Raw genomic sequence first — 130,788 nt, 5'->3', positions numbered from 1 at the left:
ACCAACAGCAGCAGCAGTAGTATCCTGGGTCTAATATTCTGCTGGTTGAACCAACAGCAGCAGCAGTAGTATCCTGGGTCTAATATTCTGCTGGCTGAACCAACAGCAGCAGCAGTAGTATCCTGGGTCTAATGTTCCGCTGGTTGAACCAACAGCAGCAGCAGTAGTATCCTGGGTCTAATGTTCCGTTCCGCTGGTTGAACCAACAGCAGTAGTATCCTGGGTCTAATGTTCCGCTGGTTGAACCAACAGCAACAGCAGTAGTATCCTGGGTCTAATGTTCCGCTGGTTGAACCAACAGCAGTAGTATCTTGGGTCTAATGTTCCGCTGGTTGAACCAACAGCAACAGCAGTAGTATCCTGGGTCTAATGTTCTGCTGTTTGGGAACTAAACGGTGTAGTACGACTGATTGTCTAGATTAGGTTGCGGAGAGAAATAGGGGACAGATATTTGGACCAGTTTTCTACAGCAGGAAAATAATCCTGCAGCAACATGAACTGTGAATTATTATGTGAATTCTAATTAATGGACTTTTATTTATAGTGGTTGATATATTTTCTGTTAGGGTAAATCAAGTCTGACATTTCAAAGCGGAAATTACAAACTTTAGAAGCCTTTTTAAACTTAAAATACAGGTTTGCATTTCCTGCCGTGCAGGAAGATATGCAGGAAAATGATCAGCAACAAAAGACTGATCAAATTAAGATCCTACATCTTGGGTAGGGTAACAAAGCATTACCCAGCCATTACACGAGCAGAAGTAAACATGCAATTATGACTCTGTTTCTGTGTCACACAGCATTAACTCTCGATGGGCTATGTCTGAATATACTGGAAGTGGAAGTTGTGTGGGAAATCAGTGCTGTTCCTCATATCTAGTATATTACTCAGTTCTGGGTCAATTATTTCATGTTTTACATTAGATGACAAAGCAGTTTTATGGGTAAGTGTTATTGAGAGGTTTGCTCATACTAAAGCCTCTCTCAGTGGTTTTGAGAAGTAAATGATTGTGAATAGGTCTCATCTCTGTATTTCCCTTAATTAGTTTGTCATTTGGGTTAAATTAAGTGTAGATCTTTGCTGTAGCCAAAATTAACCTGACAATCAAAGAAAGTGGATGTGTGATTGTTGTTATAAGGGTATGTTTCATGTAGGACCCCTTTGTTCCCTTTCTCAGAGTAAGTGGACCAGGCCCTTTTAAGAGATGTTTGACATCATGCATGTCACCTGTAATATATAACACAACATACTCTGTTTTTGATTGATGTCTGATTGATGTGAATTCAGACTAAAAATATACAATGACTTACAGATAATCATTTGTCAACAGCAAAAATCTCCCATTGACATCAGTGTAGTTGAGTAACTACAGACGAAAAACAAACATCCAAAACTGTGGATGTTATCAAAGTTCTACTTTGTGCCCAATTATTTCCTTTCATTCTCCCACATCACGCATAAAATACAAACTCTCTCTCCTCTCGTTAGTGTTGGGTTTGCACTATATGATTCCTAGTGAACGTCTCAAAGTGAAATTATTTGGGGTTCCATTGCATGACCTTTGACATGTGCCCCAGAAGGGAGGTGAATGCCCAGCAAAACATATAATGGCTCCTTTCCTGTGTTGTAAAGTTTGGCAGTAAAGTGTGGTAATTAGGGTAGTCATGGCAACCAAGCCCAGCAGGCCACCAGTGCAGCGGAACACTCACAGGACTTCAAACAGTATCAGAGCTCAACTGGACTACCAGGCCTGATGGTGTAGTCAGCCCAGCCACCCCTGGGCCTGATGGTGTAGTCAGCCCAGCCACCCCTGGGCCTGATGGTGTAGTCAGCCCAGCCACCCCTGGGCCTGATGGTGTAGTCAGCCCAGCCACCCCTGGGCCTGGTGGTGTAGTCAGCCCAGCCACCCCTGGGCCTGGTAGTGTAGTCAGCCCAGCCACCCCTGGGCCTGGTGGTGTAGTCAGCCCAGCCACCCCTGGGTCTGATGGTGTAGTCAGCCCAGCCACCCCTGGGCCTGATGGTGTAGTCAGCCCAGCCACCCCTGGGCCTGGTGGTGTAGTCAGCCCAGCCACCCCTGGGCCTGGTGGTGTAGTCAGCCCAGCCACCCCTGGTCTTGGTTTTAATGAAGGGTCTCAGTAAAGGAGTAACTTCCACACCAACTCCTCTCTCTCTTCAAATTCAAGCTCAACATGGATGGAAACTTACACCCCTAAACAAAAAGACAGGAGAGAGGAGACGGCTAACTTGGCCAGTCCTCTAGCTAGCCGGACTTGGGACCCGGCCCTCTGGTTTTCATTAGAGTCAATGATCTTATCTGTTTCATCTCAACACTGACCCAGGGGTTGGCAGGCTGCCCAAATGGCTCTCTATTCCCTTTATAGGGCACTACTTTTGACCAGGAACCAAAGGGCACATGGGGCTCTGGTCAAAGGTAGTGTACTATAAAGGGAATAGGATGCCATTTGGTACGCAACCTGGATCCTCTGCAGTTTGAGTTCGCCTGCAGCCCAGGACCTATAGGACCAGGTCATTAAAACACTCTTGCCCTTGGCTCTCGTGATCAAATATTTTCCTGCTTTTGTAAATAATTTCCTCCTTTCAAACCCCCAGGACATAAAGGGAGGAGAGTTTATGTGCACATATTTTTGGGGCAGTGCAGTTTTTCTTGAAAAAACGTTGTTTTCCTTGTAAAGAATGCCCCTGTTGCAGCAGAATAATATCTGTAAGATAGAATCAGCTCAACTAGTAAATATCATCACAGCATCTGACTGGGAAACTCATCACAAACCCGCAATGGACGTTTTGGCATCATGTTGTAAAATGTTTAGTGGTGAAATGTCAAGAAAACAGCCCAACTTTCTATTTGGTTTTGGTTTTAATCTTTTTATTTCTATTATTATAAAAGCGGTATTATTTGTAATGAAGAATTGCTTCACTATCTGGCTGAACAACAGCACCAACAGTTCTCACTATGTTGTCCTTGAGAATTGGATACGTTTACTAAACATTTATTTCGGTAGTACATGAAAGAGTACACAAAAACACCATGGAGTCACTCTGTTTAGTTGGCCAAATGGCCAAGTCAGCACCCTGACAAGTCACCGCCCTAACAAGTCACCGCCCTAACAAGTCACCGCCCTAACAAGTCACCACCTTGACAAGTCACCGCCCTAACAAGTCACCGCCCTAACAAGTCACCGCCCTAACAAGTCACCGCCCTAACAAGTCACCGCCCTGACAAGTCACCGCCCTAACAAGTCACCGCCCTAACAAGTCACCGCCCTAACAAGTCACCGCCCTGACAAGTCACCGCCCTAACAAGTCACCGCCCTAACAAGTCACCGCCCTAACAAGTCACCGCCCTAACAAGTCACCGCCCTGACAAGTCACCACCCTGACAAGTCACCGCCCTACAAGTCACCGCCCTGACAAGTCACCGCCCTGACAAGTCACCGCCCTGACAAGTCATCGCCCTGACAAGTCACCGCAATAACAAGTCACTGCCCTAACAAGTCACTGCCCTAACAAGTCACCGCCCTAACAAGTCACCGCCCTAACAAGTCACCGCCCTGACAAGTCACCGCCCTGACAAGTCACCGCCCTGACAAGTCACCGCCCTACAAGTCACCGCCCTGACAAGTCACCGCCCTGACAAGTCACCGCCCTGACAAGTCACCGCCCTACAAGTCAGCGCCCTACAAGTCAGCGCCCTACAAGTCAGCGCCCTTCAAGACAGCGCCCTACAAGTCACCGCCCTACAAGTCAGCGCCCTACAAGTCACCGCCCTACAAGTCAGCGCCCTACAAGTCAGCGCCCTGCCTTTAGCTGAACGTCAAGGGGAAACGGCATACTGTATCAAGTCAAAACATACTTTGACTCAATGCTTGCTTCTTTTTTAATTTATATTGTCTATGATGACTATAGTAGTCCAGATAGTATGATACTGTCCTCACAACTGTTACTTTAAACTATATGCAACAATGTGTTACTTTAGGATAATTTTTTATTTGAAGTCAGAATCTGATTGATGGGAGGGAAACAGGGTTGTGTCCCAAACGGCACCTTATTCCCTATATAGTGCACTACTTTTGACCAGAACCCTATGGACCCTGGTCAAAAGTAGTGCAATGCATAGGGAATATGAGCTATTTGGGACACAGTCCAACAGGTCTCAGGTCCCAGTACATTGATCAGGCTTCATCATTGTTTATCTTCATCACAAAACCCCCAGTCAGAACCCAAACCCCCAGTCAGAACCCAAACCCCCAGTCAGAATCCAAACCCCCAGTCAGAATCCAAACCTGCAGTCAGAATCCAAACCCCCAGTCAGAACCCAAACCCCCAGTCAGGACCCAAACTCCCAGTCAGAACCCACACCTCCAGTCAGAACCCAAACCCCCAGCCAGAACACAAACCTCCAGTCAGAACCCAAACCCCCAGTCAGAACAGAAACCTCCAGTCAGAACAGAAACCTCCAGTCAGAAAAGAAACCTACAGTCAGAACCCAAACTCCCAGTCAGAACCCAAACCTCCAGTCAGAACCCAAACTCCCAGTCAGAACACAAACCTCCAGTCAGAACCCAAACCCCTAGTCAGAACCCAAACCTCCAGTCAGAACACAAACTCCCAATCAGAACCCAAACCCCCAGTCAGAACCCAAACCTCCAGTCAGAACCCAAACCCCCAGTCAGAACACAAACCTCCAGTTAGAACAGAAACCTCCAGTCAGAACACAAACCTCCAGTCAGAAAAGAAACCTACAGTCAGAACCCAAACTCCCAGTCAGAACTCAAACCCCCAGTCAGAACCCAAACCTCCAGTCAGAACCCAAACTCCCAGTCAGAACCCAAACCTCCAGTCAGAACCCAAACCCCAGTCAGAACCCAAACCTCCAGTCAGAACACAAACCCCAATCAGAACCCAAACCCCCAGTCAGAACCCAAACCTCCAGTCAGAACCCAAACCCGAGTCAGAACACAAACCTCCAGTTAGAACAGAAACCTCCAGTCAGAACCCAAACCCCCAGTCAGAACCCAAACCTGCAGTCAGAACCCAAACCCCCAGTCAGAACACAAACGTCCAGTCAGAACCCAAACCTCCAGTCAGAACACAAACCTCCAGTCAGAACACAAACTTCCAGTCAGAACCCAAACCCCCAGTCAGAACCCAAACTCCCGGTCAGAAGCCAAACCCCCAGTCAAAACACAAACCTCCAGTCAGAACCCAAACCCCCAGTCAGAACCCAAACCTCCAGTCAGAACACAAACCTCCAGTCAGAACCCAAACCCCCAGTCAGAACCCAAACCTGCAGTCAGAACCCAAACCCCCAGTCAGAACACAAACTTCCAGTCAGAACCCAAACCTCCAGTCAGAACACAAACCTCCAGTCAGAACACAAACTTCCAGTCAGAACCCAAACCCCCAGTCAGAACCCAAACTCCCGGTCAGAAGCCAAACCCCCAGTCAAAACACAAACCTCCAGTCAGAACCCAAACCCCCAGTCAGAACCCAAACCTCCAGTCAGAACACAAACCTCCAGTCAGAACCCAAACCTCCAGTCAGAACCCAAACCTCCAGTCAGAACACAAATCTCCAGTCAGAACACAAACCTACAGTCAGAACCCAAACCCCCAGTCAGAACACAAACCTCCAGTCAGAACCCAAACCCCCAGTCAGAACCCAAACTCCCAGTCAGAACCCAAACCTCCAGTCAGAACCCAAACCCCCAGTCAGAACCAAAACTCCCAGTCAGAACCCAAACCCCCAGCCAGAACCCAAACCCCCAGTTAGAACACAAACCTCCAGTCAGAAGCCAAACCTCCAGTCAGAACACAAACCTCCAGTCAGAACCCAAACCCCCAGTCAGAACCCAAACCTAGGAACTGGGAGGTAAAGCTGTATAGTCCATGTCTACAATCCCATTGGTGTGGCCTGCCTGTCTGGCCACCTGTCCAAGCAGAGAGAGCAGCAGAGATTGAATTTAGTTTATTCTTACATGTTTTATTTAACCTTATTTAACTAGGCAAGTCAGTTAAGAACAAATTGTTATTTTATGACGGCCTTCCCCGGCCAGTGAGTACAGTCTGCAGCCCAGCCAGCCCAGCCAGCCCTGCTAGCCCAGCCAGCCAGCCAGCCCTGCTAGCCATGCTAGCCCAGCCAGGCCAGCCAGCCAGCCCAGCCAGCCCAGCCAGCCCTGCTAGCCCAGCCAGCCCAGCCAGCCCTGCTAGCCCTTCTAGCCCAGCCAGCCCAGCCAGCCAGCCCAGCCAGCCCAGCCAGCCCTGCTAGCCCAGCCAACCCAGCCAGCCCTGCTAGCCCTGCTAGCCCAGCCGGCCAGCCAGCCCAGCCAGCCTTGCTAGCCCTGCTAGCCCAGCCAGCCCTGCTAGCCCAGCCAGCCCAGCCAGCCAGCCCAGCCAGCCCTGCTAGCCCAGCCAACCCAGCCAGCCCTGCTAGCCCTGCTAGCCCAGCCGGCCAGCCAGCCCAGCCAGCCTTGCTAGCCCTGCTAGCCCAGCCAGCCAGCTCAGCCAGTCCTGCTAGCCCAGCCAGCCCTGTAGCCCTGCTAGCCCAGCCAGCCCAGCCAGCCAGCCAGCCCAGCCAGCCCTGCTAGCCCTGCTAGCCCAGCCGGCCAGCCAGCCCAGCCAGCCTTGCTAGCCCTGCTAGCCCAGCCAGCCCTGCTAGCCTAGCCAGCCCAGCCAGCCCTGCTAGCCCTGCTAGCCCAGCCAGCCCTGCTAGCCCAGCCAGCCCAGCCAGCCCTGCTAGCCCAGCCAGCCCAGCCAGCCCTGCTAGCCTAGCCAGCCCAGCCAGCCAGCCCAGCCAGCCCTGCACCCACGCTGCTCTGCCTCCCTGCCTCCACACTGGGGGACAGGGAACACCAGCCCAGAAATAACATGGGCCGGTCATGCTTTTTGGCAAGCATCATCAAACAAAACGTCAAGCAGTGCTCTCGGGCCGGCCGCTGACAGACCGAGAAGACTCCCCCTCCTGCCTGTTGCACTTGGTGGGAGAGTGGGAGAGAGATGTGGTGGTGGTGGTAGAGGGGTCCCACAAGGCAATTTGGGTAATCAGGGGTATAATTTGGCAGCTTGGTCACAGAGCTCAGAAAATAAGATTCCTAATCACGGAGGGATGCCCTAGGAGCAGGATGGGGCACGGAGGGGGAGGGAGGGGCACAGGGCCAGGGACCTGGAGCTGAAACTGAGAACCTTCCTCATCAAGGGGCCGTGATCCTCTGTGTAGAAGCTCCCATTCATCATGGGACATGCTGGGAAATGCAGAGGACGGCTTGATCAGCCGGTAGGGTCCACTGTGTGCCGTAACCACGACAACCGTCATGAAGACCAAAGAAAACAAATGACTAGTACAATAATATGAAGTGTAATCACCAAGGTGATGGTCAGTTACCTTGCTATCTGTAATATGCCTACCTACCTCTATCCAGTCCTGTCCACATGGACGACACAAAGATATATTTTTTTATTTTATTCTGTGTGCACTTTACGGGTAAATTACCCAGTAATTTGGTATCTTTTTTCTATAGATATCAGGAAACCTTAAGGGATATGGTCTGTAAAGAGAATCCATTCCAGCAGAAGGAGGAGGCCTTTAGGGATCTAGTCTGGAGAAAGACTCCACACTAACAAATATCAGGAAACCCTTAGGGATCTGGTCTGGAGAGAGACTCCACACCAACAGATATCAGGAAACCTTTAGGGATCTAGTCTAGAGAGAGACTCCACACTAACAGATATCAGGAGACCTTTAGGGATCTGGTCTGGAGAGAGACTCCACACCAACAGATATCAGGAAACCTTTAGGGATCTGGTCTGGAGAGAGACTCCACACTAACAGATATCAGGAGACCTTTAGGGATCTGGTCTGGAGAGAGACTCCACACCAACAGATATCAGGAAACCTTTAGGGATCTGGTCTAGAGAGAGACTCCACACTAACAGATATCAGGAGACCTTTAGGGATCTGGTCTGGAGAGAGACTCCACACCAACAGATATCAGGAAACCTTTAGGGATCTGGTCTGGAGAGAGACTCCACACCAACAGATATCAGGAAACCTTTAGGGATCTAGTCTGGAGAGAGACTCCACACTAACAGATATCAGGAGACCTTTAGGGATATGGTCTGGAGAGAGACTCCACACTAACAGATATCAGGAAACCTTTAGGGATCTGGTCTGGAGAGAGACTCCACACTAACAGATATCAGGAGACCTTTAGGGATCTGGTCTGGAGAGAGACTCCACACCAACAGATATCAGGAAACCTTTAGGGATCTGGTCTGGAGAGAGACTCCACACTAACAGATATCAGGAAACCTTTAGGGATCTGGTCTGGAGAGAGACTCCACACTAACAGATATCAGGAGACCTTTAGGGATATGGTCTGGAGAGAGACTCCACACTAACAGATATCAGGAGACCTTTAGGGATCTGGTCTGGAGAGAGACTCCACACTAACAGATATCAGGAGACCTTTAGGGATCTAGTCTAGAGAGAGACTCCACACTAACAGATATCAGGAAACCTTTAGGGATCTGGTCTGGAGAGAGACTCCACACTAACAGATATCAGGAGACCTTTAGGGATCTGGTCTGGAGAGAGACTCCACACCAACAGATATCAGGAAACCTTTAGGGATCTGGTCTGGAGAGAGACTCCACACCAACAGATATCAGGAAACCTTTAGGGATCTGGTCTGGAGAGAGACTCCACACTAACAGATATCAGGAAACCTTTAGGGATCTGGTCTGGAGAGAGACTCCACACTAACAGATATCAGGAAACCTTTAGGGATCTGGTCTAGAGAGAGACTCCACACTAACAGATATCAGGAGACCTTTAGGGATCTGGTCTGGAGAGAGACTCCACACCAACAGATATCAGGAGATCTTTAGGGATCTGGTCTAGAGAGAGACTCCACACCAACAGATATCAGGAGACCTTTAGGGATCTGGTCTGGAGAGAGACCACAGCAGCCGTCATTGAGAGATCCCAGTCCACTTCCACCACTAGATATTTACTGTCCTGTTCTTTGTACCCAGCACCCTGCAGATGGAATCTAGCATCCTCTTTTAAGGAGACACTGTGTGACTCATTTACCGTCAACAGTTCATAACCTCCAAGGGGCTATTAAACTCACTCTTTTGGCCGCCAAACAGAACTGGCAAATGTTTCATTTGGACCAATAAGTTATTTAAATGTTTTCGCTTTCTCAAACCCTGCGTACAAGTGCAACAAAACACTCCTTTCAAAGTCAACATTGTGTCAAAAATAAACGCACGGCCATTTAATTAATGTATTTTATTTGTTGTTTAATGTTACAGTGAAAATGTAGAAAACACAAATGTTGTCATAACAACAAAAACAATGCTGTCTCAGATAAAGTGATGAATTATACCATTTCTAAACCATAACCTTTTATCTAACGAGCCATATTTACCAAGCTTTACTTAACTTTCTTTATTTAACTTTCTTTACCAAACCTTAACCCTTTATCTACCAAACCTTAACCCTTTATCTACCAAACCTTAACCCTTTATCTACCAAACCTTAACCCTTTATCTACCAAGCCAAGATAGTCATTTGACTGAAAATTATTCTTGCTTTTGCTAGCCCATGTGAGAATCGCACAAACCTTTAGAATTCAGGTCAACGTTAGTGTGATATCTGTACCATCCGTCACTTATCCAACTCTTAGCTGATAGACAGCCATATATTCTATAAATATGATATATTATATATTTTATATGTTCATTTGGATAGTCTGGATAGTTGATCTGTTGATGCTCTACAGATGGTCCTACTATCATCAACCTATCTGTTGACAAGTAACTGCTTGCTAAGGTTACCGTTAGGGTTAGGTTTAGAATAAGGGTTAGGGTTAAGGTTAGGGTTAGGGCTAGGGTTAGGTTTAGAATAAGGGTTAGGGTTAAGGTTAGGGTTAGGGCTAGGGTTAGGTTTAGAATAAGGGTTAGGGTTAAGGTTAGGGTTAGGGCTTAGCGTTAGGTTTAGAATAAGGGTTAGGGTTAAGGTTAGGGTTAGGGCTAGGGTTAGGTTTAGAATAAGGGTTAGGGTTAAGGTTAGGGTTAGGGCTAGGGTTAGGTTTAGAATAAGGGTTAGGGTTAAGGTTAGGGTTAGGGCTAGCGTTAGGTTTAGAATAAGGGTTAGGGTTAAGGTTAGGGTTAGGGCTAGCGTTAGGTTTAGAATAAGGGTTAGGGTTAAGGTTAGGGTTAGGGCTAGGGTTAGGTTTAGAATAAGGGTTAGGGTTAAGGTTAGGGTTAGGGCTAGGGTTAGTAGATAGTGGAAATGGTACTGGTCTGTGGATAGTCTGTAGAGCATCTGCAGATGGACTATCCAAATAAAGTGTTACCCTATATTCTAAATATATTCTAAATATATTCTAAATGTATGGTTTTGAACTGATCCACAGTCTCCAGACCAGCCAGGGGAATCTCATGTTGACCTGAGGGCAGACTGGACTTGTAGTTGTCCTGTCGAAAATGCTATCACTGGTTTGACTAAATAATTCATCACCAGCCAAAAACAACCAAAATGAATAATTGAGTCCAGATGTGGCTGATTTGAGCTTGATACCAGGGCTCATTTCCTGCCTGCAATGCTTTGTGCAACAACCCATTACATCTTCCTGGAGACTGCTGAGCAAATAAAGTGTCCGGCTGGAAATGAACACCCCAAACTTTCCTCAGGTGTCCATTTTGAGTGTTACAACAAAGGATAAAAACAGATCTTACTTGGAGAAGAATGGAAAATACTTGCATCTAGGATGCCTGTGAAATACTTGCCTTGTGTTGCACTCTACTGAGATTTGTACAGCAAATGCTTTGTGCTTATCATTGTCTAAGAGTCACTATATAGAGATATCAGAAACAGTGTTAGTTTTCAACAACTCTCAAATGTTTTTGCTTTTAAATATATACTTTTTATTTTTACTTTTAATTTTTTATCAATCAAATCCGGGCAGAGATCTGTGTATACACACATGCACACATACACGCGCGCGCACGAACGAACGCACACGCTCAAAAACACACACACACACACACACACACACACACACACACACACACACACACACACACACACACACGCACACACACACACACACACACACACACACACACACAGACACACGCTCAAAAACACACACACACACACACACACACACACACACACACACACACAGACACAAACACACAGACACACGCACACAGACACACGCACACGCTCAAAAACACACACACACACACAGACACACACAGACACACGCTCAAACACACACACACACACACACACACACACACACACACACGCACACACACACACACACACACACACACACACACACACACACACACACACACACACACACACACACACACACACACACACACACACACACACACACATACACACACACAGACAGGCAGGCAGTAGCAACTCTTGGGTTTATTTTATATGCTATAGGATCTGGGAGGCTATAACTCTCAGGCAGGTTACCTTGAAAGCTTTTTCCTTCCGGCTCCTTGGTCCATGTGGAAGTCATTATTAAGTTGTGAGGCTCAGACGTCGCAGGTGACCAACACTCAGGCTGAGAGTGGGCTGACCGGTTTGAACTGCCCACGGAAGTCTGTCTGAACCTGGGAAATGTCAAAGGTTTCCTGATTTACTTGTGCACTCTGCTGTCCCCATATGAGAACCCTTTTTGATTCCAAGTAGTACCGTTTTGGGTTCCACATAGGGTTCTACATGGAACCCTACAACGGTTCTACTTGCAATGAAAAGAGTTATACACCACCAGGAGGTGGTGATATGGCTCTGGACTAGAGTGATGGTGGAGGTGGTGATATGGCTCTGGACTAGAGTGATGGTGGAGGTGGTGATAGGACTCTGGACTAGAGTGATGGTGGAGGTGGTGATATGACTCTGGACTAGAGTGATGGTGGAGGTGGTGATAGGGCTCTGGACTAGAGTGATGGTGGAGGTGGTGATATGGCTCTGGACTAGAGTGATGGTGGAGGTGGTGATATGACTCTGGACTAGAGTGATGGTGGAGGTGGTGATATGGCTCTGGACTAGAGTGATGGTGGAGGTGGTGATAGGACTCTGGACTAGAGTGATGGTGGAGGTGGTGATATGACTCTGGACTAGAGTGATGGTGGAGGTGGTGATATGGCTCTGGACTAGAGTGATGGTGGAGGTGGTGATATGGCTCTGGACTAGAGTGATGGTGGAGGTGGTGATATGGCTCTGGACTAGAGTGATGGTGGAGGTGGTGATAAGGCTCTGGACTAGAGTGATGGTGGAGGTGGTGATATGACTCTGGACTAGAGTGATGGTGGAGGTGGTGATAGGGCTCTGGACTAGAGTGATGGTGGAGGTGGTGATAGGGCTCTGGACTAGAGTGATGGTGGAGGTGGTGATATGACTCTGGACTAGAGTGATGGTGGAGGTGGTGATAGGGCTCTGGACTAGAGTGATGGTGGAGGTGGTGATATGACTCTGGACTAGAGTGATGGTGGAGGTGGTGATATGGCTCTGGACTAGAGAGTGATCGGACTCCCTCAGTTGTAGTAAGCAACCATATAGTTCTGGGGAACAACTGGTACTCTGAGAACTAGGAGGGCCTTTCAGACTCAAGTTTGTGGATGACATTCTTGTACTCCAGTGTTGTCAAATGTCAATAATTGATTGATATTCTAATGAGGATTAGTTCAACAATAGGACAAATGTCCGCTTAGATATTTTCTGTGTTCTATGTTAATGTGTGAATCCATGTTCTTTCACAGGTAGGCATTAATAATACATTGAGTCTTATTGCGTAAGCATTTCTACATTTCAAACTGAATCCATCTTGTTCAGCATTAATTGCATGCTAGACTCAATCTAGACATGTTAGCATATATTTGCTTTTCAAAACAAATATACATCAGGGAAAAAGACGTTTCTTTGTACCAAATCAATCTTTAGATGGATGTCAAGATTGTTTGGAAGAAAAGGTAAATACTACAGTTGAAGGGGCCTGAGGACTTGAATGTAGTGTTTATACTGTAATTAGTCTTTGCAGAATGAGAGTTCCTGACAGAGTTTCAGAGACTGCGTGGCATGATAAAATAAACTCCAAGCGGCACTGTTTCAAGACAGTGCAGACCATAAACCAAGACAACCTCTATGAACCATAACTGTCCCCCACTCATTTTCAGAACGGGTGGTCCACTTCCCCTTTTCGCCCAAATCTCTCTCCCTTTCTTTCCCTAGCTCTCCCCCTTTCCCCCCATATCTCTCTCCCTTTCTTTCCCTAGCTCTCCCCCTTTCCCCCCATATCTCTCTCCCTTTCTTTCCCTAGCTCTCCCCCTTTCCCCCCATATCTCTCTCCCTTTCTTTCCCTAGCTCTCCCCCTTTCTCTCGCTCCCCTTTGCTCTCTATCACTCCCTCCCCCCCCTCTCTCTCTCTCTCCCTTCCCTTCCCTTCCCCTCTCTCTCTCTCTCTCTCTCTCTCCCATTCCCCCTCTCTCTCTCCCTCCTCCTTTCCCCTCCCCTCTCTCTCTCCATCCCCCTTTCCCCTCCCCTCTCTCTCCCCCTTTCTCCACCTCTCTCTCTCTCTCTCTCTCTCTCTCTCCACCCCCCTCTCTCTCTCTCTCTCTCCCATGCCCCCTCTCTCTCTCCCTCCTCCTTTCCCCTCCCCTCTCTCTCTCCATCCCCTTTCCCCTCCCCTCTCTCTCCCCCTTTCTCCACCTCTCTCTCTCTCTCTCTCTCTCTCTCTCTCTCTCCACCCCCCTCTATCTCTCTCTCTCTCTCTCCCATGCCCTCCACTCGCTCCCTCCCCCTTTCCCCTCTCCCTCTCCTTCCTCCTTTCCCCTCCCCTCTCCCTCCATGCACCCCTTCATTTGCTTGTTCTTTCTTCTCTGTGTTTGTCCTGCTGTTTCCTGTCATGATCCCACCCACAGTGGAGCCTCCTTCCAGCCCTCTCCTCTCCTCTCCTCTCCTCTCCTCTCCTCTCCTCTCCTCTCCTCTCCTCTCCTCTCCTCTCCTCTCCTCTCCTCTCATCTCCTCTCCTCTCCTCTGCTCTCCTCTCCTCTCCTCCAGACGCCGACTTGATGACACAGTCCACAGCCATGCGTACAATGAGAGAGAGACATGTACTAGTCTGTGGTGACCTAAACGCCAGAACTGAACAAGAACCTGACACAATAAACTGACACCTTCAGCACACAGGGGGACAAGCACCTACTTGGAGGTGACAGCATTCCCTCCAGAATATGCGTCCTAGACAATATGCGTCCTAGACACAACTACGACAAAACAACCTGTAAAAATGTGTCCTGCAGCTCTGTAGTACATAGTCAATGGTAGGCTTCGAAGGGACTCCTACGGTACACCTACAGCTCATCCCTTGGCAGTAGTACTGTACTACTTTATCACTGACCTCAACCCAGAGTCTCTCAGAGCATTTACAGTCAGCCCACTGACACCCCTATCCACAGCAAAATAACAATCTATTTGAACAGAGCAATACTCAACCATGAAGTATTGAAGCTGAACCAACTGCATGCTATTGAGAAATGCTATAGATAGAAGGATGGTAGTGTAGAAACCTACCAAAAAACTGTTGTCCAACAAAAAATCCAATCCTTACTGTACAACTTCCTGGAAAACATTTTTCCTGCAATAGTGAAGGTGTGGACTTAGCAGTAGGAAGCCTGAACACTATATTTGACCTATCAGCTATCATATAACATTTTAAACCAACAGCAATGAGAAATGGTTTGATGAAGAATGCAAAAACCCAGAAAACCCAAATGTACACCTTCACAATGGTGAAACACTAAAACAATACAGAAATACACTACGAAAAAAGAAGGAACAGCATATCAGAAATCAGCTCCATGTGATTGAAGAATCCATAGACTTAAATCACTTCTGGAAAAATTGGAACACACTTAACAAACAACAACACGAAGAGCTATCTATCCAAAACGGAGATGTATGGAGAAACTACTTCTCCAACCATTTTGTCCCTTTAACAAAGAACCAAGAACAAACACAGACATAATCACTAGAAAAACTTAGAATCAGCTTTTAAAGACTACCAGAACCCACTGGATTCTCCATTTACATTGGATGAGCTACAGGGCAAAATACAAACTCTCCAACCCAAAAAGGCCTGTAATGTTGATTATACAGTGTGTGCACCCTGCCCACAAAATGAGGTAGAAACTGAGCTGCGCTTCCTAACCTCCTGCACAATGTATGACCATATTATAGACACGTATTTCCCTCAGATTACACAGACCCCTCCAAAATTTGAAAACTTATCAAATTTTGAGAAACTCCCATATCTATTAGGTGAAATACCACAGTGTGCCCTCACAGCAGCAAGATTTGTGACCTGTTGCCACAAGAAAAGGGCAACCAGTGAAAAACGAACACCATTTTAAATTCAACCCATATTTATGTTGATTTATTTTGCATGTTGTACGTTAACTATTTGCACATGGTTACAACACTGTACACAGCTATAATATGACATTTGAAATGTCCCTTTTAAACTTTTGTGAGTGTAATGTTTACTGTTAATTTTATATAGTTTATTTCACTTTTGTTTATAATCTATTTCACTTGCTTTGGCAATATAAAAGCCCTTTGAATTTAATTGAATTGAGAGAGAGAGAGAGAGAGAGACCTGGGCCCTGACAGTAAATCTCAGTAAGACCAAAATAATGGTGTTCCAAAAAAGGTCCAGTCGCCAGGACAACTAATACAAATTCCATCTAGACACCGTTGCCCTAGAGCACACAAAAAACTATACATACCTTGGCCTAAACATCAGCGCCACAGGTAACTTCCACAAAGCTGTGAACGATCTGAGACTAGGCAAGAAGGGCATTCTATGCCATCAAAAGGAACATAAAATTCGACAGACCAATTAGGATCTGGCTAAAAATACTTGAATCAGTTATAGAACCCATTGCCCTTTATGGTTGTGAGGTCTGGGGTCCGCTCACCAACCAAGATTTCACAAAATGGGACAAACACCAAATTGAGACTCTCCATGCAAAATTCTGCAAAAAATATCCTCTGTGTACAACGTAAAACACCAAATAATGCATGCAGAGCAGAATTAGGCCGATACCCACTAATTATCAAAATCCAGAAAAGAGCCGTTAAATTCTACAACCACCTAAAAGGAAGCTATTCCCAAACCTTCCATAACAAAGCCATCACCTACAGAGAGATGAACCTGGAGAAGAGTCCCCTAAGCAATCTGGTCCTGGGGCTCTGCTCACAAACACAAACACGCCCCACAGAGCCCCAAGACAAGAGCACAATTAGACCCAACCAAATCACGAGGAAACAAAAAGATAATTACTTGACACATTGGAAAGAATTAACAAAAAAACAGAGCAAACTAGAATGCTATTTGGCCCTAAACAGAGAGTACACAGTGGCAGAATACCTGACCACTGTGACTGACCCAAACTTTGACAATGTACAGACTCAGTGAGCATAGCCTTGATATTGAGAAAGGCCGCCGTAGGCAGACATGGCTCTTAAGAGAAGACAGGCTATGTGCACACTGCCCACAAAATGAGGTGGAAACTGAGCTGCACTTCCTAACCTCCTGCCCAATGTATGACCATATTAGAGAGACATATTTCCCTCAGATTACACAGATCCACAAAGAATTCCAAAACAAACCCAATTTTGATCAACTCCCATATCTACTGGGTGAAATCCCACAGTGTGCCATCACAGCAGCAAGATTTGTGACCTGTTGCCACAAGAAAAGGGCAACCAGTGAAGAACAAACACCATTGTAAATACAACCCTTATTTATGCTTATTAATTTTACCCTTGTGTACTTTAACCATTTGTTCGTTGTTGCAACACTGTATATATACATAATATGACATTTGTAATGTCTTTATTGTTTTGAAACTTCTGTATGTGTAATGTTTACTGTTGATTTTTATTGTTTATTTCACTTTGTATATTATCTACCTCACTTGCTTTGGCAATGTTAGCACGTTTCCCATGCCAATAAAGCACCTTGAATTGAATTGAATAGAGAAAGAGAGAGAGAGAGAGAGAGAGAGAGAGAGAGAGTCGGATAGACAGAGACAGAGACAGAGACAGTGAGAGAGGACGACTTGGGCTCATTTAAAAACCATGTCACTGTCCACCTGAGCAAACAGAGTCCCGGGGAACCAGGGAGGGGGGCAGAGTAGAGGGGGGAGAGGGGTAAGGAGGCGTGAGGAACCAATTGGTGAGGGAGGGCTGGCAAAGTGACAGCCAATGTACAATAACATTAGTCTTCCGCCTTGGCCCAGTGAGTACTCCTTCTGGACATCTCTCTCTCTCTCTCTCTCTCTCTCTGCTAGCTGCCTTCCTTTACTGTACTCTGAGCCGTTTCTTTCCTTCTCCTGCTACTTCTTCTTCTTTCTTTTCTTTTTCTAGCGCTGACGGAGTGACTCTCTCCAATGGAAACACATTCCTGTAATGCCTCACTGCTGTTCCCTGTTTAGATTTCTCATTACAAACAGCATTACACACATGGGCTGGAGCTGGCTAGGGCACATCCAGCCAGAGTCAGAGAGAAAGGGGCTGCATACGGACCTCAGCTCTCTGCACGCAGCGGGCCAGGGCCAAGGGGAGAGAGGTAAAAAACTAGGCCCTAGCTATCGCAGACAGACAGCACATGGAGGGGGAACAGACAGTCATCACAACTCACATTTTCCTCTATTTACTCAGTAGGCCCACTGTACTGAGCCAAATATCAATAACACGCCAAAATAACAGGGATGCCTATTCCAACAAGTTCCTCTAAGCACGTGGAATTCTTTGACATTTTTTATATCCAGGCCTGAACTGGTGTTTAACTTTGCGCTGACTAGTATTGGTTTTCTGTTTTTCAATGATCTTATTATATACGGAAACGGAAACCTTTCTAGACATCGGGATGCACTGCATTTCTTCCCTTTAGACATTCTAGGGTGAATGTGATTGATTTCATACTTTTCATACTTTTGAGATCAACTCCTTTGCCAAATATGACCATTTTTTTATTTCTGGGAATTTTCCTGTTGTTATATTGAAAAATGCCCCAAGCGCTGACTCTCGCTGACACGATTTATGCATGAGAAGTGGTTCTATCTCATATAGGAGGCCAGGACTTTATGGAAAGCAGACCTTACCTCTCCTCCCTCTCCTCCAGACCCTCTCATCTTGCTCCAAGCCCAGCATCAGTGAGTTTCAGCTCTCATCTCTCCCCAGGAGGCTCTTGGGTGTTGCTGACTGACACCTGACAGTCTATTCCGTATATGGTGCACTACCCCATAGGCCCTGGTCAAAAGTAGTGCACTATATGTCAAAAGTAGTGCACTATATGTCAAAAGTAGTGCACTATATGTCAAAAGTAGTGCACTATATGTCAAAAGTAGTGCACTATATGTCAAAAGGAGTGCACTATATGTCAAAGGGACTGCACTATATGTCAAAGGGACTGCACTATATGTCAAAAGGAGTGCACTATATAATGAATATGGTGCTATTTGGGACCCAAACAAAGATGGAGGGAGAGGTCTGACTAGTCACGATATCACAGCAGCAGTGCAGGAGACCTGGAAACACCAGCGCTCTGGTTTACTCTCAGAGGTGTCATATCCTCTTAGAATAAATCCAAATGAGATTTGTTGAGAGTATGGAGTTTACATTCAGCTGTCCCATATTATGGACAATGAAGGGCCGTTCATTTCTTTGTGACTTGAAGAACTCTTTAGGTTGAGAGTCTGCGACTCTGCGGCAGGTGAAACCCAAGCCAACATCTCACAGTGGGTTCCACCCCAAATAGAAGCAAACATCGTTTACTGTTGTGCTCAGCGTGCCACCTGAAGCCAATCCAAGATACCTTGCACAGTAAGAGGGCTTAGCCCTCATCCAAACACACAGAACACGAGCTCTTCCTGCTGCATTTCCCAGCCAGTAGTGAGGTGTTACAATCCTTTGTCAGAGTCCTCGATGCCAGAGAAAGGTTTGGAGACAATCTGTTATTGATTTTACCTCAGTCCAAGGAATTGCATCATCTGCTCCAGCCAATTCTATAAATGATAACAACTGTGGACAGCAGGGTCTTTTGAAGATGTGATGACGCCATCTTTACAAAGGAGATGCTTCTGTTGTCTAACAGACAGGAATATACAGACTTAAATAATATCAGAGAGAACAGTCAGAGATCTGTGTTCTCCTTGTGCTCTTCAACACAGGTAACGTTACTGTAAGAGAAGAAAGAACGTGTGCTATTCTGAGTTGATCAAGCTCCACAGGTCTGTGCAATCTCAAGATCCAGATTGGGAAAATTGCAAAAATGCTCTCAAAGGATGTTATGACAGATGCATATTATATATGTTATAGGTTAGTATATTTCACTATCATGCGTTTGACAGGTGCAAGAATCATGCCATTTTAATAGAACAGCGGAAACCATATGTATGGTAATGTAAAGAGTATCTAAAAACACAATGAACAACTCTAAAAACAGTCATAGTCAGTCACTAATATACAAAGATTTGTAGGAAAGGATTTCATCTTTAGCTCACAATCTGGGGATACTATACGATTAGAAAGGTTAGAAATGTATCTAAAACATCACAGAACAATTGAAAAATATATGGAAACCAATCGAGGCTGGACTATGGTGATAGGTGGGATGGGCTGAGAGAGGCAGAGGGGTGGGGTTAAAGAGCTGCGGTCTATGGTGATAGGTGGGATGGGCTGAGAGTGGCTGAGGGGTGGGATTAAAGATCTGAGGTCTATTGTGATAGGTGGGATTGGCTGAGAGTGGCAGAGGGGTGGGATTAAAGAGCTGAGGTCTATGGTGATAGGTGGGATGGGCTGAGAGTGGCAGAGGGGTGGGATTAAAGAGCTGAGGTCTATTGTGATAGGTGGGATTGGCTGAGAGTGGCAGAGGGGTGGGATTAAAGAGCTGAGGTCTATTGTGATAGGTGGGATTGGCTGAGAGTGGCAGAGGGGTGGGATTAAAGAGCTGATGTTTGGTCATGTATTATTGTTATGTGACTGCTTTATATAAAAGTACCATGTATGTAAAATGTGTATGTTAAATGTATGTATATGTAGCAGAAAAGCTGTAAAAAAAACAAGAAGATATGTGTCCTCTGAAGAATGAAGATTAACCTGGCCACGACATAATGAATGTTCTGGAAACTTTCACAGAACCAATTTTGGTTTTCTGGGTAGCCACTGCTGCACATTGTTCTGGGGGAATTTCCTCCCTGACTACTAACTTGTCATAGGATGAATGTGGAGGCTTAGAATGGTTCATTATGTTTTCAGAAACTATTTTCATGACCATAAATAGAGTTTGTATTGTTGGGGGTAGGAGAGAGAATGAGACAGAGAGAAAATGTAAAAACGACCCATATGTTTATTTATTTTCCCATTTGTACTTGAACTATTTGCACATGGTTACAACACTGTATATATATATAGCCATAATATGACATTTGAAATTTCTTTATTCCTTTGGAACTTGTGTGAGTGTAATGTTTACTGTTCATTTGACATTGTTTATTTCAGTTTAGTTTATTATCTGTTTCCCATGCCAATGAAGCCCTTTGAATTGTATTGAACTGAGAAAGAGAAGGCCAAAGAAGTAGAGAGAGAGAGAGAGAATAATATATATACAGTCAATGGTTTTTCTTTATTTTTAATGTTTTCTACATTGTAGAATAATAGAGAAGACATCAAAACTATTAAATAACACATATTGAATCATGTAGTTACCAAATAAGTTAAACAAATCAAATATATTTTATATTTGAGATTCTTCAAAGTAGCCACCCTTTGCCTTGATGACAGCTTTGCACACTCTTGGCATTCTCTCAACCAGCTTCATGAGGATATTGTTTCAAACATATGCTGAGCACTTTTTGGCTGCTTTTCTTTCACCCTGCGGTTCAACTCATCTTAATTGGGTTGAGGGCAGGTGATTGTGGAAGCCAGGTCATCTGATGGAGGTGGAGGAGGTGTGTTTTGGGTCGTTGTCCTGTTGAAAAACAAATGACAGTCCCACTAAGCGCAAACCAGATGGGACGGTGTATTGCTGCAGAATACTGAGGTAGCCATTAAGTGTCCCTTGAATTTGAAAGAATTACTGATAGTGTCACCAGCAAAGCACCCCCACACCATCACACCTCCTCCTCCATGCTTCACGGTGGGAACCACATGTGGAGATTATTCTTTCACCTACTCTCCATACCTTAAGACATGAAGGTCAGTCAATCCAGAAAATTTCAAGAACTTTGAAAGTTTCTTCAAGTGCAATCGCAAAAACCATCAAGCTCTATGATGAAACTGACTCTCATGAGGACCACCACAGGAAGACACGGCGGTTGGAACCAAAAATCTACAATTTGGACTCACCAGACCAAAGGACAGATTTCCACCGGTCTAATGTCCATTGCTTGTGTTTCTTGGCCCAAGCAAGTCTTTTCTTATTATTGGTGTCCTTTAGTAGTGGTTTCTTTGCAGCAATTTGACCATTAAGGCCTGATTCACGCAGTCTCCTCTGAACAGTTGATGTTGAGATGTGTCTGTTAGTTGAACTCTGTGAAGCATTTATTTGGGTTGCATTTTCTGAGGTGCAGTTAACTCTAATGAACGTATCCTCTGCAGCAGAGGTAACTCTGGGTTTTCCTTTCCTGTGGCGGTCCTCATGAGAGACAGTTAACTCTAATGAACTTATCCTCTGCAGTACAGGTAACTCTAATGAACGTATCCTCTGCAGCAGAGGTAACTCTGGGTCTTCCTTCCCTGTGGCGGTCCTCATGAGAGACAGTTAACTCTAATGAACTTATCCTCTGCAGTACAGGTAACTCTAATGAACGTATCCTCTGCAGCAGAGGTAACTCTGGGTCTTCCTTCCCTGTGGCGGTCCTCATGAGAGACAGTTAACTCTAATGAACTTATCCTCTGCAGCACAGGTAACTCTAATGAACGTATCCTCTGCAGCAGAGGTAACTCTGGGTCTTCCTTCCCTGTGGCGGTCCTCATCAGAGCCAGTTTTATCATAGAACTTGATGGTTTTTGCGACTGCACTTGAAGAAACTTTCAAAGTTCTTGAAATTGTCTGGATTGACTGACCTTCATGTCTTAAAGTAATGATGGACTGTCATTTCTCTTTGCTTATTTGAGCTGTTCTTGACATAATATGGACCTGGTCTTTTACCAAATAGGGCTGGCTATCTTCTGTATACCACCCCTACCTTGTCACAACACAACTGATTGGCTCAAATGCATTCAGAAGGAAATCAATTCCACATATTCACTTTTAACAAGACACACCTGTTAATTGAAATGCATTCCAGGTGACCACCTCATGGAGCTGGTTGAGATAATGTCAAGAGTGTGCAAAGCTGTCGTTAATGTAGAAAATAGTAAAATAAAGAAAAACCCTTGAATGAGTAGGTGTGTCCAAACTTTTGACCGGTACTCTCTCTCTCTCTATATATATATATATATATATATATATATGTGTATATATATATAGTCGGAGAGAGAGAGAGAGAGAGAGAGAGAGAGAGAGAGAGAGAGAGAGAGAGAGAGAGACCACCTGTTCTGCAGTTACTTCCACACTTCTCTCAGCATAATGTGAAGCTTGTTCATGGAGGATTACCACCAGCCCAGATAAGGTGGGCAGTGCCAGCTGAACATCAGAACTGCAGCAGCAGCACAGTGTGGCATCCTGTGCATTTAAATCCGATAATCCCCATACTTGTATATTAGTGGAGACTGCTGAGGGGAGGACGGCTCATAGTAATGGCTGGAACGGATCAAATGGAATGGCATCAAAGACCTGGAAACCATGTGTTGAATGTATTTGAACCGTTCCACCTATTCCGCTCCAGCCATTACCACGAGCCAGTCCTCTCCAGTTAAGATGCCGCCAACCTCCTGTGTTGTATCTGGCGATTTCCAGGGTCGTCAAAAGCAAAGCCCTGTCTGAAAAGACTTGTAGTGTCGTGCTCGAGAGGGGCATACTTTCTAGTCCAGGCGAGTCATGCATCCTTACATTAGTGTAGAACACTTGATTGAAACACTGGCAGGGCCATGGCACCAGGGTGAGGGTTGTGTCCAGTAGTAGTCATGCCCACTGTAGTAACATCCACGTGGGTATCTTGGAACAGTGTGAGCCCCTTGGTCATGGAGCTCCTGTTATACAAGCAAATGAAGGCGAAACACTGTTTTTACTCATTTACGTAATTTCCTATAAACTTGCTGCTTGGCTGGCTAACCAGATCCAAACTGATCCAGACAGATTCTCTTGGATCAACAGTGATGCTGGAGCTCCTATAGTCTTCCTAGGCAGACTGTTGCCTAGGGTCGGGTTTAGGAGACTGTGCAGCTCCTATAGTCTTCCTAGGCAGACTGTTGCCTAGGGTCGGGTTTAGGAGACTGTGGAGCTCCTATAGTCTTCCTAGGCAGACTGTTGCCTAGGGTCGGGTTTAGGAGACTGTGAGCTCCCTCCTCAGAACCTCTTCAACTGATTCTAGAATGTTTGTCATCACTGCTCCTGACTCCGACTAATGACTGTGGATTGGATGGATTCATGAAGCGAGTCAGGTTCTGATTCTGTGTTCTGTCAGGAGACCACTGTTCCTGACTCCGACTAATGACTGTGGATTGGATGGATTCATGAAGCGAGTCAGGTTCTGATTCTGTGTTCTGTCAGGAGACCACTGTTCCTGACTCCGACTAATGACTGTGGATTGGATGGATTCATGAAGCGAGTCAGGTTCTGATTCTGTGTTCTGTCAGGAGACCACTGTTCCTGACTCCGACTAATGACTGTGGATAGGATGGATTCATGAAGCGAGTCAGGTTCTGATTCTGTGTTCTGTCAGGAGACCACTGTTCCTGACTCCGACTAATGACTGTGGATTGGATGGATTCATGAAGCGAGTCAGGTTCTGATTCTGTGTTCTGTCAGGAGACCACTGTTCCTGACTCCGACTAATGACTGTGGATTGGATGGATTCATGAAGCGAGTCAGGTTCTGATTCTGTGTTCTGTCAGGAGACCACTGTTCCTGACTCCGACTAATGACTGTGGATTGGATGGATTCATGAAGCGAGTCAGGTTCTGATTCTGTGTTCTGTCAGGAGACCACTGTTCCTGACTCCGACTAATGACTGTGGATTGGATGGATTCATGAAGCGAGTCAGGTTCTGATTCTGTGTTCTGTCAGGAGACCACTGTTCCTGACTCCGACTAATGACTGTGGATTGGATGGATTCATGAAGCGAGTCAGGTTCTGATTCTGTGTTCTGTCAGGAGACCACTGTTCCTGACTCCGACTAATGACTGTGGATTGGATGGATTCATGAAGCGAGTCAGGTTCTGATTCTGTGTTCTGTCAGGAGACCACTGTTCCTGACTCCGACTAATGACTGTGGATTGGATGGATTCATGAAGCGAGTCAGGTTCTGATTCTGTGTTCTGTCAGGAGACCACTGTTCCTGACTCCGACTAATGACTGTGGATTGGATGGATTCATGAAGCGAGTCAGGTTCTGATTCTGTGTTCTGTCAGGAAACCACTGTTCCTGACTCCGACTAATGACTGTGGATAGGATGGATTCATGAAGCGAGTCAGGTTCTGATTCTGTGTTCTGTCAGGAGACCACTGTTCCTGACTCCGACTAATGACTGTGGATTGGATGGATTCATGAAGCGAGTCAGGTTCTGATTCTGTGTTCTGTCAGGAGACCACTGTTCTGACTCCGACTAATGACTGTGGATTGGATGGATTCATGAAGCGAGTCAGGTTCTGATTCTGTGTTCTGTCAGGAGACCACTGTTCCTGACTCCGACTAATGACTGTGGATTGGATGGATTCATGAAGCGAGTCAGGTTCTGATTCTGTGTTCTGTCAGGAGACCACTGTTCCTGACTCCGACTAATGACTGTGGATTGGATGGATTCATGAAGCGAGTCAGGTTCTGATTCTGTGTTCTGTCAGGAGACCACTGTTCCTGACTCCGACTAATGACTGTGGATTGGATGGATTCATGAAGCGAGTCAGGTTCTGATTCTGTGTTCTGTCAGGAGACCACTGTTCCTGACTCCGACTAATGACTGTGGATTGGATGGATTCATGAAGTGAGTCAGGTTCTGATTCTGTGTTCTGTCAGGAGACCACTGTTCCTGACTCCCACTAATGACTGTGGATTGGATGGATTCATGAAGCGAGTCAGGTTCTGATTCTGTGTTCTGTCAGGAGACCACTGTTCCTGACTCCGACTAATGACTGTGGATTGGATGGATTCATGAAGCGAGTCAGGTTCTGATTCTGTGTTCTGTCAGGAGACCACTGTTCCTGACTCCGACTAATGACTGTGGATTGGATGGATTCATGAAGCGAGTCAGGTTCTGATTCTGTGTTCTGTCAGGAGACCACTGTTCCTGACTCCGACTAATGACTGTGGATTGGATGGATTCATGAAGCGAGTCAGGTTCTGATTCTGTGTTCTGTCAGGAGACCACTGTTCCTGACTCCGACTAATGACTGTGGATTGGATGGATTCATGAAGCGAGTCAGGTTCTGATTCTGTGTTCTGTCAGGAGACCACTGTTCCTGACTCCGACTAACGACTGTGGATAGGATGGATTCATGAAGCGAGTCAGGTTCTGATTCTGTGTTCTGTCAGGAGACCACTGTTCCTGACTCCGACTAATGACTGTGGATTGGATGGATTCATGAAGCGAGTCAGGTTCTGATTCTGTGTTCTGTCAGGAGACCACTGTTCCTGACTCCGACTAATGACTGTGGATTGGATGGATTCATGAAGCGAGTCAGGTTCTGATTCTGTGTTCTGTCAGGAGACCACTGTTCCTGACTCCGACTAATGACTGTGGAGTGGATGGATTCATGAAGCGAGTCAGGTTCTGATTCTGTGTTCTGTCAGGAGACCACTGTTCCTGACTCCGACTAATGACTGTGGATAGGATGGATTCATGAAGCGAGTCAGGTTCTGATTCTGTGTTCTGTCAGGAAACCACTGTTCCTGCAAAGCTTCTTTCTGCGTTCTCACACTGAACAGGACTAGACCCAAATAGCAACTATGATGGTGATAATGACGAGAGATATTTTCTCTGCAGATACTGTGTGCAGCTGTACTCTGCTTGAGCCTCACATTTGGCAAGACTCAATATTTGATTAAACCTCCGAAAATAATGATAGTCAACACCTGTACGATGGGAGTAATTCATTTATAACTCAATTCAAACTCAAAGTTGAACTATGTGCGTTGAATGCCTTGCCAGGATATCACCAGCTCATATGTACATGAACTCATAATCTGAACACACAAATGTTGGGAACTTGATTAAACACATCTTTAATTCTTATAATGAGCTCTATGATATTCAGCCTTGTCTCATACTCTGGCCTTTCCTAAAGACTAAATAATGTGAAATACTGTTGAGTACATAATCATCACTGCTTTCAGAGGATGGATGCACAACATGCAGGAGAGTAAGGATACTTAGCTCATGGTGAATTGCCTGCCCATTATATGTCTCTTAGGGACAGGGATGCTCCAGGGCTCATGGTGAATTGCCTGCCCATTATATGTCTCTTAGGGACAGGGATGCTCCAGGGCTCATGGTGAATTGCCTGCCCATTCTATGTCTCTTAGGGACAGGGATGCTCCAGGGCTCATGGTGAATTACCTGCCCATTCCATGTCTCTTAGGGACAGGGATGCTCCAGGGCTCATGGTGAATTACCTGCCCATTCCATGTCTCTTAGGGACAGGGATGCTCCAGGGCTCATGGTGAATTGCCTGCCCATTATATGTCTCTTAGGGACAGGGATGCTCCAGGGCTCATGGTGAATTGCCTGCCCATTATATGTCTCTTAGGGACAGGGATGCTCCAGGGCTCATGGTGAATTGCCTGCCCATTCCATGTCTCTTAGGGACAGGGATGCTCCAGGGCTCATGGTGAATTGCCTGCCCATTCCATGTCTCTTAGGGACAGGGATGCTCCAGGGCTCATGGTGAATTACCTGCCCATTCCATGTCTCTTAGGGACAGGGATGCTCCAGGGCTCATGGTGAATTACCTGCCCATTCCATGTCTCTTAGGGACAGGGATGCTCCAGGGCTCATGGTGAATTACCTGCCCATTCTATGTCTCCTAGGGACAGGGATGCTCCAGGGCTCATGGGGAATTGCCTGCCCGTTCCATGTCTCTTAGGGACAGGGATGCTCCAGGGCTCATGGTGAATTACCTGCCCGTTCTGTCTCTTAGGGACAGAGATGCTCCAGGGCTCATGGTGAATTGCCTGCCCATTATATGTCTCTTAGGGACAGGGATGCTCCAGGGCTCATGGTGAATTGCCTGCCCGTTCTATGTCTCTTAGGGACAGGGATGCTCCAGGGCTCATGGGGAGGGCTGAATTCAGACCCTTTTAAGCACTTTTCTCTCTACGTGTATTACAACTTTGAACTAAAGCATGAGAATAGCGTGGTATTCACCGCTAATCGTGTGTGGTGGAGATCAAATAAATGAAGGTGTGGCGGAGGTGTGTCTACAGATACGCCCTATTCTGACCTTGACTTAACTCCCTCATAATTCCTCCACCTGAAACGGTGAACCTCATCTACTTGATATTTTCTGATAGAAATAACAGCATTCTCCATGCACTGTAATTTACAGATTGATAAGAACTATTGATAAGAGCGAGGTAAATGAGTAAGCTGTTTGGGTAAGGGGGTGGTAAATATACATTACAATTGTTTTAGATCTATTTTACCTTATGATCGCTGGAGACAAATGTGAAACCAGTCATATGGCAGCAAACGGTTTAACTGAAGCATAGCAACATATATATCACCTTTTCCACAGTGCAGCTTCTGAAATGCTGGCCTTGTTAACTTGCAGGGATAACATTTGGAGACCCAAGCTATAGGCTTCTGTAGCCAAGCGCAAATGACAGTATAGCGCCAAACCTACCGACTTGATTTGTGATTTTTAGAAGGTCTTCATTATATCCTCAGACTTTTTATTGTATTTATTACCATTTGTATGGTGTTAAATAATAACCACTATCTGTAACAACAATCAAGTATACCCACATTGATTTAGAACTGTCACTTTAGTGTTAGTTTCCTGACATTTATAACTGTCACTTTAGTGTTAGTTTCCTTACATTTATAACTGTCACTTTAGTGTTAGTTTCCTTACATTTATAACTGTCACTTTAGTGTTAGTTTCCTTACATTTATAACTGTCACTTTAGTGTTAGTTTCCTGACATTTATAACTGTCACTTTAGTGTTAGTTTCCTTACATTTATAACTGTCACTTTAGTGTTAGTTTCCTTACATTTAGAACTGTCACTTTAGTGTTAGTTTCCTTACATTTAGAACTGTCACTTTAGTGTTAGTTTCCTTACATTTATAACTGTCACTTTAGTGTTACTTTCCTGACATTTATAACTGTCACTTTAGTGTTAGTTTCCTTCATTCCATTATTAGTTTACATTTCTTTCCTCTGTCATGTTCGTGTGGTGGTTCCTCAGGATCGCTAACAATAGTGGAAGGATCATAATAGGTTGACGCATTACAAGCATATTTCAATCATTATGGGACACAGACCAGACACACCAGTTTAAACCTGGACCCTGGCGCACGGTTCATTCCCACTGGACCCATTTCATCACAGGTCCATGATTAGTGAGGATTATTAGGGTAGATGTATAGGATTATTTTTCAAATCCCTATTCTGTACTTTTCACACCATTCAATATTTTATGGATTGAACAATTGAATATGGCAACTTTCAAGATGAATCAAACCACTGTATTTTTTATTCACCAATATATTCATAAAGGCTCTTCAACCCTGTTTTTATTATTATTCATGAATACTTTCCTAACCCTAAATATTAAGCAAGATCAGAGTATTTTTTTGTCCACCAATTGATGCTGAAAACGAGACAAATATGCATGTATTGACATGGCTTTCTGTCATTGATCCTAATATTCGGAACGTTCTCTCCATATATTCTAGTGAGCCTGTCGAGAAATTTCAAAGTATAGCCCTTTTCCTGCAGTCAAATACGGCCTCATGGGTGGATCGTTTCATCATTTTGTAATTAATAAACATTATTGATTTTTTTAAACAGCCCGAAAATTCGGTGTTTCTATGTCAAACGGTGTTGATATTTTCAGTCTTCTGTGATGTATATAAAGTGTAATATGGGGATGCAAACTCAAAATTGAGTACATTTCAACTCAATATCTGACATGGTACAGGTGTCTTCATTTTTTAAAGCCCATAACCATGTGTGTGAGGTGTAGACTTTTGTTTCCAGGTAGATTTGTTTGACTACTCGGTATGACCCTGATTTAGCCCCCTGCAGTAAAAGTGGTACACCAAATTTAAAGAGATGGCTTTATTTAAATGTACTGAAAACCCTATTAAATGAAAACTCCATTATACAATCTGTTGGCCAGCAAGTGGGAGGGTTTTCAGTGGTTGAATGACATTTATTCAGCGCGCGCAAGAGGACCACACCTGCAAAGCCCATTACGCATCTGCATAAGACTGAATACCAACTACTGAGAAGGACATAGTAAAGGCATCTGCATAAGACTGAATACCAACTACTGAGAAGTACCTAGTAAAGGCATCTGCATAAGACTGAATACCAACTACTGAGAAGTCCATAGTAAAGGCATCTGCATAAGACTGAATACCAACTACTGAGAAGTCCATAGTAAAGACGAGCATATGAAAGGCGTACATTTATGGAGTCCTGGTCAAAAGTAATGCACTTTATATGGAATATAGGATGCCATTTGGGACAGACTTAGCCCAGGGACTTGGCCAGGAGCCTCATACCGCTCAGAGACAGATGATGACCCTCATAATGGTGTTGGACAGACAGCCTTGCTCCGAGATGTTTGTATTAGATATTGAGTTAAGCACCCTAACATTCCACAGCTCTAGTTTTGATGTGACCTCTCTCTTACTTAGCTAAAGTAAACAATATTAAGGAAAAATAGAACGAGATTCAAACAAATATTTGGTGTAATTAGATTTTATTTCAGAGATAAAAAATATGTATATTTAAGTGAAAAAGCTGTCCTCCAAGTCTACTCGTCATTCAAATTGGAAACAGGAAACCTCACAGAGTTTGTTGTACATTTTAAACATACTACAAAGAACCACTCAGTTTGGCACAGGCTGCATTGCTTATTTGAGAGTTTGACATTCCCAGTAGCTTGACGGAAACCCCACTCTGTCTATACAGTCTGTCTAATATTTACACCACCGTACTAAAGATACAAGATATGAAGTTTCAGTACCTCTTGTGGGAACATACTTTTTATGGATATTTTATACACTTCACATAATGTGGAATCCAACATGAGCTATGGACATGGCTCCACAAGCAAGGGCTGCATCCCAAATGACACCCTATTCCATAATAGGGCTCTGATCAAGAGCAGTGCACTAAATAGGGAATATGGTGCCCTTTGGACCGAAGACAGGGCCTCCTCTGTAATGTATTGGAGTGATGATGCAATTTGAACATTACACAGATGAACAAACATGGCTGCCAGTGACATTAATGGCCGTTGGAGCCCTGTATTTCCCACTGATCCTGTTAGAGGTTAGTCTACATGCACAACCACGCACCTTACGTATCACCATACAGATGTTCACCCCAGAGATTAGCCCTATAGTGATATAGTGTGTAGCATGAAGGACAGTCAACTCCCCTGCATGCCATGCGGGACGGGGTGGATGCCTTTGGGACCTCTCCTGGGTCCTTTGTTTCATTTTCTCAATATATAGTGATAATGAGGGAATCCTTCACCCCAACCTTGAAAAATGTGCCTCGAGCTGAATTCCCCAGAGCCACTTAATAACATTACTCAAAACCTGTCTTAGATCTCCTCTAGAAGATCTGGAAATAACTGTATCCTATAGACTGAAATGCATTCTTTAGAGAAGTCAATGTGTAAGTGGCTATACATACATAGTACCAGTGAAAAGATTAGACACAGCTACTCATTCCACGTTTTTTCTTTCTTTTTACTGTAAAATAATAGTGAAGACATCAAAACTATGAAAAAAACATATATGTAATCATGTAGTAAGCAAAAAGAGTTAAACAAATCTAAATCTAAATCTATTTTATATTTGAGATTCTTTAAAGTAACCACCCTTTGCCTTGATGACAGCTTTGCACTTTCTTGGCATTCTCTCAACCAGCTTCACGAGGTGGTCACCTGGAATGCATTTAAATTAACAGGTGTGCCTTGTTAATTTGTGGAATTTCTTTGATTCTTAATGTGTTTGACCCAGTCAGTTTTGTTGTGACAAGGTAGGGTGGTATACAGATGATGGTGCCGAAGAACATGGCTGACATTTTACATTCTCCCAACCAATTGTGCTATTTTGTTCGTTTTTTTTGTGTATAGTGTAACTTATTTGTTAACTTATTGTGTACATAATGTCGCTGCTTCCATCTCTTAAGACCTAAAATAACTTCTGGACATCAGAACAGCGATTACTCACCGCGGACTGGAAGAAACTTTTTAATTTAACGAGTTCGACGAGAAGGATATCCTGCTTTCAATGAAACAGGCCCAGATCCTGACCTTTTGCATGAAGAAAAGACGTAAGAAAAGGGGCCGCAGATCGAGATCCTTCTGAGAATCTGTCGGCAAGCGAGTTAACTCCCACTGCCGTCCATTCTTCTTGCTAACGTGCAATCATTGGAAAATAAAATTGATGACCTATGATTAAGATTATCCTACCAACGGGACATTAAAAACTGGAACATCTTATGTTTCACCGAGACGTGGCTGAGCGACGATACGGACAATATAGAGCTAGCGGGGTTTTCCATGCACCGGCAGAACAGAGACACTACCTCTGGTAAGAGGAGGGGTGGGGGTGTGTGTCTATTTGTCAATAACAGCTGGTGCGTGATGTCTAATATTAAACAAGTCTCAAGGTATTGCTCACCTGAGGTAGAGTACCTTATGATAAGCTGTAGACCACGCTATCTACCAAGAGAGTTCTCATCTATATTATTCATAGCCGTCTATTTACCACGACAGAACGAAGCTGGCACTAAGACAGCTCTCAACCAACTCTTTAAGGCCATAAGCAAAGAAGAAAATGCTCACCCAGAAGCGGCGCTCCTAGTGGCCAGGGAATTTAATGCAGGCAAACTTAAATCAGTTTAACCAAATTTTACCAGCATATCACATGTGCAACCAGAGAAAAAAAATCCTAGACCACCTTTACTCCTTACAGATCCATACAAAGCTCTCCCCCGCCCACCATTTGGCAAATTTGACCATAATTCTATCCTCCTGAATCCTGCTTACAAGCAAAAACTAAAGCAGGAAGTACCAGTGACTCGCTCAATACGGAAGTGGTCAGATGACGTGAATGCTACACTACAGGACTGTTTTGCTAGCACAGACTGTAATATGTTCCGGGATTCATCCAATGGCACTGAGGAGTACACTACCTCAGTCATCAGCTTCATCAATAAGTGCATCGATGACATCGTGCCCACAGTGACTGTACGTACATATCCCAACCTGAAGCCATGGATTATAGGCAACATCTGCATCGAGTTAAAGGCTAGAGCTGCCGCTTTCAATGAACGGGAGACTAATCCGGACGCTTATAAGAAATCCTTCTATGCCCTCAGATGAACCATCTAACAAGCAAAGCGTCAATACAGGATTAAGAGTGAATCCTACTACACCAGTTCTGATGCTCGTCGGATGTGGCAGGGCTTGAAAAGTATTACAGACTACAAAGGGAAACCCAGACGCAAGCTGCCCAGTGACGCGAGCCTACCAGATGAGCTGAATGCCTTTTATGCTTACTTCGAGGCAAGCAACACTGAAGCATGCACGAGAGCACTAGCTGTTCTGGATGACTGTGATAACGCTCTCGGTAGCCGATGTGAACAAAACCTTTTAAACAGGTCAACATTCCAAATCCAGACGGATTACCAGGACGTGAACTCAAAGCATGTGCGGGCCAACTGTCAAGTGTCTTCACTGACATTTTCAACCTCTCCCTGACCGAGTCTGTAATCCCTACATGTTTCAAGCAGACCACCATAGTCCCTCTGCCCAAGGAAGTGAAGGTAACCTGCCTAAATTATTACCGCTCCGTGGCACTCACGTCGGTAGCCATGAAGTGCTTTGAAAGGCTGGTCATGGCTCACATCAACAGCCTCCTCCCGGACACCTTAGACCCACTAGACAAAAGGAACACCTATGTGAGAATGCTGTTCATTGACTACAGCTCAGGGTTCAACACCATAGTGCCCACAAAGCTTGCCATGCTACCGCATGGTAAGCGGTACCCTCCCTCCCTTTTGTACGCTGCTGCTACTCGCTGTTTATTATCTATGCATAGTCACATCCCCCCTACCTACATGTACAAATTACTGACTCAGTACCGGTGCCCCCTGTATATAGCCTCGTTATTGTTATTCTTATTGTGTTACTTTTTACTATTTTCTTGCACTGTTGGTTAAGGGCTTGTAAGTAAGCATTTCGCGGTAAAGTCTACACTTGTAGTATTCGGCGCATGTGACAAATACATTTTGATTTGATTTGATTTGGTAAAATACCAAATTTGGTAAAATACCAAATCAAATGTAACTTTATTTGTCACATGCGCCGAAAACAACAGGTGAAATGCTTACTTAAAAGCCCTTAACCAACAATGCAGTTTAAGGAAAATAAGTGTTAAGTAAAAAATAGATAAGTAAAAAAATGACCAAGTCCATATTATGTCAAGAACAGCTCAAATAAGCAAAGAGAAATGACAGTCCATGGTTAATTTAAGACATGAAGGTCAGTCAATACGGAACATTTCAAGAACTTTGAAAGTTTCAACAAGTGCAGTCGCAAAAAGCATCAAACTTTGTGATGAAACTGGCTCTCATGAGGACCACCACAGGGAAGGAAGCCCCAGAGTTACCTCTGCTGCAGAGGATACGTTCATTAGAGTTAACTGTCTCTCATGAGGACCGCCACAGGAAAACAAGACCCAGAGTTACCTCTGCTGCAGAGGATACGTTCATTAGAGTTACCTGTCTCTCATGAGGACCGCCACAGGAAAACAAGACCCAGAGTTACCTCTGCTGCAGAGGATAAGTTCATTAGAGTTAACTGTCTCTCATGAGGAACACCACAGGAAATGAAGCCCCAGAATTACCTCTGCTGCAGAGGATAAGTTCATTAGAGTTAACTGGCTCTCATGAGGACCGCCACAGGAAATGAAGCCCCAGAATTACCTCTGCTGCAGAGGATAAGTTCATTAGAGTTAACTGCACCTCAGATTGCAAAACAAATAAATGCTTCACAGAGTTTAAGTAACATACACATCTCAACATCAACTGTTCAGATGAGACTGTGTGAATCAGGCCTTCATGGTCAATTGCTGCAAAGAAACCACTACTAATGGACACCAGAGTAGGTGAACGGATGATCTCCGCATGTGTGGTTCCCACCGGGAAGCATGGAAGAGGAGGTGTGATGGTGAGGTGGTGCTTTGCTGGTGACACTATCAGTGATTTATTTAGAATTCATGGCACACTTAACTAGCATGGCTACCACAGCATTCTTCAGCTATACGCCATCCCATCTGTTTCGCGCTTGGTGGTACTATCATTTGTTTTTCAACACTACATTGACCCAAAACACACCTTCAGGCCGTGTAAGGGCTATTTCACCAAGGAGAGTGATGGAGTGCTACATCAGATGACCTGGCCTCCACAATCACCCGACCTCAACCCAATTGAGATGATTTGGGATGAGTTGGACCGCAGAGTAAAGGAAAAGTGCTCAGCATATGTTGGAACTCCTTCGAGACTGTTGGAAAAGCTTTCCTCATGAAGCTGGTTGAGAGAATGTGCAAAGCTGTCATCAAGGCAAATTGTGGCTACTTTGAAGAATCTCAAATATAAAGTATATTTAAATTTGTTTAACACTTTTTTGGTCACTACATGATTCCATATATGTTATTTCATAGTTCTGATGTTTTGACTATTATTCTCCAATATAGAAAATAGTAAAAAAATAAAGAAATATCCTTGAATGAGTGGGTGTGTCCAAACTTTTGAGTGGTACTGTATGTGTGCAACTTAGTAGACTTGATATATGACATCAGTGCTTCATGCTCTAATGGTTTAAGGTCAAATTCTAACTGCGGAACTGAAACCGGACCTGACGGATATTCTAGAATATTACACATTTTTTGGAACATGGAAACAATGCTAATTCTATAGTCATTAAAGGACATGCAGTTTGATGATGGAGATTTAATCAGGGCAGTATATTAGTTTACTCTGTCCCCTATCAGTTACGGCCTTTTTCCCTAACAGATATCATTTAGCATGCCATATAGACCATGAGGTAGGTCCCGATGCTTCATGATCACACAGGCCACAAACGACTAGAGGAATTGAGCTGGAACTGGAAATGGCTTCTTGGCTTGGAGTTGGAAGAAAAACTCACAAGCCTTACGAGCCCTGGGGGTGTTGTTTCTCCTGGCGGTGCATTCAGGCAACGCTTACAAACACGTCCTGTCCAACTAGCCTCTGAGCCTCCGGGAGCGGGCCCACTTGCTTTATGGGCTCTGGAGCACCGGTGGTGTGAGGGAGGCAGGCACTTAAAAAGTGTCCTGGTCGCTGGAATCAAATAGAGAGGGGGAACAGGAGGCATCTCGGGGATGCCTGAGCCACAATGGTGGAGCTTTCTTTCTTTTAAGAGAAGAGGCCAAGTTTGCCAGTCTGTCCCACTCCCACCCCATCACCCCCAGATCCCACTTCTCTGGGCCACTGCAGTTCCTCAGAATCACCTATCAGCCAGGCCAATCATTGGGCTGAGATAAAGCAGTTCCTGGTGGGGCTGCAGGGTCTTTGAACACGGCAGGGGGATGCCTCCCCCAGGTCTCTTATCTCATTAAACTTGAAAAGGAGCATTAATCCTGGTGGAGCTAAGATAACAGTATGGATGACACCGCTCAAGGAGACAGAGGTATAAACCCCTGGACACCATCTATCTGACTGGCTTTGGGTGTTTCATCTCTGTCTGGAGAAGGAGAAGAAGAAGGAAGAGAAGGGAAGAAGAAGAAAATGGAAGAGACGAGAAGGTGAAGAAGAAAAGATAAGAAGAAAATAGAACAGAAGAGAAGTTGAAGAAGAAGAGAAGGTGAAGAAGAAGAGAAGAGAAGGTGAAGAATAAGAGAAGAGAAGGAAAAGAGAAGAGAAGGAAAAGAGAAGAGAAGGAAAAGAGAAGAGAAGAGAAAAGAGAAGAGAAGGAAAAGAGAAGAGAAGGAAAAGAGAAGAGAAAAGAGAAGAGAAGAGAAAACCCCTGGTTCATGTGAGAGGAAGACCAGTAGTTACTTCTTGTAGTGATGGTGGTCTTTCAGAATGATTTGGGTTGAAAATATGTATTTGTTTGATTTGAAAATCATGTTCCAAAATCGCATTAGTTGCAAAGTACATGAACATAACTAAATGTACTTTGAATAGGTATTAAAAAATAGAGAAGCTTTTGATTTATTCTCTTCACTCCATATTACATATCTCATCATATATTAAATTACAGTTTGTCTCCAATGATGTCATGCCCACCAGCCCCACTGGACCAAACAAAGCTCAGTAGACAGACCATCAGGCTCAGCCAACTTGGAACAAACTTGAACAATTGGACGGTACTGCGAGTACATTTGGTTTGACAGTCTTGTGAAAATAACCTCAGCCCAAACCCTGGAGAACTGGGCACACAGAGGCCTCCAACATAAATGAGTCCACCACAGTCAGTCCCCAGTCTACCAGAGCACTATTTCTTTAAAGTTCCAGGTGGTCTTTTTGACACTAGCTAGCAGACAAACACAGTGTCTACTTTCTTTGCTGCCAGTGGTGTCTCTGCTGTAATGTCAGTGTCCCACACCTCCAGCATTGGTACGAGCAAATGGAAAGAAAAACAGCCCGTTGTATTATAGCTTCCAAGTGGATGCCAACATCGCAAAAATCCCCTCACATCCACACGAGAAAGCTGGAAAACTTCAATGCTGTGCCGTACTATTCATCTGCTTCCATTTCAGCTGTGCAAGTGGCTTTCAAATAGCACAGGGTTTGATCAGACAACGGAGAATAATAAACAGGGTTTTAGTCAGGAAATAGAAACACAGGGTATAAGGTCTTCACCGAACAGCCAACTTTATGCTATCGTTAGCATGACAAGTAAAAACATAGACAGTTATACGAACTGGTACGATTGTGTGGCAATCATGCCTCATCTAGTTGATTTTTCAAATTAATGAATTAATTTTAGTTAACCTTTATTTAACTGGGCAAGTCAGTTAAGAACAAATTCTTACTTACAATGATGGCCTACCCTGGGCAAACCCTTCCCTAACCCGGACGATGTTGGGCCAATTGTGCACCGCCCTATGGGACTCCCGATCAAGGCCGGTTATGAATCAGGCCGGGATTGAACCCGGGTCTATAATGACGTCTCTAGTGACGCCGCTTTTAATGAAACCAAAGCTAATCAAATGAACTGAAGTCTCAGCCGCGGTTCGATAATCTTTTCTAACAAACTGACCCAAGGAACTTGGTTCCAAAAAGTTTTAATACAGGGGCCAATGTTTAACATATGTTTTCACACAGTTAGCTAAAACAGTTCTTAGTACCTTGCCTAAAATAAGCAAGAAAATTTACTTTTGCTATGAGTAAATGAAAGGAAATTACAGTAAGGTAATATTAAAACTTACTGATGAGAGAAGAAAGACGGACGGACGGACTGACAGATGGACAGAGAGAGAGAGAGAGTGACAGAAGCCCTGTTAACATGTGTCCTTCGCCCTGATCTTGTCCTGATCCTATCCGTTTACACTTTCAAGATCTGATCACAATCAGATCCCAATACGTCTTTTAATCGTCTACACCTGACTAAAAATGTGGCCTTATGGCCTTATGCTAGAACAAGGTATGAACAGGGCTAGAGAGACAGAGAGACTGACAATAGTGTTGTAGTCCACTACTCTGACTTCCTCCTGACAGCTGGACCTCAGGCTATCCTGGTTTTCTCTGCTTCCAGCCAGGCGATGTCCCATGTCTTGCTGCCAGAGCCCCAGGAGGCAGGACTACTCATGGGAACCCTCCAGATCATCATTTAGGCCTACCTCAGCACAGACAGAGGTTCTGTCCCATATCTTGCTGCCGGAGCCCCAGGGGGCGGAACTCCTCATGGGAACGCTCCAGCTCATTATTTAGGCATCAGCACAGACAGGAGTTCTGTCCCAAATGGACCCTGTTCCCTATATCAGGGCTTCTCCAAGTGGGGTACTGCAGCTGGATCTCAACATATATTACAAATGAATAGATTTTGATTTACATACAGTATATATTTTTATATGAATAGTACTAAGAACAAAAGATGAAACCAATTTTGGCCGAAGGATCAGTGGAATAAGTATATGGTGTGTATTATAAGACAATGTAACATTATTCATCTAAAAGGTATGTTTTAACCCTGGGCAGCATGGGCTTGGGAGGCTCACAGGGATATTAATATCTACAGTACTCCACCAATTCTACATTTTCCCACTCCCTACGTCTTTTTTATATGTACATACATGCAATGTAATTGAAGCTTTAAAACTGCAACATTTTGTCTCTGCCCCATAACAAAATGCAGGATATTATTGTTAAAGCTGCAAAAACCAAAAATCTTTACTCTTGACAAAATGTGTAGAATTACAGAAAATTTGTTTGAAAACTACAATATTTTATCTCTGATGTCAAAAGGCAGGACTTTAAAATGTTCCTTCCCAGGGCCCATGATTTGGTTCGACCGGCCATGGACTGCTGAAGTCATAGTAAAACGCCTTGGAGTAAGTAGTACACTATATAGGATAGGAATGCCATTTGGGAAGCACTAGGGACCAAATTCTGAGAATTTGAGGTGCTTTGGGAGAGATTAATTGACAGGAAGTGTATCATCATCTATCACACAGACACACACACACACGCACCCACACACAACATCCCAATCTTTAGAGCACACTATGCTCTCCTAATGAAGACCCCCCTGCACACTATGCTCTCCTTATGAAGACCCCCCTGCACACTATGCTCTCCTTATGAAGACCTACCCTGCACACTATGCTCTCCTAATGAAAACTCCCCCTGCACACTATGCTCTCCTAATGAAGACACTCCCTACACACTATGCTCTCCTTTTTAAGACCCCCACTGCACACTATGCTCTCCTTATGAAGACCCCCCTACACACTATGCTCTCCTTATGAAGACCACCCTGCACACTATGCTCTCCTTATGAAGACCCCCCTGCACACTATGCTCTCCTAATGAAGACCCCCCCTGCACACTATGCTCTCCTTTTTAAGACCCCCCCTGCACACTATGCTCTCCTTTTTAAGACCCCCCCTGCACACTATGCTCTCCTTATGAAGACCCCCCCTACACACTATGCTCTCCTTATGAAGACCCCCCTACACACTATAACTCGGTGCGGAGAGGAAATAGGTATGTTTTCTTGCTTCCTCCCCTGCTTGGCCACCCTTTAAAAACGCTTGTTTGCTGTTACAACTGGGTCTGTGGGCACCTTGGGGAGGGCTGGTGCAGATAGATGGGGACTCCATCATTTGTTCTGCCTTTGTAACAGCTCATTTAAAACCACAAGGGCAAGAGGCCCCAAGACAGATGGCATCAACTTAAAAAATAATCAAGGTTTAATTTGACTCTGAATACTTCCTAATATAAGGTAACATTACACCTTTGTGAATGTTCCGGAAGAGGTATCTGGAAGCTTTGAGGGAAGAAGGCTGAAACTGAAAGAAGAAGAAATGGTTGCCCAATATTTACTACATTTGCAGCAGTTACTTTGGCTACAGAAATGTCACTGGAGACAAATAACAACCATCCCAAACAGCCTACCTTAAATTGCAGAAAACTGCTCAAGGGTCTGAGCTGTGATCTTTCCTATTGTCATTATTGCGTGTAGTGTGAAATATATCAAGTCTTACCAGTGCAAGAAAGAACTAAGCCTGGGTGTGAAATTGCTTAAGCTCAGTTTAAGTCATACCTATCACCCACTCCTAGCCTAGCCTCACCTAGTCTTAACTGCTGTAATGCTGCCACTAGGAGCCTCTCTGCTCATCAAAGAGCTGCTTAGAAAGCCCCTTAAGCTCTCCTTTAAAGGGTTACACAGATCCCAGAGAAATGAGGAGCTGGCCTGTGTTTAGTGGGTTATGTGACTGAGTGTGGGAAAGTGGGCTAATGGTTTAGTTTAGGGGGAGACATCTAAGATGTACAATAACATGAACACAGTCTTGTGTTGGGTCTTGAATGTGAAAAATGAAAATCTATGTCCCAAAATAAGGCTATGAGAAGTTGGAAGTATAGACTCAAGCTGTATGACATGTTAGAAACATCCTCTACAAAGACCAGACAGTTGCACAGTAGGGGAATGAACTTTATTTTATAAAAGAAAGGTTTGTAGCACAAGGCAGAAAAAAAAGAGAACAAACGCAAACAGCTATGAACAGAATCCAGGGACCCCCCACGGGTAGAGAAGGGGCCCCGTTACAGCCCAATCAAAGAAGCAAGGGAACAAGACTGACATTGTTCGGATTGAAAGTGATTTTTACACTACAAACATTAGAATGGGCTGAGCTAAATGTACAGTATGAGTCAGACAGGCAGACAGACAAACTGACAGACATAGTTTATGTCTTTCACAGGAACCCAAACACAGAACCCCATAGTAATATTTTACACATTGACAAGACAAACGAAACAGGAAAAAAAAGTTACAGCTTTACATACATTGATTGACCACATTAAGACCAGAGTCGACATGTTGCATGGGGCAATTTCAAGAGGGAGTCAGGGGTGGGGGATGGGGAGAAGGAGAAAGGTCCCATCTTGTTTTTTATTTTATTGAAGTAACATCAAACCTGCGTGTGGAGGTAAGCATGTCACTGGGGAGTACGAAGGAAGCGATTCCCTTTAAAAAAAGGGTCTCCCTTAACCATATCCCCACTCGCTTTGTAATTCGCCTTGACAGTAAATCAATTCTCAAGCCTGGCCCCTTGGACTCCTACAACCCTGGGTCCTCCTCTCCCCTAACATTCCTGCACACATGAATCATTCCGACTCCTGGCTTCTAGAAGGCATTTCCTGCCCGCCCTCTACTCTCTCCTCTCCTCTCCTTCTTTCTCTCTCTCTCTCTCTCTCCCTCTCCTCTCTCGCTCTCACTCTCTTTCTCTCCCTCTCTCTCTCACTCTCTCTTTCTCTCCTTCTCCTTCTCTCTCTCTCTCTCCCTCTCGCTATTTCTCTTCTTCTATTTCTCTCTCTCTCTCACTCACTCTCTCTCTCCCCCTCCTTCTCTCTTGTTCTTTCTCTCCCTCTCTTTCTCTCTCATTCTCTCTGTTAGTGAATCCTCTGTTGAAAGTTGGGTAGGAACCTGGCTGAGCTTTGAATTGGACCCAGAGGGGAGGAGGAGGAGGAAGAGAAGGAAGAGGAGGTCGAGGAAGAGGAGAACGAGGAAGATTAGGATGACACGGCATCTCAACACAGGATGATTTTGTTGTTTTGTTCTTGCTATATTCCCTATATAGCACAGAACTTTTAATCTGAGGCCTAAGGGATGCCCATTTGAGAAGCAGACCTGGTCCTATGGTCTGATGGAGCTGACTGCCTGCACCATCCATCCATCCATCCATCATCTATCCATCCATATATCCATCCCTCCCTCCATTCATCATCCATCCATCCCTCCCTCCCTCCATCTATCTATCTATCCATCCATCCATTCATATATCCCTCCATCATCTATCCATCCATCCATCCATCCATCCATCCATCCATCCATCCATCCACTGATTTAGCGTTTGCTCCTCCACTCTGCAGTACTGTACATCAATAAACAGTCTCATTCCCAGTGTAGGCTGGCTGTACTCAGTCGTAAGGGTGGGCTGTGTTGTGTTAAGGTTGAACAATACATTCTCTCTCATACAGACATGAGCATGCTTCCTTATTTTCATGTCATTTTCAGAGACCACTGAACACAGAACATCACAGCTTTTTGGAGAACGGCGGAGAATATGACATTTGAATAAAACAACAACAGTCAGCAAGTCAAAGTTGAAGTGAATTGATGGCATAAATGTTACACTATGGGAACATAAAATGGCATTCATAAATTGTACAACGGTTAAACTTTCCATCCCTTCTAGAATATTCTCTTACGCTAAATCTACTGTATACATACATACTACATTCTGTCAATTGAGCAGAACCTGAAAACAATCAAAGCAGTTCCTTAGAAGTAAAAAAAGAAGGAGCACTCTTCTAGTAAATCTTCTCTTCATGTTATATACAGCACGATGAAACATACTTTACATTACAGATCACTTCACAAAGTTCACAAACAGAGAGTCAGTCTGGTGGGGGTTTGGGGTGCGGCTGCACTTCACTGAGACAGCGTCACATCTCAGGGCAGGGAGAGGACTGCCTGGGGAGTCCTAGTCGGCTCTGTGTGTGTGTGTTGGCTGCAGTGTGTGTGTGTGTGTGTGTGTGTGTGTGTGTGTGTGTGTGTGTGTGTGTGTACGTATGCGTCTCTGAATGTCGCAGTGTGTGATCTCCTTCATCTTCTGCCCCCTCTCAGATCATAGCTCTTATCACCAGCTGACCTTTGACCTGGTGGAGTGAGGCCCTCTGCTCCGCCTCTAGGCTCTGACTGGACAGGGACTCGTCCTCGCTGTCGATTGGCTCCTCTTTGACCTTTATGACCCCCAGGCGGTGGTGGGCCTCTACGATGGAGGACAGTTCCCCGAGAGAGCTGTTGCTGCCACTGCTGCTGCTGGAGCGAAGGGTGTGTTTCTGGATCACGCCACCAGGGGGCATCCTGTCCTCCTGCATGTCCATCCTCTCATCTGCCATCCTCTGGGTGTTGTCCTCCTCCTCCTCCTCTGACTCCTGCAGGTGTGGGTTGACCAGGGAGCTGGGCTGACGGAGTTGCTCGATGGACTTGGACAGCAGCTGCAGAGTGGTACAGCATCAGAGGTAATTTAGTTATAATGCTCAATTCATCTTTACGTTTTATTATGAGTTTGACCTAGCCAGTAGAGAGTAGGGTGTTCTGTGCAAAGCAGCACAAGTTAAATTCATCCAAATTAACACTACATTTCCGCATAAATAAGGCTACACAGAGAATGCAGTCACTGGTGCTGTTTCCCTAAGAGCATGCCCCAGACAGTACTATGAGGCACTGCTATGGGTTTCATGTCTCAACATCTAGTCAAACTTTATTTGTTAGACAACAGAAAGTGGAGCAATCACTTAAACACCTTAACCATTGACAGCTGGTAAGATAGCACAAACACTTTGGCGTAAGAACGTAGGCCTGGTATAAATATCTCTCCGGCAGAGAATTAGCCTCTTTATCTTGGTATTAGTCAACGCTTTTTATACCTCCCTCTAAAATCCTCTCTAAGCTCTTGTAAATGTCCATTAGTGATTAGTGGCCCCTATTGTTGGTGTAAAAACCTTACAAAATACCAACCTTGCAAAACAATCCTGCGCCATAGTGCTACTGTTATTCCTACCATTACTGGTGCTGCTACTGGTTCCAATACTGCTACTACTGCTGCTGCTGTTACCACTACCGCTAATGCTAACGCTACTGCTGCTGTTACCACTACCGCTAATGCTAACGCTACTGCTGCTGTTATCACTACCGCTAATGCTAACGCTATTGCTGCTACTGTTAACACTACCACTAATGTTAACACTACTGCTACTGCTGCTGCTGCTACTGTTACCACTACCGCTTCTGCTACTACTGCTGTTGCTACTGCTACCACTACCAATACTGCTACTACTGCTGCTGCTGCTACTGTTACCACTACCGCTACTACTGCTGCTGTTACCACTACCGCTAATGCTACTACTGCTACTGTTACCATTACCGCTACTACTGCTACTCTTACCACTACCGCTACTACTGCTACTGCTACTGTTACCACTACCGCTACTACTGCTACCACTACTACTGCTGCTGTTACCACTACCGCTAATGCTACTACTGCTACTGTTACCATTACCGCTACTACTGCTACTCTTACCACTACCGCTACTACTGCTACTGCTACTGTTACCACTACCGCTACTACTGCTACCACTACTACTGCTACTGTTACCACTACCGCTACTGATACTACTGCTGTTGCTACTGTTACCACTACCACTACTACTGCTACTGTTACAACTACTGCTACTGTTACCACTACCGCTACTACTGCTGCTGCTGCTACTGTTACCACTACCGCTACTACTGCTGCTGTTACCACTACCGCTACTACTGCTACTGTTACCATTACCGATACTACTGCTACTGTTACCACTACCGCTACTACTGCTACTCTTACCACTACCGCTACTACTGCTACCACTACTACTGCTACTGTTACCACTACCGCTACTACTGCTACTGTTACCACTACCACTACTACTGCTACTGTTACCACTACCGCTACTACTGCTACTCTTACCACCACCGCTACTACTGCTACCACTACTACTGCTACTGTTACCACTACCGCTACTACTGCTACTGTTACCACTACCGCTACTACTGCTACTACTACCACTACTACTGCTACTGTTACCACTACCGCTACTGCTACTACTGCAGTTGCTACTGTTACAACTACTGCTACTGTTACCATTACCGCTACTACTGCTACCACTACCACTACCACTGTTACCACTACCACTACTGCTCCTACTGCTACCACTACCTCTACTACTGCTACTGTTACCACTACAACTACCACTACTACTGCTACTGTTACCACTACCGCTACTACTGCTACTGTTACCACTACCGCTACTACTGCTACTGTTACCACTACAACTACTACTGCTACTGTTACCACTACAACTACTACTGCTACTGTTACAACTATCACTACTACTGCTACTGTTACCACTACCACTACCAATACTATCACTACCGCTACTACTGCTACTGTTACCACTACAACTACTACTGCTACTGTTACAACTATCACTACTACTGCTACTGTTACCACTACCACTACCAATACTATCACTACCGCTACTACTGCTACTGTTACCACTACTACTGCTACTGTTACCACTACCACTACCACTACCCCTACTACCACTGCCACTACTACTGATACTGTTACCACTACCGCTACTACTACTACCACTACCGCTACTTGAGAGGCCTTTTTGTCCTAGACTTGGCACTCCGGTACCGCTTGCCATGCGGCAGTAGAGAGAACAGTCTATGACTGGGGTGGCTAGGGTCTTTGACAATTTTCAGGGCCTTCCTCTGACACCGCCTGGTGTAGAGGTCCTGGATGGCAGGCAGCTTTGCCCCAGTAATGTCCTGTGCCGTAAACACTTCCCTCTGAAGTGCCTTGCGGTCGGAGGCCGTGCAATTGCCGTACCAGGCAGTGATGCAACCGGTCAGGATGCTCTCGATGTTGCAGCTTTCGAACCTTTTGAGGATCTCAGGATCAATGCCAAATCTTTTTAGTTTCCTGAGGGGGAATAGGCTTTGTCGTGCCCTCTTCACGACTGTCTTGGTGTGTTTGAACCATTCTAGTTTGTTGTTGATGTGGACACCAAGGAACTTGAAGCTCTCAACCTGCTCCACTACAGCCCCGTCGATGAGAATGGGGACGTGCTCGGTGCACCTTTTCCTGTAGTCCACAATCATCCCAGGTTGAGGGATAGGTTGTTATTCTGGTGCCACCCGGCCAGGTCACTGACCTCCTCCCTATAGGCTGTCTTGTCGGTGATCAGGCCTCCCACTGTTGTGTCATCAAATGATGGTGTTTTGAGTCGTGCCTGGCCATGCAGTCGTGGGTGAACAGGGAGTACAGGAGGGGACTGAGCACGCACCCCTGGGGAGCTCCAGTGTTGAGGATCAGTGTGGCAGATGTGTTGCTACCTACCCTCACCACCTGGGGGCGGCCCGTCAGGAAGTCCAGGATCCAGTTGCAGAGGGTGGTGTTTAGTCCCAGGATCCTTAGCTTAGTGATGAGCTTTGAGGATACTATGGTGTTGAACGCTGAGCTGTAGTCAATGAATAGCATTCTCACATAGGTGTTCCTTTTGTCCAGGTGGGAAAGGGCAGTGTGAAGTGCAATAGAGATTGCATCATTTGTGGATCTTTTTGGGCAGTATGCAAATTAGGGTAGGTCTAGGGTTTCTGGGATAATGATGTTACCAGCCTTTCAAAGCACTTCATGGCTACGGATGTGAGTGCCACGGGTCTGCTGTTGCTACTGCTACCACTACCACTACCGCTACTACTGCTACTGTTACCACTACCGCTAATGCTACTACTGCTGTTGCTACTGCTACCACTACTACCGCTACTATTGTTGCTGCTACTGTTACCACTACCGCTACTATTGCTGCTGCTACTGTTACCGCTACCACTACCGCTACAACTGCTGCTGCTACTGCTACAGCTACTGTTACCACTACTGCTACTGCTACCCTTTGCTACTACAGTACAACTCCTATTGCTACTGCTACTTCTACCCCTGCTGCTGCTACCTCTACTGCTACTACTACTACTGTTACTGCTACTGCTGTAAATTAATTGGGCCAATGGCTAAGATCCTTCTAAATAAACACAGAGCTCATCTCTGATTAGTAGACATTTATAACCTCCTCTTAGTGAGATAGGTGCTTTGGTCTAAAGGATCTACTGTTATTGACCTGAGTGCTCACATCAGGGGTGATAGGGTAGCTAGGGTTATTTGTTTAGATAAACATCCAATGCCCCTTCCTCCGGTCAATCAAATGCACCTTCAAGCTCAAGGAATGCTTGTGCATAGCACAACCTATTTTGAGTCACTGCATTATTTTTTTTGTATATTGATTAAGAGGGACTAGAATCAGAACTAAGGAAGTGTTTTAAACAGCTTATGGCATCATTGGGAAGTTTGACTGGGGAGACTTAAACTGTGTAGTTAGGGGACTTTTGAGGCCCTTCCTTGTTAGTTTTAAGTGAGATTGCACGTCTTGTTGCTCTCAGATTCCCATGGCTGTTTGAGGGCTTGTGCATTGGGACAGATCAGTGTGAGAGCAACACAATGCTGCCTTTCACTGTGTCTCTCTGGCTGTGTCTCTGTATGTCCGCCACCTCAACCACTCACTTCCCGTGGCTGAATAATTGCACTCTGCCGATGGCACGGTCACCACAGCCTGCTCACAGAAACACAAATATTGCCACAGAGGAACAAAAGTGTGTATTCTGGGGCCATTTGAATTTGGCTGAATTGAATTTCACAGGGTTTGCATGCGAATGCCACTGATGCCTTAAGCTATGATAACAGAATTAGTGCTATGGGAAGCATTTCTTCCCCTATTTGAAGTCAGGCTCAACATGTTTACTTAGCAGAAATAGCACAGGGAGGCTGAGCCGGGTGGAAGGGCTCTGTAAACACAAAGCAGCTACCACAGAAAGTTTGATAAGACTAAATATAGCCTCAGAATTTGTCTGTATAAACTGCTGAAATTAAAATCCCCACTGGGCACACACTTGGTGATTTTAATGTATAGGTTGCATGTATTATTTACAGGCGATATGGGGTCCAGTTACTCTCCGGGGATGTTAGTGTACAGCAAAAGTACAGTAAAGGTCAGTTAGCTGATTGATGTGGATCAGTTTAGTTTTCTACATCAAAATGAATGGACAGGGGGACCTGATCCTAGATACACACTCCTACTCTGCTGCTGGTACTGTTTCTTACCTTATTGATGTGGATCAGTTTAGTTTTCTACATCATAATGAATGGACAGGGGGACCTGATCCTAGATACACACTCCTACTCTGCTGCTGGTACTGTTTCTTACCTTATTGATGTGGATCTGCTGCTGGTATTGTTTCTGCTTCTCCAGGAAGTGCTGGTGTTGCTGCTGGATGACCAGCTGAGCCAGGGTGCTCTGGGGCAGAGGGGCTGACTGGGTCCGGTTCAGGGGCCGGTGCTTGGGTAGCTTGGGTCTGCTGTTGGAGGAGGGCCTGTCCTTCATGGCCAGAGGGGAGTGGGGGTGGGTGGGCATGGAGCCTTGACCTGGAGGGGCAAGACGGCGGCACTAAGATTCAACGTTCTAAATCTACACTAATTCCAACTCATTTAATTCATGATCTTCATGACCACTTCTTCAACTAATTATAAGCAATATTTAATAATTCAATATCTCTCCCATTCAAAGTGGTGTAATTCTATTGCCCAGTAACCTGGTCAGATTGTAGTCTTGGACTGAAAAGTTCCACTGTGATTTTCCATTGAGTATGCTTTTTAGTCCAGGACTAAGCTTAATCAATGTCTGGGAAACGGGCCCTACATCTCGGTTTAAGTCTGTCTCAGTGTAAGGATAAGGACTCACCAGAGGAGGAGAGGATCTTCTGCCGTCTTATCTGCTCCTTCTGAAGGAGGTGTTGGAGCAGGGCCTGATGGCTGGGGGACACCTTGGTCTCCATGGAGGTCACCGTGGGCATGGGCACAGGCCCCAGGAGCTGCCCTGGTAGACCATGCCTGACCTCCCCAGTCTTCTCCTTCAGCCCGATGGCAGCCTGAGAGAACACAGAGGCACACAGAGCAGGGGCTTAGAAATACAACTGAGGACTAAAGTTCTCACAATATAATGGTGCTTCTATATATTCTATTAAGTTTTCATTCCCAAAAAACTGAGAAGAGTTGTCATTTTGTGCAGTCAGTTTTTCCTCTGCATTATTTGCCAGAAACACTTGGTATAATTTTGTTTTTGACAATCACCTCTTCAAATGGTTACACTCTTTCTATCCAGCTGATGTACCAGACAGGTCTCAATGTAAGGAATGTGTCAGGGAGCTAAAAGTGATGTATCATTTGGCCCTTATCTGGACTGGAGCTAGCTGTACTTGACCGGGCAAGGGGCCGCTGGGACGTTTTAAAAAGCTGTGATTAATGAGGTCATATAGAGAGAGATAAGAGGAGGCCTGACAACAGACTCTTAACAACATCTAACATCTAAGTGGAATAAAATAATCTGGGGTTAAAGGTCGTTGCCCTGCTGCCGTATGTATAATCCTGACAGCCACTGATGCTGAAGTCTTTCAACAGCCAGACAAGGCAGAGAACATCTCTCAAACTACACTTCCCTTTGTTTTTAGTGAAAACCTGACTTTGTTATCTAAGAGTCTATTGTTGGCTAAAACCTTTTTTGAACCACCTGGCTATGTATTACAAACGTGGTTCAATTAAAAGCGTTACAGAATGTTGTTCTACAAATCAAAGACTAGTTGATAGCTAATCTACGTAACCAATTAGAAATCCTCTCTCTAATGGCCTGTGTTTGTGAGAAGGTGTAAAAGCTAGCCAGCTAGCTAACCAGGATCAGGTCAAGGGTGGCTGGTTGTACTAGCTAGCCAGGATCAGGTCATGGTGGCTGGTTGTACTAGCTAGCCAGGATCAGATCATGGTGGCTGGTTGTACTAGCTAGCCAGGATCAGGTCATGGTGGCTGGTTGTACTAGCTAGCCAGGATCAGGTCATGGTGGCTGGTTGTACTAGCTAGCCAGGATCATGTCAAGAGTGGCTGGTTGTACTAGCTAGCCAGGATCATGTCAAGGGTGGCTGGTTGTTCTAGCTAACCAGGATCAGATCAAGGGTGACTGGTTGTACTAGCTAGCCAGGATCATGTCATGGTGGCTGGTTGTACTAGCTTGCCAGGATCCGGTCATGGTGGCTGGTTGTACTAGCTAGCCAGGATCAGGTCATGGTGGCTGGTTGTACTAGCTAGCCAGGATCCGGTCATGGTGGCTGGTTGTACTGGCTAACCAGGATGAGTCGTGGTGGCTGGTTGTACTGGCTAACCAGGATGAGTCATGGTGTCTGGTTGTACTGGCTAACCAGGATGAGTCATGGTGGCTGGTTGTACTAGCTAACCAGGATGAGTCATGGTGGCTGGTTGTACTAGCTGACCAGGATCAGGGCATGGTGGCTGGTTGTGCTGGCTAACCAGGATCAGGGCATGGTGGCTGGTGGTACTCACGCTGATCTGGGAGGAGGTGGCGGAGAGGCCCAGGGTGATGTTGGGTAAGGAGGGAGACGTGTATAAGCTCAGAAGGTTGGACATGGAGCCCTCTGGACGAAATAACCTAGGCTGTGATGGCCAGCGCTGAAATGACAGGAAAGAGAGGGAGGGAGAGATAGAGAGAGAAAGAGAGATAGATAGAGAGAGAGAGATTTAGAAAACCGGACTATGGAACATATAAAAGAGCAACAAGAGCACTGTAATAAACATTAATGCACTAAGACGGACGACGTTCCGGCTCCCTGCAGTATAGCAGAAAGATATGCGCTATTACTGACGGATGATCAAAATGAGTGCCACTTAAAAGTGTGTCATCAAATTGTAGGATATTGTGAAGACAACATGATCAGGTATCGTTTAGCATCACCCCCCCCCCCCCTCCCGCCCCGCCCCCATCCACCAGAAATCTACCCTTCTCTTCAAAAGATCTCTGTACCCCGTCCCTGGTCTTCCCATCCTCCAGCCCCAGGCCTCACCCTCCTCAGGCTACTCTCTCTACCAGAGAACATCAGTGTAGCTGGGGCATGCTTCCTGTACCCAGCAGGGCCAGCAGAGCAGCCTAGCAGCATGTGGTTCTGGAAGGGCCGTGTTTATCCTTCCAACCCCCTCTAGTATTCAGTGACCTGAACAGGGATATCCGGCCTGTATTCCACCCCAGGGACCCGTTCCCTCTGAAAAAGGATACCTAATGTAACGGTGCACAAACACGACTTGCTTTTGCAACAGGCATGAGGCCTTCGGTTTGCCCCCGCCAGTTAGCCCCCACTAACAGTCCCGCCACAGTACGTTTCATGAGAGAACGAGTCTTAGCTTTGGGCTGATACAATAGCAATCCTGTGTGTTTATGTTGTTAGCATGTGGGTGGGTGTCTTTGGCTACCAGCGCCTGGGATATCAATTAAGCTCCACGGTTCCCCCCCTCCTACCCCCCTCCACCCCAATGGCAGGCCTGTTACTCCCCTCTCAATGTCACTGAGGTCCCTGAAAGAGTAAACATCGCTGGTTAAAGAAAACACAGCTGCTCTGTTAAAGATGGTTCAGAGATGTATCATATCTGCCACCCGCTAGAACGCAGTGTTTTGTGAGGCTGGGGTCCTAGGAGAGCCCCTGCCCCCGGCTAGTTACTGAGTCATGAATCTATTGGGGAAGGCCTCAGAAGGAAGGGAACAACTCACAGGGCTGTGGTCAGACAGCTCAGTGACAGATATACTATGACACGCCAACAGAACGCTTAGCTTGGATTCTTTTAGACTGCTTTTGGAATATTTCTGTTGTTGTTGAATATTTGGATTCTATTGTAGCGTAGAGTAGCTAAATAGCTTGCACGATACGTGTTGAGCAAGGGAAAAAATCAAGAGGTATGAAAATTGTGAATCGAGATACTGGATGAGGCATTTTTAACCACAAAACCATAGTGAAACACACAGGGATCCAATATGCTTTCTGCCCTGACAATTTATAGAGATTGAATTGCAACAAAAATTTTGCTGCCAATATTGCCTCACCATAAGAGTTCATGCCATGGATATGCAAACGCTTTGCATTTCACCCTTTATGAAAAATAAGACATAAGAAGAAAAAGGAAAATAAATAGTAAGTAGAAAGAAAGAAGTAAAGCAGGTGTGTATTACGTATGTCGACATTATGGGAGAGCTGTGTCTCTTTACCCTCAGTGTGGGGAGTCATTTCTACTGGACTGTAACAGACTGAACGCTTAGAGACAGACGGAGGGGACAACTGGCTGTTTTCATAGCTGCACACACACACACACAGACACACACACACACACACACACATACACAGGCAGGCAGGCAGACAGACAACCCGTGTGAGACATGACTTAAGAAGTTAGATTTTCACGATTCAGATTATTTATCTTGAATCCACTTGAATCAATTAAAAGTCACCGTAGTGTGTAGAGGATAAATACGAGCGGTCTGGCTACTGTTCTTTAGCTTTTGCTTTGGTTGCTCCTTGGGGTTTAAGCTGGGTCACTGTGAAGCACTTTGTGACAACTGCTGATGTAAAAAGGGCTTTATAAAATAAAATGGATTGATTGATGTTCTGGGTTCGTACCTCGGTTTTTGTGGTGGTGGGGAGAGAGGAGGGCCCGTTCTCGGCCCCCAGTGCGCTGGAGGCTCCGATGGGAGAGCTGGGTCCTGAGCCTGGGGCACTGTTAGTGGCTGTAGAGTCTGTGAAGAGGACAGAGATAATGTTAGTGACTGTAGAGTCTGTGAAAAGGACAGAGATAATGTTAGGGGCTGTAGAGTCTGTGAAGGGGACAGAGATAATGTTAGTGGCTGTAGAGTCTGTGAAGGGGACAGAGATAATGTTAGTGGCTGTAGAGTCTGTGAAGAGGACAGAGATAATGTTAGTGACTGTAGAGTCTGTGAAGAGGACAGAGATAATGTTAGTGGCTATAGAGTCTGTGAAGAGGACAGAGATAATGTTAGTGACTGTAGAGTCTGTGAAAAGGACAGAGATAATGTTAGTGACTGTAGAGTCTGTGAAAAGGACATAGATAATGTTAGTGGCTGTAGAGTCTGTGAAGGGGACAGAGATAATGTTAGTGGCTGTAGAGTCTGTGAAGAGGACAGAGATAATGTTAATGATTGTAGCGTCTGTGAAGAGTACAGAGATCATATTAGTGGCTGTAGAGTTTGTGAAGGGGACAGAGATATAGATTGTTATTGGCTATAGAGAGGACAGAGATAATATTAGTGGCTGTAGAGTTTGTGAAGGGGACAGAGATATAGATTGTTATTGGCTATAGAGAGGACAGAGATAATGTTAGTGGCTGTAGAGTTTGTGAAGGGGACAGAGATAATGTTATTGGCTATAGAGAGGACAGAGATAATATTAGTGGCTGTAGAGTCTGTGAAGGGGACAGAGATATAGATTGTTATTGGCTATAGAGAGGACAGAGATAATATTAGTGGCTGTAGAGTTTGTGAAGGGGACAGAGATAATGTTATTGGCTATAGAGAGGACAGAGATAATATTAGTGGCTGTAGAGTTTGTGAAGGGGACAGATATAATGTTATTGGCTATAGAGAGGACAGAGATAATGTTAGTGGCTGTAGAGTTTGTGAAGGGGACAGGGATAATGTTATTGGCTATAGAGAGGACAGAGATAATGTTAGTGGCTGTAGAGTTATACATTACACAATATGTGTCAACAACAATCATACCCATCCTTTCTAGGGCCCTCTTCTTGTAGGGGGTCATGACGTTGCTGTCTTTCCTCTTCAGCAGTGGACTACTCCTCCTCTCTGCTACCTTCTGCTTCAGTCTAGACTTCACCTTCAGGTTGGGCTCTGAGGCTGGAGGAGGACAGAGAGAGGAGGGAGAGAGGGGATGGTTTAGTAAGACTCAGGCTAGAGGAGGACAGAGAGAGAGAGAGAGAGAGGGAGAGGGGGAGAGAGGGAGAGAAAGAAGGGGAGAGGGAGAGAGAGAGAGGGGGGAGAGAGAGAGAGAGAGAGAGAGAGAGAGAGAGAGAGGGGGAGAGAGGGAGAGAGAGAAGGGGAGGGAGAGAGAGAGAGAGAGAGAGAGAGAGAGAGAGAGAGAGAGAGAGAGAGAGAGGAGAGAGAGAGAGAGAGTGGTTTCGTAAGACGAGGCTGGAGGGGGAGAGATAGACTATGGTTCAGCATAGTTCATACTCCATGTACTAGATCTATTTATATGCCTGTAGTGGTTGATGTTGGTGGCCACTGTCACTAACAGAAGACAGCCAGCCACCAATCAGCTTGAGTTCCCTCAAAGAAATGTTTACCAGTGGGAGGGACTGTAGCTCACGCCTGACAGGATTCCAAAGATGGTTTTGATATATTGTAGACCCGACCAGGACAGAATGACACATACCCTCCATATCTTTAAACACAATCCTAAAAATGAGGAACAACTCAGCAAGGTCAGAATAGTGGTCCTGTCAAAGTTTGAATACATTTAAACCTGTAAGAAGAAGTATAGACACAGTTCTGGTGGTTTCTCTTCAACCAAATGACACCATTTCATTTCAGAGAGAAGATTCTGAGCTGTTTGAGGAGATGCAATGAGTCAAGATTGGGCCCATTTCCACCTCATCTGGTCTAAATTAGGTTGAGCAACACACAGGGTCTCTCTAAGTGAAGTGGTCGCTACCTGCTGCCCTGGTGACCACAGCCTGATACAGTAGCAGCAGTTAAACTAACACAAACGCATGGCAGATGTTTCAGATACGTTCCTCACACCATCTCCACATTCCTAATGCAAACCAGAGATACCACCCCACACACACACACACACACACACACACACACACACACACACACACACACACACACACACACACACACACACACCACACACACACACACAACACACACATACACACACACACACACACACACATACACACACACACACACACACACACACACACACACAAACACACAAACACACACTCCCATGTCACTGGACAAACACGTCCCAGGCTAAATGAATCCAGACCCACTTTTAGATGAAGTCCTAATGGACAGCCTCTGTTTGACAGGAATATGAAGAAAGTCAAGTAGTGACAGAGTGAAGTTGAGAGAGTGACTACTGGACTGATACCAAGGAGTAGGACACATGGACAAATAACATGGAACCAAGCCAAATGATCAGCTCCTACTATTTATTTATTTATTTCACCTTTATTTAACCAGGTAGGCCAGTTGAGAACACCTTTATTTAACTAGGTAGGCCAGTTGAGAACAAGTTCTCATTTACAACTGTGACCTGGCCAAGATAAAGCAAAGCAGTGTGAACAGACAACAACACAGAGTTACACATAAACAAACGTACAGCCAATAACACAAAAGAAAAGAAGAATAGAAAAATGTATGTACAGTGTTTGGAAATGTAGAAGAGTAGGGAGGTAGGCAATAAATAGGCTCTAGTGGCGAAAATAATTACAATTTAGCATTAATACTGGAGTGATAGATATGCAGATGATGATGTGCAAGTAGAGATACTGGGGTGCATAAGAGCAAGAGGTTAAGTAATAATATGGGGATGAGGTAGTCGGGGTGCTATTTACAGATTGGCTGTGTACAGGTACAGTGATTGGTAAGCTGCTCTGACAGCTGATGCTTAAAGTTAGAGAGGGAGATATAAGACTCCAGCTTCAGAGATTTTTGCAATTTGCTCCAGTCATTGGCAGCAGAGAACTGGAAGGAAAGGCGGCTAAAGGAAGTGTTGGCTTTGTGGATGACCAGTGAGATATACCTGCTGGAGCGCGTGCTGCGGGTGGGTGTTGCTATGGTGACCAGTGAGCTGAGATAAGGAGGGGCTTTACCTAGCAAACACTTATAGATGACCTGGAGCCAGTGGGTTTGGCGACGGATATGTGGTGAGGGCCATCCAACAAGATCATACAGGTTGCAGTGGTGGGTAGTATATGGGGCTTTGGTGACAAAACGGATGGCACTGTGATAGACTACATCCAGTTTGCTGAGTAGAGTGTCGGAGGCTATTTTGGAAAAGACATCGCCAAAGTCAAGGATCGGTAGGATAGTCAGTTTTACGAGGGTATGTTTGGCGGCATGAGTGAAGGAGGCTTTGTTGCAAAATAGGAAGCCGATTCTAGATTTAACTTTGGATTGGAGATGTTGGATGTGGGTCTGGAAGGAGAGTTTACAGTCTAACCAGACACCTAGGTATTTGTAGTTGTCCACATATTCTAAGTCAGAACCGTACAGAGTAGTGATGCTAGTCGGGCGGGAGGGTGCGGGCAGCGAACGGTTGAAAAGCATGCATTTGGTTTTACTAGTGTTTAAGAGCAGTTGAAGGGCCAGATGTATACAGAATGGTGTCGTCTGCGTAGAGGTGGATCAGAGAATCACCAGCAGCAAAAGCAACATCATTGGTATATACAGAAATATATTGGGAAAAAAACCTTTAATATTTCAGTCAAATATCTATCTAGCATCACACAGTACAGACTGCCACTAAGTGTGTTGATATAACGAAGGGTTGTTGTTGTGTCTGAGTGTTGTTGAGGCGTGGCGGTGATGATGAGGATGATCCTGTCAAGCCCTGAGGAGGAGTCAGTCAGTAGGCCAGCTCAGCCTAGCTCAACTCACCCCAAATGACACCCTATTGCCTATTTAGTGCACTACTTTTGACCAGAGCCCTATGGGCGCTAATAATGTCTCCCTATGCCCCCCCCCCCCCCCTCTCTCTCTCTCTCCCTACAGCCCTGGAATCCCCTCCACTCACACTTTAACACTACTGACATCCAGATCAACACAGAGGTCAACCTACTAGTGCTGTAGGAGGAGGATCCAGGTCAACACAGAGGTCAACCTACTAGTGCTGTACTAGGAGGATCCAGATGAACACAGAGGTCAACCTACTAGTGCTGTAGGAGGAGGATCCAGGTCAACACAGAGGTCAACCTACTAGTGCTGTAGGAGGAGGATCCAGATCAACACAGAGGTCAACCTACTAGTGCTGTAGGAGGAGGATCCAGATCAACACAGAGGTCAACCTACTAGTGCTGTAGGAGAAGGATCCAGGTCAACACAGAGGTCAACCTACTAGTGCTGTAGGAGGAGGATCCAGGTCAACACAGAGGTCAACCTACTAGTGCTGTAGGAGGAGGATCCAGGTCAACACAGAGGTCAACCTACTAGTGCTGTAGGAGGAGGATCCAGATCAACACAGAGGTCAACCTACTAGTGCTGTTGGAGGAGGATCCAGATCAACACAGAGGTCAACCTACTAGTGCTGTAGGAGGAGGATCCAGGTCAACACAGAGGTCAACCTACTAGTGCTGTAGGAGGAGGATCCAGATCAACACAGAGGTCAACCTACTAGTGCTGTAGGAGGAGGATCCAGATCAACACAGAGGTCAACCTACTAGTGCTGTAGGAGGACGATCCAGGTCAACACAGAGGTCAACCTACTAGTGCTGTAGGAGGAGGATCCAGGTCAACACAGAGGTCAACCTACTAGTGCTGTAGGAGGAGGATCCAGATCAACACAGAGATCAACCTACTAGTGCTGTAGGAGGAGGATGGAGCACAAAGTTACATAAACGGCCATCTCAGTATTATGCAATAACTAAACACCATGTTGTTTCAATTATTTATCCTTTCCTTGAGATCAATTATTGAGAAGGGTTGTTTTTGTGATGCGACCATACGACGAGATGTTGCACAAGGGAGACGAGGGGAGACGAGAACACGAGCGGGGGGGGTTAGGGGGGAGTTGACAGGGCCAGATGCTTCTATTTTGAGAGTCCTGTCAAATACAGCAGCACCAGCCCCTCTCTTTCCCTGTCTATCAGCCATCCGTCTTGTGAGTGAGGGGTACTGAAAGAGAGAAAGAGCGAGAGAGAGAGCGAGACAGAGGGAGAGAAAGCGCTGCAGGGAGTCTTCATGAATCCTCTTCATGCCCCGCTGCCCTGATTGCTTTCTATTTTTAGCACTGCTCCGTTCGCTGCCACCAAGCGCTCCGTCGCCACGGGAACGCCAGACAGCGGCGAAGTGGGAAACGGACAGACTTTGTCACCGTGTTTGTGTTCCAAATAGCACCCTATTCCCTATATAGTGCACTACTGTTTTTAAGGCAAAGGGTACCATTTAGGACCCATGTCATTAGTCTCTGTGGAAAAACCAGTGGTAGCGTTACCTGCCTACGACGCAACAGGAAGGGAAGCTGGCAGCAGACATCTCTAACTAACACAGCTCTCACGTTGATACAAACACCTGGGCCACTTCATTGGTTAACTGGCAAAGTGCCAAGAACACATCACTCAACTAAAACAGGCGGCAATATGAATGAGCCACGATGGGTTTAACATGCCCATACAATAACCAGGTTATTACAGTAGAAAGTCCTGGGTTGGAGGTTGGTGGAGGCTGAATGTGTGATGCCTGTCTCCACTACATTTCAATGTTAACTCTGCTGTCAGTGTGATGCCTGTCTCCTCTCCATCTCAATGTTAACTCTGCTGTTAATGTGATGCCTGTCTCCACTCCATCTCAATGTTAACTCTGCTGTCAGTGTGATGCCTGTCTCCACTCCATCTCAATGTTAACTCTGCTGTCAGTGTGATGCCTGTCTCCACTACATCTCAATGTTAACTCCACTGTCAGTGTGATGCCTGTCTCCACTCCATCTCAATGTTAACTCTGCTGTCAGTGTGATGCCTGTCTCCACTACATCTCAATGTTAACTCTGCCTGTCTCCACTCCATCTCAATGTTAACTCTGCTGTCAGTGTGATGCCTGTCTCCACTACATCTCAATGTTAACTCTGCTGTCAGTGTGATGCCTGTCTCCACTACATCTCAATGTTAACTCTGCCGTCAGTGTGATGCCTGTCTCCACTACATCTCAATGTTAACTCTGCTGTCAGTGTGATGCCTTCTCCGTTAGGCTGCCGGACCAAGACAAGGCCAGGTGGCTGGCTAGGGGGACTCTTAGGCTGTGTCCCAAATGGCACTCTATTTCCAATATAGTGCACTGCTTTTGACCAGGCCCAGAGGGCCCGTAGTGCACTATGTAGGGAATAGGGTGCCATTTGGGACCGAGCCTTACAGAAAGACTATATGCTGGGACACTGTGTGCTGTTGGCTACAAGGCCTTACTTTTATACCCTTTTCATACATACTTGAACTGTTCTGTACTGGCTCAGATATACAGCTGGCTCACCTTGGTAAGCTATACAGCTCGGCTCAGCTGTGTAAGCTATACAGCTCGACCAGATTCTTTCCCTGTTCATAAGTCATTCTACGATACTTATCAAAAGCCACCGGCTTCAAAATCCATGAACCCTTCCATGAACTCAGCCAGTCCAGACAAATGTACAATGTTTCACCCGATTCTATTACTATTGGAATGAGCACGGATCATTGTCTCACCATGGGGAGGTACAAGGAGCAGGTTACTTTGCCTCCAGGCATCCAGGCCTTAAAATATCCCCTGGTTTCAGAAAGCAATGTGAAATCCTCCTTCCACTGCACCTGCTACACACGTTTGGTAAGTGGGTCAAGAGTGGAGATGAGGGTGTTGCACCTCTCCTTTCCTCTAAGTCAGGCTGGTCTTACCACGGCCCGGGGCATCACATGATCTGAGACCCGTCTATTCTTGGACATTGCATAAAGAGGATGTACGGCCAAGTAAACAAGTTTATCACGTGGAATTGTTTTGCTTTGTGGAATAAAAAGCTTTGAATGATGAAGGATGTATTCAAGGGACGGTCGTGTGATCAAAGCACGATGAATCCGCTAGGCCTTTTCTGATTAGAGAAGCCTAACATGGACTGATTCCAGAGGAGAGGAAGCATTTGTAATGTTTATGGGCTTAGTTCTTAAACAGCCTTCACCTTAATAAGTCTGTAGATGGAACACCATGAAGAAGAGACGAGGACCCACTGGACACACACTGGCCTTAATAAGTCTGTAGATGGAACACCATGAAGAAGAGACGAGGACCCACTGGACACACACTGGCCTTAATAAGTCTGTAGATGGAACACCATGAAGAAGAGACGAGGACCCACTGGACACACACTGGCCTTAATAAGTCTGTAGATGGAACACCATGAAGAAGAGACGAGGACCCACTGGACACACACTGGCCTTAATAAGTCTGTAGACGGAACACCATGAAGAAGAGACGAGGACCCACTGGACACACACTGGCCTTAATAAGTCTGTAGATGGAACACCATGAAGAAGAGACGAGGACCCACTGGACACACACTGGCCTTAATAAGTCTGTAGATGGAACACCATGAAGAAGAGACGAGGACCCACTGGACACACACTGGCCTTAATAAGTCTGTAGATGGAACACCATGAAGAAGAGACGAGGACCCACTGGACACACACTGGCCTTAATAAGGCTGTAGATGGAACACCATGAAGAAGAGACGAGGACCCACTGGACACACACTGGCCTTAATAAGTCTGTAGATGGAACACCGTGAAGAAGAGACGAGGACCCACTGGACACACACTGGCCTTAATAAGTCTGTAGATGGAACACCGTGAAGAAGAGACGAGGACCCACTGGACACACACTGGCTGAATCAACATTCAATGAAATTACGTTGAACCAACGTGGAATAGACGTTGAACTGATGTCGGTCACCAGTGGGGAGCTACAGACTGAAACATCCACCATGTCTAGCAGCCAGTCCACTTCTTCTGTCTAAAATAAAATCTATTTTCTGCACGCTAGTAAAGTCACCAAACAGTTTCTGAAAGTTCAGGATCAAACTAGTAGCGGTACAGTAGATGGAACAACACAAGGGCACCTGGGCTCCCCATCTCCCACTGCAATGTAAATCAGTAGATGGAACAACACAAGGGCACCTGAGCTCCCCATCTCCCACTGCAATGTAAATGCATCAACAACAACAATTCATATTTCATAGCCTGTCAAATGATGCGTGTTTGATCCTTTTCAAATCGTCCAAACCAAGGCAAAGGTTCTGTGGCTTTCAAGGGCATGTGGCTGTAGAAACAAAAAAACGACAGAACTAAAAAAGTTACTATTGTTAATTTAACCAGTACAGTAGCTCTTGACTTATCCAGCAGAGACATCAGGCAGCAGGGCAGGTATGGCATAGGAGAATTGGCTAAGTGGCTAGCTTCAAAGCAAATCATAAAAGTGCTAAAATGGTACAGTTTCACCACAACAACTGCAACCCCCCCCCCCCCCCCCCCCCCCAAAAAAAAGAAGGTGTTAGACCCTACGGCCAGCCAAGCTATAAAACCAGGAAGTCAAACCCCCAGACTGTGTCCCAAATGGCACCCTATTCCCTATATAGTGCATATATAGTGCACTACTTTTGACCAGAACCCTCTTGGGCCTGGTCAAAAGTAGTACACTATATAGGGAATAGGCTGCCATTTGCGACTCAACCCAGACCTGTAAAGTCTTCTCCACTTTGTTTTCAGAAGGCTGTTTTTGCTTAAACAAACAGTGGTGTCTTACTTCATTCTGCCCGGCAACAGTCCTCTTAACGCAGTGACACCTGCCTGTCAGAGTGTCAGCTATCGATGACGGACAACGTGTCCAGGAACAACACTACCTTTGTGTGTTTGCATGCCAATCTCTCAGAGGACTTTAATGAAGACGGACAGGAAATGGGGGGGTGGGGCTCGCACAGAAAATGACCACATATAGATTCTAGAATCCAAAGGAAATGTTTTTATTAAGGGGCTTTTATCAATGCATAAGAATTACTCAGAGAAACAGAGATTATTTCAAGATAATCCAAAAGGAAGATCATAGGGATTATTAGAATGTTGTCCTGCAAAGAATAAGGCAAGCAGAGTTCTGTTAGTGTTAATAAATGTGCTGTTTCTTTGCAGCTTGCGTCAAAGGTAAACATAGGCTAAAGCATTGATGGTAAGACTCTGTCTGTCTCGCAAGATAAATTCTAAATCATTTCTGGGAAACCTTTTATTTGGTAGAGGCACATTATTTTACTTTGGCAACTGGTTATTTGGACTTGCAGGCCACTCCTAACCTCCTAGGTTTACAGGTATGTTACCAGACAGAGAGAGAGGAGGTATTTCCTGGTGCGGGATTGTTTTTTCAAAGAGAGACACAATAAACACAATTGTCTTTCATGTGCTTCCCCAATTGTTATTTTAACCACAAAGTCCCCACAATGACTACAAATTAGCTTAAATGTATATTACAAAGTACTATAAAAACTGACACTATAATTCCCCTAGCCTGATCCCTAAAGTGTGTTTATACACAATATGCCAGCTCATGCGGTAAAGTCATTAAACAGGTATTATTGTTTACCGTCGTAATTTGACGAGACACAAAAGGGAAAGAATGTAATGTCATTTCCGTGACCTCACAGCAAAATTATGAACCGTTTTAGCTTGTGGCGCAGCGAAACCAAGAGGGAGGTATAATTCTTATTTATACAGTGTTCCCTAGAGAGATCCTCAGCTTTAAACCAACAAACCTGAGCTGCCTTTTGCTGACAAGTTGTGTGTTTTCAAAAGAGTTAGTGGAGCTCATAACTCTGAAGAAATGAAAGGTGATTTAAGTCGTACATTAACTGTTCAACTGAGAAGCCCTAACAGTGAGGCCTTGCCTTTTGTCTGTGTATTATCGCTAATAACACAATAAATAACCAAAGATTGTTCTTAGGGATCAGTATTGTAGCCTATGTCTTTGTGAGGAAAATAAGACACAATATATAGCATCATCAACTTACAATACAACAACAAAAAGATTGCATTGGTTTTGTATGATATTGTCGACAGTGTGTGTTCGTGTTCTGTCGGGGTTGCACACGTCTGGCTCTGTGTTGGGAGAGGTCAAACAGGAGGGAAGGATTCTGATAGATATTACTGCTCTGGCTTACCTCGTAACCCCTCCCCATTATTTGAGTAAGGGGTCCCCTGAAGGGGTACGAGGGGTGAGAGGGGCCTTGGGGGCGGGGTGGAGGTTCAAAGGTCATAATAGGCCTAACTGGTGTCATTAGCAGGTCATCAGTATGGTCAGGAAATGCTGTGTGGATACACAGAGGTAACCCTGGGATGACAGAGGTCACAGCACATTCATTGTATTAATAACTCATTGATGGAAGGTCATTGTACCACCCTGCAGACAGACACACACTACTGGTTGAGGACAAGATGTCTGTTGAAGGATTTATCCACACGTATCTTAATGCTAACACTAATGAGAATAGAAGGATATAAAGGACTTTGGAATGTCCTGCAGTTCATTTGGAATGAAGTGTTAGAAATAGTTTGATTGTGGTTGAGTTTGGTCAATTGATGCTGGTGTGTGTGGTTGAGTGTATGCTGGTGTGTGTGGTTGAATGTATGCTGGTGTGTGTGGTTGAGTGTATGCTGGTGTGCGTGGTTGAGTGTATGTTGTTGTGTGTGGTTGAGTGTATGCTGGTGTGTGTGGTTGAGTGTATGCTGGTGTGTGTGGTTGAGTGTATGCTGTTGTGTGTGGTTGAGTGTATGCTGGTGTGTGTGGTTGAGTGTATGCTGGTGTGTGTGGTTGAGTGTATGCTGGTGTGTGTGGTTGAGTGTATATTGTTGTGTGTGTGGTTGAGTGTATGCTGTTGTGTGTGGTTGAGTGTATGCTGGTGTGTGTGGTTGAGTGTATGCTGGTGTATGTGGTTGAGTGTATGCTGGTGTGTGTGGTTGAGTGTATGCTGGTGTGTGTGGTTGAGTGTATGCTGGTGTGTGTGGTTGAGTGTATGCTGGTGTATGTGGTTGAGTGTATGCTGTTGTGCGTGGTCGTGTGGTTGTACCGAACATGGTCGCCGTTTACGAGTTCAGTCCCAACTTTTTTAATGTTTACCTTTCCTTTATTGAACAGAAAGTTCATATTATTATCACCTATGACCGCCAAAGCAGTTCATACTATTATCATCTATGACCGCCAAGCAGTTCATACTATTATCATCTATGACCGCCAAGCAGTTCATACTATTATCATCTATGACCGCCAAAGCAGTTCATACTATTATCATCTATGACCGCCAAGCAGTTCATACTATTATCATCTATGACCGCCAAGCAGTTCATACTATTATCATCTATGACCGCCAAGCAGTTCATACTATTATCACCTATGACCGCCAAGTAGTTCATACTATTATCACCTATGACCGCCAAGCAGTTCATACTATTATCAACTATGACTGCCAAGCAGTTCATACTATTATCATCTATGACCACCAATCAGTTCATAATATTATCACCTGTGACTGCCAAGCAGTTCATGCTATTATCATCCATGACCGCCAAGCAGTTCATGCTATTATCATCTAGGATCAGCAAGCAGTTCATACTATTATCATCTATGACCGCCAAGCTGTTCATACTATTATCATCTATGACCGCCAAGCAGTTCATACTATTATCATCTATGACCACCAAGTAGTTCATGCTATTAGCATCTATGACCGCCAAGCAGTTCATACTATTATCACCTATGACCGTCAAGCAGTTCATACTATTATCACCTATGACCACCAAGCAGTTCATACTATTATCACCTATGACCGCCAAGCAGTTCATACTATTATCACCTATGACCGCCAAGCAGTTCATACTATTATAATCTATGACCACCAAGCAGTTCATAATATTATCACCTGTGACCGCCAAGCAGTTCATACTATTATCATCTATGACCACCAAGCAGCTCATACTATTATCACCTATGACCGCCAAGCAGTTCATACTATTATCATCTATGACCGCCAAGCTGTTCATACTATTATCATCTATGACCGCCAAGCAGTTCATACTATTATCATCTATGACCGCCAAGCAGTTCATACTATTATCATCTATGACCGCCAAGCTGTTCATACTATTATCATCTATGACCGCCAAGCAGTTCATACTATTATCATCTATGACCACCAAGCAGCTCATACTATTATCACCTATGACCGCCAAGCAGTTCATACTATTATCATCTATGACCGCCAAGCTGTTCATACTATTATCATCTATGACCACCAAACAGTTCATACTATTATCATCTATGACCACCAAGCAGTTCATACTATTATCATCTATGACCACCAAGCAGTTCATGCTATTATCATCTAGGATCAGCAAGCAGTTCATACTATTATCATCTATGACCGCCAAGCTGTTCATACTATTATCATCTATGACCGCCAAGCAGTTCATACTATTATCATCTATGACCACCAAGCAGCTCATACTATTATCATCTATGACCGCCAAGCAGTTCATACTATTATCATCTATGACTGCCAAGCAGTTCATACTATTATCATCTATGACCGCCAAGCAGTTCATACTATTATCATCTATGACCACCAAGCAGTTCATAATTTTATCACCTGTGACCACCAAGCAGTTCATACTATTATGTGTGTGTGTGGGTGCGTGTGTGTGTGGCCGTACCTGTTTTCCTCAGTGGGAAGTCGTCCTGTCCGTCCTGAGGGGAGGGGAGTGTGTAGTGGCAGACAGGAGACATGCCTCCCAGGGGAGAAGAACTCTGGTCCAGAGACGTGTGGTGGGAGGACCTGGACACAGAACACACAGCGCCAACACGTCACAAATCTTGGTTTATTTCTTCTTGCCAGGTGCAAATAGTGATATGTATATAAATATATATACATCATTTTGAATGATAAATAGTAACTGGAAAAGTTCATTTTCCTGAAGAAAAATGGTGTGCTTGCTTTAGACTGTCTAGTAGTGGAAGAAGTTACTAGACAGAATCACAACAGTGGGTAGTGGAAGAAGTTACTAGACATAATCACAGTGGGTAGAAGAAGAAGTTACTAGACAGAATCACAACAGTGGGTAGTGGAATAAGTTACTAGACAGAATCACAACAGTGGGTAGTGGAAGAAGTTACTAGACTGAATCACAACAGTGGGTAGTGGAAGAAGTTACTAGACAGAATCACAACAGTGGGTAGTGGAAGAAGTTACTAGACAGAATCACAACAGTGGGTAGTGGAAGAAGTTACTAGACAGAATCACAACAGTGGGTAGTGGAAGAAGTTACTAGACAGAATCACAACAGTGGGTAGTGGAAGAAGTTACTAGACATAATCACAGTGGGTAGTGGAAGAAGTTACTAGACAGAATCACAACAGTGGGTAGTGGAAGAAGTTACTAGACAGAATCACAGTGGGTAGAAGAAGAAGTTACTAGACAGAATCACAACAGTGGGTAGTGGAAGAAGTTACTAGACAGAATCACAACAGTGGGTAGTGGAAGAAGTTACTAGACATAATCACAGTGGGTAGTGGAAGAAGTTACTAGACAGAATCACAACAGTGTGTAGTGGAAGAAGTTACTAGACAGAATCACAGTGGGTAGAAGAAGAAGTTACTAGACAGAATCACAACAGTGGGTAGTGGAAGAAGTTACTAGACTGAATCACAACAGTGGGTAGTGGAAGAAGTTACTAGACTGAATCACAACAGTGGGTAGTGGAAGAAGTTACTAGACTGAATCACAACAGTGGGTAGTGGAAGAAGTTACTAGACTGAATCACAACAGTGGGTAGTGGAAGAAGTTACTAGACAGAATCACAACAGTGGGTAGTGGAAGAAGTTACTAGACTGAATCACAACAGTGGGTAGTGGAAGAAGTTACTAGACAGAATCACAACAGTGGGTAGTGGAAGAAGTTACTAGACTGAATCACAACAGTGGGTAGTGGAAGAAGTTACTAGACAGAATCACAACAGTGGGTAGTGGAAGAAGTTACTAGACAGAATCACAACAGTGGGTAGTGGAAGAAGTTACTAGACAGAATCACAACAGTGGGTAGTGGAAGAATTTACTAGACAGAATCACAACAGTGGGTAGAAGAAGAAGTTACTAGAAAGAATCACAACAGTGGGTAGAAGAAGAAGTTACTAGACAGAATCACAACAGTGTGTACTTACGTGTACCAGAGCTTGGGGTGGTGGATGAGCATGTGTGTGGCTCCGGCAGTAGACAGGTCCTTGTTTGATTTACTCAACAGAAACTCTTGGAGTTTCTGCTTCACCTCATTACTGGCCACAGCACCTGTGAGACCAGCAGCCAGAGAGAGACAGGGATTGGGGTCACCCTGGGGCTCAGGGGGTACAGACTCAGAGAGAGACCGGGATTGGGGTCACCCTGGGGCTCAGGGGGTACAGACTCAGAGAGGGACCGGGATTGGGGTCACTCTGGGGCTCAGGGGGTACAGACTTAGATACTGTGTCCCCTATGGCACACTATTCACTTTGTAGTGCACTACTTAGGTCAAATGAAAAATATTAAAAAAAATAGCACACTATATAGGGTATAGGGTGCCATTGGGGACGCAGGGACTGTTTACCAAAGGTATATCTATACAGCACTATATTCCTACAGTAGATTTCATCACATCCACACATATTGTTGCATTGAAATGTTAGAGACTGGGTTTAGCTATTCTATAGTATGTTTTCATCACATCCACACATTGTATTGCTCTGAAATATTTCACATTGTATAGTTTTTGACTATATCCATAACTAGCACACCAAATATCATGTATTTTATTTCTCATAGAATTGATATTTCTGAGTGGATCCACATGTAATGTAGGAACATCTCCCTCTAGTGGGGGAAGAACATGCAACAATAAAGCCCAAGGCACAGCCTTGGCTAGTGTTTCATTAGTCATCACTAGTCACTACAGCCTTGGCTAGTGTTTCATTAGTCATCACTAGTCACTACAGCCTTGGTTAGTGTTTCATTAGTCACTACAGCCTTGGCTAGTGTTTCATTAGTCATCACTAGTCACTACAGCCTTGGCTAGTGTTTCATTAGTCATCACTAGTCACTACAGCCTTGGCTAGTGTTTCATTAGTCATCACTAGTCACTACAGCCTTGGTTAGTGTTTCATTAGTCACTACAGCCTTGGCTAGTGTTTCATTAGTCATCACTAGTCACTACAGCCTTGGCTAGTGTTTCATTAGTCATCACTAGTCACTACAGCCTTGGCTAGTGTTTCATTAGTCATCACTAGTCACTACAGCCTTGGTTAGTGTTTCATTAGTCACTACAGCCTTGGCTAGTGTTTCATTAGTCATCACTAGTCACTACAGCCTTGGCTAGTGTTTCATTAGTCATCACTAGTCACTACAGCCTTGGCTAGTGTTTCATTAGTTGTCACTAGTCACTACAGCCTTGGCTAGTGTTTCATTAGTCATCACTAGTCACTACAGCTTTGGCTAGTGTTTCATTAGTCATCACTAGTCACTATAGCCTTGGCTAGTGTTTCATTAGTCATCACTAGTCACTACAGCATTGGCTAGTGTTTCATTAGTCATCACTAGTCACTACAGCCTTGGCTAGTGTTTCATTAGTCATCACTAGTCACTACAGCCTTGGCTAGTCTTTCATTAGTCATCACTAGTCACGACAGCATTGGCTAGTGTTTCATTAGTCATCACTAGTCACTACAGCCTTGGCTAGTGTTTCATTAGTCATCACTAGTCACTACAGCCTTGGCTAGTGTTTCATTAGTCATCACTAGTCACTACAGCCTTGGCTAGTGCTTCATTAGTCATCACTAGTCACTACAGCATTGGCTAGTGTTTCATTAGTCATCACTAGTCACGACAGCATGTGCTAGTGTTTCATTAGTCATCACTAGTCACTACAGCCTTGGCTAGTGTTTCATTAGTCATCACTAGTCACTACAGCCTTGGCTAGTGTTTCATTAGTCATCACTAGTCACGACAGCCTTGGTTAGTGTTTCATTAGTCACTACAGCCTTGGCTAGTGTTTCATTAGTCATCACTAGTCACTACAGCCTTGGCTAGTGCTTCATTAGTCACTACAGCCTTGGCTAGTGTTTCATTAGTCATCACTAGTCACTACAGCCTTGGCTAGTGTTTCATTGGTCATCACTAGTCACTACAGCCTTGGCTAGTGTTTCATTAGTCATCACTAGTCACTACAGCCTTGGCTAGTGTTTCTTTAGTCATCACTAGTCACTACAGCCTTGGCTAGTGTTTCATTAGTCATCACTAGTCACTACAGCCTTGGCTAGTGTTTCATTAGTCATCACTAGTCACTACAGCATTGGCTAGTGTTTCATTAGTCATCACTAGTCACTACAGCCTTGGTTAGTGTTTCATTAGTCATCACTAGTCACTACAGCCTTGGCTAGTGTTTCATCAGTCATCACTAGTCACTACAGCCTTGGCTAGTGTTTCATTAGTCATCACTAGTCACTACAGCCTTGGCTAGTGTTTCATTAGTCACTACAGCCTTGGCTAGTGTTTCATTAGTCATCACTAGTCACTACAGCCTTGGCTAGTGTTTCATTAGTCATCACTAGTCCCTCCAGCCTTGGCTGGTGTTTCATTAGTCATCACTAGTCACTACAGCCTTGGCTAGTGTTTCATCAGTCATCACTAGTCACTACAGCCTTGGCTAGTGTTTCATTAGTCATCACTAGTCACTACAGCCTTGGCTAGTGTTTCATCAGTCATCACTAGTCACTACAGCCTTGGCTAGTGTTTCATTAGTCACTACAGCCTTGGCTAGTGTTTCATTAGTCATCACTAGTCACTACAGCCTTGGCTAGTGTTTCATTAGTCATCACTAGTCCCTACAGCCTTGGCTGGTGTTTCATTAGTCATCACTAGTCACTACAGCCTTGGCTAGTGTTTCATTAGTCATCACTAGTCACTACAGCCTTGGCTAGTGTTTCATTAGTCATCACTAGTCACTACAGCCTTGGCTAGTGTTTCATTAGTCATCACTAGTCACTACAGCCTTGGCTAGTGTTTCATTAGTCACTACAGCCTTGGCTAGTGTTTCATTAGTCATCACTAGTCACTACAGCCTTGGCTCGTGTCTCATTAATGATCACATGTCGCTACAAGAAATTAGAATTATTGTTTCCCCATTGGTTGTTCATCTCAGTGTACAGCCTTGCACTGTTACAATCTAGCAGTTAGTTATCGGTTAATCTCGTTCACGAGCCCTCTATCTATCTATATATGCAGTATCAATTGAGTTGGGGAGGGGGTTAGTTATCAGTGATTGGGCAGAGAGTTAGCTGTGGTGAGTGGACTCGGTGGTGAGCCCTTACTCTCTCTGGTGCGCTCCTTGCCCCTGAGGCTGAGACAGAGGACATGCTGCTCCCTGCGATGTCTCTCCTGCTCCTTCTCCTGCTGGCTCTGCTGCTGCTGCAGCTGCTGCCTCCTCTCCTTCTCCACCAGCTCCTGCTGCTGCTTCATGGCCTGCAGCTCCTGTTGCAGCTAACACACAGAGAGAGAGAGAGAAAGAGAGAGAGAGAGATACAGAGAGAGAAAGAGAGAGAGAGAGACAGAGATACAGAGATACAGAGAGAGAAAGAGAGAGAGACAGAGATACAGAGATACAGAGAGAGAGAGAGAGAGAGAGAGAGATACAGAGAGAGCGAGAGTGAGATACAGAGAGAGAAGGGGAGAGAGAGAGATACAGAGATACAGAGAGAGCAAGAGAGTGAGAGAGAGGGAGATACAGAGATACAGAGAGAGCGAGAGAGTGAAATACAGAGAGAGAGAGAGAGAGAGAGAGAGAGATCCAGTCAATCAGTCAGTCAGACAGTATGGACCCCAGCCATAGAGTAACAAACTATAGTGGTGAAGGTGCTGTGTAGTGTAGTCCTGGTAAAAAGGGGGAAACCTGTACTGAAAATAACTAGATCATATTGAAGTCACAGCTTTATTCTAAAATGGATCAATCTATACACAATACCCCATAATGACGAAGCAAAAACAGTTTTTTCAACATTTTTGGAAATGTATTAAAAATAAAAACAGGAAATATCACATTTACATAAGTATCCAGACCCTTTACTCAGTGCTTTGTTGAAGCACCTTTGGCAACAATTACAGCATTGCGTCTTCTTGGTTATGACTCTACAAACACCTGTATTTTGGGAGTTTCTCTCATTCTTCTTTGCAGATCCTCTCAAGCTCTGTCAGTTTGGATGGGGAGCGTCGCTGCACAGCTATTTTCAGGTCTCTCCAGAGATGTTCGATCGGGTTCAAGTTCCGGCTCTGGTTGGACCACTCAAGGACGTTAAAAGACTTGTCCCAAAGCCACTCCTGCGTTGTCTTGGCAGTGTGCTTAGGGTCGTTGTCCTGTTGGAAGGTGGACCTTCACCCCAGTCTGAGGTCCTGAGCTCTCTGGAGCCGGTTTTAATCTCTCTGTACTTTGCCCTGTTCATCTTTCCCTCAATCCTGACTAGTCTCCCAGTCCCTGCCACTGAAAACATCCCCACAGCATGATGCTGCCACCACCATGCTTCACCGTAGGAATGGTGCCAGGTTTCCTCCAGACATGACGCTTGGAATTCAGGCCAAAGAGTTCAATCTTGGTTTCATCAGACCAGAGAATCTTGTTTCTCATACTCTGGGAATTCTTAAGGTGCCTTTTGGCAAACGCCAAGCGGACTGCCATGTGCCTTTTACTGAGGAGTGGCTTCCATCTGGCCACTCTACCATAAAGACCTGATTGGTGGAGTGCTGTAGAGATGGTTGTCCTTCTGGAAGATTCTCCCGTCTCCACAGAGGAACTCTGGCGCTCTGTCAGAGTGACCATCGGGTTCTTGGTCACCTCCCTCACCAAGGCCCCGATTGCTCAGTTTGGTCAAGCAGCCAGCTCTAGGATGAGTCTTGGTAGTTCCAAATAGCGCTGGGCGATATGATGATATATATTGTGCGACGATAGAAAAACGTCTATCGTTTCATATTATGCTCTATCGTTTATTTAGTCGCAAATCACACTCTTTACGGAAATATTTTTCGTAATTTGGAAGTCAATTTTAAACAAACAAACATGGAGGAGAGTGAACGTGACACAGAGCACAGAGACACAGAGCCGTACCTAAAAGAGGGGCTACTTCGGCCGCATGGACGTGGTTTGGGTATGAAAAGTCTGACATGGACCAGAAAACCGTCCTCTGCAAAATATACTACAGGACGGTCCTGACAACAGGCTCAAACACCACTAACCTCTTTTACCACCTTCGCAGGAGTCATGTAGAACAGGCCGGTCCTGACAACAGGCTCAAACAGCACTAACCTCTTTTACCATTTTTGTTCTTAACTGACTTGCCTGGTAAAATAAAAATAAATTATGTAAATAAGCTAATAACCTGTTTTAGCCTTGTCATTATGGGGTATTGTGTGTAGATTGATGATAATTCATTTAATCCATTTTAGAATAAGGCTGTAATGTAAGAAAATGTGGAAAAGGGGAAGGGGTCTGAATACTTTCCGAATGCATTTGAAGCATTGTTTCCAGTGAGTATCTGTGACTGTTTTTCTCCTAGCATAGCCTATACTCTAGCAACCTTGCATCAAAGATATCGTACCACACACACAAAAATTAAGAACTACTATATATTCACTATTACAATACTATACTATTACTATAGTATACTATGCTACTAAACTATACCTTATTATTGCTACTACTATAATATTACTATGCTAATATTACCATACTAATATTACTATACAATAACTATACTATAATATTACTATTACTATACTGCTACTATGCTACTACTATACTATTATAGTGCTGTAGTATACTATTACCACACTATATTATTACTGTGCTATACTATGCTAATATTACTATACCAGTGCTATACCATCACTATAATACTACTATGCTTTTACCATACTATTACTATACTATGTCTATACTATACTATTACTATGCCATACTATATTATTACTGTACTATTACAATAGCATTACTATACTATCCTACTATTACTATACTATGCTATATTATCCCAATACTATACTATTTCTATACTATACTATACAGTATTATAGCTATTACTATAAAATTACTATACTATACCATGCTAATATTACTATACTATTACCATACTATACTATTACCATACTATACTATACTACTACAATATTACTACACCATACTACTACTACCATACTATACATTACGATTACTATAATATTACTATACGATACTACTACTATTCTATTTCTATACTATTACTATGCTATGCTAATATTGCTAAACTATTACTATACTATTTCTATTCTAGTACTATACTATGCTAATATCACTATACTGCTACTATACAATTCTGTACTATTACAATACTATGCTAATATTACTATACTATTACTATACTATGCTAATATTACTATACTATTACTATACCATGCTAATATTACTATAGGACGACTATACTACTACGCTATTGCTATACTATTACTATACTAATTATATACTGTTACTATACTATTTATATACTATCACGATACTATTGCCATACGATTCCTATAGTATTTCTGTACTATTGCTATACTATACTATATTAGTACTATAATAGTACTATACCATTACTATACTATCCTGCTATTACTATGCTATACTCTATTATTACTATACTATTACTATATTTGGCTATATTATTACTATACTATACTATTTCTATACTGTACTCTGACTATGCTATACTACTGTTTGTAAACTATTGTTCTGTTTAACCGTGAGAGATTCTGACTTTGATTTACTCATGGAGCTGGGCCTGGTGTCAGGTTCTATACTATACTATTCTTTGCTATACAATACTATACTACTGTTGCTAACTATGCTATGCTATACTATTGTTGCTATACTATGCTATACTATACTGTACTATGCTATGCTATACTATACTACTGTTGCTATAGTATACTGTAGTTGATGTTGTAGTCCTGACCTTGAGGTGCTCCTGGAGCTGGGCCTGGTGCTGGCGGGTCAGATTCTCATGCTGCTTCTGGAACTCGCTGATCAGCAGCTGTTTCTGGACCTGCTGCTGTTTCTGGATGAGGAGCAGCTCCTGCTGCAACTGACGCTCCCACATTCCCGGGTCCGAGCCAGGCCCCAGCATCCTCAGGTCTGTACGCAGGTCCAACGGAGACACGGGATCCAAAAGTACCTCTGGCTTAATGTCTACTGGGAGAGGGAGGGAGGGGAGGGAATATGAACTATGAGCACAATATTTTCCTATATTATATTAATATTCATAAACATGCCTACATTAGTCTTAGTGAGTTCCCACTCTGCGTTACTTAACAGTCCTGTTGCAGAGAACAAACTGTGCTTTGCATTACATGAGTCCCAATACAAAGTGCATGGTGTTTTCAGCAGAGGAAAGAGGAGAAGCTTTCGAAGGGAAAGACAGCTTATGGGCACAGAGCCAAAAGAAAAAAGAGAGAGAGACAGGAACCAAAGACAGGAACTTCCCCCTGCCTCCTCTCCTCCCTGCCTCTGTCTCTCCTCCTCCCTGCATCTCCTCTCCTCCTCCCTGCATCTCCTCTCCTCCTCCCTGCGTCTCCTCTCCTCCCTGCCTCCTCTCCTCCCTGCCTCTGTCTCTCCTCCTCCCTGCGTCTCCTCTCCTCCTCCCTGCGTCTCCTCTCCTCCCTGCCTCCTCTCCTCCCTGCCTCCTCTCCTCCTCCCTGCCTCTGTCTCTCCTCCTCCCTGCCTCCTCTCCTCCTCCCTGCCTCTGTCTCTCCTCCTCCCTGCGTCTCCTCTCCTCCTCCCTGCCTCCTCTCCTCCCTGCCTCTGTCTCTCCTCCTCCCTGCGTCTCCTCTCCTCCTCCCTGCGTCTCCTCTTCTCGTGTCATCCTCGAAAAGCCACAATTATATTACAGTTTCTAAAAACAAACAGCAGATCACTTCCTGACACAAAGCCTTCAAGTCTTCAGGGAGCCCACTTCGGGCAACAGCACAGAGACTCAATGGACCCTTGGCACGACATGTCTCAGTAGTTATTTCAAGTATTTACATGAAAATCCTGTCTGTTCACGGCTCCATAAATAAATAAATAAAGCATCCATTTAGGGGATGTGCTCCCTCTTGACTCCTTCCACTCTGCATCATCAACCAGAACAACAACAATTTACAACAACAACAATTTAATGTTTGAAATATTAACAAAATAAAAATACAAATGTTTTGGTTTGCCTCTCTTTCTCTCTCTCTCTCTCTCTCTCTCTCTCTCTCTCTCTCTCTCTCTCTATTCAATTCAATTTAAGGGCTTTATTGGCATGGGAAAAGCATATGTTAACATTGCCGATGCAAGTTAATTAGATAATAAACACATTTGAAATAAACAATAAAAATGAACAGTAAACATTACACTCCAAAAGTTCCAAAATAATAAAAAGACATTACAAATGTCATATTATGTGCAAATAGTTCAAGTACAAAAGGGAAAATAAATAAACAGAAATATGGGATGAATTTACATTGGTGTTTGTTCTTCGCTGGTTCCCTTTTCTTGTGGCAACAGGTCACAAATCTTGCTGCTGTGGTTGCACACTGTGTTATTTTACCAATAAATATGGGAGTTTATCAAAATTAGGTTTGTTTTCAAATTATTTGTGTATCTGTGTAATCTGAGGGAAATATGTCTCTAATATGGTCATACATTTGGCATTAGGTTATGAAGTGCAGCTCAGTTTCCACCTCATATTCTGGGCAGTGAGCACATAGGTCTGCCTACGGCGGCCTTTCTCAATAGCAAGGCTATGCTCACTGAGTCTGTACAAAGTCAAAGCTTTCCTTAAGTTTGGGTCAGTCACAGTGGTCAGGTATTCTGCCACTGTGTACTCTCTGTTTAGGGCCAAATAGCATTCTAGTTTGTTCAGTTTTTTTGTGAATTCTTTCCAATATGTCAAGTAATTATCTTTTTGTTTCCTCATGGTTGTGTTGCTGTCCTGGTGCTGGGGTCCTTTGTTTTCTCATGATTGTGTTGCTGTCCTGGTGCTCTGTAGGGTGTGTTTGTGTTTGTGAACAGAGCCCCAGGACCAGATTGCTTAGGGGACTCTTCTCCAGGTTCATCTCTCTGTAGGTGATGGCTTTGCTATGGAAGGTTTGGGAATCTCTTCCTTTAAGGTGGTTGTGGAATTTAACAGCTCTTTTCAGGATTTTGATCATTAGCGGGTATCGGCCTAATTCTGCTCTGCAAGCATTATTTGGTGTTTTACGTTGTACGCAAAATATATTTTTGCAGAATTCTGCATGCAGAGTCTCAATTTGGTGTTTGGCCCATTTTGTGAATTCTTGGTTGGTGAGCGGACCCCAGACCTCACAACCATAAAGGGCAATGGGCTCTATGACTGATTCAAGTATTTTTAGCCAGATCCTAATTGGTATGTCAAAATGTTTTCTCTCTGCCCCAGACGAGAGGATGGTTAAACCCAGGTTAGTGTGTCACTGTATCTCTCCTCCTCTCATTTACACCATAGAGGACAAGGCTAGTCCATCTCTCTGCCCCAGACGAGAGGATGGTTAAACCCAGGTTAGTGTGTCACTGTATCTCTCCTCCTCTCATTTACACCATAGAGGACAAGGCTAGTCCATCTCTCTGCCCCAGACGAGAGGATGGTTAAACCCAGGTTAGTGTGTCACTGTATCTCTCCTCCTCTCATTTACACCATAGAGGACAAGGCTAGTCCATCTCTCTTCCCCAGACGAGAGGATGGTTTAACCCAGGTTACTGTGTCACTGTATCTCTCCTCCTCTCATTTACACCATAGAGGACAAGGCTAGTCCATCTCTCTGCCCCAGAGGAGAGGATGGTTAAACCCAGGTTACTGTGTCACTGTATCTCTCCTCCTCTCATTTACACCATAGAGGACAAGGCTAGTCCATCTCTCTTCCCCAGAGGAGAGGATGGTTTAACCCAGGTTACTGTGTCACTGTATCTCTCCTCCTCTCATTTACACCATAGAGGACAAGGCTAGTCCATCTCTCTGCCCCAGAGGAGAGGATGGTTTAACCCAGGTTACTGTGTCCCTGTATCTCTCCTCCTCTCATTTACACCATAGAGGACAAGGCTAGTCCATCTCTCTGCCCTAGAGGAGAGGATGGTTAAACCCAGGTTACTGTGTCCCTGTATCTCTCCTCCTCTCATTTACACCATAGAGGACAAGGCTAGTCCATCTCTCTACCCCAGAGGAGAGGATGGTTTAACCCAGGTTACTGTGTCACTGTATCTCTCCTCCTGTCATATGAGGTTATGGAGAACAGCAAGCCTTTTGTTTTAAAGCAACCCATGTCTCATAATACCAGATAGTAACTACTGTTCTCTGGTGACAGGACATTTTGTTCACTGCTACGTTTAGCTTTTTTCCAACTCTTAGATAATATTCTAGTTCTATTCTTGTCATGGCATCAGTCACATTGTGAGAAGAGTACACACTGTACAGGCCTTATACATGTCTCTTCCATTTTTAGCCTGAAAGAAAATATTCAAACCTACTTAAAATGCCAAAGGCTGAGGGGAGATTTATCGGGTGCATTCACTGCCGTAATCTTCTCAAGGGTCACATTTAGGAGAACAAATACAGGCAGTGTTTCAGGCAGCACCTGTTGTGAGAGTCCTGACAGCGTTCACTGTACCTGTTCACACTATGGGAATCGGTGGCCACTAGAAGTCTGCATCCCAAATGACACCCTATTCCCCATATAGGGTTTTGGTCAAAAGTAGTGCACTATATATGGAATAGGGTGCCATTTGGGACGCAGACTAAGCGTTCCTCACTCGTGCTGCACATGTAAAACGCATAAAATGTCAAACCCAAGTTGGTCAGAGTTGAGCCCTACCAGAAAAGGTCTCCATTAGCCCAGTTGTCCGTGAACAACATGCCTTCCCTGTTATAGTGTTCACTGATAATGTGAAACATATTGTCTTTCCTCCGCTTGGTGGTGGCGGTGCAACCAGTTTTTCATTACACCATCCAACCAACCCCTCTGTGTGGTGCAGCGGGCGGCGCTGTCGTTATAAATGATTATAAATAGAAACATTAAAGCAAGTGCCGCAATCCTGGGCTCTGACAACCCCACACCCTTTCCACCACCACTACCACCCTAACTGGCTGCCATGGTAACGTTTGCAGGCGGCGGCAGGCGTCATAATAATGTCCCTCCTTCCTGCAGAACAGATATCGAGTCTTGTTGCGTGTTGTCTCCTTGTCTCATCCTTCCTATCCTAGCTACAGTTGCTGTGTGACACTGGGGTAAACTACCATCATCCTATTTAGACTGTTATCGCTATGTAAGAGTTGATACATTGGGAGAAAAAAATAAAAAATTCATACACACATCATGCCACAAACACAATAATAATGATTGCATTGTAACCTGTACCTTGTCTTGAGAAAGGCTACATGGATGGAATCAAAGATACCATCACCATATTTCCTTATCCTCCCAGTTTGTGTTTTGTTTACTTGATGCTAGGGGTTTTCTCATTTCTTTGTTACATTCAGAGAGTGAAGAGAGCAAAGGGGACTCCCCCAAGGCTGTACTTCACCTCCCTCCCTCCCTCCCTCCCTCCCTCCCTCCCTCCCTCCCTCCCTCCCTCTCTCCTCTGTGTTCTAAAAACAGCTCATTTTAAATAACAGAGGAACTCCTGTCAAAGAGCAGCCCAGCACCTGTAGCACACAGCCTTCCTCTAGTGACAGGGAATATTCATCTTAGTGGTAAGTACTTGACAAAATACTATCTTCTAGCAGCACCGGAGGTGTTCCAGGCGCAGCGGTGAACCTGTGAACCAATGAAAGGGCTGCGTACGGCAGTGAGTCAGACAGACAGCAAGGACCCTGGCGGTACGGTGCTGCTGCTTCTCTCTGCTGGCTGGCTGCAGTGAGTCAGACAGACAGCAAGGACCCTGGCGGTACGGTGCTGCTGCTTCTCTCTGCTGGCTGGCTGCAGTGAGTCAGACAGACAGCAAGGACCCTGGCGGTACGGTGCTGCTGCTTCTCTCTGCTGGCTGGCTGCAGTGGGTCAGACAGACAGCAAGGACCCTGGCGGTACGGTGCTGCTGCTTCTCTCTGCTGGCTGGCTGCAGTGAGTCAGACAGACAGCAAGGACCCTGGCGGTACGGTGCTGCTGCTTCTCTCTGCTGGCTGGCTGCAGTGAGTCAGACAGACAGCAAGGACCCTGGCGGTACGGTGCTGCTGCTTCTCTCTGCTGGCTGGCTGCAGTGAGTCAGACAGACAGCAAGGACCCTGGCGGTACGGTGCTGCTGTTTCTCTCTGCTGGCTGGCTGCAGTGAGTCAGACAGACAGCAAGGACCCTGGCAGTACGGTGCTGCTGCTTCTCTCTGCTGGCTGGCTGCAGTGAGTCAGACAGACAGCAAGGACCCTGGCGGTACGGTGCTGCTGCTTCTCTCTGCTGGCTGGCTGCAGTGAGTCAGACAGACAGCAAGGACCCTGGCGGTACGGTGCTGCTGCTTCTCTCTGCTGGCTGGCTGCAGTGAGTCAGACAGACAGCAAGGACCCTGGCCGTACAGTGCTGCTGCTTCTCTAATGGTATTAAATATAGCCAGAGAAACACCTGCTGGCTGGCTGCAGTGAGTCAGACAGACAGCAAGGACCCTGGCCGTACAGTGCTGCTGCTTCTCTAATGGTATTAAATATAGCCAGAGAAACACCTGCTGGCTGGCTGCAGTGAGTCAGACAGACAGCAAGGACCCTGGCCGTACAGTGCTGCTGCTTCTCTAATGGTATTAAATACAGCCAGAGAAACACCTGCTGGCTGGCTGCAGTGAGTCAGACAGACAGCAAGGACCCTGGCGGTACGGTGCTGCTGCTTCTCTAATGGTATTAAATATAGCCAGAGCAACACCTGCTGGCTGGCTGCAGTGAGTCAGACAGACAGCAAGGACCCTGGCGGTATGGTGCTGCTGCTTCTCTAATGGTATTAAATATAGCCAGAGCAACACCTGCTGGCTGGCTGCAGTGAGTCAGACAGACAGCAAGGACCCTGGCGGTACGGTGCTGCTGTTTCTCTCTGCTGGCTGGCTGCAGTGAGTCAGACAGACAGCAAGGACCCTGGCGGTATGGTGCTGTTGCTTCTCTAATGGTATTAAATATAGCCAGAGAAACACCTGCTGGCTGGCTGAGGGAGAACCCAGCACTATGATGTCTTATTCATTTAATATTTAATTCCCTACCCTCACTGTGACGGGTATTAAGACGCTCCACTTTGATCTGGAGAATCCAGCTGAGGCTCCATCAGAATCATACAGCACAGCTCTGTGACTCCATCAGAATCATACAGCACAGCTCTGTGACTCCATCAGAATCATACAGCACAGCTCTGTGACTCCATCAGAATCATACAGCACAGCTCTGTGACTCCATCAGAATCATACAGCACAGCTCTGTGACTCCATCAGAATCATACAGCACAGCTCTGTGACTCCATCAGAATCATACAGCACAGCTCTGTGACTCCATCAGAATCATACAGCACAGCTCTGTGACTCATCAGAATCATACAGCTCAGCTCTGTGACTCCATCAGAATCATACAGCACAGCTCTGTGACTCCATCAGAATCATACAGCACAGCTCTGTGACTCATCAGAATCATACAGCACAGCTCTGTGACTCCATCAGAATCATACAGCACAGCTCTGTGACTCCATCAGAATTATACAGCACAGCTCTGTGACGCCATCAGAATCATACAGCACAGCTCTGTGACTCCATCAGAATCATACAGCACAGCTCTGTGACTCCATCAGAATCAATCAGCACAGCTCTGTGACTCCATCAGAATCATACAGCACAGCTCTGTGACGCCATCAGAATCATACAGCACAGCTCTGTGACGCCATCAGAATCATACAGCACAGCTCTGTGACGCCATCAGAATCATACAGCACAGCACTGTGACTCCATCAGAATCATACAGCACAGCTCTGTGACTCCATCAGAATCAATCAGCACAGCATTGTGGCTCCCAACCTATCGAGGTTCCAGCAGAATCATAGAGCACAACACAGCGATGTGACTCCTCCCCTTACAGAAAGGAAATGGTTATCACATGAAAGGAAATGGTTATCACATGAAAGGAAATGGTTATCACATGTTGCTTTACATGTTTTCACATTATTACATTAACTTCACATAAGATCACAAGTGATCACATGACAACATGTGTTTTTGGAACACTTCACGTGTTCACAAGTGAAATTCATGTGTGTTTTTTCGTAAGGGTCCAAGCTCTAAGAGGTGAGGAAAAAGGACACCTTTGACCTTATTTCCTATTTAGTGCACTACTTTTGACCAGAGACATATCGACCCTGTTCAAAAGTAGGGCACTATAAATACAGTTGAAGTCGGAAGTTTACATAAACTTAGGTTGGAATCATTAAAACTCGTTTTTCAACATCTCCACAAATTTCAGACTACGGTTTGCAACTGCACATGGGGACAAAGATCGTACTTTTTGGAGAAATGTCCTCTGGTCTGATGAAACAAATATAGAACTGTTTGGACATAATGACCATCGTTATGTTTGGAGGAAAAAAGGGGAGACTTGCAAGCCGAAGAACACCATCCCAACCGTGAAGCACGGGGGTGGCAGCATCATGTTGTGGGGTTGCTTTTCTGTAGGAGGGACAGGTGAACTTCACAAAATAGATGGCATCATGACGTAGGAAAATTAGGTGGATATATTGAAGCAACATCTCAAGACATCAATCAGGAAGTTAACGCTTGTTCGCAAATGGGTCTTCCAAATGGACAATGACCCGAAGCATACTTACAAAGTTGTGGCAAAATGACTTAAGGACAACAAAGTCAAGGTATTGGAGTGGCCATCACAAAGCCCTGACCTCAATCCCATAGAAAATTTGTGGGCAGAACTGAAAAAGCGTGTGCGAGCACGGAGGCCTGACTCAGTTACACCAGCTCTGTCAGGAGGAATGGGCTAAAATTGACGCAACTTATTATGGGAAGCTCGTGGAAGGCTACCCAAAACATTTGACCCAAGTTAAACAATTTAAAGGCAATGCTACCGAATACTAATTGAGTGTATGTAAACTTCTGACCCACTGGGAATGTAATGAAAGAAATAAAAGCTGAAATAAATAATTCTCTCTACTATTATTCTGATATTTCACATTCTTAAAATAAAGTGGTGATCCTAAATGACCTAAGACAGGGACGTTCTACTAGGATTAAATGTCAGGAATTAAGAAAAACTGCGTTTAAATGTATTTGGCAAATGTGGATGTAAACTTCAGACTTCAACTGTGCATAGGGAATAGGGAATGAGGATGTGAGGTTTACTCTCCACTGCAGATTCTTCCATTTAGACAATGGTAGTTGTTCCAGAAAGGTAAGTGACCCCAGCCACCTTCAGACTTTAAGTAACGTCCATTTCGAAAGTTAACATGACCAAAGGTACAGTTACATTGTAAGATGCAACATTTTAAGTCGGCGGGAAAACTATTTTATAAGTTGAAATATTTTTTTCAAACTAGTCCTTACACTTCTTATCAACATAAGCCATCTGTTGTTCAGGTGAAGTGCAGACTGTATAGAGACACAGCACCCTGTTAAACAGAACCCATAGTAAAGAAGGCAGATCTTTTCCCCAGATATTATCATCTTGTCTGTTTTGAATTAACCAGCATCATACACCGACATTAAAATAGACCCATGTCTATCTGGTTATATCTGTGGCTGCCTACGGCTAAGTTTAGGATTCAGAAATGACTATGTCAAATGTTATACGTGAAACTGAAATCTGCTGTTGATGCACTGCAAATACCAGGAGGAGAACACGGAAGCAGCAGTAACTACGGCTAAATATAACAGACTTTCTGAGCTGCCTGGGTCTTAATATAGACAATGTGTGAAAGACTGTCACGGATGTCAGGCTGTCTGCTTAATTTAACACAGAGTTTTGTTTTTAAGCTAAACGCCCTGAAGGAGCACTGAATCAACCTCTTTGGCTTTTTGAATAAGATACAATAAACTGTTACTACTAGATATTAATTCACCTGCAGTTTTCCTTGAGCGAAAGAAGTGATGGGGCCTCCTCATTGGTGGAGAGGTGTCACTAAGCGCCAACGGCAGGGACTGGCGGGTAAAGGAGATTTATGAATGACAGGTCCAATTTGTTTTTAGCACCAGGGAGAGACAAGCAGCACCCTGCCCCATGCCCAAATTCTTCCCCTCCGAGGGCCCTGCCAACAGGGGATAGGGTGACTCATAACCAGTGGCTGCACTCCCACTGCACTAGCCTCCTCCCTGACACCATGGGCCAACACTACCACCACACAGCTCCGTGACCGCCTGTCCCCAACGTGTTTATTTCTATAACAGATCTGTCTCTCGTTAGCCCCCATGGTGGTTAGAGTGACGATCACAGCCTTCATTTGAGATGTTGGCATGGCAATGGCAGGTGTTTGCTTCCCAATTGGCACCCCATTTCCTATATAGTGCACTACTTTTGACCAGAGCCCATAGGGAATAGGGTGCCATGTGGGACACAGTCCGTGTCTGTTTTTACCTTGAGGACTCACACTAGCAGGCTTCAGTCGTCTGGACTGGTGAGAGTGTTACATGTTGTGACGTCTGTGATGTGAGATATGTGTTCTTGGATCTCTTTCCATTATCTATTTGTCTAATAATAATAATGACAATAGGCTAGAAGACAGTGCCCATGTTAGATCCTACAGCTACATACCATAGGTGGTGTCCTGCATCATTTGCAGTCAATGGATAGGCTACAGGGCCAGTTTCCCAGACACAGATGAAGCCTCGTCCTGGACTAAAAAGCATGCTTAATGGAGACTCATCATTGAATCACACAATGGACCCAGCGTCGTCCGGGTCAGGGGAGGGTTTGGCCGAGGCCGTTATTGTAAAACAGGAATTTGTTCTTAACTGACTGACCGAATTAAATAAAGGTTCAATAAAAACATTCAATAAAAAAGTGACAGACTCTATATGACCAAAGGTATGTGGACACCTGCTCGTCAGACATCTCATTCCAAAATCATGGTCATTAATATGGAGATGGTCCCCCCCCTTTGCTTCTATAACAGCCTCCACTCTTCTGGGAAGGCTTTCTACTAGATGTTGGAACGTTGCTGTGGGAACTTGCTTCCATTGAGCCACAAGAGCATTAGTGAGGTCGGGCGCTGATGTTGGGCGATTAGGCCTGGCTCACAGTCAACGTTCCAATTCATCCCAAAGGTGTTGGATGTGGCTGAAGTCAGGGCTCTGTGCAGACCTGTAAAGTTCTCCCACACTGGAACAGGAAAGGACCTTCCCCAAACTGTTGCCACAAAGTTCTCCCACACTGGAACAGGAAAGGACCTTCCACAAACTGTTGCCACAAAGTTCTCCCACACTGGAACGGGAAAGGGCCTTCCCTAAACTGTTGCCTCAAAGTTCTCCCACACTGGAACAGGAAAGGACCTTCCCCAAACTGTTGCCACAAAGTTCTCCCACACTGGAACAGGAAAGGGCCTTCCCCAAACTGTTGCCACAAAGTTCTCCCACACTGGAACAGGAAAGGGCCTTCCCCAAACTGTTGCCACAAAGTTCTCCCACACTGGAACAGGAAAGGGCCTTCCCCAAACTGTTGCCACAAAGTTCTCTCACACTGGAACAGGAAAGGACCTTCCCCAAACTGTTGCCACAAAGTTCTCCCACACTGGAACAGGAAAGGGCCTTCCCCAAACTGTTGCCACAAAGTTCTCCCACACTGGAACAGGAAAGGGCCTTCCCCAAACTGTTGCCACAAAGTTTTCCCTTCACTGGAACTAAGCGGCCAAGCCCAAACCATGAAATATCAGCATCAGACCATTATTATTCCTCCTCCAAACTTTACAGTCGGTACTATGCATTGGGGCAGGTAGTGTTCTCCTGGCATCCGCCAAACCCAGATTCGTCCGTCGGACTGCCAGATGGTGAAGCGTGATTCATCACTCCAGAAAACACATTTCCACTGCTCCAGAGTCCAATGGTGGCGAGCTTTACACCACTCCAGCCAGCACTTGGCATTGTGCATGTTGATTTTAGGCTTGTGTGCCACTGCTCGGCTATGGAAACCCATTTAGTGAAGCTGCTGACGAACAGTTCTTATGCTGACGTTTTCTTCGAGAGGCAGTTTGGAACTGGGTGGTGAGTGTTGCAACCGAGGACAGACGATTTTTGTGCGCTTCAGCACTCGGAGGTCTCTTTCTGTGAACTTGTGTGGCCTACCACTTTGTGGCTGAGCCGTTGTTGCTCCTAGACGTTTCCACTTCACAATAACAGCACTTACAGTTGAATGGGGCAGCTCTAGCAGGGCATAAATTTGACGAATTGACTTGTTGGAAAGGTGGCATCATATGACTGTGTGCATGGCTGTGTGCTGTCAGCAACGGATGTGGCTGAAATAGCCGAATCCACTAATTTGAAGGGGTATCCACATACCTTTATATATATAGTATTGTCTTAATTAATCAGTGTCCGAGAAACTGGCCCATAGTGTTTAATGTATCATTCTGAATGGCGATGAGACTGTGGCCGACACTATGACACTAAGTAGACATATCACCACTAGGTTAATTAAGAAGTATTGGGTTATTCATCTTTCTGATGGTACTTTGACTGCTTGACTGCTTGACTGTTTACTCATAGCAACACTTTGTGAAGACCATAATATTATTATAGATCTCTGTGAAGACCATAATATTATTATAGATCTCTGTGAAGACCATAATAATATTATAGAGCTCTGTGAAGTCCATAGTAATATTATAGAGCTCTTTATAGACCATAATATTATTATAGATCTCTGTGAAGACCATAATATTATTATAGATCTCTGTGAAGACCATAATAATATTATAGAGCTCTGTGAAGTCCATAGTAATATTATAGAGCTCTTTATAGACCATAATATTATAGATCTCTGTATAGACCAAAATAATATTATAGAGCTCTGTGAAAGCCACAATAGTATTATAGATCTGTGTGAAAGCCATAATAATATTATAGATCTCTGTGAAGACTATAATAAAATTATAGAGCTCTTTGAAAACCATAATAATATTATAAGGCTCTGTAAAAACCATAATAATATTATAGAGCTCTGTATAGACCATAATAATATTATAGAGCTCTGTATAGACCATCATAATATTATAGATCTCTGTGAAGACTATAATAAAATTATAGAGCTCTGTGAAAACCATAATAATATTATAAAGCTCTGTATAGAGCATAATAATATTATAGATCTCTGTGAAGACTATAATAAAATTATAGAGCTCTTTGAAAACCATAATAATATTATAGAGCTCTGTGAAAACCATAATAATATTATAGATCTCTGTGAAGACTATAATAATATTATAGATCTCTGTATAGACCATAATAATATTATAGATCTCTGTGAAAACCATAATAATATTATAGATCTCTGTGAAGACTATAAAAAGTGCAATAATCTTAATATAACAGTGTGATAATGAGGGTTTTCAGTGAATTTATGTAAATTAGGAAGCTCATCTGCATTTCCTGTGGCAAAGAAGAATTCTCAGCAACAAAAGAGCGATCAAATAAGATTCTACATCTGTTTTGGATCTTACAGGCACATTCGTTAAAAGACAGCAACAAACAACAAGACAATAATGATAATAATAATATAACACTTACAATCCAACAATCCAAAATGATCTGAATATAAGTGAAAAGACATCAACAAACAAAAATGTAGATCACAACAACTGACACTTAATTATAAATACAGTGCAATAGAGTCAATTCAACAATCCCAAACAATACTTTTTCCTGCTTTCCAAAAACGTTGTGACATTCAACCAAGCTCTCAGAGCTCTTTCTAACTGGCCTTGTATAAATAGAAACTGGGAGATGCAGAAGATGTTTCAGGGCAGGAATAGCCTGATGCTTGGGTCTGCTATGTGGTGCTGGATCTCTCATTAAGTGCCTTGTTATTTTTGGGCAGCTGGCACGTCTAAAGCAGGAAACAGAGCTTTATTTTTAAGTCCCAGGCGGTCAGGCTCGTCTTCGCAGCTCAAACAGAGCTGTGGCTTGCAGGCTATCATCTAACGCTAACAAAAGGAGCCGAGCCGCTGCCGAGCCGCTGCCGAGCCACAAACCGAACCACTCAAACCCTGGTCATTCACCATAGAGTTTAATGTGTATGTCCTTAAAGGGATACTTGGGGATTTTGGCAATGAGGCCCTTTATCTACTTCCCAAGAGTCAGATGAAGTCTGTGGTGTGTCTCTGTGTCCAGTATGAAGGAAGTTAGAGGTAGTCTCATCAGCCAATGCTAACTAGCGTTAGCATAATGACTGGAAGTCTATGGTTATCTGCAAGCATGCTAGTTAGCAATTGCACTAATAAACACGGTATCCACAAGTTCATCTGACTGGTGAAAATCCAGAAATAGCCTTTAATGTAATGAAACTGTCCAACCATGAGGCACTGCTTTATACAGTCTATAGGACTCTGTCACCTCCCAAAATCACTACCGTTCTGTTCTGTACACTGTCCAACCATGGGGCACTGCTTTATACAGTCTATAGGACTCTGTCACCTCCCAAAATCACTACCGTTCTGTTCTGTACACTGTCCAACCATGGGACACTGCTTTATACAGTCTATAGGACTCTGTCACCTCCCAGAATCACTACCGTTCTGTTCTGTACACTGTCCAACCATGGGGCACTGCTTTATACAGTCTATAGGACTCTGTCACCTCCCAAAATCACTACCGTTCTGTTCTGTACACTGTCCAACCATGGGGCACTGCTTTATACAGTCTATAGGACTCTGTCACCTCCCAAAATCACTACCGTTCTGTTCTGTACACTGTCCAACCATGGGGCACTGCTTTATACAGTCTATAGGACTCTGTCACCTCCCAGAATCACTACTGTTCTGTTCTGTACACTGTCCAACCATGGGGCACAGCTTTATACAGTCTATAGGACTCTGTCACCTCCCAAAATCCCTACCGTTCTGTTCTGTACACTGTCCAACCATGGGGCACTGCTTTATACAGTCTATAGGACTCTGTCACCTCCCAAAATCACTACTGTTCTGTTCTGTACACTGTCCAACCATGGGGCACAGCTTTATACAGTCTATAGGACTCTGTCACCTCCCAAAATCCCTACCGTTCTGTTCTGTACACTGTCCAACCATGGGGCACTGCTTTATACAGTCTATAGGACTCTGTCACCTCCCAAAATCACTACCGTTCTGTTCTGTACACTGTCCAACCATGGGGCACTGCTTTATACAGTCTATAGGACTCTGTCACCTCCCAAAATCACTACCGTTCTGTTCTGTACACTGTCCAACCATGGGGCACTGCTTTATACAGTCTATAGGACTCTGTCACCTCCCAAAATCACTACTGTTCTGTTCTGTACACTGTCCAACCATGGGGCACTGCTTTATACAGTCTATAGGACTCTGTCACCTCCCAGAATCACTACTGTTCTGTTCTGTACACTGTCCAACCATGGGGCACTGCTTTATACAGTCTATAGGACTCTGTCACCTCCCAGAATCACTACCGTTCTGTTCTGTACACTGTCCAACCATGGGGCACTGCTTTATACAGTCTATAGGACTCTGTCACCTCCCAAAATCACTACCGTTCTGTTCTGTACACTGTCCAACCATGGGGCACTGCTTTATACAGTCTATAGGACTCTGTCACCTCCCAAAATCACTACCGTTCTGTTCTGTACACTGTCCAACCATGGGGCACTGCTTTATACAGTCTATAGGACTCTGTCACCTCCCAAAATCACTACCGTTCTGTTCTGTACACTGTCCAACCATGGGGCACTGCTTTATACAGTCTATAGGACTCTGTCACCTCCCAAAATCACTACCGTTCTGTTCTGTACACTGTCCAACCATGGGGCACTGCTTTATACAGTCTATAGGACTCTGTCATCTCCCAGAATCACTACTGTTCTGTTCTGTACACTGTCCAACCATGGGGCACTGCTTTATACAGTCTATAGGACTCTGTCACCTCCCAAAATCACTACCGTTCTGTTCTGTACACTGTCCAACCATGGGGCACTGCTTTATACAGTCTATAGGACTCTGTCACCTCCCAAAATCACTACTGTTCTGTTCTGTACACTGTCCAACCATGGGGCACTGCTTTATACAGTCTATAGGACTCTGTCACCTCCCAAAATCACTACTGTTCTGTTCTGTACACTGTCCAACCATGGGGCACTGCTTTATACAGTCTATAGGACTCTGTCACCTCCCAAAATCACTACCGTTCTGTTCTGTACACTGTCCAACCATGGGACACTGCTTTATACAGTCTATAGGACTCTGTCACCTCCCAGAATCACTACTGTTCTGTTCTGTACACTGTCCAACCATGGGGCACTGCTTTATACAGTCTATAGGACTCTGTCACCTCCCAAAATCACTACCGTTCTGTTCTGTACACTGTCCAACCATGGGGCACTGCTTTATACAGTCTATAGGACTCTGTCACCTCCCAAAATCACTACTGTTCTGTTCTGTACACTGTCCAACCATGGGGCACTGCTTTATACAGTCTATAGGACTCTGTCACCTCCCAAAATCACTACTGTTCTGTTCTGTACACTGTCCAACCATGGGGCACTGCTTTATACAGTCTATAGGACTCTGTCACCTCCCAGAATCACTACTGTTCTGTTCTGTACACTGTCCAACCATGGGGCATTGCTTTATACAGTCTATAGGACTCTGTCACCTCCCAGAATCACTACTGTTCTGTTCTGTACACTGTCCAACCATGGGGCATTGCTTTATACAGTCTATAGGACTCTGTCACCTCCCAGAATCACTACAGTTCTGTTCTGTACACTGTCCAACCATGGGGCACTGCTTTATACAGTCTATAGGACTCTGTCACCTCCCAAAATCACTACTGTTCTGTTCTGTACACTGTCCAACCATGGGGCACTGCTTTATACAGTCTATAGGACTCTGTCACCTCCCAAAATCACTACTGTTCTGTTCTGTACACTGTCCAACCATGGGGCACTGCTTTATACAGTCTATAGGACTCTGTCACCTCCCAGAATCACTACCGTTCTGTTCTGTACACTGTCCAACCATGGGGCACTGCTTTATACAGTCTATAGGACTCTGTCACCTCCCAGAATCACTACTGTTCTGTTCTGTACACTGTCCAACCATGGGACACTGCTTTATACAGTCTATAGGACTCTGTCACCTCCCAAAATCACTACTGTTCTGTTCTGTACACTGTCCAACCATGGGGCACTGCTTTATACAGTCTATAGGACTCTGTCACCTCCCAAAATCACTACCGTTCTGTTCTGTACACTGTCCAACCATGGGGCACTGCTTTATACAGTCTATAGGACTCTGTCACCTCCCAAAATCACTACTGTTCTGTTCTGTACACTGTCCAACCATGGGGCACTGCTTTATACAGTCTATAGGACTCTGTCACCTCCCAGAATCACTACCGTTCTGTTCTGTACACTGTCCAACCATGGGGCACTGCTTTATACAGTCTATAGGACTCTGTCACCTCCCAAAATCACTACTGTTCTGTTCTGTACACTGTCCAACCATGGGGCACTGCTTTATACAGTCTATAGGACTCTGTCACCTCCCAAAATCACTACCGTTCTGTTCTGTACACTGTCCAACCATGGGGCACTGCTTTATACAGTCTATAGGACTCTGTCACCTCCCAGAATCACTACCGTTCTGTTCTGTACACTGTCCAACCATGGGGCACTGCTTTATACAGTCTATAGGACTCTGTCACCTCCCAAAATCACTACTGTTCTGTTCTGTACAGTAACATAGCAACACAATCAAGGTAATGTACATAACGGTGGCAGACAGAGAGAGAACTGTACGTTTCACATTTGTATAGCACTTTACTACCTTCCCAGGATGCCATGCGAAGCCTGTCTTTTTCCTTGTACAGGTCCAAGCATCAGCCCAGTGATGGACGGATGTGGGCCCAGCACATTCAGAGCAACTCAACAGAGCTTCACACCATACAGACACTCTGATAGGCCGTATAGATAACTCTGATAGGCCGTATAGATAACTCTGATAGGCCGTATAGATAACTCTGATAGGCCGTATAGATAACTCTGATAGGCCGTATAGATAACTCTGATAGGCCGTATAGATAACTCTGATAGGCCGTATAGATAACTCTGATAGGCCGTATAGATAACTCTGATAGGCCGTATAGATAACTCTGATAGGCCGTATAGATAACTGATAGACCGTATAGATAACTCTGATAGGCCGTATAGACACTCTGATAGGCCGTATAGATAACTCTGATAGGCCGTATAGACACTCTGATTGGCCGTATAGATAACTCTGATAGGCCGTATAGATAACTCTGATAGGCCGTATAGATAACTCTGATAGGCCGTATAGATAACTCTGATAGGCCGTATAGATAACTCTGATAGGCCGTATAGATAACTCTGATAGGCCGTATAGACACTCTGATAGGCCGTATAGATAACTCTGATAGGCCGTATAGATAACTCTGATAGGCCGTACAGACACTCTGATTGGCCGTATAGATAACTCTGATAGGCCGTACAGACACTCTGATTGGCCGTTGTGTATTAGAAATTACGCAACAACAGCTGCTCCTCTGATATTATGTTCCTCTAAATTTCATCAAATTATTAGAGTGAAGAAATAATTGCTTGATACCTAGACTATGCTTATCGTAGTCTTGGTATTATTCATTTTCAAACCGTATATTTGGAACGTTCAACTATTGTTTAACAGCTCAAGAGGAACATCTTGTTACATATTTGTAATGCAGAAGGGGTACAGAGTAACTGTAATGCAATATACAAATCTACTTCACCAATGACAGTCTTTGTTAAGCAGCAGATGATTGAAATGAATATAACGGTAGAGAGAGCAGCAGACAAAGGAGAGGCCATGGTCATATTAGAGCGCATTATAAACACAGTGTTGTTGTGTGTTTTATTATTCTCAACAATCCCACTTCCTGACATTACATTCAGTTAACTAATTAGTCATTTTCTCTTTTTCAAAAAACCTTTGTGTCTGAGCACTTTGTTTTGGTCACGTTAGAACATGTTGATGTCACTGCTACATGGCTCATCTCATTAAAATCACAAAGACATGTTGTCTTCCTCCCTCTGAATTCATTGAGCTTCTTCAACATGAAAGCCGGAGAGATGAGAGTGTTATTAAGTGAAGTGTGAATTCATGAAGAGCTCTGTGGACAGAAACCTTTATGAATGTTGGTTCTCCAGATAGTGGCAAGAACAGCTTCATCACCACTGAATGTGATTATAAACCCACTCATAACACACCATTTTAGATGGTTTCAGATGTTATGTCTAACATGTGTACTGTCAGGGAATGAATGTATGGGTATCTTTCTGTACGTGAGCTTCACTAGGTCAAATTCCTAACAACTTCTGTTTACCCTGTCTACCCTGTCTGCCCTGTCTACCCTGTTTACCCTGTCTACCCTGTTTACCCTGTCTGCCCTGTCTACCCTGTTTACCCTGTCTACCCTGTTTACCCTGTCTACCCTGTCTGCCCTGTTTACCCTGTCTACCCTGTTTACCCTGTTTACCCTGTCTACCCTGTTTAACCTGTTTACCCTGTCTACCCTGTTTACCCTGTCTACCCTGTTTAACCTGTCTACCCTGTCTGCACTGTTTACCCTGTTTAACCTGTTTACCCTGTCTACACTGTTTACCCTGTCTCCATGGTCTTAGTCCAACAGAACAGACCTATGTGCTGTGCAGCAGTCACTGTGGTGCCTCCCTGCCTCCCATGCAGCCGTCATAAAAGGCATGTGACAAGGCTATTTTTAGAACCGAAAATATAATCGTCAACAAGTGAAACCAGAATAAGAGACAGGCACACACACACACACACACACACACACACACACACACACACACACACACACACACACACACACACACACACACACACACACTTAATAGATGAATGATAAATAAAGTATATCTCTCCTTCCAAAAGCACTGTTATATCAGGGGTGTGCTGCTGGCTGCTGAGATGGAGTGATAAAGACAGCAAGGCGCCTAATCTTAGCTGGCTAATGCCATAAGCCCAAAATAACACACCTAAGAATAGCTGACCCACAGAATAAGCAAGAAGCCTGAATTTCAGGCACTTAAAATATCTTGTTGTTTGGCAGATAATGTTCTGTGAGAAGAAGAACAAGAAGAACAAGAAGAACAAGAAGAGCTGAAATGCTTGGCTTGAAGGAGAGAGAAACGCAGCAATGGACGTTGGGATTGACCTGGTGTTCTATTGACAGAGCAGAGGAGATAGAATGTGTCATGCTAGAGCCTTATTCACACTTGTTCTGCTCTTCTTGTTCTGGTGACTACCATGGATCATGTACTGTACTACCTTTCAGCTTGTCTACAGGATACAATACAGAATAGAATAAAACAGAGCAGAATAGAACAGAGCAGAATAGAACAGAGCAGAGTAGAACAGAGCAGAATAGAACAGACCAGAAAAGAACAACAGAATAGAACAGAGCAGAATAGAACAGAGCAGAATAGAACAGAGCAGAATAAAACAGAGCAGAATAGAACAGAGCAGAATAGAACAGAGCAGAATAGAACAGAGCAGAATAGAACAGAGAATAATAGAATACAACATACTTGAACAGAGCAGAATAGAACAGAGCAGAATAGAACAGAGCAGAATAGAACAGAGCAGAATAGAACAGAGCAGAATAGAACAGAGCAGAATAGAACAGAGAAGAATAGAATACAACAGAATTGAACAGAGCAGAACAGAACAGAATAGGACAGAATATAATATAATAGAACAGAGTAGAATATCATAGAATATGACAGAATAGAACATAATCGAACAGAGCAGAATAGAATAGGACAGAATACAATATAATATAATAGAACAGAGCAGAATACAAACGAATCAAACAGACCAGAATAGAATAGGACAGATTAGAGCATAATAGAACAAAGCAGAACAGAATAGGACAGAATAGAATTGAACAGAATAGGACAGAATAGAATAGAGCAGAACAGAGCCGAATAGAATAGGACAGAATAGAATAGAACAGAATAGGACAGAATAGAATAGAACAGAATAGGACAGAATAGAATAGAGCAGAACAGAGCCGAATAGAATAGGACAGAATAGAATAGAACAGAGCAGAATAGAATAGGACAGAAAAGAGACATAATAGAACAGAGCAGAATAGAATAGGACAGAATAGAGACATACTATAATAGAATATAATCGAACAGAGCAGAATAGAATAACAATGCAGTATGTAGTTAATGAGTAGAGATGTGTTAGTTCTGTAGTTAATGAAGTAGAGATTTTTAGTTCTGTGGCTAATGAAGTAGAAATGTGTTTGTCCTGTAGTTAATTAAATAGAGATGTGTTTGTTCTGTGGTTAATTAAGTAGATATGTGTTTGTTCTGTAGTTAATGAAGTAGAGATGTGTTTGTCCTGTAGTTAATTAAGTAGATATGTGTTTGTTCTGTAGTTAATGAAGTAGATATGTGTTTGTCCTGTAGTTAATTAAGTAGAGATGTGTTAGTTCTGTAGTTAATGAAGTAGAGATTTTTAGTTCTGTGGTTAATGAAGTAGAAATGTGTTTGTCCTGTAGTTAATTAAATAGAGATGTGTTTGTTCTGTGGTTAATTAAGTAGATATGTGTTTGTTCTGTAGTTAATGAAGTAGAGATGTGTTGGTACTGTAGTTAATTAAGTAGATATGTGTTTGTTCTGTAGTTAATGAAGTAGATATGTGTTTGTCCTGTAGTTAATTAAGTAGAGATGTGTTAGTTCTGTAGTTAATGAAGTAGAGATTTTTAGTTCTGTGGCTAATGAAGTAGAAATGTGTTTGTCCTGTAGTTAATTAAATAGAGATGTGTTTGTTCTGTGGTTAATTAAGTAGATATGTGTTTGTCCTGTAGTTAATGAAGTAGATATGTGTTTGTTCTGTAGTTAATGAAGTAGATATGTTTTGGTACTGTAGTTAATGAAGTAGATATGTGTTTGTCCTGTAGTTAATGAAGTAGATATGTTTTGGTACTGTAGTTAATGAAGTAGATATGTGTTTGTCCTGTAGTTAATGAAGTAGATATGTTTTGGTACTGTAGTTAATGAAGTAGATATGTGTTTGTCCTGTAGTTAATGAAGTAGATATGTTTTGGTACTGTAGTTAATGAAGTAGATATGTGTTTGTCCTGTAGTTAATGAAGTAGATATGTTTTGGTACTGTAGTTAATGAAGTAGATATGTGTTTGTCCTGTAGTTAATGAAGTAGATATGTTTTGGTACTGTAGTTAATGAAGTAGATATGTGTTTGTCCTGTAGTTAATGAAGTAGATATGTTTTGGTACTGTAGTTAATGAAGTAGATATGTGTTTGTCCTGTAGTTAATGAAGTAGATATGTGTTTGTTCTGTAGTTAATGAAGTAGATATGTGTTTGTTCTGTAGTTAATGATGTAGATATGTTTTGGTACTGTAGTTAATGAAGTAGATATGTGTTTGTTCTGTAGTTAATGAAGTAGATATGTGTTTGTCCTGTAGTTAATATATTGTACTGGTGGTTAAATATAGTTCTACAACAGACAACAGTACAATGAGGAGAAATACACTGAGTTTACAGAAACACACTATAAGAGTCATGTTCACAGAGCATGTGGTATCCTTGGTGATCAATGTGAGGATGTGTGAAATGAATCATTTAAGCGTTTATCTCTGATGTTCACAAGTTATTGAGAAATCAATAGCCATAATATTCATTTCCTGTATACAACTCTGCCCACAATACGCAGTACATGACTCAATCTGTGTATTGTCATAACAATGCTGCCCACCAAAACTCCTGACATTTACTGTAGTGTGTGTGCTTTCCCATAATACAATGCTGGTCCCATTAGATGACAACAGCCAAGTGAATGTTCTGAACTACCACAAGTCCAAAAGGCAGAGAATAGCAGAGTGACTCACATTGAGTGAATACCGAAAAACCGACATTACTCAGAATGATGTCAGATTCGTTTGAACCCTGAGATTCATTTCTCAGGTCAGGAATAGAATGTCATTGTGTTTGGTAAACATCCACAGAGACGCAGAGATAATCTTTTGATGTTCATTTCCCTTTGCCTTGTACTGTCTGTATTTTTACCATGGCATTTCCTGCTACTGTTATACCTCAAAAAGTGAAGCCTGACATGGAAGCCTCCCTATCCAAACACAACATCCCTTCCATGTTTTCATGCCATTTCATTGTGGTGACAATGACTGTAAAAAGCACAGTGCTATTAATATGCACCAAAACATTCAGTCCCATATCCACACAATGATAAAACTATGTGTATTTACTAACACTCACTATACAGACCGTTTTAAACATGTTTGTTTTACTCCTTTCAGACACAAGCAAACAGAGAAACAATGACAGTAAATGAATACAAGGAGGAACTGCCCATCCAAAAGCACTGCACACTGTAAAACCATGCAGTATAGTATTACACATGTAAATACCTGGATACAGAAAGCAGTGCCTGATCATAACGCGTTGCTGTGCTGAGAAGTTTGGAGCCCTCCTTTCACAGAGGCAGACAGATAGAGACTGACTGGGAGAGACCGGAGAGTTGAGAGAATGAAACCGAGGGAGAGGGAGGTAGGGAGTGAGAGAAAAAGAGAGAGAGAGAGAGTGGGAAATAAGGAGAGAGAGCGGCAGACCGCCAGATGAAGAGAAACAGAGAGAGAGGATAAGAGTGCTGTAAAAATCCAGAGGAAAAAGAGAAAGATCCCTTTAGGAGCAGAGAGAGAGCATGGTGGGTCTGGTCACCTGAGTTAACGTTGTGCATCTTCTGCTGGTCCAAGAGTCGCTGGTGGACAACGAGCTTGTTTGTTGTGGTGGAGAAATTTGACTCGCTCTCGTAAATCGTCTGCAGCATACTCCACTCAGCGCTCAGGTCGCATCGCAAGTCCTGCTCTTCCTGTCCCTAAAGAGCCAACCCTCTCACAGCAGTGCACTCAGGGGAACGACCACGACGGCGTACGGAGACTAGACACAGAAACAGCTCTCCTCCTTTTCCTCTGAGGAAACTCTCTCTCTCTTGCTGTGCTGAAACGCAATACAATAACCACACCACACACTCCCTCTGTGAGGCTTTCCCCACTATACTGTGACTACACAGCACAATAGAACACAGAGCTTCAGTCAAGAAGTCCCTGTTCAGACAGAGTTAGAAGATGACTGGCAGTCTGATTCTCTTCTCTTGTTGTGACACCGAGCTACTACCCTGCTCTTATTCCCTCTGATCTCTCTCTCGTCTGTCTGTCTTCTCCTCTCTGTTCCTCTCTCAGTAATGTCTGAGCGGTGAGAGTGAGCCTGCCTGTGTTTCAACCTTCCAGTGGGGGGTGTACTAGTCAGAGATGAGCTAAGCCGTGCACTGTTTATCCGTCAACCTCTCACAGGAAAGTAATGCTTGAGCCGGAGAGGGTGCAAGCTTCATTTGCATGTGAATTAACAACAGCGTGGCCCACAGGTGACAGAAATAGAACAATGGCCGGCCCCAGCTATAAATAGGAGGGCCGAGGCGAGGGGATTGGAGCAGCATTGATGCGTTTAAAAATACCTCCACCAAACACAGCTGTCTCTTCTACAGCTCTACAGCTAGATTCCTGCCAGAAGGCATGTCTCCTGACTGACTCTCTCCCTCCCTCTCTCCCAGAGCAGAGCCCAGCCAAGCTGCAGATGGAGGCTCACTCTGCTTGATTCCTCTCTCTCCCCCTCTCTCTCTCTCTCTTGCTCTTTTCTCTCACTCTTTCTCTCATTTCAACTCTATTTATCTCTCTCTCCTTTCTCTTTCCCTCTATGTATCTCTCTCCCTCTCTCATCTCTCTCTCCCTCTCTCTCTCTCTACCCTCTCTCAACTGGGATTCTTCATTTCTTTCTCTCGTACAAGATTCATCCTTATATCCCTTTTTCCAAAACATACTATCCAAATCAAATATATTTCCTCATCCGTACAAGGTCTTGCTACTGTTGTTTTTCTTTCATGGTAGTTTATGGTGCCTGTGATATTCTGTATTTTGACAACGTAACTTCTATTCTTATTGGCAGCCCATTTCTGATAGGTTGGTTATTAGTTCAAGCAGCCCATTTCTGATAGGTTGGTTATTAGTTCAAGCAGCCCATTTCTGATAGGTTGGTTATTAGTTCAAGCAGCCCATATCTGATAGGTTGGTTATTAGTTCAAGCAGCCCATATCTGATAGGTTGGTTATTAGTTCAAGCAGCCCATTTCTGATAGGTTGGTTATTAGTTCAAGCAGCCCATTTCTGATAGGTTGGTTTTAGTTCAATCTCAAGATGATTGGTTAGTCATTGAGAGTAACAAACGAGCACCATATTCTGTATATTGGATACTGGATATTCATATATCTGTACTGCTCTTGAGGAAGCATGCCCTGAGCCAGCCAATCGTGTGAGGAAGCATGCCACGAGCCAGCCAATCGTGTGAGGGGGCATGCCCTGAGCCAGCGAATCGTGTGAGGAGGCATGCCATGAGCCAGCCAATCGTGTAAGGTAGCATGCCCTGAGCCAGCCAATCGTGTGAGGAAGCATGCCCTGAGCCAGCCAATCGTGTGAGGAAGCATGCTGTGAGCCAGCCAATCGTGTGAGGAAGCATGCCCTGAGCCAGCCAATCGTGTGTGGAGGCATGCCGTGAGCCAGCCAATCGTGTGAGGAAGCATGCCGTGAGCCAGATAATCATGTGAGGAAGCATGCCGTGAGCCAGCCAATCATGTGAGGAAGCATGCCGTGAGCCAGCCAATCATGTGAGGAAGCGTGCCCTAAGGCAGTGGTTCCCAAAATGTTTACAGTCCCATACCCCTTCAAACATTCAACCTCCAGCTGCATACCCCCTCTAGCACCAGGGTCAGCGCACTCTCAAATGCTGTTTTTTTGCCATCATTGTAAGCCTGCCACACTTATACGGTACATTTCTTAAACATAACAATGAGTGTGAGTTTTTGTCACAACTTCCCACAAAGCTCGTGGGAAGTGACAAAGAGCTCTTATAGGACCAGGGCACAAATAATAATATAATAATAATCAACAATTTTGCTCTTTATTTAACCATCTTACATATAAAACTGTATTTGTTCATAAAAAAATGGCAATGACTCAACATGTTGGGTTGTATTGGAGAGAGTCAAAGTCTTAAATCATTTTCCACACGCAGTCTGTGCCTGTATTTAGTTTTCATGCTAGAGAGGGCCGAGAATCCACTCTCACATAGGTACGTGGTTGCAAAGGGCATCAGTGTCTTAACAGCAGGATTTGCCAAGGCAGGGTACTCTGAGCGCAGCCCAATCCAGAAATCTGGCTTTCCCTTCTGATTAAATTAAATTTTCACAGAACCGCTTGTTGCAATTTCAATGAGGCTCTCTTGTTCAGATATGGTAAGTGGACTGGAGGCAGGGCATGAAAGGTACAGTGCCTTGCGAAAGTATTCGGCCCCCTTGAACTTTGCGACCTTTTGCCACATTTCAGGCTTCAAACATAAAGATATAAAACTGTATTTTTTTGTGAAGAATCAACAACAAGTGGGACACAATCATGAAGTGGAACGACATTTATTGGATATTTCAAACTTTTTTAACAAATCAAAAACTGAAAAATTGGGCGTGCAAAATTATTCAGCCCCTTTACTTTCAGTGCAGCAAACTCTCTCCAGAATTTCAGTGAGGATCTCTGAATGATCCAATGTTGACCTAAATGACTAATGATAATAAATACAATCCACCTGTGTGTAATCAAGTCTCCGTATAAATGCACCTGCACTGTGATAGTCTCAGAGGTCCGTCAAAAGCGCAGAGAGCATCATGAAGAACAAGGAACACACCAGGCAGGTCCGAGATACTGTTGTGAAGAAGTTTAAAGCCGGATTTGGATACAAAAAGATTTGCCAAGCTTTAAACACCCCAAGGAGCACTGTGCAAGCGATAATATTGAAATGGAAGGAGTATCAGACCACTGCAAATCTACCAAGACCTGGCCGTCCCTCTAAACTTTCAGCTCATACAAGGAGAAGACTGATCAGAGATGCAGCCAAGAGGCCCATGATCACTCTGGATGAACTGCAGAGATCTACAGCTGAGGTGGGAGACTCTGTCCATAGGACAACAATCAGTTGTATATTGCACAAATCTGGCCTTTATGGAACAGTGGCAAGAAGAAAGCCATTTCTTAAAGATATCCATAAAAAGTGTTGTTTAAAGTTTGCCACAAGCCACCTGGGAGACACACCAAACATGTGGAAGAAGGTGCTCTGGTCAGATGAAACCAAAATTGAACTTTTTGGCAACAATGCAAAATGTTATGTTTGGCGTAAAAGCAACACAGCTGAACACACCATCCCCACTGTCAAACATGGTGGTGGCAGCATCATGGTTTGAGCCTGCTTTTCTTCAGCAGGGACAGGGAAGATGGTTAAAATTGATGGGAAGATGGATGGAGCCAAATACAGGACCATTCTGGAAGAAAACCTGATGGAGTCTGCAAAAGACCTGAGACTGGGATGGAGATTTGTCTTCCAACAAGACAATGATCCAAAACATAAAGCAAAATCTACAATGGAATGGTTCAAAAATAAACATATCCAGGTGTTAGAATGGCCAAGTCAAAGTTCAGACCTGAATCCAATCGAGAATCTGTGGAAAGAACTGAAAACTGCTGTTCACAAATGCTCTCCATCCAACCACACTAAGCTCGAGCTGTTTTGCAAGGAGGAATGGGAAAAAATGTCAGTCTCTCGATGTGCAAAACTGATAGAGACATACCCCAAGCGACTTACAGCTGTAATCGCAGCAAAAGGTGTCACTACAAAGTATTAACTTAAGGGGGCTGAATAATTTTGCACGCCCCATTTTTCAGTTTTTGATTTGTTAAAAAAGTTTGAAATATCCAATAAATGTCGTTCCACTTCATGATTGTGTCCCACTTGTTGTTGATTCTTCACAAAAAAATACAGTTTTATATCTTTATGTTTGAAGCCTGAAATGTGGCAAAAGGTCGCAAAGTTCAAGGGGGCCGAATACTTTCGCAAGGCACTGTATATCGAATTCAGTTGTTTGTGTCATCTGTTTCGGGAAAGTACCTGTGTAATTGTGCACCCAACACACTCAGGTGCTTCGCTATATCACATTTGACATTGTCTGTAAGCTTGAGTTCATTTGCACACAAAAAATCATACAATGATGGAAAGACCTGTGTGTTGTCCTTATTAATGCAGACAGAGAAGAGCTCCAACTCCTTAATCATAGCCTCAATTTTGTCTCACACATTGAATATAGTTGCGGAGTCCCTGCAATCCTAGATTCAGATCATTCAGGTGAGAAAAAACTTCACCCAGATAGGCCAGTCGTGTGAGAAACTCGTCATCATGCAAGTGGTCAGACAAGTGAAAATTATGGTCAGTAAAGAAAACTTTAAGCTTGTTTCTCAATTCAAAAAAATGTGTCAATACTTTGCCCTGTCATCAAGGCAAAGGGTGGCTATTTGAAGAATCTCAAATATAAAATATATTTTAATTTGTTTAACACTTTTTTGGTACAACCTGGTATTTAAAAATGTGGAAAGCATCAGCCTGACTACCATTGCTCATGTGTTGTTGAACCAAAGGCCATGTGTGTTGGATGTGTTGTTGAACCAAAGGCCATGTATGTTGGATGTGTTGTTGAACCAAAGGCCATGTATGTTGGATGTGTTGTTGAACCAAAGGCCATGTTTGTTGGATGTGTTGTTGAACCAAAGGCCATGTATGTTGGATGTGTTGTTGAACCAAAGGCCATGTGTGTTGGATGTGTTGTTGAACCAAAGGCCATGTATGTTGGATGTGTTGTTGAACCAAAGGCCATGTATGTTGGATGTGTTGTTGAACCAAAGGCCATGTTTGTTGGATGTGTTGTTGAACCAAAGGCCATGTATGTTGGATGTGTTGTTGAACCAAAGGCCATGTGTGTTGGAGGTGTTGTTGAACCAAAGGCCATGTATGTTGGATGTGTTGTTGAACCAAAGGCCATGTATGTTGGATGTGTTGTTGAACCAAAGGCCATGTATGTTGGATGTGTTGTTGAACCAAAGGTCATGTATGTTGGAGGTGTTGTTGAACCAAAGGCCATGTATGTTGGATGTGTTGTTGAACCAAAGGCCATGTATGTTGGAGGTGTTGTTGAACCAAAGGCCATGTATGTTGGATGTGTTGTTGAACCAAAGGCCATGTATGTTGGATGTGTTGTTGAACCAAAGGCCATGTATGTTGGAGGTGTTGTTGAACCAAAGGCCATGTATGTTGGATGTGTTGTTGATCCAAAGGCCATGTATGTTGGAGGTGTTGTTGATCCAAAGGCCATGTATGTTGGAGGTGTTGTTGAACCAAAGGCCATGTATGTTGGAGGTGTTGTTGAACCAAAGGCCATGCATGTTGGATGTGTTGTTGAACCAAAGGCCATGTATGATGGATGTGTTGTTGAACCAAAGGCCATGTATGATGGATGTGTTGTTGATCCAAAGGCCATGTATGTTGGAGGTGTTGTTGAACCAAAGGCCATGTATGTTGGAGGTGTTGTTGAACCAAAGGCCATGCATGTTGGATGTGTTGTTGAACCAAAGGCCATGTATGTTGGAGGTGTTGTTGAACCAAAGGCCATGTATGTTGGATGTGTTGTTGAACCAAAGGCCATGTATGTTGGATGTTGTTGAACCAAAGGCCATGTATGTTGGATGTGTTGTTGAACCAAAGGCCATGTATGTTGGATGTGTTGTTGAACCAAAGGCCATGTATGTTGGATGTGTTGTTGAACCAAAGGTCATGTATGTTGGAGGTGTTGTTGAACCAAAGGCCATGTATGTTGGATGTGTTGTTGAACCAAAGGCCATGTATGTTGGATGTTGTTGAACCAAAGGCCATGTATGTTGGATGTGTTGTTGAACCAAAGGCCATGTATGTTGGCTGTGTTGTTGAACCAAAGGCCATGTGTGTTGGAGGTGTTGTTGAACCAAAGGCCATGTATGTTGGATGTGTTGTTGAACCAAAGGCCATGTATGTTGGATGTGTTGTTGAACCAAAGGCCATGTATGTTGGATGTGTTGTTGAACCAAAGGCCATGTATGTTGGATGTGTTGTTGAACCAAAGGCCATGTATGTTGGCTGTGTTGTTGAACCAAAGGCCATGTATGTTGGATGTGTTGTTGAACCAAAGGCCATGTATGTTGGATGTGTTGTTGAACCAAAGGCCATGTATGTTGGATGTGTTGTTGAACCAAAGGCCATGTATGTTGGATGTGTTGTTGAACCAAAGGCCATGTATGTTGGATGTGTTGTTGAACCAAAGGCCATGTATGTTGGAGGTGTTGTTGAACCAAAGGCCATGTATGATGGATTTCTTGTTGATCCCTGGCAGTAATTTCATGTTGCTAATAACGATTTTACTGCAGCACTTCCTATTTGTTTCCACTGTACATTCTATGAAGTAAAGATCACTCATTCACTTTTAGATAGTATGTTGCCAAAATTGCACACATTCGACACTCGAAACTGAATTATAAAAAACGATGGATTTCATATTGTCTAATGTATGCAGGTAGAACCGAAACCTGAACAGTAATGCAGTTTTTGTAATGCCATCAACTGTTAGTGTTTTGAAAGGTGTTGTGCTAAGATTGACTATGTGCTCCTCTTGGATAGAAAACATGTGCTAGTGTTTTGACAAAATGATTAGATATTGAGTCGGGTTTACCGTGTTTTGATAGAGTTAGTGTAGGTAGAGAAAGTGTTTTGATAGAGTTAGTGTAGGTAGAGAAAGTGTTTTGATAGAGTTAGTGTAGGTAGAGAAAGTGTTTTGATAGAGTTAGTGTATGTAGAGAAAGTGTTTTGATAGAGTTAGTGTAGGTAGAGAAAGTGTTTTGATAGAGTTAGTGTAGGTAGAGAAAGTGTTTTGATAGAGTTAGTGTAGGTAGAGAAAGTGTTTTGATAGAGTTAGTGTATGTAGAGAAAGTGTTTTGATAGAGTTAGTGTATGTAGAGAAAGTGTTTTGATAGAGTTAGTGTAGGTAGAGAAAGTGTTTTGATAGAGTTAGTGTATGTAGAGAAAGTGTTTTGATAGAGTTAGTGTAGGTAGAGAAAGTGTTTTGATAGAGTTAGTGTATGTAGAGAAAGTGTTTTGATAGAGTTAGTGTATGTAGAGAAAGTGTTTTGATAGAGTTAGTGTAGGTAGAGAAAGTGTTTTGATAGAGTTAGTGTAGGTAGAGAAAGTGTTTTGATAGAGTTAGTGTAGGTAGAGAAAGTGTTTTGATAGAGTTAGTGTATGTAGAGAAAGTGTTTTGATAGAGTTAGTGTATGTAGAGAAAGTGTTTTGATAGAGTTAGTGTATGTAGAGAAAGTGTTTTGATAGAGTTAGTGTATGTAGAGAAAGTGTTTTGATAGAGTTAGTGTATGTAGAGAAAGTGTTTTGATAGAGTTAGTGTATGTAGAGAAAGTGTTTTGATAGAGTTAGTGTATGTAGAGAAAGTGTTTTGATAGAGTTAGTGTAGGTAGAGAAAGTGTTTTGATAGAGTTAGTGTATGTAGAGAAAGTGTTTTGATAGAGTTAGTGTAGGTAGAGAAAGTGTTTTGATAGAGTTAGTGTATGTAGAGAAAGTGTTTTGATAGAGTTAGTGTATGTAGAGAAAGTGTTTTGATAGAGTTAGTGTATGTAGAGAAAGTGTTTTGATAGAGTTAGTGTATGTAGAGAAAGTGTTTTGATAGAGTTAATGTAGGTAGAGAAAGTGTTTTGATAGAGTTAGTGTATGTAGAGAAAGTGTTTTGATAGAGTTAGTGTATGTAGAGAAAGTGTTTTGATAGAGTTAGTGTATGTAGAGAAAGTGTTTTGATAGAGTTAGTGTATGTAGAGAAAGTGTTTTGATAGAGTTAGTGTATGTAGAGAAAGTGTTTTGATAGAGTTAGTGTATGTAGAGAAAGTGTTTTGATAGAGTTAGTGTATGTAGAGAAAGTGTTTTGATAGAGTTAGTGTAGGTAGAGAAAGTGTTTTGATAGAGTTAGTGTATGTAGAGAAAGTGTTTTGATAGAGTTAGTGTATGTAGAGAAAGTGTTTTGATAGAGTTAGTGTAGGTAGAGAAAGTGTTTTGATAGAGTTAGTGTATGTAGAGAAAGTGTTTTGATAGAGTTAGTGTATGTAGAGAAAGTGTTTTGATAGAGTTAGTGTATGTAGAGAAAGTGTTTTGATAGAGTTAGTGTATGTAGAGAAAGTGTTTTGATAGAGTTAGTGTATGTAGAGAAAGTGTTTTGATAGAGTTAGTGTAGGTAGAGAAAGTGTTTTGATAGAGTTAGTGTATGTAGAGAAAGTGTTTTTGTATGTTGAAATGTATTTAATGAACAAAATGTGGTTTTGAGCAGAACATTAACTATTTGGCTAATTGTGTGTTGCTGTATTTAAGAGTTTAGAAAAAGTATCTTAAGTATAGGTAAATGCTTGTTAGCGACTGTAAAAAAAACTTTAACAGCTTTCAGCTTTGCTTCCGTTTGTCCTTGTCTAAAACACAGGACAACACTATCCTTTTCATAGTCTTTCATGTGACACAACAGGTTTTTTAAAAACACAAACTACTGCATCAGAACTAGGTCACTAGGGAGTGCTGTGCATTGATAGCATTACAGAGCACAGGAGGTGGGTGGCACCTTAATTGGGGAGGACGTGCTTGTGGTAATGGCTGGATCGGAATGAGTGGAAGGGTATCAAATACATCAAACACATTTCTATGTTTCACGTTTCTATGGTTTCCATGTGTTTGATGCCATTTCATTTGCTCCGTTCCAGCCATTATTATGAGCCGTCCTCCCCTCAGCAGCCTCCACTGGTACAGAGGAACAAAATAGTTCATTGTTTGATAATACATCCACATGATCTGTTTGAATGGCAGGGGGAAGGAAGCAATCGCTTTGGTCTGGCTCTAAAAACAGAACAGTGTATTATTCCATCAGAGCCCCGTAGAGAACCCATAACATGATAATTAGACTCATAACATACACGTCAGGTCGAGTGTTCTCTCTGACCACTGACTGGCTAAGTGGGCCTGAGATACTGGCTAAGCAGGCTTGAGTTACTGGCTAAGCTAGTGGGCTGAGTTACTGGCTAAGCTACCGGGCTGAGTTACAGGCTAAGTTACTGTGTTGATTTACAGATTAAGTTAGCGGGCTAAATTACTGGCTAAGCTAGCGGGCTGAGTTACTGGCTAAGCTACCGGGCTGAGTTACAGGCTAAGTTAGCGGGTTGAGTTACTGGCTAAGCTAGCAGGCTGAGTTACAGGCTAAGTTAGTGGGTTGAGTTTCTGGCTAAGCTACCGGGCTGAGTTACAGGCTAAGTTAGTGGGTTGAGTTACTGGCTAAGCTAGGGGGCTATGCCTTTAAAATTGTCATCTTCTTTTCCTTCATAATTTGACCTGTCCTCCAGCCAGGGGCGTGAAGCCAGCACAGTGCTATTTATAGAGTCCTGCTCAGCGCTTTTATGACTCTACAGGCAGGGGAGAGAGAGAGAGGGCGAGAGAGAGAAGGAGAGACAGAGAGAGAAAGAGAGAAAGGAGTTGGACTGTGTTATTTCAGCTGGCCAAACAGTTAAACCCTCAATGCTTTTATTACAACACAACATGGGAAACACAGAATAGGGAATGCACAGCTCACAGGCTATACTCAAGTGGCAAAAAAATCTATGTCATTTTGGATTAAAACTAAATGATCATATTTGTTTCTGTTATATTAAACAGCGTCATACTGTAGCCAATACACTCTTTTTCTTTTTCTTAATAAAGCAATGAGCATTTGGACAGCCTTGGGAATTATCAGCTACCTAAAAGCTTGAGTTACATTTAAATGTTAGATTTAGATTGAGGCAATGTGATTGCAATGTCGGGTTTGCAGAGCCATGCATACTGTACATCATTGTATCTATTCTAGTGAGATTTAAATATATCTATCCTAGTAAGATTTATCTATCTGCCTGGCTAACCTAAAGTACCTACATCATGGAAAACACGGTCTACAATTAGTGATTGTTTTTATCTCCACAGGCGACATAATCCCCAGTAAATTAGGGCAATTAGAGTTAGGAAACTCCTGATCCATCCATCTCTATGTAGTCTCTCTAAAGGGGAATTTGGCTGTGGTGCCGGGAGGGGAGTGGGCGATTAAAGATCTGTCAGTCTTGCAATGTAAATAGTAATGTTGTCTGTCTTTAATATATTTTTTATTGTGTGTATGGACATCGTGGCGTAAAAATGTAATAATAATAAACACAACTGCACCATCTGTCACAGTGACAGACCAGCTCTGATCCTGAAACCTAGAGACCTGGAGCTGTCACAGTGACAGACCAGCTCTGATCCTAAAACCTAGAGACCTGGAGCTGTCACAGTGACCCACCAGCTCTGATCCTAAAACCTAGAGACCTGGAGCTGTCACAGTGACAGACCAGCTCTGATCCTAAAACCTAGAGACCTGGAGCTGTCACAGTGACAGACCAGCTCTGATCCTAAAACCTAGAGACCTGGAGCTGTCACAGTGACAGACCAGCTCTGATCCTAAAACCTATAGACCTGGAGCTGTCACAGTGACCCACCAGCTCTGATCCTAAAACCTAGAGACCTGGAGCTGTCACAGTGACAGACCAGCTCTGATCCTAAAACCTAGAGACCTGGAGCTGTCACAGTGACAGACCAGCTCTGATCCTAAAACCTAGAGACCTGGAGCTGTCACAGTGACAGACCAGCTCTGATCCTAAAACCTAGAGACCTGGAGCTGTCACAGGTCACAGGTCACAGGTCACAGGTGAGGTCAGGCTAAACAGAGGAAGTCTCAAGCGTCCAGGTATTAGGTTTGGGATTATGACAATGCAATTCCTATTATGAGAAATTAAAACTCTACTGGGTGGAAAGTCCTGACACACAGAAAGCTGGTTAACCAGGCTAGGAAATTCCTGAATGACTAGTCACATAATGATACCATTATCATTTCACAATGAGTTCTAGGAATACTGTGTTACAATATTGCCTAAATATGACCAATTCCAAAAATAATTGCATTTTTCAACTCTGACCTGAATGATCTTTATTTAACTAGGCAAGTCAGTTAAGAACACATTCTTATCTTCAATAACAGCCTAGGAACAGTGGATTAACTGCCTTGTTCAGGAGTAGAACTACAGATTTTGACCTTGTCAGCTCAGGGATTTGATCTTACCTCCTGTGGGTTACTAGTCCACCGTTCTAACCACTAGGCTACCTGCTGCCCCGGCAGAATAATTTTAAATATTTGCACTGCATATAAACAATGCATGTCTTGGAACGTTGCACGAATCAATCAGTCATATCTAACAAAATCACCCCACTTTCTCCACAGACAAGCTTTCATTGGCAGCTAACAGAGACAACTCATTGGAGGCCGTGAGCAGGGATTAACCTATACTTTGTATTTCAACCCGTCTCTCCTCTTCCTGAGTCTGATGAGGTGTTGTGTGGCTGGACAGAGTCATGACCAGTACCTGTGGCCTGTTATAGCTTGCTCTCCTGCGTCACCAGAGCCCGTGGTCTGATTTAGTCCGATTAAAGCATTTAACTGTCAACGTCAGCACGGCGTCTGGAGAGGGAGTCACTCCACTCTGCTCCTGGAGAGACTAGGTGCTAGTGTAGGGGGACTGGGCCTCTGTCACCTCCCTCCCCACACTGTGTGTGTGTGTGTGTGTGTGTGTGTGTGTGTGTGTGTGTGTGTGTGTGTGTGTGTGTGTGTGGAGGTGGCCCAGAGTGTTTTCCAATAAAGGCCTTTATAGCTCTACTCAGAGAGATCAGGGTGTCAACAGAGAAAGGACACTACAAACACACACACACACTACACACTCACACACACTACACACTCACACACACACACTACACACACATTACAAACACACACACGCACTCACTACAAACACACAAACACACACTCACACACACACACAAGCACACACACACACACACACACACACACACACACACACACACACAAGGACACACGCTAGAACAGGTTTTCTGCCACCTAAAACATTCATACATGGTGATGTCCTGTGTTGTTCTACATGGTGATGTCCTGTGTTGTTCCCCTCTATGTGGTGATGTCCTGTGTTGTTCTACATGGTGATGTCCTGTGTTGTTCCCCTCTACGTGGTGATTGACTGTGCTGTTTCCCTCTACATGGTGATGTCCTGTGTTGTTCCCCTCTACATGGTGATGTCCTGTGTTGTTCTACATGGTGATGTCCAGTGTTGTTCCCCTCTACGTGGTGATGTCCTGTGTTGTTCTACATGGTGATGTCCAGTGTTGTTCCCCTCTACGTGGTGATGTCCTGTGTTGTTCTACATGGTGATGTCCTGTGTTGTTCCCCTCTACGTGGTGATTGACTGTGCTGTTTCCCTCTACATGGTGATGTCCTGTGTTGTTCTCCTCCAAATGGTGATGTCCTGTGTTGTTCTCCTCCAAATGGTGATGTCTGTGGCTTAATCAATGCAGCATGGCTGCTCTCTCTCTCTCTCTCTCTCTCTCTCTCTCACACTCCCTCTAACGCTCTTTCTTTCTCAATTCATTTCAAAGGCCTTAATTGGCATGGGATACATATGTTTACATTGCCAAAGCAAGTGAAATAGATAATAAACAAAAGAGAGAAAAAAACAATAGAAAATGTGGCCATGTCCTGGGGCTCTGTGGGGTTTGTTTGTGTTTGTGAACAGAGCCCCAGGACCAGCTTGCTTAGGGGACTCCTAGGGGTCTCCTCTACCCTCATATGATCCCACTTCTAAATGTGTTGTTCTTAACCAATGATCCATGCATGGGAGGATAGCAGGAGGAGCCATGGGAGGATGGCAGGAGGAGCCATGGGAGGATGGCAGGAGGAGACATGGGAGGATGGCAGGAGGAGCCATGGGAGGATGGCAGGAGGAGACATGGGAGGATGGCAGGAGGAGCCATGGGAGGATGGCAGGAGGAGACATGGGAGGATGGCAGGAGGAGCCATGGGAGGATGGCAGGAGGAGCCATGGGAGGATGGCAGGAGGAGCCATGGGAGGATGGCAGGAGGAGACATGGGAGGATGGCAGGAGGAGACATGGGAGGATGGCAGGAGGAGCCAGGGGAGGATGGCAGGAGGAGCCATGGGAGGATGGCAGGAGGAGCCAGGGGAGGATGGCAGGAGGAGCCAGGGGAGGATGGCAGGAGGAGCCAGGGGAGGATGGCAGGAGGAGCCAGGGGAGGAGGAACTGTTTTATCTATTCTAGTTCAAAGAGTCCTGTTATCTCAGACATAGAAGGTTTTCTTATGTCAAACACATTGATTAGTAAGACAGAGAGTGTATCTCACAGCGATGTTACATCATCTCAAGATTCAAGATCAATATGAATCACCAACACTGATCACCAACACTGGACAATTGAGGAGTGAAAAACCCTTCCTGGTGTTTCGAATCCCGGTTTATGTTGTGTCTGACACACGGTAGGTCCCTTGATACCAATTGAGCAATGTTTAATGCCACAAAGAATTCAGGCTGTTCTAGAGGCAAAGGGAGGGGGGTATATCAGCTTACTTGTAACACACTTGTAACACACTTGTACGTGTGTTATGCGTACATGTGTCTCCCATGACCAGTTTGATTAAGCATTTCTACATTTGAATGTGTGTCTATTTATCTTTATGTCCACGGTTTGAACATAGTTGTATCATACTACCCACAGATGTTACAGTTTGAACAGAGTTCCATCATGCTACCCAGGGATGTTACAGTTTGAACAGAGTTTCATCATGCTACCCAGGGATGTTACAGTTTGAACAGAGTTTAATCATGCTACCCAGGGATGTTACAGTGTGAACAGAGTTTCATCATGCTACCCAGGGATGTTACAGAATTAACAGAGTTCCATCATGCTACCCAGGGATGTTACAGTTTGAACAGAGTTTCATCATGCTACCCAGGGATGTTACAGTTTGAACATAGTTTCATCATGCTACCCACGGATGTTACAGTGTGAACATAGTTTCATCATGCTACCCAGGGATGTTACAGTTTGAACAGAGTTCCATCATGCTACCCAGGGATGTTACAGTTTGAACAGTTCCATCATGCTACCCAGGGATGTTACAGTTTGAACAGAGTTCCATCATGCTACCTAGGGATGTTACAGAATTAACAGAGTTTCATCATGCTACCCACGGATGTTACAGTTTGAACAGAGTTCCATCATGCTACCCAGGTATGTTACAGTGTGAGCAGAGTTCCATCATGCTACCCAGGGAGGTTACAGTGTGAACAGAGTTTCATCATGCTACCCAGGGATGTTACAGTTTGAACAGAGTTTCATCATGCTACCCAGGGATGTTACAGTGTGAACAGAGTTCCATCATGCTACCCACGGATGTTACAGTTTGAACAGAGTTCCATCATGCTACCCAGGGATGTTACAGTTTGAACAGAGTTCCATCATGCTACCCAGGGATGTTACAGTGTGAACAGAGTTTCATCATGCTACCCAGGGATGTTACAGTTTGAACAGAGTTTCATCATGCTACCCAGGGATGTTACAGTTTGAACAGAGTTTCATCATGCTACCCAGGGATGTTACAGTTTGAACATAGTTTCATCATGCTACCCACGGATGTTACAGTGTGAACATAGTTTCATCATGCTACCCAGGGATGTTACAGTTTGAACAGAGTTCCATCATGCTACCCAGGGATGTTACAGTTTGAACAGTTCCATCATGCTACCCAGGGATGTTACAGTTTGAACAGAGTTCCATCATGCTACCTAGGGATGTTACAGAATTAACAGAGTTTCATCATGCTACCCACGGATGTTACAGTTTGAACAGAGTTCCATCATGCTACCCAGGTATGTTACAGTGTGAGCAGAGTTCCATCATGCTACCCAGGGAGGTTACAGTGTGAACAGAGTTTCATCATGCTACCCAGGGATGTTACAGTTTGAACAGAGTTTCATCATGCTACCCAGGGATGTTACAGTGTGAACAGAGTTCCATCATGCTACCCACGGATGTTACAGTTTGAACAGAGTTCCATCATGCTACCCAGGGATGTTACAGTTTGAACAGAGTTCCATCATGCTACCCAGGGATGTTACAGTGTGAACAGAGTTTCATCATGCTACCCAGGGATGTTACAGTGTGAACAGAGTTTCATCATGCTACCCAGGGATGTTACAGTGTGAACAGAGTTCCATCATGCTACCCAGGTATGTTACAGTGTGAACAGAGTTCCATCATGCTACCCAGGGATGTTACAGTGTGAGCAGAGTTCCATCATGCTACCCAGGGAGGTTACAGTGTGAACAGAGTTTCATCATGCTACCCAGGGATGTTACAGTTTGAACAGAGTTTCATCATGCTACCCAGGGAGGTTACAGTGTGAACATAGTTTCATCATGCTACCCAGGGATGTTACAGTTTGAACAGAGTTCCATCATGCTACCCAGGGATGTTACAGTTTGAACAGTTCCATCATGCTACCCAGGGATGTTACAGTTTGAACAGAGTTCCATCATGCTACCTAGGGATGTTACAGAATTAACAGAGTTTCATCATGCTACCCACGGATGTTACAGTTTGAACAGAGTTCCATCATGCTACCCAGGTATGTTACAGTGTGAGCAGAGTTCCATCATGCTACCCAGGGAGGTTACAGTGTGAACAGAGTTTCATCATGCTACCCAGGGATGTTACAGTTTGAACAGAGTTTCATCATGCTACCCAGGGATGTTACAGTGTGAACAGAGTTCCATCATGCTACCCACGGATGTTACAGTTTGAACAGAGTTCCATCATGCTACCCAGGGATGTTACAGTTTGAACAGAGTTCCATCATGCTACCCAGGGATGTTACAGTGTGAACAGAGTTTCATCATGCTACCCAGGGATGTTACAGTTTGAACAGAGTTTCATCATGCTACCCAGGGATGTTACAGTTTGAACAGAGTTTCATCATGCTACCCAGGGATGTTACAGTTTGAACATAGTTTCATCATGCTACCCACGGATGTTACAGTGTGAACATAGTTTCATCATGCTACCCAGGGATGTTACAGTTTGAACAGAGTTCCATCATGCTACCCAGGGATGTTACAGTTTGAACAGTTCCATCATGCTACCCAGGGATGTTACAGTTTGAACAGAGTTCCATCATGCTACCTAGGGATGTTACAGAATTAACAGAGTTTCATCATGCTACCCACGGATGTTACAGTTTGAACAGAGTTCCATCATGCTACCCAGGTATGTTACAGTGTGAGCAGAGTTCCATCATGCTACCCAGGGAGGTTACAGTGTGAACAGAGTTTCATCATGCTACCCAGGGATGTTACAGTTTGAACAGAGTTTCATCATGCTACCCAGGGATGTTACAGTGTGAACAGAGTTCCATCATGCTACCCACGGATGTTACAGTTTGAACAGAGTTCCATCATGCTACCCAGGGATGTTACAGTTTGAACAGAGTTCCATCATGCTACCCAGGGATGTTACAGTGTGAACAGAGTTTCATCATGCTACCCAGGGATGTTACAGTGTGAACAGAGTTTCATCATGCTACCCAGGGATGTTACAGTGTGAACAGAGTTCCATCATGCTACCCAGGTATGTTACAGTGTGAACAGAGTTCCATCATGCTACCCAGGGATGTTACAGTGTGAGCAGAGTTCCATCATGCTACCCAGGGAGGTTACAGTGTGAACAGAGTTTCATCATGCTACCCAGGGATGTTACAGTTTGAACAGAGTTTCATCATGCTACCCAGGGATGTTACAGTGTGAACAGAGTTCCATCATGCTACCCACGGATGTTACAGTTTGAACAGAGTTCCATCATGCTACCCAGGGATGTTACAGTTTGAACAGAGTTCCATCATGCTACCCAGGGATGTTACAGTGTGAACAGAGTTTCATCATGCTACCCAGGGATGTTACAGTTTGAACAGAGTTTCATCATGCTACCCAGGGATGTTACAGTTTGAACAGAGTTTCATCATGCTACCCAGGGATGTTACAGTTTGAACAGTTCCATCATGCTACCCAGGGATGTTACAGTTTGAACAGAGTTCCATCATGCTACCTAGGGATGTTACAGAATTAACAGAGTTTCATCATGCTACCCACGGATGTTACAGTTTGAACAGAGTTCCATCATGCTACCCAGGTATGTTACAGTGTGAGCAGAGTTCCATCATGCTACCCAGGGAGGTTACAGTGTGAACAGAGTTTCATCATGCTACCCAGGGATGTTACAGTTTGAACAGAGTTTCATCATGCTACCCAGGGATGTTACAGTGTGAACAGAGTTCCATCATGCTACCCACGGATGTTACAGTTTGAACAGAGTTCCATCATGCTACCCAGGGATGTTACAGTTTGAACAGAGTTCCATCATGCTACCCAGGGATGTTACAGTGTGAACAGAGTTTCATCATGCTACCCAGGGATGTTACAGTGTGAACAGAGTTTCATCATGCTACCCAGGGATGTTACAGTGTGAACAGAGTTCCATCATGCTACCCAGGTATGTTACAGTGTGAACAGAGTTCCATCATGCTACCCAGGGATGTTACAGTTTGAACAGAGTTCCATCATGCTACCCAGTGATGTTACAGTGTGAACAGAGTTCCATCATGCTACCCAGGGATGTTACAGTTTGAACAGAGTTCCATCATGCTACCCAGGGATGTTACAGTGTGAACAGAGTTTCATCATGCTACCCAGTGATGTTACAGTGTGAACAGAGTTCCATCATGCTACCCAGGGATGTTACAGTTTGAACAGAGTTCCATCATGCTACCCAGGGATGTTACAGTTTGAACAGAGTTTCATCATGCTACCCAGGGATGTTACAGTGTGAACATAGTTTCATCATGCTACCCAGGGATGTTACAGTGTGAACAGAGTTCCATCATGCTACCCAGGGATGTTACAGTGTGAACATAGTTTCATCATGCTACCCAGGGATGTTACAGTGTGAACAGAGTTTCATCATGCTACCCAGGGATGTTACAGTTTGAACAGAGTTTCATCATGCTACCCAGGGATGTTACAGTGTGAACATAGTTTCATCATGCTACCCAGGGATGTTACAGTTTGAACAGAGTTTCATCATGCTACCCAGGGATGTTACAGAATTAACAGAGTTTCATCATGCTACCCATGGATGTTACAGTTTGAACAGAGTTCCATCATGCTACCCAGGGATGTTACAGTGTGAACAGAGTTCCATCATGCTACCCAGGGATGTTACAGTGTGAACAGAGTTCCATCATGCTACCCAGGGATGTTACAGTCTGAACAGAGTTCTATCATGCTACCCTGGGATGTTACAGTTTGAACAGAGTTCCATCATGCTACCCAGGGATGTTACAGTGTGAACAGAGTTCCATCATGCTACCCAGGGATGTTACAGTGTGAACAGAGTTCCATCATGCTACCCAGGGATGTTACAGTGTGAACAGAGTTCTATCATGCTACCCAGGGATGTTACAGTGTGAACACAGTTTAATCATGCTACCCACGGATGTTACAGTGTGAACATAGTTTCATCATGCTACCCAGGGATGTTACAGTTTGAACAGAGTTCCATCATGCTGCCCAGGGATGTTACAGTTTGAACAGAGTTCCATCATGCTACCCAGGGATGTTACAGTTTGAACATAGTTTCATCATGCTACCCAGGGATGTTACAGTTTGAACAGAGTTTCATCATGCTGCCCAGGGATGTTACAGTTTGAACAGAGTTCCATCATGCTACCCAGGGATGTTACAGTTTGAACAGAGTTTCATCATGCTACCCAGGGATGTTACAGAATTAACAGAGTTTCATCATGCTGCCCAGGGATGTTACAGTGTGAACATAGTTTCATCATGCTACCCAGGGATGTTACAGTGTGAACATAGTTTCATCATGCTACCCAGGGATGTTACAGTTTGAACAGAGTTTCATCATGCTACCCAGGGATGTTACAGTGTGAACATAGTTTCATCATGCTACCCAGGGATGTTACAGTTTGAACAGAGTTCCATCATGCTACCCAGGGATGTTACAGTGTGAACATAGTTTCATCATGCTACCCAGGGATGTTACAGTTTGAACAGTTCCATCATGCTACCCAGGGATGTTACAGTGTGAACATAGTTTCATCATGCTACCCAGGGATGTTACAGTTTGAACAGAGTTTCATCATGCTACCCAGGGATGTTACAGTTTGAACAGAGTTCCATCATGCTACCCAGTGATGTTACAGTGTGAACACAGTTTAATCATGCTACCCACGGATGTTACAGTGTGAACAGAGTTCTATCATGCTACCCAGGGATGTTACAGTGTGAACATAGTTTCATCATGCTACCCACGGATGTTACAGTTTGAACAGAGTTCCATCATGCTACCCAGGTATGTTACAGTGTGAGCAGAGTTCCATCATGCTACCCAGGGAGGTTACAGTGTGAACAGAGTTTCATCATGCTACCCAGGGATGTTACAGTTTGAACAGAGTTTCATCATGCTACCCAGGGATGTTACAGTGTGAACAGAGTTCCATCATGCTACCCACGGATGTTACAGTTTGAACAGAGTTCCATCATGCTACCCAGGGATGTTACAGTTTGAACAGAGTTCCATCATGCTACCCAGGGATGTTACAGTGTGAACAGAGTTTCATCATGCTACCCAGGGATGTTACAGTTTGAACAGAGTTTCATCATGCTACCCAGGGATGTTACAGTTTGAACAGAGTTTCATCATGCTACCCAGGGATGTTACAGTTTGAACATAGTTTCATCATGCTACCCACAGATGTTACAGTGTGAACATAGTTTCATCATGCTACCCAGGGATGTTACAGTTTGAACAGAGTTCCATCATGCTACCCAGGGATGTTACAGTTTGAACAGTTCCATCATGCTACCCAGGGATGTTACAGTTTGAACAGAGTTCCATCATGCTACCTAGGGATGTTACAGAATTAACAGAGTTTCATCATGCTACCCACGGATGTTACAGTTTGAACAGAGTTCCATCATGCTACCCAGGTATGTTACAGTGTGAGCAGAGTTCCATCATGCTACCCAGGGAGGTTACAGTGTGAACAGAGTTTCATCATGCTACCCAGGGATGTTACAGTTTGAACAGAGTTTCATCATGCTACCCAGGGATGTTACAGTGTGAACAGAGTTCCATCATGCTACCCACGGATGTTACAGTTTGAACAGAGTTCCATCATGCTACCCAGGGATGTTACAGTTTGAACAGAGTTCCATCATGCTACCCAGGGATGTTACAGTGTGAACAGAGTTTCATCATGCTACCCAGGGATGTTACAGTGTGAACAGAGTTTCATCATGCTACCCAGGGATGTTACAGTGTGAACAGAGTTCCATCATGCTACCCAGGTATGTTACAGTGTGAACAGAGTTCCATCATGCTACCCAGGGATGTTACAGTTTGAACAGAGTTCCATCATGCTACCCAGTGATGTTACAGTGTGAACAGAGTTCCATCATGCTACCCAGGGATGTTACAGTTTGAACAGAGTTACATCATGCTACCCAGGGATGTTACAGTGTGAACAGAGTTTCATCATGCTACCCAGTGATGTTACAGTGTGAACAGAGTTCCATCATGCTACCCAGGGATGTTACAGTTTGAACAGAGTTCCATCATGCTACCCAGGGATGTTACAGTTTGAACAGAGTTTCATCATGCTACCCAGGGATGTTACAGTGTGAACATAGTTTCATCATGCTACCCAGGGATGTTACAGTGTGAACAGAGTTCCATCATGCTACCCAGGGATGTTACAGTGTGAACATAGTTTCATCATGCTACCCAGGGATGTTACAGTGTGAACAGAGTTTCATCATGCTACCCAGGGATGTTACAGTTTGAACAGAGTTTCATCATGCTACCCAGGGATGTTACAGTGTGAACATAGTTTCATCATGCTACCCAGGGATGTTACAGTTTGAACAGAGTTCCATCATGCTACCCAGGGATGTTACAGAATTAACAGAGTTTCATCATGCTACCCATGGATGTTACAGTTTGAACAGAGTTCCATCATGCTACCCAGGGATGTTACAGTGTGAACAGAGTTCCATCATGCTACCCAGGGATGTTACAGTGTGAACAGAGTTCCATCATGCTACCCTGGGATGTTACAGTGTGAACAGAGTTCTATCATGCTACCCTGGGATGTTACAGTTTGAACAGAGTTCCATCATGCTACCCAGGGGTGTTACAGTGTGAACAGAGTTCCATCATGCTACCCAGGGATGTTACAGTGTGAACAGAGTTCCATCATGCTACCCAGGGATGTTACAGTGTGAACAGAGTTCTATCATGCTACCCAGGGATGTTACAGTGTGAACACAGTTTAATCATGCTACCCACGGATGTTACAGTGTGAACATAGTTTCATCATGCTACCCAGGGATGTTACAGTTTGAACAGAGTTCCATCATGCTGCCCAGGGATGTTACAGTTTGAACAGAGTTCCATCATGCTACCCAGGGATGTTACAGTTTGAACATAGTTTCATCATGCTACCCAGGGATGTTACAGTTTGAACAGAGTTTCATCATGCTGCCCAGGGATGTTACAGTTTGAACAGAGTTCCATCATGCTACCCAGGGATGTTACAGTTTGAACAGAGTTTCATCATGCTACCCAGGGATGTTACAGAATTAACAGAGTTTCATCATGCTGCCCAGGGATGTTACAGTGTGAACATAGTTTCATCATGCTACCCAGGGATGTTACAGTTTGAACAGAGTTTCATCATGCTACCCAGGGATGTTACAGTGTGAACATAGTTTCATCATGCTACCCAGGGATGTTACAGTTTGAACAGAGTTCCATCATGCTACCCAGGGATGTTACAGTGTGAACATAGTTTCATCATGCTACCCAGGGATGTTACAGTTTGAACAGTTCCATCATGCTACCCAGGGATGTTACAGTGTGAACATAGTTTCATCATGCTACCCAGGGATGTTACAGTTTGAACAGAGTTTCATCATGCTACCCAGGGATGTTACAGTTTGAACAGAGTTCCATCATGCTACCCAGTGATGTTACAGTGTGAACACAGTTTAATCATGCTACCCAGGGATGTTACAGTTTGAACAGAGTTCCATCATGCTACCCAGGGATGTTACAGTGTGAACATAGTTTCATCATGCTACCCAGGGATGTTACAGTTTGAACAGTTCCATCATGCTACCCAGGGATGTTACAGTGTGAACAGAGTTCCATCATGCTACCCAGGGATGTTACAGTTTGAACAGAGTTCCATCATGCTACCCAGGGATGTTACAGTTTGAACAGAGTTTCATCATGCTACCCAGGGATGTTACAGTTTGAACAGAGTTCCATCATGCTACCCAGGGATGTTACAGTTTGAACAGAGTTTCATCATGCTACCCAGGGATGTTACAGTTTGAACAGAGTTCCATCATGCTACCCAGGGATGTTACAGTGTGAACATAGTTTCATCATGCTACCCAGGGATGTTACAGTTTGAACAGAGTTTCATCATGCTACCCAGGGATGTTACAGTTTGAACAGAGTTTCATCATGCTACCCAGGGATGTCACAGAATTAACAGAGTTTCATCATGCTACCCTGGGATGTCACAGAGGATGTAAATATGACCAGGTGACAACCTCCCTAAACCACTTGGGACCATCCCTAGGTGGAGGTGCCTGGTAACAGGGCTTTCTGAGGTAACAGTCCCCCGTCCCTCCTGCTGGCCCTCCTCTGCCCTAAGAGGAGACATAGCCCTGCTGGGAAATTACCTCCACACACCAATTACCAGTGTAACTGGGAGCCTCGGGAGCCTGCAACATTACATCAGCTCTCTGACGGTGACTCACCACGGCATGGAGAAACCAGGAAAAGCCCCCTAGCCTAGACTACCCGCTGAGGTGTATGGGTAAGATAGGATAAAATCACTTTAAAAAAATAAAGAAAGTCAATTTTCTCTGACTGTGGCATACTTTTGCGGCTGGGCCTCATAAAAGCACAAAGGCATTAGAACTGTTGATTTGATGTCTATACCCAATTAGCTTACATCTGGACGCGTTATGGGAGTGAGTTTCCCTGGCTAATGATTGGGCGCTCTCACTTTTATTAGGTTAGCCTGTCTGGCGTCCTGTGGTATTTCCTGTTGGACTTTCTGGGTGATACAGAGGGCACTTTACATGTTGGATCAAATAGCACACAAAAAGCTTTTAAAAGGCAGTAATGTTTGGTTCCTCAATTTAAAACAATGTTTGGTGATGAAGCTAATTATAATGCAATAATGCAAGGGAACCCCTGGGAGTCTAGGACGCGTCTGTGGAAGTAAAATAACTGTTTGGGTTTTTGGGTGTAATTTACTTTTTTAGAGTGCGTGTTTGCGTGTGTGTGTGTGCACTGTGTGTGTGCAGTGTATGTGTGTACTGTGTGTGTGCAGTGTGTGTGTGTGTGTGTGTGTGTGTGTGTGTATGTGTGTATGTGTGTATGTGTGTGTGTGTGTGTGTGTGTGTGTGTGTGTGTGTGTGTGTGTGTGTGTGTGTGTGTGTGTGTGTGTGTATGTGTGTGTGTGTGTGTGTGTGTGTGTGTGTATACATGCATATATACATGTACATAGATAGACCTACTGTATATATTCAACAAAACAACACAGTAATGTACCCTTCTCCTGAGTGCTGCAGCTACTAGAACATAGTTATGATCAATCTATAAAACAGACTATTCCCCTTATTCTGATCTTACATTTGAAAGACTACACTGAGTGTACAAAACATTAAGAACACCTGCTCTTTCCATGACACAGACTGACCAGGTGAATCCAGGTGAAAGCTATGATCCCTTATTGACGTCAATTGTTAAATCCACTTCAATGCGTGTAAGTGAAGGGAAGTCTTGAGACAATTGACACATGGATTGTGTGCCATTCAGAGGGTGAATGGGCAAGACAAAAGATTTAAGTGCCTTTGAACGGGGTATGGTAGTAGATGCCAGGCGCACTGGTTTGTGTCAACAACTGCAAGCTGCTGGGTTTTTCCACGCTCAACAGTTGTGTATCAAGAATGGACCACCACCCAAAGGACAACTTGCCACAAGCATTGGAGTCAACATGGAAACTTGCAGAGTCCATGCGAAGATGGAGTCCATGCCCTGACGAATTGAGGCTGTTCTGAGAGCAAAATGCAACTCAATATTTCCTGGTTAAATAAAGGTTAAATAAAAATAAAGACATTAGGAAGGTGTTTCTAATGTCTTGTACACTCAGTGTTTACTCGTGTGTTAAATGTGAAAGCCCATTTTAAAAGCATCCTAGCTGCATTGTATCCTGACCTACAGGTCAGCGTTCTATCTTTAGCCAGGTCCCTGATGCTGTGCTTTCAGCGGGCTGCATTGCTAGGCTTTCTAAATATAGCAGTGGTAGCCAGCAGCCAAACACAAAGGACCACTGAAAACAGAGGCTGCCGCTCAGCCTCTCCACCTCTCCGCCTCTCCGCCTCTCCGAAATCATCAAACTGATCTATGTGTTCATCTCTGTAGGAAAACATTGATCCACTATTTCTACAGATTGACAGATCATGCTCTCTTATAATAATAAACAATGTTTTCTAGGTAGCATCAGCTAGCGCTAGTCAACTGGCTACCTGCGACAAAAATCTGGTATTTTTCATCCTTATAGCTTGTTCTTCATCTTCTTTTTAAATAGTGAGCCAACAGTACTGTATTTCAAAATGTGTCCTTGATTTCGCTAAATTACAGATTGGGAATAATATAGAGTTAGAAAGCGAAATAGGGATAAAGACTGAGTATTTTCAACAACTGCTCAATTCTGAAACATTCTAAATATTATACATACTATTCAATTCTATTCATTAAAATAAAACATAAAAATATGACTAAACTTGTTATATACTCAACTAATGATGGATAGTCTACAGTACATACCCTGGACGTAACAGTAGTTAACTTGACTTGACATTTTCTCACTGACCTTTAAAGCAGCAAGGATTCCATTCATAGACTTTCAAAGGTCAACAGAAAAAACGGACCAGGAAATCAGATTGCCTATAGGAAGGGGTGGCTGTCGCTCATTGTCCCAGCGACTTCCACCTACGCCACCGTTTCTTTTCTTGACCATGGTGAGTGTGTCCTCTCCTGCTGTGTTGTCTCAGAGGTCTCAGACACAACAATGCTGCTGAAAAAACACCTCTTCCTCTGACTATTAACTAAAACAGTGCAGTATTAGCTAGGGAATAGTCCACACAGACTTGACTGCCACCACTGTTAAAATAGTTCATTTCTGTGTTCCAATTTCCAAATAACACCCTATTCCCTATCTAGGGCTCTGGTCTAAAGTAGTGCACTAAATAGGGAATAGGGTGTCATTTGGGATGCAACCATGTCTGTATTAAAATGTAAAAACCTGGAAGGCTAAAGATTGAGGGCCTTGCTTGCTACAGGTGACATTATTGAGGTCTGGGATGTTATTTCAGTATCATATACAGTATACCATACTTACAAATTCACAGAACCCACATGTTTTAGTTGAGCTACGGGCATTTACGAACTACTTGTAAATTGCTGGGCCTGGGATAACTTTTTTTCAAAAAATGAAATAATCACTCCTGAGAGAGCGTCTGACCTTCTATTTAAATTGCACCTAGAGCTCCCAGCTTCCTGTGTTCCTCTCTTCAGAGTGATGAGGCAAGAGGTCAGGGGTCATCCCATTTGTTTGGTAGAAAAGCAATGGCAGACCTCTTACAGAACGTTCACTTCCACCACTGATGAGTCCCTAGTCTCCCCGTCTCCTAGTCTCCTAGTCTCCCAGTCTCCTAGTCTCCCAGTCTCCCAGTCTCCTAGTCTCCCAGTCTCCTAGTCTCCCAGTCTCCCAGTCTCCTAGTCTCCCAGTCTCCTAGTCTCCCAGTCTCCTAGTCTCCCAGTCTACCAGTCTCCCAGTCTCCTAGTCTCCCAGTCTCCTAGTCTCCCAGTCTCCTAGTCTCCTAGTCTCCCAGTCTCCTAGTCTCCTAGTCTCCCAGTCTCCTAGTCTCCCAGTCTCATCTCCAGCCCCTGTCTACATCAATCACCCCCACCACCAGCGTCTCCTTGTCCTCACAGCATAGACTTTCTCAAGCTGAATTGACATGTTTCTATGGTCAGAAGAGTAATTCAGTGGAGCTTGTCAATGGACTTCAACCAAAATGTTTCACTACACTAACCACGTTTCCATCCACAGCTTTTATGCGAAGTCCATAGACATTATAAAATAGTGTATTAAAACAAATCATGACAGCTGTGACGGGAACAGGAAGTTTCGCTACAATTTTATGAATGCCGACAGATCATTTGTTCGTTCGACATGGAGGGGTCTTATTGTGTTGGTATAATTTATTATGCGGAAAATGGCAGTGGCAATGCTTTTATGCACAAATATGGATATAATAAACATCATTTTGAAGTAAACTTGGAGTCACGTGATGATATATATTGCTACAGTGATGGAAACCTATTGAACTTTAGATTTTAATTCGGTACATGAACATTTAAGGAAAAAAGTACATAACCACACACTGATTTAAAAATGTGCATATTTTCTTTATTTAGAGTTTCGCATGACAATCTGTCGCCAATCGGATGGGAACCTAGCTACCGATTCTAAAATATATTGTTTTGTGTGTTTGTCTCTTGTGGTGGATCAGAGTACAGTGAACTGAGACAGCAGTACTAACGGCTCGTGTACACTGGCACACTGTAAATTGCTGCGTGCCGCTTAGGCCGTCCAGAGTGGCTTGCTTGTGGGCGTGCTGGCAGCATATGGCAGCATGTTTGATTGTGCGTCAGGAATTCAGCATAGCAGGTTTGTACCTAACTTCATATTAGCTAGCTATCTTGATGTATTTATCACTATAAAAAAACAACTCCAAATGCATTTGTAGGTAGCTAGCTAACCGCCATGTAGGAGGGTGAAAGGATAGCAGCCCCAACTGTCAGTGAGAGTGTAGGTTATTCTGCATAGGGCAGGTACTTTGTGTAGTTCCTGTCCCTAGAAGTGAGGACAGAGATAATAGTAACATAATATTCAGTGTGGTGTAATTTGACTAGAATGAAGTCTGTTTCTTGTGAGGTTTTCTGTCCTCAGATACAGAGATCTGTGAAGCCTGTCTGCAGATGAAGAGCAGTGGTTCTCAGTCCTGGTCCTGGGGACTGAGTGCCTTAGCACTGCACAGGTGATTCAAATGATCAACTCATGATCAATATTCTAGTGGTATTTATGTCATTTGTGATGCTATCCTTGATATGATCCTGCTATTGTCACATGCTACACATGCACGTCTGTGTGCACATGCATCTATCTATCTATCTATCTATCTATCTATCTATCTATCTATCTATCTATCTATCTATCTATCTAATGTTATCATGATTTGTTAGAAAGGATATTATACTGTAGTAATCCACAATGACCTGGTGATGTAAAAGTCTAATAATTACATTGTCTTTCATATTCCTACAGATACCTTGTACCTGGAGATTCCTTCAAAATGATTACCTACAGTTACCTTGTAGGCTGTAGGGCACTGCAAGGTTGGGTGACCAGGGCCATCTGGGACTGCCTCCTGGAGGAATTCAGGTGTGTGAAGGCTACCTGTGTCCTGCATAACTTCCTGAGGATAGACACGAGGACCAGGAGGGGATCTGCAGCTCGCCGCTGTGTGCCAGAGGAGAAGCCTGCTGTTCTGCAGGATGTTTCAAAGATGGGGTCCAACAACGCAGCAAGAGAGGCAATCCATGTGCGGGAGATCTGCACCTCCTACTTCTTAAACGAGGTTGCTGTTCCCTGGCAACACCATAGACTACACTATGCACAACCAAAGGCTCGTTTAAGAGCCATTCACATTGCAATAAGAGTATTCTTCAATTTACTTAGCTATGTCAACTGTATATTAATTTCCCAGTTTCTCTCCCTTTGATTTCTACTTCTCAGATGAGGCTGCTGTTTAGGTAAGGGTGTGATGTCTACTTCTCAGATGAGGCTGCTGTTTAGGTAAGGGTGTGATTTCTACTTCTCAGATAAGGCTGCTGTTTAGGTAAGGGTGTGATTTCTACTTCTCAGATGAGGCTGCTGTTTAGGTAATGGTGTGATTTCTACTTCTCAGATGAGGCTGCTGTTTAGGTAAGGGTGTGATGTCTACTTCTCAGATGAGGCTGCTGTTTAGGTAAGGGTGTGATGTCTACTTCTCAGATGAGGCTGCTGTTTAGGTAAGGGTGTGATGTCTACTTCTCAGATGAGGCTGCTGTTTAGGTAAGGGGGTGTGATGTCCGTACAAAAACAAAAGAGGCTATTTTAAGAATTCGAACAATTAGACACCTTATAACCCACACCTACACAGCCGTGTATCAATCTGATTGATGGATTGTGTTGTGCAGTAGGCAAGCTCAGGTGTATAACTGTGGCTCCTTCCACCTTCAAAGAATAGGCAAGAGGGCCAACCATGGAGAATAGGCAAGAGGGCCAACCATGGAGAATAGGCCAGAGGGCCAACCATGGAGAATAGGCAAGAGGGCCAACCATGGAGAATAGGCAAGAGGGCCAACCATGGAGAATAGGCAAGAGGGCCAACCATGGAGAATAGGCAAGAGGGCCAACCATGGAGAATAGGCAAGAGGGCCAACCATGGAGAATAGGCCAGAGGGCCAACCATGGAGAATAGGCCAGAGGGCCAACCATGGAGAATAGGCAAGAGGGCCAACCATGGAGAATAGGCAAGAGGGCCAACCATGGAGAATAGGCAAGAGGGCCAACCATGGAGAATAGGCAAGAGGGCCAACCATGGAGAATAGGCAAGAGGGCCAACCATGGAGAATAGGCAAGAGGGCCAACCATGGAGAATAGTAAGACACTTCATTATTTCTATAACTACACTGTATTGTTTGACCTCGTGTGTCTGTGCATGTTTTTCAGTATTCAATACTCTGCAGCCACTTAGTGTGTCTGTGCATGTTTTTCAGTATTCAATACTCTGCAGCCACTTAGTGTGCCTGTGCATGTTTTTCAGTATTCAATACTCTGCAGCCACTTAGTGTGGACTCCAGGTGAGGCCAAACACACATATTCCTTTTGAACACTGTCTCTTTAACTACCGTATTTTCTCAATAACAGTCTCTCTCCTTCACTTCATCCCTCTTTCCCCTTCTCCCTAAATCCTCTGAACTGGCTACATAGAGGGCACAGCATGATCAGAGGTGAGAGGTCACTTGGTCGGGTCAACAGGAAGTATTATTAAACAGATGCTTTACAATGAAATACAGATAGAGATGTAGTAGTCCCCAAAGTCAGTTTTGCATTTCACCTCCTGATGATTATGATGACTGACAGTGTTAGAATAAAAAAAACACAAGACTTAAACATGCTATCTCTCTCTCTCTCTCTCTCCATCGGTCTCTCGACTGCAGGTATGTTTTGATGTGAGAGAGGATGCCAACCCCGAGTCCTGTCATCGCCACCTCACCCGCTCTTAAGATCACATTCAGGTCGACTGGGAGCCATAGGCTGGTTTGGAGACACCACTAGAGACACTTTTATGTAATTGTGATGAACTGAGAGAATATTAGGGTAGCAATGTGATTCATTAATCATATTCTGTCTTCCCTGTTCCTCTGTTCTTACCTCTTTCCCTTTCTGTCTTTTACATCTCTCTCCCCACCTCCTCTTTCTTCCTCTGTATTTATAATGCACAACAGATGTGCATTGAAGTACAGATTGTACTTGTATTTATAAATTAATATTACAAGTATAATATTTATAATGCATGTATTACATATTTATAACACTTGGACAATGAACTTCTTTCAATAAAGCGTTTCACATTCTCTACTGGTTTAAATTAAGTCTCTAATTTGATGAAGTACTACACCTATCCTGTGTTTATCAGATCAACGCAGATGAAGGAAATTAGATACTGAGATGAACCGGTTTTAGAGAATTTACATGATGCATAGGAAGTATAGTGTACTGTTTTATCAATTCTATTTCTGTATATATGAATTACAAATCAGCCTATACCTAGTTAAATCCTGGTTCTAGTCTATTTGATAGTTACAATGTGTAACCATTGATGTCCCAGAACCAGGAATGGTAAACACTGTTGAAGTGTATAATTGTAATACATACATGCAGACACAGCATCATTCAAATACTGAAATTTGATACTCCTGGTATTGGAAATGACTGAAAAATAATCTCACAGGCATTGGACTAGTAACCGGAAGGTTGCAAGATCAAATCCCCGAGCTGACAAGGTAAAAATCTGTCGTTCTGCCCCTGAACAAGGCAGTTAACCCACTGTTCCAAGGCCGTCATTGAAAATAAGAATGTGTTCTTAACTGACCTGCCTAGTTAAATAAAGGTTAATGAATTAATGAAATACTTGAACTGCACCTTTAGTTGCCAAGGTAGAGTATATGATCAGTGAATATATTAAATGTACAGGCTACAATACAGTGGTGGAAAAAGTACTCAATTGTCATACTTGAGTAAAAGTATAGATACCTTAATAGAAAATGAAAAAGTAAAAGTGAAAGTCACCCAGTAAAATACAACTTGAGTAAAAGTCTAGAAGTATTTGGTTTTAAATATATTATATTAATCAAACCAGACGGCACCATTTTAAAAAATGGGCACACTTCAACACTAAGACATAATTTACAAACAAAACACTTGTGTTTAGTGAGTCCCCCAGATCAGAAGCAATAGAGATGACCAGGGATGTTCTCTTGATAAGTGTGTGAATTGGACCATTTTCCTGTCAAATTGTAACGAGTACTTTTGGGTGTCAGGGAAAATGTACGGAGTAAAAGTACATTATTTTCTTTAGGAATGTAGTGAAGTAAAAGTAAAACTTGGCAAAAATATAAATTAATAAAGTACAGATACCCACCAAAAACAAATTAATTAGTACTTTAAATATTTTTACTTAAGTGCTTTACACCACTGCTACAATGTGGGGATCTCATGCATGGTAATAACTACATATATATACAACTTGCATGCTTGGCACAAAGTTATATTATATTCTACTCAATCCATAAGCTTAATTAATGTCATTAAGACTGTTTTGAAGTTGATACAACTGGCTATGATTTTGTATTTATTTGTATTTATTTAACCTTTATTTAACTAGGCAAGTCAGTTAAGAACAAATTCTTATTTACAATGACGGCCTACACTGACAGCTGAGGCGCATCACTAGGTTCTGAACAAATATGTATTCCAAAAGTTTTTGGATCGATACACAGATCGGCTACATAGCTAGCTACACATCCATAGGCATACAGGTAATTTTATCCTAGACTGCACAATAAGCAAGAAAATAGTTAGCTAGCTACGTTACCTTGGCCTCATTGCATGGACAATATTAGCAAGGCAAGCGTACACAATTGTACATTACATTTGCAGTAAATGCTTTAGCTAGGTATATTCTTTACATCCACTGTTTCACAAGACGACAGCCTGGTTTGCTGGTTGTTTCAGGAGTCGATAAAACATTAAACAACTAGAATTACAATTTCATACTCATGTCACAACACCCATAGAGCTAGCCAGCTAGCTGGCTAATATTAGCTAGTCAGCTAGCTGGCTAATGTTAGCTAGTCAGATAGCTTGCTAAATAGTGATTTTCATAAATTAATAAATTAATAAATTAATGACAAAAAAAATACATAATCGTTTGTCTCTACATTAAGTAACATATTCCTCTCAATTGTAATTTGTTTTTGCATGATATGCTATGACGTTATAATTACTTACATTTGCTCCCATCCTAGTATTTTTGTCAGCCATCTTTGCTGAATAACGTCTCCAGCCTTGGGTCTCCTAGCATCAAATTGGTAATGGGAACCACTCAATATGATTGGTCATCGCCCAGTGGTCGTCGCTGGTGATGTGCATGAAGTTGGGAAATGTTGAACATTTTCACTGCCACCTACCCTCCGCACAAAGATCCCCCGCCCTCTCCGCTTCTCACCGCTTTCCTTCCATTGAAAATGAATGGGAAGCGGTGTTTCACAGCGCGGCACCACCTGCTAGTGTACAAGGTGCATAAGGGTAACGATAGGTAGGACAGTGGGTCCATCTGGGATAGAAACCCAAATCCCTCTGCAACAGTGCCCCCTGGAGGTACACTGTGAATGCATTACTTACCTGCAAAAAAATGTCCCACCCTGCAGTAAAGACAACACACACACATGCACACACATGCACACATACACACACACAGATACACACAGATAAACAGACACCAGACACACATGCACGCACAGACACACACACACACATGCACGCACACACACACCCCATGCTGTGTTTGGGAGCGGCTGCAACGTCGCTGACCTCTCCTTTCATCTCAGATCCAGTAACAACCATGTTGACTTTTCAACCCAGCCCCAGTAATAACACTGGGACTAACAAGCTTTAGACTGATATCCCTAACATCCACAGACTGGGAGCAACAAAAACCATTACATTCGTCTCAGAGCTATGGGATCTGATGAAGCTGAATGGGAGATATTTCAGTTTTATGCCTCTACTGCCTAAAACACATGCAACGTGTGACAAATCTGTTGAGCCACAGAACAACATGATGAAAAAAGAGAAGATTTCATCAAACATTTCAACCCTGTTCCCTGTACTAAACAAGGCATGTTAGAATAAGCCAGTGTACCTTTTAACATTCTGAACATAGAAAAGAGAAATCAGAAACTGAGGGGAAAACGCTAAAGATCAAAAGAGCCTTTTCATGCTATCGTGTTTCTGCTCTGCCTGCTGATGATGCTAACTGATGTTGAAATGCACCACATTCTTGGTGTTTATAGAAAACCTTTCTTCTTTCCTTTCCAATAACTTCAGAAGCCTTTAACACATTTCTCTCCTCTCTCTACAATATACATGATTGATTGACATTTTCCTTTGCCTTTAATGTGAACACGATGGATCTTCCCCATTGGGTTCTCCACCACTTCTGGGAAATGGTCAATTCAGTCAATGTCCTGGTGGAGAAGATCAGACCGTCGGAACACACCCAGTTAAAGGAGAGAAAGCAGAGGATGATCCCAGGTTGTCACCTCAAAGGGAGGAAGATCATGTTGAGGAAACAGATGGGCTGGTAACCTCTTTCACACCTATCTGGACAGAGGGTCTTTACGAGGGGTTGTGGGGGGACTCTTATATCCTTGGATCTCCAGGGCCAGTCAGAGTCAGTGTGTCCAATCCCTGTGTAATCCCCCACCAGTTTGTTCTGCACATTTCACGCCAGGTGGGGGGAGTGGCATAACTCACAGGCCCCATAACTCACAGGATGGGGTCTGGCTGCTTCAGGCGAGGTGGCAGGTACCCCTGTCAGATGAAAGAAGACAACAAAGACAGCCCCTTTGGACACAGAGCGTGGCAGCCCAGGGGAAAACGGGCACCCCAGTGGCTGATGGGACGAGATGGGGAGGAGTGACACCTCGTGACTCTGTGAAGTCTGTTGAAGGTCTGTTTCTGCCATCAGGATCAGTTGACGTCTCAGTGACAGCATCACATCATTCTGAAGATCCAAGTCATCACCAACCTGGGCTCCATGTTTTTACAGGACAGACGGGAGTGGCTGACTAACTGGGAGAAGAGGATATTGGGCAAGGGCTTTCTGACTAACTGGGAGAAGAGGATCTTGGGCAAGGGCTTTCTGACTAACTGGGAGAAGAGGATATTGGGCAAGGGCTTTCTGAATCTCTACAGGCCCTTGTTATGATATGGGGGGGAAGGTTGGTGTTATAGACAAACACACTACCATGATACACTTCCACACTCCATCCCCAGGTGGCAGCACTAAAATGGTCTATCTGCTGAGCCAAGCTTTTATTTGCACACAGGTGCTGCCAATGAAGATGATTGTCAGTCCGGGAGAGAGAGGAGGTTGGAAACTTCTCAGAGGCCTTTCTTTGTGTTAGTCCACCTCTGAAGATGGGAATGCTTTTAAGTTGTT

At 44.0% G+C, this 130,788-nt stretch overlaps 1 protein-coding gene across 11 annotated transcripts; it reads right to left on the bottom strand.

Annotated features, from left to right (window-relative positions):
* Nucleotides 1-40,590: 40,590 nt before the first annotated feature.
* On the bottom strand, nucleotides 40,591-97,977 carry LOC110513668 (histone deacetylase 9-B-like). 11 transcript variants are annotated; one of them, XM_090221199.1, is made up of 12 exons: nucleotides 96,484-97,977; nucleotides 96,174-96,265; nucleotides 73,511-73,746; nucleotides 69,863-70,031; nucleotides 66,689-66,812; nucleotides 65,186-65,307; nucleotides 53,460-53,591; nucleotides 52,345-52,460; nucleotides 50,228-50,353; nucleotides 48,582-48,768; nucleotides 48,048-48,265; nucleotides 40,591-43,181 (listed from the first exon to the last, which is right to left on the bottom strand). In XM_090221199.1, the coding sequence occupies exons 2-12, from the start codon at nucleotides 96,199-96,201 to the stop codon at nucleotides 42,804-42,806; spliced, it is 1,836 nt and encodes a 611-aa protein (XP_090077325.1). In that variant the 5' UTR covers nucleotides 96,202-96,265; nucleotides 96,484-97,977; the 3' UTR covers nucleotides 40,591-42,803. The 11 variants fall into 11 exon arrangements, with proteins under 11 accessions (XP_090077325.1, XP_090077354.1, XP_090077334.1 ...); XM_090221228.1 differs by having other exon boundaries at nucleotides 69,863-70,022; XM_090221208.1 differs by having other exon boundaries at nucleotides 96,174-96,261; nucleotides 96,484-97,124.
* Between the last annotated feature and the right edge of the window lie 32,811 nt (nucleotides 97,978-130,788).

The sequence above is a fragment of the Oncorhynchus mykiss genome, chromosome 3, assembly GCF_057628025.1.
Source record: "Oncorhynchus mykiss isolate SJ-2025 chromosome 3, ASM5762802v1, whole genome shotgun sequence".
In the NCBI taxonomy this organism is placed as follows: Eukaryota; Metazoa; Chordata; class Actinopteri; order Salmoniformes; family Salmonidae; genus Oncorhynchus; species Oncorhynchus mykiss.
This window is presented reverse-complemented; position numbering and strand designations above follow the sequence as displayed.

What these genes read in the sequence shown, in the direction of transcription:
- LOC110513668 (XM_090221162.1), bottom strand. Translation starts at nt 96,592, where the DNA reads ATGCTGCAGACGATTTACGAGAGCGAGTCAAATTTCTCCACCACAACA. An exon ending in GATGCACAACGTTAACTCAG is followed by an intron (nt 73,747 to 96,483) that starts GTGACCAGACCC and finishes TCCCTCTCCCAG; the next exon opens with TAGACATTAAGCCAGAGGTA. An exon ending in CTTCCCACTGAGGAAAACAG is followed by an intron (nt 53,592 to 65,185) that starts GTACGGCCACAC and finishes GTCCTCCTCCAG; the next exon opens with CCTCAGAGCCCAACCTGAAG.